This window comes from Bos taurus, chromosome 9 (assembly GCF_002263795.3).
Source record: "Bos taurus isolate L1 Dominette 01449 registration number 42190680 breed Hereford chromosome 9, ARS-UCD2.0, whole genome shotgun sequence".
NCBI lineage: Eukaryota > Metazoa > Chordata > Mammalia > Artiodactyla > Bovidae > Bos > Bos taurus.
Window position 1 is genome coordinate 69,592,153 of NC_037336.1, and position 144,179 is coordinate 69,736,331.

Here is a 144,179-nt window from a genome sequence, read left to right on the forward strand (position 1 = left end):
ATTACTCATTTGACAGTGTTCCCCATGTAATTTTATATACCAGATAAGTTAAATTAGCTTAATGTCTTTCTTTGGGATATACAAGAGCCCTCTGAAACATCCTGAAGTTAGCTGGAGGCCAAAAGGATTTCATGAATTTGATTTTAGAAAGATTGTCAGGAGAACAAAAGGTTTTAAACATTTGGCCAAGGTGGATCATGTCAGTGTGAAGCCATGCTTATTCATACAAACAAAATGACAATAAGATTTAAAAGGCAAGTGAGAAAAGTTACTGGTAAAGAGGGTTTATAAATCTGTTACCAAAAGCAGATGAATATTTCAAGAAAACTTAGTCTTCTCAACAGAGAAGTAAACCAAGTTACAGTTTTACATCATTTCACCTTTAAAATGAAAATTCATTCATTATTTATGCATTTAAGTTTATTTTTACAACATTATATATGTTTCTGCCCTATATCAGCATGAATCAATCATAGGTAATCATATATCCCCTTCTTCTTGAACCTCTCTCCTACCTCCCACCCCATTGCACCTAAATTCAATGTAATCCCTAAACCAAATTTATGAAAGGGCAGTCAGCCAGTTCACTCCAAAGACACTCCTAGGTCCCTGCCTAGGAAATGTACTGGCAGCCTCTTAAGACTCCAAATCCCAAGAAAAACAGCTAGAGTACAATTCAGGACATTTAAAGCAATGATGTTCAGATATCAGAAGAACTCACCAAAGCGCTTGAGGAATACCAAGAAGAGGGTAGGACTCGAATGGCCCATGCTGGGACCAAGCACTGGCTCAGGGTGGACTCCAGGTATCTTCTGTGGGTATTTTTGATGTTCTGCCGACTATGCCAAGAAAGTGTTGACAAAAACGCAATTACCTATCAAGTAAAGAAAGTAAAAAAAGGGAATTTTATTTGAGCCAAACTGAGGATTATAAGCTGGGCAGCTCTGAGAACTGTTCTGCCTGTTAGAAACTAAAGACACAGCTATATACATTTTTAAGACAAAGGATCATACATCAAAATGTGGTGCTGGAGAAGACACTTGAGAGTTCCTTGGATTGCAAGGCTATCAAACCAGTCAATCCTAAAGGAAATCAACTCTGAATATTCATTGGAAAGATTGATGCTTAAGATGAAGCTCCAATACTTTGGCCATCTGATGGGAAGGGTCGACTCATTGGAAAAGACCCTGATGCTGGGAAAGTTTGAGGGCAGGAGGAGAAGGGGATGACAGAGACAATATGGTTCGATGGTATCACTGACTCAATGGACATGATTTTGAACAAACTCTGGGAGATGGTGAAGGACAGGGAAGCCTGGCGTGCTGCAGTCCATATGGTTGCAATGAGTTGGGTATGACTGAGAGACTGTAAAACATCAGAATGTTCACCAAGGATACATAGTGAGCAGGAATTCACAATGACCCCTACAGAGCTGAGAAAGAAGGTTATTCTTTAAGAAGTTACAGTGCTAGCATCAGAATAAAGAGAAAAAAAAAAAAAAACTGACCTTCATGTTTAAGCAGGGATCCCCCTCTTTGAGGAGCTCTGTTGATATGTATACAGATAAACACTGCACATTAGGGAGGGAGGAGGTCCAAAAAAGCACAGAGAGAGAATTTTAGATTTACTTTTTTCTTGTGCTGCCTTAAAACATACATTTTATTTCATCAAAGTATAAAAGTATTTTGCCTATGGTAGGCAGAATGTCAATGTCCTAATTCCCAGCCCTTGAAGATACGTTAAATTACACAGCAAAGAGAAATAAAATTTACAGGTGGAATTAAGATTGCTAATCTGCAAACTCTCAAATAAGGAGGCTATCCTGGATTATCTGGGTAGGACCAGTGTAATCCAAGGGCCCTTCACAGCAGAAGAGGTAAATTGAAGAGAAGAGTCAATAGGAGATATAACTAAGGAAGAAAGGTCAGGAAGATGCAAAGTTTCTGGACTAGAAAGTGGAGAAACGGGACCCAAGGAGTGTAGGTGGCTCCTGAAAGCTAGAAAAGGCAATAAAACAGCTTGTCCCCTGGAGGCTCCAGAAAGGAATCCAGCCCATCTGACATCTTGACCTTAGCCCATTTGAACTTTAAACCAAGAGGACTGTAAAATAATAAATCTGTTGTTTTAGGCCACTAAGTTTATGATACTGTGGCCTAAAATTTGCTAGCAAATTATGTGGCCTACTTTGCTACAAAGCCGCAGAAAACTTATATGTATCATAAGTATCAATATTGGCTATCTTACAGAGATTCTTTGTGTTATAATATTTATTATATGGGGCTTCCCAGATGGCCCAGTGGTAAAGAATCTGCCTGCCATTGCAGTAGATGCAGGTTTAATCCCTGGGTTAATGCAGGTGAAGATCCCCTGGAGAAAGAAATGACAACCCACTCCAGTATTCTTGCTTGGAAAATTCCATGGATAGAGGAACCCTGTGAGCAGCAATCCATGGGGTCACAGAGTTGGACACGACTGAGTGACTGAGATGCACACACTATTTATTATAAAGTAATATTAAAAAAAATACAGTAGAGGCATTTTTACCCTTCTTTTTAAAAGATATTTTTCTTTACTTTTGATGCTGAAGATTTCAATATGTGTTCTATAAATAACTCAACTTTGTTAGGTCTAAAACCTAGCTTGTCATCTTTCCAGAGAACTAGCCTCCTGTCCTGATAGCCCTCTCTCTGCTCATGATCCCACTCTTCTTTGGGTGACCTGGGTTTAGAATCAGTCCCGAAGCTCAGCCTTCATATTTCTGAAACCCAACACATATTATTCATTTCCATAGCCTTCCTCTGACTTCATCTCACTGGGTCTGTGACAGCTATACCTACCTGGCCTTTCTGTCTTAATCTCTCCTCACTCTGGTCCATTTAATTCTCTAGAACCAGGAAAATATTCCCAAAGCAAATCTTTTATCCTATTACTCTCAGCCTCCAAATCCAGCCTTGGAATTTCATTTCCAACAGACTCACATTTCAATTTCTCCAATTCAAACCTTTTCATTTCTTCTTTCTTTTGCCACAAAATAATTTTTGACTCCAAACTTATTATTCTTTTAATCATACCACATAGATTTTACAGACTGAAGAATTCTGATCTTTATAGCCTATTCTGCCATGTAAAAACCTCATGTCCTGGATCATTTTATCTGATTATAGAGGCTTTGATTCAAATGGTACTTTAACTCAGACCGAGAGTGTTTATTGTGTTGTCCAGAATTTAAAACTTTAGTTTTTTAGTTATTCACTGTGAAATCAATTGATAAGACTATGAATATAATTATTCAAATGATGGGTTTCTATGGTTAAGTACATTAGTGCCAGACTTTGGAACTGCAGAGGACCAGTTAGTGAATATTTTAAGCTTTGTAGTCCAAGATGCATAACCAAAGGTATTATGTAGGTATATGCATGAAATCAAAGATGTGTGCACTTATATAGTAAAAGAGGAAACAAAGTTCACAAATTTTTATTGATACAATTGAAAATAAAATAGAGCTTTTCCCCTCTTGGGTTGGGGGATAATATTTTATTTAATTGAGGTTCAGAATTGTTCTACCTGGTCACTCAGATGGTAAAGAATTTGCATACCATGCAGGATACCTGGGTTCAATCCCTGGGTCAGGAAGATTCCTTGGAGAAGAAATTGGTTACCCACTCCAATATTCTTGCTTGGAGAGTTCCATGGACAGAAGAGCCTAGGGGCTACAGTCTGTGGGGTCACAGTTGGACACAACTGAGCAACTACACTTTCACTCTCATCTCCAGTATTCATCTGTGCTGACTCTTCATGAGATTTTATGTATTTCATCTTGAAAAGCAATTTATCATACACATAGGTATGTAAAATACTATCTGTCCACGAGAATGGATTCTACTTTTTCCGTCATTTTTTTGGATATCTAGTAACCCAGTCACTATATTAATATTTCTGTTTCAAGAACTTGGGTCCTATAGTCCATGGTGAGATTTTACCTGTCACTTCCTATATGCTGCTGTCTCTTAGCCCTGGCTTGGCATTGCTAACACCACTCCCACCTGGACAGCTTGTTCTAGATTCAGCTCCAGTTTTAGAACTCCACTTGCCAAGGGCAAGCTAGCATCTGTGCTTCCTAAACCCATTTGCCTATGTGGTTAGCCTTTTCCTGCATTTTTTAATAATAAGCCCTCCTTGAATTTGGCCACCTGCCCATCCATCCCTGCTATTATTTTATTTGAAGTCTCCCTGTCTTGATGGGAGACTTTTCCTGTTGCTGACCTGAGTCTAATATAAACCTCCCCTCCACTGCACTCAGTGTACCTAGTTTCTCTGAACCTTCCCAGTCCTGCTTGTCCAACTGCCACCCAAGCTCAGGTGGGAGAACCAGGAAGGGCAGTTGATGTTGGCAGGCCCCTGGGGCTTTCCCAACACATTGACCAGGGGGCTTACTGTGATTTTAGAAAATTCCCAGAATTCTGTGCATGCAGGGACCTTGTAAAATTTAAAAATTATTTATGATTGGTGGGGGATGTAATGGTAGCTGCCTTCTAGAGCACAAGGATTCTAAGCATTAGAACATACAGAGTGAAGTTTTCATAATCCAGAAGGTGGAGATTATTCTAAAATGAAGGGAGCAAGAATAGTGAGACTTCCAGTTCCACGGACAGAGAAGCCTGGTGGGCTACAGTCCATGGGGTGCAAAGAGTCAGATACGACTAAGCCGGCACGCCTGCACAGAAACAAGATTCAAGTAAGTTAGTGCAGGTTCAGATGACACAAGACTTTAATCTCCAGTCTAGTCCAAAGTCTAAACTGCATGGAAGATGTGGATTTGGCTGATGTCCAGTGCTTAGGAGAACTGTTAGGAAGTTTCCAGGACTTGAGAGACTCAAAAGAGGTTGGAGCTTAGGATTCAGTTAGGGGAAATGTTATAACAGAAAATATGACTAGAGGTTAGGCAATGCCAATATCTCTACTGTACACATCTGTACATGCCCCAGGTAGATTCTCTGAGGCTTACTTCCGTCAAGCTCTGAAGACCTAAGATATTTCTCCATTATAACATCTGACAGTTATTAGCATGGAGATAATCTGAGATCAACTTACAAAATGAAGAATCCAATGCTGAGTCCTTTACTTTGAAACAGACGTAAGACTTTATCAGAGGTCTCCTGACTTCCTTGTCTGGTCTTTTCTTGTGTTCTCAAGGTTGAAGGGGCTTGGGAAATGAGAGGAAGAAGGGAGAATGGGTGTTCTGGCAGTGTGGGAGATTAAACAACTGGTTACCATAGCCTAGCCAAGCTGACATACAAAGCCAACTATAACAGAGAGGAAGATAAATGTGGGAGCACTGAGAACCAGACTCAAAGAGACTAGATAGTCTTAAGTGCAAATGTGCTCAGTCACTCAGTCGTGTCCAACTCCTTGCGACACCACGGACTGCAGCCTGCCAGGTTCCTCTGTCCATGGCATTTCCCAGGCAAGAATACTTACTATGGCTTACTGTGCCCTCCTCCAGGGAATCTTCCCAACCCAGGGATCGAACTCAGGTCTCCTGCATTGCAGGCAGATTCTTTACCGATTAAGCCACCAGGGAAGCCCCAGAAACCCAGAAAAAAAACAAAGACTTATATTATTAGGTGAGTACATAAGTCCTCGGAGAAGGCGATGACACCCCACTCCAGTACTTTTGCCTAGAAAATCACATGGACGGAGGAGCCTGGAAGGCTGAAGTTCATGGGGTCGCTAGAGTCGGACACGACTGAACGACTTCACTTTCACTTTTCACTTTCATGCATTGGAGAAGGAAATGGCAACCCACTCCAGTGTTCTTGCCTGGAGAATCCCAGGGAGGGGAAGCCTGGTTGGCTGCCGTCTATGGGGTCACACAGAGTCGGACACGACTGAAGTGATGCAGCAGCAGCACATAAGTCCTAGGAATATCCTGCTTTTGAGACAAATTGTGATGTAGGCTTAATCTTTCTTTTATATAATCAGTATGTCATAGCATAACAATAACGACAAAATACCTTGCTATGGGAATCTAAGAAACCTGGCAGAATCCTACTTCTGAGAGATCACTCACCAAGGTATCTGAGCAGATGACCAAGTCCCTCAAGTCCTGTAGGGGCTTCCCAGGTGGCATCAGTTGTAAAGAACCTGCCTGCCAATGCAGGAGACATAAGAGACAGGGGTTCTACACCTGGGTCAGGAAGATCCCCTGGAGAAAGGCATGGAAACCACTCTAGTATTCTTGCCTGGAGAATCATAGGGACAGAGGAGCCTGAAGGGTTATGGTCCCTAGGGTTGCACAGAATTGGACAAAACTGAAGCGACTTAGCATGCACACATGTACAATTGGCAAGTTTGATTAGAATCCAGAGTGAATGTTTTCAGGAGAGAATTCAAAAGTGCATATAGGACTCAAAGCAAAGTGTTTAGACTAATCTTGGCTACATTAAAAAAAAAAATCACTAGGAAGGATATTTAAATACACTGCTTCCTTTGTCAAAACTCCAGAAGATTTTAATTCAATCAATGTGGAGCCTAGGCTTCATAATTTAAAAATTAAAATTAAAGAGCTACTTTGGGCAATTCTAAGTTTACCCAGTACAGAGAACCATTTGCCAAAGATATTCAAATATGGTTTTGTGCATTTCTGAATTTCTAAAGACCTGGTAGTTCATTGTGGTCCATGGAAAGAAATCTACAAGACCCTGAATTAGATTTTTTCAAAGGACAAACAGAACAGTTGTCTACAGTGTACAGGAAATGAACTTTCATCTCATGACACTATTGTTATTACAGCTTTTTTTCCCGTCTTAACTATCCAATCATTAAAGAGCTATGCTCTTTCCAAACATTTAAAAGCCAGTCACAGTGATGTAATTCGTGCAGTTTCTCTTTGCCAGACTAGAAAAAGGAAATCGGTCCACTGTCTTCTGGTAGAACAGGTTTATCTAGCTAACAGAACAATGCAATCTACACTGAATTTATCAACAGAAGAACCTGTTAAGAGAAATACTGTTAAGAAGTACAAAATAATTTGTATTGTAAGTACATTTTAATATTTTCACCTTTGTAGTTTGTGGCAAAAGGTAGGGGTATGACTCCAGGATTGTATTTGTTTGCGTTGCAATTTAAATATGAAGTTTTCAGTAACTGTGTTCAGTTTTATCCCTGATGACAGCTCTAACGCAAAGTGAAGGATTTAAATCACATTTTGCATATAAGAAATTTGCATAGCAACAAATTAATATTCGGTCAATCTAAAAAACTGGGATCTGTGGCAAAATACTTAGCAGCACTGATTTTACCATGATTATAATTATAATTATCTCCCAAGTCACCTTTGTGCATCAGTATGTTAAGACCAGAGGGTGAGGAATTAAAATCAGTGTCTTCTTTTTTCAATTCTTGATTTTGTGCCATTTAACTTCACTCCTAGGGATGGACTCTTTTGCCTGTTTTCTCTTCCTTGTTCTTTTGTTCCGTAAGATCTTCCCTGGCCTAAAACAAAAACATTCCTTGATTTTATTACATTTTCTTTTCCTTTTACCATCAAACTTCCGACTCTCTTCAATGCCTCAGTTTTCTCACCAGCCAACCATTTTTTATTCTCTAGGTTTGGTTTTTTTTGTTTTTTTTTTTGCTGCACTGAAGTTGCTTCCTCAAAAGTCAATCCTTCTCCCCTGTCCTTCTCCCTGCTAAGTTTCCATAACAACAGTACACAGATACTGTGGAGTAATTTCTCACTTTGAATTCTCTCCCCTTGCTTTCATGATGACATTGAAATTCCTGTTTTTATCACTTTTCTCCTTATCTGAATTATTTGTTTATTTATCTTTCTTCTCTTTGGGCATTTCACCAAACACTATGTGAAGATCTTTTCTTTAAGGACTCTAACCTTATTCATGGATTTAAGAGTGTATTCTCCACCAAGAATTCCGCATAAGCCGCTAGTTCTCACCTCTGACTGAGTTTCAGTCCTAAATTAGAAAGTGCCTGCTTGCCCTTCCTCCAGCATCTACCTTATAGTCAAAATCATTTGCATGATTTTCTCACAACTATCGCGCTGCAGTTTTCTCCTAGATTCCCAACTTTACTTAATGCCATCACCATTCTCTCTTTCATGCAAACATTTTTTGGAGGTGTAAGTGAAACAATGTGTGTAAGTATTGAGCTCAATAACTATAACTAAGGGAACTCTCAAGATATTCCTTTTTTTTTTTCTTCTGGGAATTTTGGCATTTGTTATTCTGGGAACTTTTAGCTCTTATGCCATTTATCATACTTATCCTATCTTATAAATTCAGGGAATTATCAATTCCTTGAGAGCAAATCTTGTTCATCATATATTTCCCTACTTTGTATACTTTTAATGGTTTATCAGTACACATAAATAGAAGCTCAATATTTTAAAATCATAGTTCCAACCCTACTATTTCTAGATTTTAGTAAAAGTTGTATTAAGAAATTTTAAATATATCTGTGTTTTTGCTGCTGCTGCTGCTGCTGTGTCACTTCAGTTGTGTTCGACTCTGTGCGACCCCATAGACGGCAGCCCACCAGGCGCCCCCGTCCCTGGGATTCTCCAGGCAAGAACACTGGAGTGGGTTGCCATTTCCTTCTCCAGTGCATAAAAGTGAAAAGTGAAAGTAAAGTCGCTCAGTCGTGTCCGACCCTCAGCGACCCCATGGACTGCAGCCTACCAGGCTCCTCTGTCCATGGGATTTTCCAGGCAAGAGTACTGGAGTGGGGTGCCATTGCCTTTTCCGATCTGTATTTCTAGCATTCTTTATTCAGTCAAGCTAAAATCAAATGTTGGTTTCTCGGTAATTTTTGGAGTTCAGAGTACTCCCCTCTACAATTTGTAGATAGCATAAGATAGTTTAAGATATATTTGTACCTTAATATCAAGAAACTTATTCAGAGTTACGTAGTTAGAGTCATGATTATACAAGATTGAAAATGAACCTTCTTACCCTTGAGGCTTCCCAGGTGGCTCAGTGGTAAAGAATTCACCTTCCAGTACAGGAGATACAGGAGACTTGGGTTCGATCCCTGGGTCCAGAAGATCCCCTAGAAGAGGAAGTGGCACCCATTCCAGTATTTTTGCCTGGAGAATCTCATTGACAAAGGAGCCTGGCAGGCTACAGTCCATGGGGTCACAAACAGTCAGACATGACTGATAGTCTTATAGTAACAACAAAAACAGCTAGATGTTGCTTATTTTTCTAGCAAGTTTGAATGGTGAAAGAACCAAAAATAAGGTGTAAACTGAAATGTAGCTGAAACTGACTCATGAGGTTCATCATAGGAAAGTTTCCCAGTGCATTTTTGCTTTGTAACATTTTTAGGCTTAATCTAAATCTGTGGCTTTTGAGAATGAAAATAAGGGGAAAAGTGCTAATGGTGTTATTTAATAACTGTTTATGTTCACTTTTATGCTTCAGCTTCTCTACTGAATGAACACCTGTTGGAGGTCACTGACCTTGGGCTAACTTTGAAACTTCATATGAGAATTGTTTTCATAATATTTAACACGTTTCCCCATCCTTGAATTCACTTCCATTTTAAAAGTTAGATGTGTTAATTTTTAGTTGATTTCCAGAAGGCAAACAAACAAACAAATCTATACCTTATGTAGGGTCTTTATTACCGAAAGCAAATTTTGATACTGGCTTTTTTCTTTCATTAAAGCGATTTTAAAAAAATAACAAATTTCATTGGCATTATAAAATATTTTCCTAATTTTTTTTCCTAAAAAAATACACAACTTGAAAGTTGCAAGGTAAGTTTTATTTGGTACAAAATGAGGGATGCAGCCCAGTAGAAAGAACCTCAGATAGCTCTGAGAGATAGCTCCAAAAGAGGCAGTGGGGGAAAGTCAATATAAAAGATTTTGGTGAAGGGGGTTGTTGTTATTCAGTCACTCAGTCAAGTCTAACTCTTTGCTACCCCATGTACTGCAGCACACCAGGCTTTCTTGTCCTTCTTTATATCTCTGAGTTTTCTCAAACTCATGTCTGAGTTTGAGTTGGTGATACCATCCACCATCTCATCTTCTGTTGCCCCCTTCTCCTGTCCTCAATCTTTTCCAGCATCAGGGTCTTTTCCAATGAGTCTGCGCTTTGCATCAGATGGCCAAAGTATTGGAGCTTCAGCTTCAGCATCAGTCCTTCCAATGAATATTCAGGGCTGATTTCCTTAAGGATTGACTGGTTTGAGTTCCTTGCTGTCCAAGGGATTCTTCAAGGGTCTTCTCCAGCATCACTGTTTGAAAGCATCAATTTTTGAGCACTCAGCCTTCTTTATGGTCCAACTCTCACATCCATACATGACTACTGGAAAAAGCATAGCTTTGACTGTGTGGACTTTTGTCAGCAATGTAATGTCTCTGCTTTTTAATATGCTGTCTGGGTTGTCATAGCTTTTCTTCTAAGGAGCAAACATCCTTTAATTTCATGGCTGCAGTCACCATCTGCAGTGATTTTGGAGCCCAAGAAAATAAAATCTCTCCCTGTTTCCACTTTTCCCCCATCTATTTGCCATGAAGTGATGGGGCCAGATGTCATGATCCTAGTTTTTTGAATGTTGAGTTTAAGCCAGCTTTTTCACTCTCCTCTTTCACCTTCATGAATGGAAGGAGAAGTTCAGTGCTATTAAGCACTCATTTTACAAAAGATTTTCTGTTAGTCATAAGGCACTCATCTCATCACGAAGAGATTTAGTGTTTTTCTAAATATGAAGAGATGCAGGGATTGGAATTGTGTTTCTGAAAATCAGTTTCTGAAAATATCTAGCTATCTAAAGACCTGTTCCACCAGATTCCCTGGAGCACGGAGTGCCTCACTCCGCCCTGAACTCCTTCACGGGGTGTTAAAGATCAACAGCTGCAGCAGCACAGGGTTCACCCTCCCACAGAGTCAGATGGCACATGCCCTTGTCGTTTAGTCACTGGCAATGCTCTTGGCAAGTGCCAGTTTGCAAAAGTATAAGTGTTAGTTGCTCAGTCTTTGTGATTCCTGTGGACTGTAGTCCATCAGGCTCCTCTGTCCATGAAATTCTCCAGGCAAGAACACTGGAGTGGGCTGCTATTTCCTTCTCCAGGGGAATCTTCCCCAAAAAGCAGATTCTTCATTGTCTGAGCTACCAGGGATGCCATTTTGTAGTTGACATAAGTAATCTGTGTACCTAATTAATTACTTAAGTAAACAGTGTGTTCAAGCTCTATCATCCAGGATACTTATCATTGGACTTGATGGGGAAAGAGGTCAGTGAAAAGAATTCTCTTTAATTTATATCAGTTTAATTTCAGTCACAGGATGAAGTCCATTACACTGAAGAGCTTTGTCAGCATGGTGATAACGATTATGTACACAATCTTTAGTCAATGACTTCCAGATTACCCTAAAACATTTTTTTGCTATGTAGATCAAAGCAGGTAACTTGGTAGTTAATTGTTTGGAGATTATATTTTTATATGTTAAATATCTTCAGAGGAGAGTAAAAAAGTTGGCTTAAAGCTCAACTTTCAGAAAACTTTTTAAGATCATGGCATCGAGTCCCATCACTTCAGTTCAGCTCAGTTGAGTCGCTCAATCGTGTCTGACTCTTTGCGACCCCATGAATTGCAGCACACCAGGCCTCCCTGTCCATCACCAACTCCTGGAGTTCACTCAAATTCATGTCCATCAATTCGGTGATGCCATCCAGCCATCTCATCCTCCGTTGTCCCTTTCTCCTCCTGCCCCCAATCCCTCACTTCATGGGAAATAGATGGGGAAACAGTGGCTGATCTTATTTTTCTGGGCTCCAAAATCACTGCTGATGGTGACTGCAGCCATGAAATTAAAAGACGCTTACTCCTTGGAAGGAAAGTTATGACCAACCTAGATAGCATATTCAAAAGCAGAGACATTACTTTGCCAACAAAGGTCCATCTAGTCAAGGCTATGGTTTTTCCAGTGGTCATGTATGGATGTGAGAGTTGGACTATAAAGAAAGCTGAGCGCAGAAGAACTGATGCTTTTGAATTGTGGTGTTGGAGAAGACTCTTGAGAGTCCCTTGGACTGCAAGGAGATCCAATCAGTCCATCCTAAAGGAGATCAGTCCTGGGTGTTCATTGGAAGGACTGATGTTGAAGCTGAAACTCCAATACTGTGGCCACCTGAGGCGAAGAGCTGACTCATTGGAAAAGACCCTGATGCTGGGAAAGATTGAGGGCAGGAGGAGAAGGGGACAACAGAGGATAAGATGGTTGGATGGCATCACTGACTCAATGGACATGGATTTGGGTGGACTCTGGGAGTTGGTGATGGACAGGGAGGCCTAGCATGCTGTGGTTCATGGGGTTGCAAAGAGTCGGACACGACTGAGCGACTGAACTGAACTGGACTGAAATATCTTCACTATTTTCTCACAATCAAAAACCCTGTTTCCTGGAAATGAGGTAGTTCATGATTTCAGAGTTTTGGGATACTTTTAAATAAATAAGGCTTCCTTTGTGGCTCAAAGGTAAAGAAACTACCCACAATGCAGGAGAACAGGGTTTGATTCCTGAGTTGGGAAAATCCTCTGGAGAAGGGAATGGCAACCTACTCCAATATTCTTGCTTGTAGAATTCCTTGAAAAGAGGAGCCTGGTAGGCTATAGTCCATGGGACTGCAAAGAGTTGGACAGGACTGAGTGACTAAAGTAAATGAATCATTTAAATAAATGATCTCCAAACATGTATCTAGCTAAGAAAGGAAAATGTGTAAAGATAATTGGCCCCCTTGGTTTCGTTTTTACTTTAACTCAGTTTGGGGTTAAACCAACTGGGACTAATGTATTTTAATTTAAAATCTGTAATCAATGGTATTTTAAAATTCTGGTATCATGAAAAGCTAGCATACTGTGCTCCTATAACAATCACTGGGGGAGACAGGGTATCTGGTTTTTTGTATATTTTAATGAAATTGTAAAGATCACATTTTTAAAAATTTTATAACAGGTTCTTCTCATTTTGTTGGTGGCTGTGTCACTTGCATTAGGCCTGGTGGCTGGACTCAGACAACAAGAAGAGCAAGGTACACTCCTCAGCATTTCCTCAGAATATTTTTTTCCTTCTTCTTTCTCCTCACCTTCACTGTTAGAACTTGGACTTGCCTCCTCTCTCCTGCATATAGCTCTCCCCCTGCTAGGCTCCTCTTTCTCCCACACCCCATTTTCCTGTGGTTAGCACTATCCATTGCCACTTCTGGACTTTTCCCTTTGACCTCATCTCCCTTCTTCTTTGAGGTTCATATCATTCCAGTTTTTCCCCACTTACTTTTCATCACCTTTCTAGAGGACTTTGGTAACTGGATCAAAGGTTCCTTCTCCCCCTACTCCTACTCTATCATTAATACCAGATGATAAACTCGGCCTTGAAAGTCTTAGTTGCTCCACTCCCAGGACCTCTAGCCACCACATTTGTACTTGACATCACGTTAATATTACCCTATCTTTGAAATCTCGTTATTTCTTGGTTAGGCAGTGCCACTTTCCTGAAATAGAGTGCACAGTAAGAGCTTCACAATTATTATTATTATTATTATTGTTGTTGTTGTCATAAGAAGCAAAGAAAAAATAGGAGATTCATGGCTCAAAATATCAAAACACCTCACACGTCTTTTGCCATATCCTATTAGTATGTAAGAGTAAATAAACCATTTATAAGTGACTCTATAAATGCACTTTATGTGCATTTACTATAATCTTGCTATGTATTGTTTAGACACTTTTATTCAGGGAAAGTATTGAAAGGTTGTTGCTGACACATGAAAAGACGTTGGGATTCTTGGCTTCCGGAGGACAATTCAATCCTGGGCCAGAGATGAGGCTTGTTCGCTCAGAGCTTTGTGCAATAAAGTTTTATTAAAGTATAAAAACTGGATGCTTGGGGCTGGTGCACTGGGACAACCCAGAGGGATGGTATGGGGAGGGAGGAGGGAGGAGGGTTCAGGATGGGGAACACATGTATACCTGTGGTGGGTTAAATTTTTATTTCTTTAAAAAAAAAGTATAAAGGAGATAGAGAAAGCTTCTGACATAGGCATCAGAAGAGGGCAGAAAGAGCACCCCCTTGCTAGTGTTAGCAATGGAATTATATACTCTCTAATTAGTTATTACAGTGAATCAAAAGAATCTCTGGAGGTTAAGACCTCACTAGACCTACTCCTATAATTTACATTTTAAGATAATAGGATTAGCCAGAAGGTTTTTTCCAGAGACTGTCCTCAAGCAGGATACATTATTGTTATATAATCCTGAGGAATGTAGAGGGGAAAGAAGTTTGTCCTTTCTTCCTCCTTGAGCACTCCAGACCCCTCTATCCTTGGGGACCCCTAGACTTTTTATCAACCTGCCTAGGAAATGACTCTCTCAGTATGAGATCAAATGTTAGATAATTTATTCTCCTTTTTTAATTTGGTTGATCAGCTTCTAATTTGACTCCAATGGAGAAAGTCTTATTGCTTCTTCATTGGGAGACCCTTGGTGATGTTAACTGGCAATTTTCCAATATGTTTTCAGTTAATTTACAGACATGCAGTTCCCCTAGTGTCACATGGGAATACAGTGGAACTGAGAGATGGGCATTGACTGGAAAATGCCTATCTTTTCTGGTCATTTTGTTGCTGTGTTTCTGAGCTGCAGTACTGGTCCTAGATCTAGCAAATGTTGGCAGGACATTTTGGTGGTATTATTCTGATGTTAGTGCATAAAAGTGGGCATCAATTCTTGGTTATTTGCTCCCCAAAATCACATAACTTAATTGCAAAAGTCAATAGGAATCTCTGAACAAAATCTCCAATTAATCCAGCTCTTTCCATCCATTCTTTACAGCTATTGACAGGCTCCCCAGAGTCATTGTTCCTCATTCTCTTCCTTTCATCTCGGTCCCTCAGGGCTTATATGCCATCCTTCCCCTCACTCTCTTGCCCAGGGGATTGGCGTTTAACACTGATCCCTCTTTTCCAGCATCCTTAACATAGTCACCCCCTCATTCTTACACCACAACTCTTGTTTCATAATCCCCAACTCTTGATCATTTTCACCGTTCTCTGCTCTAATTGACCTACTTTTCGTAGGCAGTATTTTTTCCAAGTGTGAGTTTTTAAACTAGTTTTTCTAGTTTGAATGACAATTTTATCTTTTGTGCACATCCTTTTTTTACTTGTTTTCAACAAATAAGCACTGACTCTGTACTCAGTGCTATTATAATTACTGGGGATATAGTGATATAAGAAACAGACTAAAATCCTTCAAAGAGTTTACATTCTAGCATGGAATACAGACAGGAAAAAAATATGCAATATATATTATATATACTATGATAGAGAAAGTGCTAAGGAATAAATAAAACTGAAAAGGGGAACATGAAATATAGAGTCAGGGCAGGTAAGAAGTATATAATAACTTTTGAGTAAAGAGCTAAAGGAAGTGGGGAAGAAACAAGGATATTTTGACAAAGAACGTTTTAGGCAAGAGAAAATAGCAAGTGCTATTATTGCTTGGCATGTTCTATTTAAAGAATAACAGGAGATCAGTGAGCTAGAACTAAGAGGACCAGAGGGAGGGTAGTCATAAAATGAGATCAACCAAAGAAAAGTCAGATCATAGAGGGGTTGGTAGGTCAAAATATGGGCTTCAGCTTTCATTGAGTGTGATGGGGATTGATTGGAGGTTTTGAGTAAAGGAATGACATGCTGTTGTTTGCTTTTCTTTTGTTTTCTTTTTTTAGTTTTAAAAGGCTTGTATTTTTTTTAATTATTATTATTTATTTATTTTCATTTCACATATGATGTTATACATGTTTCAACGCCATTCTCCCAAATCATCCCACCCTTGCCCTCTCCCACAGAGTCCAAAAGACTGTTCTATACATCTGTATCTCTTTTGCTGTCTCTCATGCAGGGTTATTGTTACCATCTTTCTAAATTCCATATATATGTGTTAGTATACTGTGTTGGTGTTTTTCTTTCTGGCTTACTTCACTCTGTATAATGGGCTCCAGTTTCATCTACCTCGTTAGAACTGATTCAAATGTATTCTTTTTAATGGCTGAGTAATACTCCATTGTGTATATGTACCACTGCTTTCTTATCCATTCGTTTGCTGATGGACATCTAGGTTGCTTCCATGTCCTGGCTATTATAAACAGTGCTGTGATGAACATTGGGGTACACGTGTCTCTTTCAATTCTGGTTTCCTTGGTGTGTATGCCCAGCAGTGGGATTTCTGGGTCATATGGCAGTTCTATTTCCGGTTTTTTAAGGAATCTCCACACTGTTCTCCATAGTGGCTGTACTAGTTTGCATTCTCACCAACAGTGTAAGAGGGTTCCCTTTTCTCTACACCCTCTCCAGCATTTATTGCTTGTAGACTTTTGGATCGCAGCTATTCTGACTGGTGTGAAATGGTACCTCATTGTGATTTTGATTTGCATTTCTCTGATGAGTGATGTTGAGCATCTTTTCATGTGTTTTTTTAGCCATCTGTATGTTTTCTTTGGAGAAATGTCTGTTTAGTTCTTTGGCCCATTTTTTGATTGGATCGTTTATTTTTCTGGAATTGAGATGCAGGAGTTGCTTATATATTTTTGAGATTAGTTGTTTGTCAGTTGCTTCATTTGTTATTTTTTTCTCCCATTCTGAAGGCTGTCTTTTCACCTTGGTTACAGTTTCCTTTGTTGTGCAGAAGCTTTTAATTTTAATTAGGTCCCATTTGTTTATTTTTGCTTTTATTTTCAATATTCTGGGAGGCGGGTCATAGAGGATCCTGCTGTGATGTATGTCGGAGAGTGTTTTGCCTATGTTCTCCTCTAGGAGTTCTATAGTTTCTGGTCTTATGTTTAGATCTATAATCCATTTTGAGTTTATTTTTGTGTATGGTATTAGAAAGTGTTCTAGTTTCATTCTTTTACAAGTGGTTGACCAGTTTTCCCAGCACCACTTGTTAAAGAGATTGTCTTTTCTCTATTGTATATTCTTGCTTCCTTTGTCAAAGATAAGGTGTCAATAGGTGTGTGGGTTTATCTCTGGGCTTTCTATTTTGTTCCATTGATCTATATTTCTGTCTTTGTGCCAGTACCATACCGTCTTGATGACTGTGCCTTTTTAGTAGAGCCTGAAATCAGGCAGGTTGATTCCTCCAGTTCCATTCTTCTTTCTCAAGATTGCTTTGGCTATTCGAGGTTTTTTGTATTTCCATACAAATTGTGAAATTATTTGTTCTAGCTCTGTGAAAAATACTGTTGGTAGCTTGATAGGGATTGCATTGAATCTATAGATTGCTTTGGGTAGTATACTCATTTTCACTATACTGATTCTTCCAATCCACGAACATGGTATATTTCCCCATCTATTAGTGTCCTTTTTGATTTCTTTCACCAGTGTTTTATAGTTTTATATATATAGGTCTTTGTTTCTTTAGGTAGATATATCCCTAAGTATTTTATTCTTTTTGTTGCAATGGTGAGTGGAATTTTCCCCTTAATTTCTCTTTCTATTTTCTCATTATTAGTGTATAGGAATGCAAGGGATTTCTGTGTGTTGAGTTTATATACTGCAACTTTACTATATTCATTGATTAGCTCTAGTTATTTTCTGTGGAGTCTTTAGGGTTTTCTATGTAGAGGATCATGTCATCTGCAAACAGTGAGAGTTTTATTTCTTCTTTTCCAATTTAGATTCCTTTTATTTCTTTTTCTTCTCCTATTGCTGTGGCCAAAACTTCCAAAACTATGTTGAATAGTAGTGGTGAAAGTGGACACCCTTGTCTTGTTCCTGACTTTAGGGGAAATGCTTTCAATTTTTCACCATCAAGGACAATATGTGCTGTGGGTTTGTCACATAGAGCTTTTATTGTGTTGAGGTATGTTCCTTCTATTCCTGCTTTCTGGAGAGTTTTTATCATAAATGGATGTTGAATTTTTTCAAAGGCTTTCTCTGCATCTATTGAGATAATCACATGGCTTTTATTTTTCAATTTGTTAATGTGGTGTATTACATTGATTTGTGGATATTGAATAATACTTGCATCCCTGGGATAAAGCCCACTTGGTCATGATGTATGATCTTTTCAATGTGTTGTTGGATTCTGATTGCTAGAATTTTGTTAAGGATTTTTACATCTATGTTCATCAGTGATATTGGCCTGTAGTTTTGTGGGGTTTTTTTGTGGCATCTTTGTCTGGTTTGGGTATTAGGGTGATGGTGGCTTCATAGAATGAGTTTGGAAGTTTACCTTCCTCTGCAATTTTCTGGAAGAGTTTGAGTAGGATAGGTGTTAGCTCTTCTCTAAATTTTTGGTAGAATTCAGCTGTGAAGCCGTCTGGACCTGGGCTTTTGTTTGCTGGAAGATTTCTGATTACAGTTTTAATTTCTGTGCTTGTGATAGGTCTGTTAAGATTTTCTATTTCTTCCTGGTTCAGTTTTGGAAAGTTGTACTTTTCTAAGAATTTGTCCATTTCTTCCAAGTTGTCCATTTTATTGACATATAATTGCTGATAGTAGTCTATTATGATCCTTTGTATTTCTGTGTTGTCTGTTGTGATCTCTCCATTTTCATTTCTAATTTTATTGATTTGATTTTTTCTCCTTTTGTTTCTTGATGAGTCTTATTAATGGTTTGTCAATTTTATTTATCCTTTCAAAGAACCAGCTTTTGGCTTTGTTGATTTTTGCTATAGTCTCTTTTGTTTCTTTTGCATTTATTTCTGCCCTAATTTTTAAGATTTCTTTCCTTCTACTAACCCTGGGGTTCTTCATTTCTTCCTTTTCTAGTTGCTTTAGGTGTAGAGTTAGGTTATTTATTTGACTTTTTTTCTTGTTTCTTGAGGTGTGCCTATATTGCTATGAACCTTCCCCTTAGCACTGCTTTTACAGTGTCCCACAGGTTTTGGGTTGTTGTGTTTTCATTTTCATTCATTTCTATGCATATTTTGATTTCTTCTGTGATTTGTTGGTTATTCAGCAGTGTGTTGTTCAGCCTCTATATGTTGGAATTTTTAATAGTTTTTCTCCTGTAGTTGAGATCTAATCTTACTGCATTGTGGTCAGAAAAGATGCTTGGAATGATTTCAATTTTTTTGAATTTACCAAGGCTAGATTTATGACCTAGGATGTGATCTATCCTGGAGAAGATTCTGTGTGCGCTTGAGAAAACGGTGAAATTCATTGTTTTGGGGTGAAATGTCCTATAGATATCAATTAGGTCTAACAGGTCTATTGTATCATTTAAAGTTTGTGTTTCCTTGTTAATTTTCTGTTTAGTTGATCTATCCAGGTGTGACTGGGGCATTAAAGTCTCCCACTATTATTGTGTTATTGTTAATTTCTCCTTTCATACTTGTTAGCATTTGTCTTACATATTGAGGTGCTCCTATGCTGGGTGCATATATATTTATAATAGTTATATCTTCTTCTTGGATTGATCCTTTGATCATTATGTAGTGTCCTTCTTTGTATCTTTTCACAGCCTTTGTTTTAGTCTATTTTATCTAATATGAGTATTGCTACTCCTGCTTTCTTTTGGTCTCTATTTGCATGGAATATCTTTTTCCAGCCCTTCACTTTCAGTCTGTATGTGTCCCTTGTTTTGAGGTAGGTCTCTTGTAGACAACATATATAGGGGTCTTGTTTTTGTATCCATTCAGTCAGTCTTTGTCTTTTGGTTGGGGCATTCAACCCATTTATGTTTAAGGTAATTATTGACAAGTATGATCCCGTTGCCATTTTCTTTATTGTTTTGGGTTCAAGTTTATACACTCTTTTTGTGTTTCCTGTCTAGAGAAGATCCTTTAGCATTTGTTGGAGAGCTAGTTTGGTGGTGCTGAATTCTCTCAGCTTTTGTTTGTCTGTAAAGCTTTTGATTTCTCCTTCATATTTGAATGAGATCCTTTCTTGATACAGTAATCTGGGCTGTAGGTTATTTTCTTTCATCACTTTAAGTATGTCCTGCCATTGCCTCCTGGCCTGAAGAGTTTCTATTGAAAGATCAGCTGTTATCCTTATGGGAATCCCCTTGTGTGTTATTTGTTGTTTTTCCCTTGCTGCTTTTAATATTTTTTCTTTGTGTTTGTTAATTGATTAATGTGTGTCTTGGGATGTTTCACCTTGGGTTTATCCTGTTTGGGACTCTCTGGGTTTCTTGGACTTGGGTGATTATTTCCTTCCCCATTTTAGGGAAGTTTTCAACTATTATCTCCTCAAATATTTTCTCATGGTCTTTCTTTTTGTCTTCTTCTTCTGAGATTCCTATGATTCGAATGTTGGGGCGTTTCACATTGTCCCAGAGGTCTCTGAGATTGTCCTTATTTCTTTTAATTCGTTTTTCTTTTATCCTCTCTGATTCATTTATTTCTACCATTCTATCTTCTACCTCACTAATCCTATCTTCTGCCTCCGTTATTCTACTGTTGGTTCCCTTCAGTGTTTTTGATATTATTTATTGCATTATTCATTATATATTGACTCTTTTTTCTTCTTCTAGGTCCTTGTTAAACCATTCTTGTATTTTCTCAATCCTTGTTTCCAGGCTGTTTACCTGTGATTCCATTTTGTTTTCAAGATTTTGGATCATTTTTGCTATCATTATTTGGAATTCTTTATCAGGTAGATTCCCTATCTCTTCCTCTTTTGTTTGGTTTGGTGGGCATTTATCCTGTTCCTTTACCTGCTGGGTATTCCTCTGTCTCTTCGTCTTGTTTATATTGCTGTGTTTGGGGTGGCCTTTCTGTATTATGGCAGTTTGTGGAGTTCTCTTTATTGTGGAGTTTCCTCGTTGTGGGTGGGGTTGTACAGGTGGCTTGTCAAGTTTTCCTGCTTAGGGAAGCTTGTGTCAGCATTCTGGTGGGTGGAGTTGGGTTTCTTCTCTTTGGAGTGCAATGAAGTGTCCAGTAATGAGTTATGAGATGTCATTGGGCTTGGAGTGACTTTGGGCAGCCTGTATATTGAAACTCAGTGCTATGTTCCTGTGTTGCTGGAGAATTTGTGTGGTATGTCTTGCTCTGGAACTTGTTGGCCCTTGGGTGGTTCTTGGTTTCAGTGTAGGTATGGAAGCATTTGATGAGCTCCTGTCTATTAATGTTCCCTGGAGTTAGGAGTTCTCTGGTGTTCTCAGGATTTGGACTTAAGCCTCCTGCTTCTGGTTTTCAGTCTTATTTTTACAGTAGTCTCAAGATTTCTCCATCTATACAGCACCGATGATAAAACATCAAGGTTAATGGTGATTGCATCCATGAAATTAAAAGACACTTACTCCTTGGAAGGAAAGTTATGACCAACCTAGATAGCATATTCAAAAGCAGAGACATTACTTTGCCAACAAAGATCTGTCTAGTCAAGGCTATGGTTTTTCCAGTAGTCATGTATGGATTTGAGAGTTGGACTGTGAAGAAAGCTGAGCGCCAAAGAATTGATGCTTTTGAACTGTGGTGTTGGAGAAGACTCTTGAGAGTCCCTTGGACTGCAAGGAGATCCAATCAGTCCATTCTAAAGGAGATCAGTCCTGGGTGTTCTTTGGAAGGAGTGACGCTAAAGCTGAAACTCCAGTACTTTGGCCACCTCATGTGAAGACTTGACTCATTGGAAAAGACTCTGATGCTGGGAGGGATTGGGGGCAGGAGGAGAAGGGGACAACAAAGGATGAGATGGCTGGATGGCATCACCAACTTGATGGACATGAGTTTGAGTGAACTCCGGGAGTTGTTGATGGACAGGGAGGCCTGGCGTGCTGCGATTCATGGGGTTGCAAAGAGTCAGACACGACTGAGCGACTCAACTGAGCTGAATGATGAAAAGTTTCTCCACATTGAGGGACACCAGGAGAGGTACACAGAGTTACATGGAGAAGAGAAGAGGGAGGAGGGAGATAGAGGTGATCAGGATGAGATGAGGTGGAATCAAAAGAGGAGTGAGCAAGCTAGTCAGCAATCACTTCCCTATGTGCTCTCCACAGTCTGGATCCCTCAGAGATGTTCATGGAGTTACACAGAGAAGAGAAGAGGAAGGAAGGAGACTGAGATGGCCAGGAGGATAAAAGGGGGGAAGCAAAAGGAGACAGATCCAGTCAGTAATCAGTTCCCTAAGTGTTCTCCACAGTCCGGAAGACACAAAGAGATTCACAGAGTTGGATAGAGAAGAGAAGGGGGAGGGAGGAGATAGAGGTGACCTGGTGGAGAAAAAGGAGAGTCCAAAGCGGGAGAGAGCAGTCAAGCCAGTAATCTCACTCCCAAGTAAAAATGGGTACTGAAAATTGGGTTCTTAAAGGTACAAAATTGATAACAAATACCAAAAAGCAAAGATTAAAAATCTGGAGTAGAAGTTGGATTTTCAAAAATACAATATTAAAGAAAAAAAAAAAAAAAACAAAGTCACAAGAATTATTATATATATATATATATATATATATATATATATGAAGTTTGCTTTAAAAAATATGGTCTCTCTCTCTCTCTCTTTTTTTTTTTTTTGCAAAGTAATGCTAAGTCGCTTCAGTCGTGTCTGACTCTGTGCAACCCCATAGATGGCAGCCCACCAGGCTCCGCCATCCCTGGGATTCTCCAGGCAAGAACACTGGAGTGGGTTGCCATTTCCTTCTCCAATGCATGAAAGTGAAAAGTGAAAGTGAAGTTGCTCAGTCGTGTCCGACTCTTAGCGACCCCATGGACTGCAGCCCACCAAGCTCCTCTGCCCATGAGATTTTCCAGGCAAGAGTACTGGAGTGGGTTGTTGCAAAGTAATAGTAGGTTATAAAAATGAAAATTAAAGGAGTAATAGAGGACTTAAAATTTTAAAAAATTAAAGAAAAAATTAAAGAATGATAGTAAAAATAGCAAAAATATATCTAGGGCTTTCTCTGGTGTTGTTGTGGGCAGCGTGGGGTCAGTTCATTTTCGGATAGTTCTTTGGTCCGGCTTATATTTCTCAAGATTTATAGGCCCCTTCCTATGTAGTCAGTACTAACTACAGGGTTTTAATCTATTGCACCTGTCACTTCCAAGGAGGTTCCCTCTGATTTAGCTTCTTCTGTTTGCTGGTCTCTTTAGTGTCTAATTTCTGCCCCGACACAAGGGAGTGGTGGTGGACACTTTTTTAGGCTCACTTGTTCAGTCGTGCTGTGGGGAGGGAGGGACACTGCAAATGAATAACACTAGTGTGTGCTCGCAGTGTCTCTGCCACACTGGGTTTGCCCCTGCTCACCGCATGTGTGCTTTCCCTATCTACACCGCTTAGGCTTTAGGTTTCTTGGCCTGGAACCGTCTGAGGCCGGCCCTAGGTTGTATGTGCTTCCCAGGTCTAAGCCACTCAGGTTCAGGTACTTGGGTAGTCCCCAGACGTGCAGACTCGGTTGGGTCTGCGTTTTGTGCCCTTCCCAGGTCCAAGCAGCTCAGGTGACCAGGTGTTTGGCCAGCACGGTTGCTGCGACTTATCGCCTCCCCCATCCCTGCTGCTTGGTTTTCTGGGTGTGCAACTGGGGCACCTTCTCAACGGATGTTGACCATCCAGAATCTCAGGAAGTCTTGGTTAGCAACGAAGCCTGCTTGCAGTTTGGTAGATAATGCCTCTCTGGGGTTGCGATTGCCCTCTTCCAGCTCTGGCTGCCCTCGCCTGCCTGTCACCAGGCAGGGGGATAGGCCGAGCTAGCTCTGCTCAGTCCTTTGTTCTGTGAGTGGGCCTGACGGTGTCTTAGGTTAGGGCTTTTCACGTAGCTCTGCTGCTGCTTCCAAGTTGCTTCAGTCATGTCTGACTCTGTGTGACCCCATAGACGGCAGCCCACCAGGTTCCCCCGTCCCTAGGATTCTCCAGGCAAGAGCACTGGAGTGGGTTGCCATTTCCTTCTCCAATGCATGAAAGTGAAAAGTGAAAGTGAAGTCGCTCAGTCGTGTCCGACTCAGCGACCCCATGGACTGCAGCCTACCAGGCTCCTCCACCCATGGGATTTAAGTCAGTCCTTTGTTCTGTGAGCGGGCCTGGTGGTGTCTTAGGTTAGGGCTTTTTGCGTGGTAGTTATCCCACCATCTCGTTTGCTATCCCAAGTTAGTTCCCTCAGATTGCCCACGGGGCATTCAGGCCCAATCCTTACTCTAAGTAGTGCAGCCGTGCCTCCCTGCCCAGCCCCCACTTCCTAGTGGTGAATGCAGGCGTCTGTGCTGCTTCTCAGCTAGGGGAGTTACCGCTGGGTTCATAATCTGTGGGTTTTAATTATTTATTTATTTTCCTCCCAGTTATGTTGCCTTCTGTGGTTCCAAGGCTCGGCACAGACTCAGCAGTGAGAGTGTTTCCTGGTGTTTGGAAACTTCTCTCTTTTTTAAGACTCCCTTCCCAGGACAGAGCTCCGTCCTTACCTCTTTTGTCTCTCTTTTTATCTTTTATATTTTTTCCTACCTCCTTTTGAAGACAATGGGCTGCTTTTCTGGGTGCCTGATGTCCTTTGCTGGCATTCAGAAGTTGTTTTGTGGAATTTACTCAGTGTTCAAATGTTCTTTTGATGAATTTGTAGGGGAGAAAGTGGTCTCCCCGTCCTATTCCTCCACCATCTTAGGACCACCCCCTGTTTGCTTTTCTGTGTGATCACTCATGCTGCTGAATAAATGCCCGAGTGATACTAGAAGTAGAGAGACAAGTTAGAAAATTATTGCAATGATATAGAAGAGCCATATGTCTTGGACCAGGGTGGTAGCATTGTAACTGGGAAGAAGTATTTGGATCTGGAGATCTTTTGATGTAGTAGATATACTGTTTCAACAGGTTGAATATGGAGTAAGAAATAGAATAGTCAAGAATGACCTCAGGATTTCAGCATGAACTCCTGATATGGAATTTCCATAATTGAGATTGGATAAGACTATAGAAGGAGTTGGTTTGGGAGGAATAATCAGAAACTCAGTTTTGGATACATGAAATTTGAAGTATCTACCAGATGTCCAAGTAGAAAAGTCAAAAGGTAGTTGGATATATAAGGCTGGCATTCAGGGAAGTTCTGACTGCACATACAACACGGTGAATACCAGCATCATATGTGGGATTTAAAGCAATGTGACCAGGGTATGCCAGCCTTAAAGGATTGGAAGATGAAGGAAGAAGACTAGGAAAGAGTGGATAGGAATGTGGGAGGGAAGCCAGGTGATTGCTGTGTCCTGAAAGTCAAGTGCAGAAAATGTTTCAAAGGAGCAGAATGAATGTAAAAATGTAAAGACATTTTATGTAAATGGTATATAAAAATTTCCCCTTACTTTCTCACTAACCTTTGTTGCTATCTAATTGCTATGCATGCACCTATTCTTATGCACCTATCTACTTATTGCATGTATCCAACATTGGAGTGGGGTGTCATTGGAGAAGGCAATGGCACCCCATTCCAGTACTCTTGCCTGGAAAATCCCATGGATGGAGGAGCCTGGTAGGCTGTAGTCCATGGGGTCGCTAAGAGTCAGACACAACTGAGCGACTTCGCTTTCACTTTTCACTTTCATGCATTGGAGAGGGAAATGGCAACCCACTCCAGTGTTCTTGCCTGGAGAATCCCAGGGACGGGGGAGCCTGGTGGGCTGCCGTCTATGGGGTCGCACAGAGTTGGACACAACTGAAGCGACTTAGCAGCAGCAGCAGCAGCAACATGTCATTTGACCTATGCTTCTCCCAATGTTGCTTTTCTGATATCATTCTGACTTAAGATCCTTTATATATTTCTCCTGCTCTTTCTCTGGGAGCTTTCCAGATCTCTCTAATCCTGTTGATCCCTTGGTATGAGTTTTGCTGTGAAAATTTGGTGAATAATTTTGATGTAATAATGTTTGCTCTTCAATTCTGGGAAATTTTACTATGATTTCTTTAACAATATCATTTTTATTTTCTTTGTTTTCACTTTTCAGTACTACCTCCCTGTTTCAGGGTCAACTAAATAGTAGCCTCAATTACATCTGCAAAGCCCCTTTACCATGTAAGGTGATATATTCATAGTCTCAAGGATTAGGGGAGGGAACCTTCCTGAGAGCCATAATCCTGCCTACCACACCCCACCACTGAATTTTTCATTACTGCTCTCACGTTTTTTTTTTTATTTCCAAGAGCACCCTGAACATGATTTGCCTTTTTTAAATTAGTTTTCTTCTTATTTAATGAATGTGATATCTTTTCTGAGCATCTCAATCAATTGTGTGTGTGTGTGTTTAACTCTTCTCAGAATCAGAATCAGATCAGTCGCTCAGTTGTGTCCGACTCTTTGTGACCCCATGAATCGCAGCATGCCAGGCCTCTCTGTCCATCACCAACTCCTGGAGTTCACTCAGACTCATGTCCATCGAGTCAGTGATGCCATCCAGCCATCTCATCCTCTGTCGTCCCCTTCTCCTCCTGCCCCCAATCTCTCCCAGCATCAGAGTCTTTTCCAATGAGTCAACTCTTTGCATCAGGTGGCCAAAGTACTGGAGTTTCAACTTTAGCATCATTCCATCCAAAGAAATCCCAGGGCTGATCTCCTTCAGAATGCACTGGTTGGATCTCCTTGCAGTCCAAGGGACTCTCAAGAGTCTTCTCCAACACCACAGTTCAAAAGCATCAATTCTTCAGCGCTCAGCCTTCTTCACAGTCCAACTCTCACATCCATATATAACCACAGGAAAAACCATAGCCTTGACTAGATGAACCTTAGTTGGCAAAGTAATGTCTCTGCTTTTGAATATGCTATCTAGGTTGGTCATCACTTTCCTTTCAAGGAGTAAGCGTCTTTTAATTTCATGGCTGCAGTCACCATCTGCACTGATTTGGGAGCCCCCAAAAATAAAGTCTGACACTGTTTCCACTGTTTCCCCATCTATTTCCCATGAAGTGATGGGACCGGATGCCATGATCTTCGTTTTCTGAATGTTGAGCTTTAAGCCAACTTTTTCACTCTCCACTTTCACCTTCATCAAGAGGCTTTTTAGTTTCTCTTCACTTTCTGCCATAAGGGTGGTGTCATCTGCATATCTGAGGTTATTGATATTTCTCCTGGCAATCTTGATTCCAGCTTGTGTTTCTTCCAGTCCAGCGTTTCTCATGATGTACTCTGCATAGAAGTTAAATAAACAGGGTGACAATATACAGGGTAACAATTTACTCTTCTACTCCTTGCATTATTTCCTCTTCAAAATTTTTCCATTTTTCTCTTGTTTGTCTTGATCCTTCATGTTGGATGCTATCTTGCTGTACTCAGAAGTCTGGTGACCATCTGTTCCATTGAAGAGTAAGACTTGTTCATCCTTTTTTTGTCATTGTGGCTATCCTCCATGTCTGCTGCCTCTGTGATGAAAGCAACTCCTCCCACTTTCTTCCAAATTATGAGCCTTCTATTCTGAAGTGGGAGATGGGGTCCAGACTTTCAACCAATTTCACTACATTTAGCCTCTGTTTGTCCCTCCTACCCTCTCCTAATGGCCCCTGGTGTCTTTGAGCCTGGGACTTCTCTGGAGTCCTGGGGAAAAGCCAATTATTATTGTATTACACATTATTTATCACTTTGCACTCATGAGTCAGGTAATGCAATAAAACTTATCTATTTTTCTGTCCTAATCTGTGCTGGGTACTTCTTGTGCTTCCACCATCAAACTTTGAGACTTTGGATAACTGCTGAGCACTGATTGCCTTATCCCTTCACCCTACAGGCAGCTGCAGAAAAAAATGCTTTGATGCTTCACATAGAGGACTAGAGGGCTGCCGGTGTGATGTGGGATGTAAAGGCCGAGGCGACTGCTGCTGGGACTTTGAAGACACCTGTGTGCAATCAAGTACGAACTCTGAGAGCAAGTTTATTAGCATGTTGGTTGTGTGATCATTAATGCATATGCAAATACTTGCCAGACACTTGTGTGTTAATAGTTTGCTTGGACTGATGTAACAAAGTCCCACATACTGAGTGGTTTAAGCCACAGAAATTCTGGAAACTAGAAGTCCACGTTCTAAGTGTTGGCAGGGTTGGTTCATTCCAAGATTGTGAGGGAGAATCCGTTCCTTGCCTCTTTCTAGGTTTTGGTAAGTTGCTGGCTATCCTCAGTGTTCCTTGGCTTGTGGCAGCAAAACTCAAAAATCTGCCCTTATCTCCAGATGACCATCTCCCCGTTTCTTCACAGTCTTCCCTCTGCATGTGTTCACGTCTAAATTTCCTCTTGTTACAAGAAGAATACCAGCCACACTGGGTTGGGACCCACGCTAATGACCTCATTTTAATTTGTCTGCAAAGAACCTTTTCTAAATAAGGTCACATTCGTAGTCATGGGGGAAGAGAGTTAAGACTTCAGCATTTTTGGGAAGGGACACAATTCAGCCCATAACACCTTGTATTCAGGATCTAGCATTAGCCTGTCCTCTTTTTAGTATTCTAAAGATAGAATTCACATTTTGTTTAGTTGAGGTTGAGGAATAACAGTCTCCAGCAGATAAAATACTGTCAAATTATACACATTTCAAAGGCAAGTTTTCCTATGGCTTGTCATCTTATTTAATTTCATTTTTAGTGGTTCTTGGAGAGCATAAGACTCCTATAGAAAGCTGGTGATTCTTGGTGATTCTGATGCCAGTACTCCATAGAACACACCTTGAGAAACATTGTTCTTTTTTTAAAAATTTACTTATTTTAATTGGGAGAAACATTGTTCTTGAGGTGGAAGAGACAGCTTAGTTTGCGATATCTAATTTTCTAGGAAGTCAAGGAAAGCGGTGGCCGTGTGTCTAGTGGTTTAATGATATTGAAGACTAGAACAGTAGAGCTTCTTACATTATTCTGAAAAGGGCTCGAGGTAGAGGATAACCCAGTATGGATAAGCTCTGTATTCCCTTTAATTCATTATTAAAAATCTTTTCTTTCTAAGTACATAATATATAATGAAGAATGAAGAACGCTGCATGACTGAAACATACAGCTGTCACCTAGCCAATGCATTTGTCTGATCATAGGGCTGACATTAATGCCAATCACCATTTCCTGGCAGGTGGCCCTTTAGGAAGCAATCTCCTCTAGATTTACTCAAACTGATCTCACATTAAGTGCCTATCTTGGAAAAATACCAGAGGCACGTTGGGGAGCTGATCTACCATTCTTTCACTGTCAGCTGGAATGTACCCTGGCTGCCTGTGTTCTTACAGACCTGACCATGTTATTGTTACTTCTGTTGTCACTGCCTCTTCCTTGATGTCGGTCCTCAGATCAGGCTAGGCAGGCTGCTCCTGGGTGGCAATGGTCACTCAAGGCTGGTAGTTCTTCTATCCTTGTGTGGGAATAAGACAGGTGTTCAGTTTCTCCAAACTCAGAAGTGTACCTGATAGGTAGGTAGATAGGTAGACCAGAACCACAGCTTGTAAAGCTACATTCCTCTCTGCCACCCATGCCAAAAGAGGAAAAGTGGTGGATTGCCCCTTATTTGTTTTATGTATTTTCATTTGTGGATGCAGATAAACTAAGAATTTGACTGTATGATAATACAAGAAGAAATGCATAAAGTTTATATTTTTGGTATTGGATGCTTAAAATAAGTTGTATGCTCAAAACTGAATTGTGTAATTCTTCAGCTCAAATATGGACATGCAATAAATTTCGCTGTGGGGAGACCAGATTGGAATCCAGCCTTTGCTCTTGCTCAGATGACTGTTTACAGAGGAAAGACTGCTGTGCTGACTATAAGAGTGTTTGCCAAGGTAAGCAGGTGTTGCCCCTTTGCTTCCATGAGTTCAGTGACCCTAGAGCTGGCCTAGGCTGCAAATATTAAAACCAGTCAAAGAATTTTTAGCCACTCTGTGTGGAATAAAAGACTCAATGTGTTTACTGTGAGAAGAAATGTGTTTTGTGTATGGTAGAGAAAGGGAGCTCATAGCATAGATATTATAGAAGAAAAAACTCAATGTTCCATGTTGTCTATAGAGCAAGCTCTTTTTCAGCCCGATGACTATGGTAGACATCCTTGTGGTTTGAAACATGGGATGGCAGATCCTAAAGTTAAAACATCGCAAACGAGATTCTCTGGCCCAAATAGTAGTTGGTTAAACCAATAGGATTGTTGAGACAACTATGTCCTAAGTCATTGGTTTAAGGGCTGATTTAGGGCTGGCGAGAGGTCATGCAGAGCCAAGATGAGATTCCAGGTTTATCAATGCCTGATTTCACTTGCATTGCTACTTTAGGGGTGCAGATTAAAAAAAAAAATCACCAATCTCTCTGAATATCTGATGAGACTTAAGAAAAATGCACACATACATTTAGCAACAAAATTGCTTCAAGTTTTGCTGAAGCAAATGCTGTCAACCCTTTTCTCATAATCAACATGTGTAATATCTTTAGACAAAAAAGAGATTAAATTGAATTTTGATTTTTTTTAAATAGGAAGAAAATGTTATAGTAGAAACATTATTATCCCTTAGTAGAAAATAGGTTTTGCACTAATGGACAAATCAGTTTTTATGCAAAATATAATTGAAAATCAGCTAAGAAGGGCAATCAGAAAGGAAAGTAAAAGTGCTAAATGGTAAGTCTGTTTTTAAATAATAATTGGTACTTAACAGAGAATATTGTGTCATTAAAAATCCATCTAAATTCACAAAGCAAGTATAGTTTCCAGTTTGCTTGTTTCTCTAATAAATTCACTGACCATACTGCCTCTGACCTTTGTAGTCTCCGGCCTTCTACCCTAATTTTATAACTCTTAACTTTTTATCTCAATAATGATTCTCTGGTCATGTGGTACATTTTCTCACTGAATTCATTGCACAGTATTTCTTAAATTTAGCAAAAACAAAAGCAATTGTTACAGGCAATGGTGAAGTTTACCATTACCACTAATTAATTACTTTGATGGTGTTCCCTGAATCATTTCAGTTTATTTTTTAAACAAAAGTAAATGTTTTCTCACTCTAAGAATTCAGCACTTTACAGATGTAAATGATTCTTGCCAAAATTGTGTCTCTAGGCAGGAGCTGGAGGGAATTTGAATAATTTGTGTGCAAGAAACCAACTAGTTACTTTTATATTTTAAGTTTAGAATTTTGAAAAAAAAGATTAATTTCTAATGTGTAGATGGAAGAGAACAGTATGTTTTTCCCATAGGTCCGTCACCTTTCTTCAGCAATGATCAACTCATGACCAATCTTGTCTCATGCTGACACAGTGAAATTTTCAAAAAGATCAAAATATGACTCTACATACAATATTGTAAAGTAATTAGCCTCCAGTTGAAATAAATAAATTTATTTAAAAAATAAATAAAATAAAAAAGAATGTCACAGAAAATTTAAACCATATCAAACACTTTCCAGAAATAACTTAAAAAAAAGATAAAAATATAACTCTAATAAATACAAAGCAAATATATCAAAAAGTCATTAACTCATTAAGGAGATAACCAACTGGAGTGTTAAGCTGGTTCAGAGGAGCAGAGACTAAGTATACACAGAACTGAAAGAATGTTGGAACAATATCACTAAAGATATAATGTTTGGTGGGACACAAATGGCTTGCTTTGTTACAGGACAATTTACCTGCTATCAGACAAGAATCAGTTACACTGTTATTAGTTTTCTACTGCTTAAATGAATCCTTGTGTGTGTACTCAGTCACTCAATCCTGTCCGACTCTTTGTGACCCCACAAACTTTAGCCCACCAGACTCCACTAGGCTCCGCTGTCCATAGCACACTGGAATGGGTTGCCATTTCCTCCTCCAAAATGCTATCCTTACTAAGGTATAAAATAAATAGTAAAAGATAAGCTAGATAAAGGTATATACTTTTAGGCAATCAGACAATCCAGAGCGGGGCTTTTAAGATTATAATAATTACCAGCATGACATTAAAATGAAGTCTAATTATCAGTTATCCTTTTGCTCATTTTCAAGTTTTGGAGTTTTTTCTTAATAAAATACCCCCAACCTATCTGTGAAAATTTTAGATTACATCAAAGGAAATCCTAATGTTAGTATCATTCATCTATAAATATTTTTAGCATGTATCTAAAAAAAGATGAACATTTAACAAAATTAGAGTACCATCAATATATCTAAAAATGTCTTCAGTAATTATAATATTATCAACAAATATCTAATCTGTGTTCAGATTTTTCTGTTTCATGATATTAAAAAATATTTATTTCAAGTAGGATACAAAGAGATTTCAGACATTTCAATTGGCTGATATATTTCGAGTCCTTTAAAAGTAGGTTTTCCCTTCCTTTACTTCCTCTCATGCAATTTACATGTTGGATAAATGGAGTCATTTATTCTGTAGAATTTTCCAGTCTGGGATTTGTAGATCGGATCTTCTGTGACTTAAGCATTTTGTCTTCTCCCATATTTCCTGCAAACTGGTAGTTAGAACTAGAGGACTGTTCAGATTCAAGTGTCTACCTATCTGTCTATCATGTATCCTTCACACTTAGTGGTGTTACTTCCATCAAGAGGCATATCTGTCTGTTTGGGGTTATTTTGGTCATGTTAGGCATGTATGATGATTGCACAGATTCATTGCATGTGTGCTGAGTTGCTAAGTTGTGTCCAACTCTTTGTGACCCCATGGACTATAGTCCATTAGGAGTTGCAAATGATGGCATTCATATTAGATCATTTCTACTTCATTAATGAGTTGAAATGTTCCATAAACAGAAGCATCCATGGAGTGAGAATTTTTAAGTTATGATCTTAAAAATTTGTTCAATCTTTCCCATTTAATATCAATATCAATTATTCTCCTTGGTTATTTCTCCTTTATTCATGTTTTCTTTTCATTTTTCTTTAGACTATATACCTATGTCAATTAAAGGGCCCCTGGTAGCTCAGTTGGTGAAGAATCTGCCTGCAGTGCAGGAGACCCAGGTTTGATCCCTGGGTCGGGAAGATCCCCTGGAGAAGGGAGTGGTGACTCATTCCTGTATTCTTTCCTGGGAAACCCCATGGACAGAGGAACCTGGTGGACTACAGTCCATGGGGTTGCAAAGAGCCAGACACGATTGAGTGATTAACACTTTCATTTATTAAACTCATTTTCCCCTAGTGGTTGGGAAAGCATTGTCTTTCAGGGAAAAAACATTATTTGGAAAAAAAAAAAATAAAAGAAAGAAGAAATTGTCCCTTTCCAGCTAAAAGAATTCCCTTTGTTTTCTTGGTAAAGATGGGCTTCTTGATACTGTTAGTATAGATTACTGACCTGTGCAAATTGCTACAGGCACTGACCTTGCCAACATGTGAACTAGTATTTAACACGTTCTGTATGAATTTTGTCATTGGAGTAGCATGAATTAAGTCATTTGGAAAGATCATATCCATTGAGTGTTGGTTTCTCTTTTCTTGTCTAAAGATGTTGATCTTATGCTTTTCAGGAGAAACCTCATGGGTGGATGAAGATTGCAGCACAGCCCAGCAGCCTCAGTGCCCAGAAGGGTGAGACGGACATGGCCGTGTTTATCCTCCTTTAATAGATGCACATGGAAATGTAGTTAAGGCAGGATGAAATTTCCTCCACCATGTTTACATTTGAAAACAAAACAGTTAACAAAAGATTAGATTTCTTGTGGCTCCCAACTCACAACGCACTTTGGTTTGCTTTATTGTTTACAAAGCAACTTGTATTAAGTTATTATCTTACAACAATGAAGTATTTGTAGTAACATCCCAAGGTCCTATAAAAATCAGAACTAGAATTTAGATCTAAATGAGGTTAGCCCAAACTCTTTTTCCATTGTCATCCTGGCCCTTCAGATTTATTCTCACTGAGGGAAAGGGAAGAGAATTGTCCATGGAAGGCCTCACTGTGAAAGGTGGACCTTGGAGAATGGATGAGGAAAACTCTGTCAGATGGGCATGGGTGAGGAACACAGGAGGCATCACACCTCACCCCACCTTCCCAGGACTTGGTCCAGCCCTGGAAGTATGCCCCATGTCCCCTCGCAGTCAAGGTGGATTTCCCCTTTGCCTCTGGTATTCCTTTCTGCCCTTCATCTGCTTCACTCTTCCCACCCAAGCAGTGGGAACATGATAGTGAGACAAAAAGAGAAAACACTATCAGGCTATAGAAAGAATTGATGGAGACATTTTTAGATAATATTACTTCATTTAAAAAAATGTGTGTGGATAATGTGTATATTTGTATATCATGTTACTTTGGTTTATACCAGATCCAGCTACCCTCTTCAGAAGTTTCTAGGTAGAAGAGTAAAGAATTTAGAATTAAAAATAAAAGACTTGAGTTGGGGTCCTTGCCTGTGACTAAACTCCAGGAGTTGGTGATGGACAGGGAGGCCTGGCATGCTGCAGTCCATGGGGTCACAAAGAGTCAGACACAACTGAGCAACTGAACTGAACTGAACACAAATTGCAATATGTCACTTAAATTCCTGGATGATTGTTTTCTACACACTGTAAACAGTCCAAATTTTCCGTTCTTATTTTTTGAGATGTAGTTCTTGTTCATTGAAGTATTCATGCTTAAGTATAATTTTTAGAAAGTCAGAAACCTGTGTAATCCACAGATATAGAATATTTCCAATATATAGAATATTTCCATGTCCCCAGAAAGATGTCTCTGTTCTGATTTTCATCACCATCAGTTCAGTTCAGTTCAGTTCAGTCGCTCAGTCATGTCTGACTCTTTACGACCCCATGGACTGCAGCACACCAGGCTTCCTCGTCCATCATCAACTTCTGGAGCCTGTTCAAATTCATGTCCATCAAGTCAGTGATGCCATCCAACCATCTCACACTCTGTCGTCCCCTTCTCCTTCTGCCTTCAGTCTTTCCCAGCATCAGGGGCTTTTCCAATGAGTCAGCTCTTCACATCAGGTGGCCAAAGTATTGGAGTTTCAGCTTCAGCATCAGTCCTTCCAATGAATATTAAAGACTGATTTCCTTTACGATTGACTGTTTTGATTTCCTTACAATCCAAGGGACTCTCAGAGGTCTTCTCCAGCACTATAATTTTTGCTGATTGTATACAGCTTCTCTGTCTTTGGCTTCAAAGAATATAATCAATCTGACTTCGGTATTGACCATCTGGTGATGTCCATGTGTAGAGTCATCCCTGTGTTGTTGGAAGAGGGTGTTTTCTGTAATCAGTGCATTCTCTTGGCAAAAGTCTATTAGCCTTTGCCCTGCTTCATTTTGTACTCCAAGGTCAAACTTGCCTGTTACTCCAGGTATCTCTTGATTTCTACTTTTGCATTCCAGTCCCCTGAAATGAAAAGGATGTCTTTTTTGGGTGTTAGTTTTAGAAAGTCTTGTAAGTCTTCATAGAACCATCCAACTTCAGTTTCTTCAGCATTACTGGTCAGGGCATAGACTTGGATTACTGTGATATTGAATGATTTGCCTTGGAAACTAACAGAGATCATTCTGTTTTTTTTTTTGAGATTGCATCCAAGTACTACATTTTGGACTCTTATGTTGATTATGAGGGCTACTCCATTTCTTCTAAGGGATTCTTGCCCACAGTAGTAGATATAATGGTCATCTGAGTTAAATTAGCCCCTTCCAGTCCATTTTAGTTCACTGATTCCTAAAATGTCAATATTCACTCTTGCCATCTCCTGTTTGACCACTTTCAATTTACCTTTATTCATAGATCAGGTTCCTATGCAATATTGTTCTTTACAGCATCGGAAATCCACAGCTGGGTGTTGTTTTCACTTTAGCTCTGTCTCTTCATTCTTTCTGAAGTTATTTCTGCACTGTTCTCCAGTAGTATATTGGGCACCTACCTACCTGGGGAGCTCATCTTTCAGTGTCATATCTTTTCATATTGTTCATCACCATAGATTCATGTTTTAGAATTTTATGTAAATACACTCATACCATATATCCTTTTAAGTCTGTCTTTTGTTTTCTTTTATTGTTTGCTTAACCCAATGTTTCTGAGACTCATAAATGTTATTGTATGCATTGTTTATCTCACATGGGCTTTTGCACAGTGTATTTTATCTGAGTGAAACATTGGTCCCTTTCTCTTTTCATATCATTTCTGTTTGTTCTTTAGGGGTCAGTTCACATGTCATACCCTCTGGAGAGCCTACTCTCACCTTACCAAGACTGAACCTATGTACTTGAATAGCATCCTGTACCTAAATCTAGTCCTTGATCACTTCTGTTTACTTCTTAATTTCATCCGCTAGATAAGGGCTTCTCTGGTGGCTCAGATGATAAAGAATCTGCTTGCAATCCAGGAGACTGGATTTGATCCCTGAGTTGAGAAGATCCCCTGGAGAAGAGAATGGCAACCCATGACAGTATTCGTGCCTGGAGAAGCCAGACAGAGGAGCCTGGTGTGCTACAGTCCATGGGGTCTCAAAGAGTCAGACACAACTGAGTGACTAAACACACACACACAGTTAAAGGCTATAATTCCTTAATTCCTTTATTCTCAGTATCTAGCACAGGTGATAAGTTCCCTGGAGACTCAGATGGTAAAGCCTCTGCTTGCAATGCAGGAGACCAGGGTTCAATCCCTGGGTTGGAAAGATCCCCTGGAGAAGGAAATGGGAACCCACTCCAGTACTCCTGTCTGGAAAATCCCATGGATGGGGCAGCCTGGTGGGCTGTAGTCCATGGGGTTGCAAAAGAGTTGGACAGGACTGAGTGACTTAACTTTCACTTTCACTTTTTTAGCACAAGTGAAATGAAGTGAAAGTCGCTCAGTCGTGTCTGACTCTTTGCGACTCCATGGACTATACAGTCCTTGAATTCTCCAGTCTAGAACACTGGAGTGGGTAGCCTTTCCCTTCTCCAAGGGATCTTCTCACCCCAGAGATTGAACTCAGGTCTCCCACATGGCAGGTGGATACTTTACCAGCTGAGCTATCGGGGAAGCCCATCTAACGCAAAGCCCATCTCAGATATTTGTTAAATGGGTTACTCTTCAGTAAATGCATATTCTGGGAAACCAAATGGACATCGTCCAGACTCTCCTCACAATTTCCTTTATAATTTGCAAATAGATGGCTATGCTAATTTATTTTTTTAGCTCTACTCAAATATATTGAGAGAAACTGAAATTATTTTTGTTTTTAGCTGATAACAGCATTCAAAATTTTCTTTATGATAATACTGGGCATTTGTCAGAATTTTTAAAGACGTATTGTAACCAAATTCCTTGGAAACACATATTCTTATTCAAAAGTATAGATAAACTGCTTGAGCACAGAGTTGAAAATTTCTTTGCCATTCTTATTTGCATGCACTGTGTTTAGAATTCAAAACAAAGTTACTGTGTTCATAGCTGTTATTCATAATAGCCTTAAACTGGAAAGTATTCAAATGTCCATCAACAGGATGAATCAGTTGTGGTTTATTCATTCACTGGACTTCTAGACAGCCATGAGAATGAATGATCTACAACCATAGGCAAAATTATGGATGGACCTCAAGCATAATGTTAAGTAAAAGCAGCTAGACACAGTGGAATACACACTGTATGATTCTGTTGCGTATAAATCTAAGTACGAAAATAGACACAGCTAATTTATGCTGTTAGAAGTCAAGACATTGATCATCTTAGTGAGGTGTGGTTTGCAGAAGTTTTTGACTAGATGAGAGCATGAGGGAAAGATTCTAAGTAATATTCTGTTTTGTGATCTGGGTGATGGCTACACAGTGGCGTTCAGTATGGAAAAGAATTATGAAGCTATACATCTTTAATTGTGTGTGTATAAAATACAAATACAATTTTAGAAGTGAAAAAAATATTAGATGGAAAAAAAGATAGTCACTGGCTATAACCCAAAGTTAACTTTCATTATTCTAACTTACATACTCATCTAAAATAAGATTGTAATGCTTTGGAAGTTAATACTAATATCCTGAAAGTTCAAAAATGTAGAACTTCAGAACAATAAAACATAAGTTTCAGGGTTCAAGAATTCCATATCACAATAACAATAGTTGTATCCAAAAAGTGGTAGAATAATTATAACATATAATTTTGAGTGTGAGCATTGAACTCAGGAATCATTGCTTTTGGATCTTTAGCCAAAGCCAGAATTGTGAAAGGTCTACAATATAGAATTCCATTTCTGTTGATGTTTTGTTAGTGAAGAGAATAGATTTCAAGTCTTGCTGAGGCTGAAGCCCCTGATTTTTCTTCTCCACTCATTGCCTGTTCATTGTAAATGCTCAGGGCTAGACAAATTTCTTACATGGTATACTTGGGTGTCACAGATAGCCAGTGACAAGGAGCAAATGGAAATAAAGTTAGGCAAAACTGTTTAAACTCTAGAACTCAAAAGAAGGTAGATTCCCAAGTTGAAAGGCGCAGATAATTTATGTAACACCTTAAAAAAAATATTGTACATTTTTATATGGATTAACAATGTACTGGAAACACTGATTATAAAGGGAAATAATATTTAAAAAGAAAAAGGAAAACTTAGAACTATTTCTGATGTACTTTCTTAGCATTCTCAAATTTAGAGAATTGTAAGTAGTACAGAAAAGAGTCTTTTTGAAAAAATCAAAATACTGGTCTAAATTTTTGTTTTTCATTTTCAGGTTTGACCTGCCACCTGTTATTTTGTTTTCCATGGATGGATTTAGAGCTGAATATTTACAGACATGGAGTACTCTAGTACCTAACATCAATAAACTGAGTAAGCCTCCTACAATCAGATGTGTATGGATGACAGATTAACTAGTTAGTTAATCTCTAAATAGTGCAGCTTTCTTTTTAACCTTTAATGTTAGTGATTTGTCTCAGCCCAGGTCCTCTCAAGAGTTTTGATGACTTCACTTATGATATCTATTTTACACTTGTTGGCTCCTCCTTCTTTTTTTGCAGCATGCTCACCCTTTTGTTTATTTTGGTTTGTTTTGTAATTGAATATAACTTTTGCTCTATGAAAATCTGTTCCTAGATAATGTATCAAAAATGGTGCCTGTCATATCTAGGTTCTGGGTTTTAGCAAGGTGAATATGACCAGTAAGAATAGGAACCTGAAGGAACCTGAGGAGACCAGACAGACCAGCATATACCAAGGCTCCCATAAGTGAAGGGGCTTCCCTGGTGGCTCAGTGGTAAAGAATCTGCCTGCCAATGCAAGAGATGCGAGTTTGAACCCTGGTTTGGGAAGATCCCCTGGAGAAGGCAATGGCATTCCACTCCAGTATTCTTGTTTGGGAAATCCCATAGGCAGAGGAACCTGGTGGACTACAGTCATGGGGTCACAAAGAGTTGGACACAGCAACCAAACAACAACAACCATAGGTGAAAAGTCCAGTATTTCTGTCCAGTTCTGGAATCAAGATGCCTGGAACCTGGCTCCACCTCTTACTAGCAAGCTTACTTCCCCTGTTGGTGCCCCAGTCTCTACATCTGTAAAATGTTCACTTCCCACCTAATAGAAATACCACTAGATTATATACATAGTGTACCTTGGATGGTTTTAAGTTATTACTATAATTGTCATTTTTATTGCCATCTTTATCATGATGTTGTACTTCTGTGTTAGGGCACAATTTTATAAAGTTAATAATAAAGAGGAATGGAGTAATAAACTATATATGGGAAAAAAATCTGAAAGAGAACAGATACATGTGCAACTGAGTCACTTTGCTGTACACTTGAAACTAATACAACATTGTAAATAAACTATACTCCATTATAAAATAAAAATTAAAAAAAAAAAGAGGAATAGAACAACCAAGGACATAAAGCTAAGAAATATCAGAGGGTTGGCTCCAGGGCCCACACTGTTCAGTGCTCTGCAATTCTTCTCTTATTTCCTCCTTTTGTTAGGCCCTCTTTTACCTCCATGGTCCTCAAATTTTATGACAGTTTTATTTTCCTCCAAATTATTTTTTTTTAAAGCTGTTTGACTCTAAGCTGATCACCTTTTCTGGACCTTAGATTCATCATTTGTAAAATGAGAGGATTCAATTCAGTTGCTCAGTCATGTCTGACTCTTTTCAACCCCAGGGACTGCAGCATGCCAGGCTTCCCTGTCCATCACCAACTCCCAGAGCAGTATGAAAATTTTACAGTATGAAAATGAGAGAATTAGACATAATTATTTCTACTGCTAATTCCAGCACTAACATTCCTTGACTGTAGAAAGATAAATTACTTCCCCCTGCAACACAAAGGGCTTTGTCTCTGCAGCCTCCTCCTCACTCTTTGAGGCAGATCTTAAGGTAACAGATTAAGAGGTTGGGTCTCTGACAGAACTGGCTCCAAATTCAGGATTTGTCACTTGCTGCTGAGTCACTGTGTCCTGGAAAGTAATTAACAACACTCAGTTTCTATTTCCTTATCTGCATTTCCTCTAGTAGTCTAGATAGCAAAACCTGGGTCCCAAAGGGAATTTATCTAACCAGGCTGAACCAAACCTCTTTAGAAGTGGAATTATTTGATTTGTTCATCCCACAGAAAGTTGGAAAGGACACCAGTGAAATATTGGGCCATTGAGAGTCTTCCCTTTTGAAGATTTAAACTATTTTGTAATAGTTTAATAGTCTCTTTAATGTGTGAAGACATCACCAAGGCAAAATGGGCTCTTCATTTCTAGGAGGCCCAATTAAGAGTAGGTGTGGTAAAAGAGTTAGGATTAGGACCTCCAGAGAATGGTAGGCTTGAGATGAGGTATGTGACAGAAGGCATCACTTTAAGGAAGTCTAGGACTTCATCTCCAGTGTCCCATCAAACTGCCTGGAGACTGAGCATGGTCTAATACCACAGTGCCATGAGCTATACCAGTGACTACCAAAGGGTCATGGACTCTAGTGAGAACATTTTCTTGTCTCAATGTGGATGAGAACAGACAAAAGAAGGTCCAGGATCAGCAAACTATCAAGTGAGATAGAAGTAATTTGTCTTGAACTGGAAGTCAGATTTCTTGGAAAGTTAGATGTGAAACGGGTTATGAGAAGACTAGTAGTAACCATGCTTGTGTCTCAGGGATAAATCTCACTTGACTTTGGTGTATGATCCTTATAATGTGCTGTTGAATTTGTCTTACTAGTATTTTGTTGAATTTTTTTGCTCTAAATTCATGAAGGTATTGGCCTGTAATTTTCTTTTTCTTTAGTATCCTTATTTGGCTTTGGCATCAGGGTAATGTTAATCTCATAAAATGAATCTTAGCGTATTCTCTCCTCTTTGTTTGTTTGTTTTTTGGCAAAGTTTGAGAACTGGCATTAATCCTTCTTTAAAGGGCTTCCTTGATAGCTCAGCTGGTAAATAATCTGCCTGTGATGCAGGAGACCCCGGTTTTATTCCTGTGTCAGGAAGATCCCCCAAAGAAAGGATAGGCTACCCACTCTAGTATTCTTGGGCTTCCCTGGTGGCTCAGTTGGTAAAGAATCCACCCGCAATGTGGGAGACCTGGGTTTGATCCCTGGGTTGGGAAGATCCCCTGGAAAGGCTACCCTCTCCAGTATTTTGGCCTGGAGAATTCCATGGATTGTATAGCCCACGGGGTGGCAAAGAGTCAGATACGACTGAGCAAATTTCACTTTCACTTTTCACTTTCCTTCTTTAAATATTGGCATTAATCCATCTTTAAAGGGCTTTCCTGATAGTTTAGTTGGTAAAGAATCTGCCTGAAATACAGGAAGCCCCAGTTCGATTCCTGGGTCAGGAAGATCCTCTGGAGAAAGGATAGGCTTCTTTAAATATTAGGTAAAATTAACTTGTGAAGCCATCTTGGGCTTTTCTGTTAGGAAGTTTTCCATTACTTGTTATTGGTCGGTTCAGATTTTCTATTTCTTCATAATTCAGACCAGAGGAGCATTGGAAGTGTTAGTCACTCAGTCGTGTCAACTCTTTGTGACCCCATCAACTGTGTAGCCCACCAGGCTCCTCTGTCCATGGAATTTTCCAGGCAAGCATACTGGAATGGGTTACCGTTTCCTTCTCCAGGGGATCTTCCCGACCCAGGGATTGAACCCCAGGGCTCCTGTATTGTGGGGAGACTTTACATTTGTTCATAATAGTCTCTTATAATCCTTTTTATTTCTGTAGTGTTGGCTTTTGACTTTACTGGAGTCTTCTCTTTTTCCTAATGTAGCTAAAGTTTTGTCAATTTTATCTTTTCAAAAAACCTACTTTAATTTTGTTGATTTTTAAAATTGCTTTTCTCTTCTCTGTTTCACTTATTTCTGCTATAAGCATTATTGTTTTTTTCTTTTTCGCTGACTTTGGAGTTTGCTTGTTCTTTTTCTAGTTCCTTAAGGTATAAAATGAGGTTGTTTGTTCGAAATTTCTTCTTTTTTCAATGTAGCTGTTTACTGCTATGGACTCCTTTCCTTGAAGTGCTTTTGCTGCATCTGTACATTCTTCAGCTATTTTATCTCCTCATCAGTTCAGTCTTCTATTCCTTCTTATAGTTTATAGTTACTATGGGTATATATTTATTCCATATATGTTTTCAAATTTTTGGTTTACTTTCTTTTTAAAAAGATGTTTTTTAAGGAACAAAATATGCAAATAATAAACTTTAAAAAATGATATTGAAAGTTACAACAGATTCTTTCCTGATCTTCCTACTTTTTCTCTACAGAAGCAACTATTCTTATTAATTTATTGTGCGTCCTTCCAAAATTATCCTGTTCAGTCATAATTTAAATGATTAAGATCAGGAAGAAATGATGGTAGGTCTTGCTTATGATGAGCTGTTCTCTAATAGCTCTTGTTCAAAGGCAGGTGGTCAAAAATGGTAGCTTGAATCTGTAGATAGTCCACAGATCTGTAGATGTCCTGTTTAAGACTAGAAAAGTGTCATGTTTTTATATCACTGGTGACTTAGGTTGCTTTTTATCTTATGCTCTGTGCCTTTAGACACATTTAAGAATTTGAACACATTATACATGCTTCAGGGAAATAAAAGCAGAAACCTTTTATCTCTCTTTATTGTATGATTGTCTTCTCCACTTAAATTCTTCTAATTATGTCAGTAGATTAGATCTCATTTTATTTTTCTTATCATATGATTTCATAACATATTAAATATATCTTTGTCTATTTGAGGACAAGGTTTATTTGTTGGTGATATTGACTAAAAAAGAAAAATGGTTATTTTAATCTTTGATTATACATTATGACCTAGAGCAAGCTTCAGGTTCAAGTACATCAGAACCACTTGGGGCACTTGCTAGAAATGTAGTGTTTTTTTGTTTTTTTTTTTAAGCTCCTTTCCCTCCACCTTTCAACCCTCACCATTCCCACCAGAGTCCTATTTAGTAGACTTAATATTGGATCCAAGAAGATTCTGAAGGAGGAAATTCCTGGATCATATTGGAAATACTGGTTTCCTGGCTGGGAAGGAGACCAACTCCAAGCCTATTTGAGAAAAACTTTATTATTTGCAGATGCAAAGTTTGTTGCTTTCTGGACAACAATCATTTGCACCTTTTGTTTTAACCTAAATAGAATCTCTCGTGGTGAAGTTCTCTTTTAGAATTAGAGGTGATAGAATTTTGGTACAGAAAATGTCTCATACGTCACTCTTGCAGAGGAAATAGTAATGTGCCTTAGTGGTTCTGACTTTCTTAAGCAAGGTTATTGCACAGATGAAAACAACAAAATAACTGAAAGCAAAATTAATGCCATGCTTTGCGGAAAACAGAGCACAGGAAACTTCACTGATCAAATGGAAACTGTACTGAAAATAATAAGGTGGAAAGTTAATTTTGTAAACATTACTACGTGGCATGGGCTTGTGCATTCACACAAGTCAAATTCCTTTTCAGTTATCTAGACAGTTGTATTGGTTTTTGCTATATTGGGAAGCAAATATTATATAGAAAATTTTACTTTAATGAGCCAGGTCAGAAAGAGAGGAACAGCAAACGCAAATACAACTGGCACGGTGTTAAAAGTTTAGGGTCTTTTAAGCTCAGGTGTCAGCAATCTGGGTCTGTGGGCCAAATCTGACCCACTCTGCTTATTTCCGTATGGTCTGCTGATGCTAAGAATTGTTTTCATTCTTAAATGGTTGGGGAAAAAAAAGAATGCCTTGTGCCACACAAAAGAAATTACATGAAATTTCTTTGTCTTGATGTCTACAAATACAGTTTTGTTATAACAGAGCCATGCCATTTGCTCAAAGCTTATTTATTTATTATCTGGCTCTTCACAGAAAAATTTTCCTGATCCTTGACTTAGCACTCTCCTCTCCTGAAAACTGTCATTCCTTGAGAGGAATTTTAAGCATCAGCATTTTAACCTCTTTCTATCTGCAATTCACCCCCTGGTTAGTTTTCTATTTCTCTGGGAAACTTTCATGTTCATATTTTTAGTTATTCAAACAACTTCTGAGGAAGAAACAACGTCTTAATTTCCCACTATCCTTTGTTGCAGAAACATGTGGAGTTCATTCACAATACCTGAGACCTGCCTATCCGACCAAAACCTTCCCAAATCATTATACCATTGTCACGGTAAGTGCTTCATCCAGTGGCAAGGCTGACAGACCCCCGAAGGGACTGACCACACCAGACATGCTGAGGCAGGAGCTGGCCAAGCCCAGATTCAGGATCACGTGTGGTAGCGATCACAGCTTAATTCAGGCTGGGAAGGAATGTCTGAGTATGAGGCCAATCCAGGGCTATGAGAAGTTATCTATGAATGAGTGTCCCGGTGCTCAGCTCATTTATCTCTGCGACAGGCCAGGATAGCCTCTGGAACATGGGAAATACCCTCTACTCTGATCTTTCGATTAGCCCCCATTTATCTGAAGGTCTGTGGGAATGGTAGGCTATGTATGAAGACAGCCACTTTGATGTGGAGAATCTCTTTCCTATCTAGTTTTAAAAATTATATTTAATTTGGTGAAGTCTCTTGTTTCATAGTTGAATTCAAACTGGCTATATCTGTTTAAATAAAGCAAATAAAGCAATGAATTCTCCTCAGTGTACGAGAAGACTTACGTGAAAGAACTCAAAGGAAGATTAAGTTTTTTAATATTTATAGATTCAGGGCACATCTTAAGGAGTCCTCTGCCTCAACCTTTCTTGCCAAAGAATATTATTTTTTTTACTACTTTGCATTTAGTCTTTTATTACTGTGTGTTAGTTGCTCAGTCGTGTGTGACTCTTTGCAACCCCATGGACTGTAGACCCCCTGGCTCCTCTGTCCATGGGATTTCCCAAGCAAGAATACTGGAGTGGGTTGCCATTCCCTTCTCCAGAGGATCTTCTTGACCCAGGGATCAAACCCAGGTCTCACGACTGAGCAACTGAGCGCCCGAACCGTGCGCGCACACACACACACACACATATAAGTCTACATACATAATATATAATACATATATGTGTGTGTGCTCATACATATATACATATGTTGTTGTTTAGTCGCTAAGTCATGTCCAACTCTTTTGCAACACCATGGACTGCAGCCTGCCAGGCTCCTCTATCCGTGGAATTTTCCAGGCAAGAATACTAGAGTGGGTTGCCATTTTCTACTCCAGGGGATCTTCCTCACTCAAGATTGAACCCACATCTCTTATATCTTTTGCATTGGCAGGTTTTTTTTTACCACTAGCACCACCATATGTCTATATAAATAAGGGATTATGCATAAGTGCTATTAATATTCTATATATGTGCATGTATCCATATTCATATATATAGTAATGTTCTGAAATAATGACCCTAAAAGTCTACCTAAATGTAGTTATAATTGCCTATGGTATCATAGACATTCAGTGAAAATGTGTGGAATGATTGAATGAGTCTTTGTGACCAGACTAAATGAATGACTGGATTGATGGATGAATGACAGGGAGAAGCACAGAGACTTGACAGGCTTCCTTCTAGAGTGCTGATAACACATTTTAACCCATTGGCCAACATCTGATACTTAATAGCTTCTATGTAACAAATATCTTGCTCTTATTGCCAATAAACCAGTGTCTAATCATTATTGTAATATAGAATCTATAATTAGCAGTTATTAATAACATAAGAGTAAAATTAAAACCATCAACACAAATCATCTTCCTAACATCATTCGTTTGCAGCTATAGACCATGGTGGAACTGGTGTATATGTAATAGTAATATATGTATTTGGTATTTGGGTTCAGATCTAGGGGTTTTATATTGAAAGGTATATGACTTCTTTTCAAATAAGAGTTACAGGTCTTATGCTATTTCAATTTAAATGCATGTTTTGTTAATGTATTATTTTATCTTAAATCTTTTTTTCTGAAATTATCATTTTAGGGGTTGTATCCAGAATCACATGGCATCATTGACAATAATATGTATGACATAAACCTCAACAAGAATTTTTCACTTTCTTCAAAGGAGAAAGATAACCCAGCTTGGTGGCAGGGGCAACCAGTATGTGTCACTCTCCATGTCCCCACATGACAATGGATCACTCTTCTCTCTCCACTCTGAGTTTTATGTTGTCTTTTTAATTTCTCACGGCTAAGGGTGGGAAGGTGTTTCAGCACTATTTATAATTATGATTTGAATCTTTTCAGTGTATATAATTGTTCACCTAAGTTGCCTTGAGACTTGGATGTTGAATTATAAATATATCAACCTGGAAGTTACTCAGAAAGCTTATCTGTTAACTTTTTAACTCATTACATTTTATAAATCTTTAAAAAGGAGAGAAGAACTGTACAATTTTACCAGTTTGAAAAATGATCTTTCTTATTGCCTTCCTATGTTTTTTGATTTTTGAAGTGGATACCTAGATAATAACTTTTTAAAACTGCTGCAAGGACAAATTCAAAACAATTTCAACACCTTTTAATAATTAAATACATTTTTCAATGGTTTAATATTGTTCAGTTTCTCATGAATAGTGCCATTTCTACTCAAACTGATTATTTTCTTGACCTCCACTTATTTGAAATTTTCTCTTCTTATAGATCTGGCTGACAGCAATGTATCAAGGTTTAAAAGTTGGTACTTACTTTTGGCCAGGATCGGATGTAGCTATAAATGGCACCTTTCCTTCCATATATAAGATTTACAACAGGTAGGAAAACACCTGCAAATGTAATCCCATCTAGGCAGGAATGATTTGAATTTTTTGTTTGTTTTTTGGTCTTGATCATAATGGTAATTTTATTTTTCCAGTTATTTGGGCCAAAAATCTTGAAATCAATGTTGATTCCTCCCTCTTACATCCCTTATCCAGTTTGTCAGTAAATGCTTGTGCCTCTAATTCAAGCTATATGCAGTCTGAGAATTTTTGATTACTTCCAGCACTAACTCTGGTTTGAGCTGTCCTCCTCTTTTGCCTGTATTACCTCAGTTGCTTTTTGACACATCTCCCTCTTTCTATGTCTGTTTCCTGTAATCTATTCTCAATTCATCAGCCAGAATAATTATTTTAAAAAAACAAGTCTGAATACGACACTGTTTTGCACCCCTCACTTTCAAGGCTCTCAGTTTCGTACAAAATAAAGCCAACAAGCCCTGGTTGGTATGAGCCCTGCTATCCCCTTGCCTCTTAGACTCCTTTCCTACTATTTTCCGTTCTCTCACCCTTCTCAAGCTATACTGACCTTTTTGGTGACCCCAGTACACCAGGACACCAAGCTTGCTTCCACTGCAGGGCCTCTGAGAAGGCTGTTCCTCTGCCCGATATAATCTGACTCCATTTATCTGCATAGCCTGCTCCCTCACCTCCTTCTGGCTGTTGCTCAAAAACTACCTTATCAATACTGTCTTAGCCTGATCACACTAAGATTTCAAATTCAAATCCTCCCACTTGAGTTTCTCCAGTGCCCCTTATTCTGGTTCTTGTCTTCCTTTTTTCCCCCATAGCATTTATCACTTTTTAATACACTATGTAATTTATTTATTGGCATCACTGACTCAATGGACATGAGTTTGAGCAAACTTAGGGAGATAGTGAAGGACAGGGAAGCCTGGTGTGCTTCCTGGTGTTCATGGGGTCACGAAGCCTGGTGTTCATGGGGTCACAAAGAGTCTGATACAACTTAGCGACTGAATGACAACAAAAGGCCTATTTGGTGTTTGTCTTCCTCGACTTGAATATGACCTCTAGGAAGGAAGGCATCTTTGGTTTTCTCACTGATAAATTCCACTTTAAAGGAACAAAATTATGGCTGACAATAGATAGTACACAGAACTGCACAAATGAATGAAGTGAACAAAAATAAGCAAATTGAATGGATGAATAGTAACTAATGTAAAACAATTTTATTTTAATTGGAGTAACAGTGAAGGAGAGATGAATGAGAAGGAAAGAAAGCAATACACAATCTATATCAAGGCACAAGTATCTCTGTATAGGTGTTGAAAACAGGAATCTCTTCGAATAATATTAAATCCCTTTCAGTGTTCTTATAGTATATGAACACAAAAGAAACATCCGAAAATATCAATCTGCCTTCTTGAGTAGGAATATAATGAAGTTCTCCTTGAGTCGATGAATTTTTTAAAGTTATTTTTACTTTTCATTTCAGAAGTGTCACATATGAAGAGAGGATCTTTACATTGTTAAAGTGGCTGGACCTACCCAAAGCTGAAAGGTAATACTTAGTGTCAGGGAAGTGCTGGCTCAGCAGGATATCTGTGGGAATAAAGTGAAAGTATTTCTTTACTTTAAATGACTATTTTGGGAGAAAAAAAAAAAAAAACTTGGCATTTCCTTTTTATGGGCATTTTTCAAGAATTATTCCTATAACTAGGCATTTAAAGAAAGAACTTGTGTGGCAGAACAAAGGATCGGTAAAAGTCATAAACCAGGAAACACAAAGGCTGAAGCACATCAAGAGAGGCCTTAACAGCAAGAACAGGACAGATTTTTCAGAACTGAGTCAGACCAGTGCTTACACCCTGGAAGGTCTTGTTTATTTCCTGCTGGACCACTGTTCCTGCCAAGGCCAAGTGGAACCACTGGGCCTGGATGAAGAGAAGGAGGTGAAAGGGAAAGTCACTCAGTTGTGTCTGACTCTTTTGACCCCATGGACTATACAGTCCATGGAATTCTCCAGGCCAGAATACTGGAGTGGGTAGCCATTGCCTTCTCCAGGAAGACAAGGCAAGACCAGAGGAAAAGAGGAAGAAGCTGCCACAAAGTTCCAGATCCACAAGTCTGCCAGATCCAACAGGTACCTCTATTCCAAATGGATAACGTCTCTCTCCGTTTCGATTTTACTCTAGACCTGATTTTTACACCATATACGTGGAAGAACCTGATTCTCAAGGACACAATTATGGACCAGTCAGTGCCGGAGTAAGTTTTTCTTTTTTAAATAAAGGTAAACTCATCTGAACTTCACCCACAATATGAAATGCTATTCTTTAATTTCCACTGAGTACAAGTGTATGTGGTATATATATGAAGACATAAAAACAGTTAAAAATATAAAAAAATATCTGCTTTATTAGCCACAAAATAGTTAAAAGTCTGAAAAGAATATCTGTCTTATTAACCACATCTTGATTAATTTGATAACATTTATTGAATACTTAGATGCTGTGTTGTTACTTCATGTAACAAGAACATCAAGGCTAGATCCTGTGTGTCAATATGTTAATGCACCCCATTTCAAGCCATGTCACCTGGAACTCCATTGTGGACTATCCAGCTGTCAATCAAACCACAGTTCCCTAAGAATTCATATAGACAATATATTACTGATCAGGAAGAGTAATTCCCTGTCTAAACCCCCATTACAATTAAAGTAGACTCTTCAATACTTGTCTCTTCATTATCTAAACCATTTTGTACTTACTACAGAAATATAGTCCTTAAGTGTGATTTTTTAAACAAGCTGATTCTCTTCTAAAACCCACTCGAGGCTGCATTGTCCTAGACACAATGTAAAGGGGTAAAGGTCCTGTGAGCATGGTGTCTCCCTACCCCACGGAGAATCACATCAAGGTTGTCCTTAGTTGGAATGCAAGTGTGTTTATTTTGCTAGTGTGACTTAGCTGCTGGTTAGGAATAACCCTCTTTTTCCTTCTCATTAAATCAAAGTGATTTCTAATATAAGCCGCGCTCAAGTCTGACCACTTTGAACCCATTGTTTTTTTTAGTTGCTCAGCTGTGTCTGACTCTTTTGCGACCTCATGGACTGTAGCTCACCAGGCTCCTCTGTCCATGGGATTTCCCAGGCAAGAAGAGTAGAGTGGGTTGCCATTTCCTACTCCAGGGTCTCTTCCTGACCCAGGGATTGAATCCACATTTGTTGCAGCTCCTACCTGGCCTGACAGATTCTTTACCACTGAGCCACCAGGAAAGCCCATGGAACCCATTAGTCACCTTTTATATTTCAATGCCACCCTTGACTCACAGAATTCAAAACTTAATCAGGTTATTCTAAGAGTGAATGGCTTCAGTTCAGTTCAGTTCCGTCCCTCAGTCGAGTCTGACCCTTTGTCACCCCATGAACTGTAGCACACCGGGCTTCCCTGTCCATCACAAACTCCAGGGGTTTACTCAAGCTCATGTTCATTGAATCAGTGATGCCACCCAACCATCTCATCCTCTGATGTCCCCTTCTCTTCCTGCCTTCAATCTTTCCCAGCATCAGGCTCTTTTCAAATGACTCAGTTCTTCACATCAGGTAGCCAAAGTATTGGAGTTTCAGTTTCGACATCAGTCCTTCCAAAGAATATTCAGAACTGATTTCCCTTAGGATGGATTGGTTGGATCTCCTTGAAGTCCAAGGGACTTTTAAGAGTCCTCTGCAATACCACAGCTCAAAAGCATTGATTCTTTGGCACTCAGCTTTCTTGATAGTCCAACTTTCACATCCATACAGGACTACTGGAAAAACCACAGCTTAAACTAGATAGACCTTTGTTGGAAAAGTAATGTCTCTGCTTTTTAATATGCTGTCTAGGTTAGCCATAACTTTCCTTCCAAGGAGCAAGCATCTTTTAATTTCATGGCTGCAGTACCATCTGCAGTGATCTTGGAGCCCCCCAAAATAAAGTCTGTCACTGTTTCCACTGTTTCCCCATCTATTTCCCATGAAGTGATGGGACCGGATGCCATGATCTTCATTTTCTGAATGTTGAGTTTTAAGCCAACTTTTTCACTCTCCTCTTTCACTTTCATCAAAAGGCTTTCTAGTTCTTCCTCGCTTTCTGCCATAAGGGTGGTGTCATCTGCATATCTGAGGTTATTGATATTTCTCCTGAAATCTTGATTCCAGCTTGTGCTTTATCCAACCCAGCGTTTTTCATGATGTACTCTGCATAGAAGTTAAATAAGCAGGATGACAATATACAGCCTTGACGTACTCCTTTCCCTATTTGGAACCAGTCTATTGTTCTATATCCACTTTTAACTGTTGCTTCCTGACCTGAATACAGATTTCTCAGGAGGCAGGTCAGGTGGTCTGGTATTCCCATCTCTTTCAGAATTTTCTACAGTTTATTGTGATCCCCACAGTCAAAGGCTTTGGGGTAGTCAATAAAGCAGAAGTAGATGTTTTTCTGGAACTCTCCTGCTTTTTCAATGATCCAGCAGATGTTGGCAATTTGATCTCTGGTTCTTCTGCTTTTTCTAAATCCAACTTGAACATCAGGATGTTCACAGTTCATGTACTGTTGAAGTACATTACTTTACTAGCGTGTGAGATGAGTACAATTGTGTGCTAGTTTGAGGATTATTTGGCATTGCCTTTCTTTGGGATTGAAATGAAAACTGATCTTTTCCAGTCCTGTGGCCACTGTTGAGTTTTCCACATTTGCTGGCATATTGAGTGCAGCACTTTCACAGCATCATCTTTTAGGATTTGAAATAGCTCAACTGGAATTCCATCACCTCCACTAGCTTTGTTTGTAGTGATGCTTCCTAAGGCCCACTTAACTTCACATTCCAGGATGTCTGGCTCTAGGTGAGTGATCACACCATCATGATTATCTGGGTCGTGAAGATCTTTTTTTGTATAGTTCTTCTGTGTATTCTTGCCACCTCTTCTTAATATCTTCTGCTTCTGTTAGGTCCCTACCATTTCTGTCCTTTATTGTGCCCATCTTTGTAGGAAATGTTCCCTTGGTATCTCTAATTTTCTTAAAGAGATGTCTAGTCTTTCTCATTCTATTGTTTTCCTTTATTTCTTTGCACTGATCACTGAAGAAGGCTTTCTTATCTCTCCGTGCTATTCTTTAGAACTCTTCATTCAAATGGGTATATCTTTCCTTTTCTCCTATGCCTTTCACTTCTCTTCTTTTCACAGCTATTTGTAAGGCCTCCTCAGACAACCATTTTGCTTTTTTGCATTTCTTTTCCTTGGGGATGGTCTTGATCCCTGCCTCCTCTACACTGTTATGAACATCCGTCCATAGTTCTTCAGGTTCTCTATCAAATCTAATCCCTTGAATCTATTTCTCATTTCCACTGTATAATCATAAGGGATTTGATTTAGGTCATACCTGAATTGTCTAGTGGTTTTCCCTACTTTCTTCAATTTCAGTCTGAATTTGACAATAAGGAGTTCATGATCTGAGGCACAGTCAGCTCCCTATCTTGTTTTCACTGACTATCTAGAGCTTCTCCATCTTCGGCTGCAAAGAATATAATCAATCTGATTTCGGTATTGACCATCTGGTGATGTCCATGTGTAGAGTCTTCTCTTGTGTTGGTGGAAGAGGGTGTTTGCTATGACCAGTGCATTCTCTTGGCAAAACTCTATTAGCCTTTGCCCTGCTTCATTCCGTACTCCAAGGCCAAATTTTCCTGTTACTCCAGGTATTCTTGACTTTGTACTTTTGCATTCCAGTCCCCTATAATGAAAAGGACATCTTTTTTGGGTGTTAGCTCTAGAAGGTCTTGCAAGTCTTCATAGAACCATTCAAATTCAGCTTCTTCATCATTACTGGTCGGGGCATAGGCTTGGATTACTGTGATATTGAATGGTTTGCCTTGGAAACTAACAGATATCATTCTGTCATTTTTGAGATTGCATCCAAGTACTGCATTTCAGACTCTTTTGTTGACTATGATGGCTACTCTGTTTCTTCTAAGGGATTCTTGCCCACAGTAGTAGATATAATGGTCATCTGAGTTAAATTAGCCCACTCCAGTCCATTTTAGTTCACTGATTCCTAAAATATTGATGTTACTTTTGCCATCTCCTGTTTGACCACTTCCAACTTGCCTTGATTCATGGACCTAACATTCCAGGTGTCTATAAAATATTGTTCTTTACAGCATCAGACTTTACTTGCATCACCAGTCACATCCACAACTGGGTGTTGTTTTCACTTTGGCTCTGTCTCTTCATTCTTTCTGGAGTTTTTTCTCCACTGATCTCCAGCATATTGGGCACTTACAAACCTGGGGAGTTCATCTTTCAGTGTCCTATCTTTTTGCTTTTTCATACTATTCATGGGGTTCACAAGACAAGAATTCTGAAGTTGTTTGCCATTCCCTTCTCCAGTGGACCATGTTTTGTCAGAACACTCTACCATGACCCATCTGTCTTGGGTGGCCCTACACAGCATGACTCCTAGTTTCATTGAGTTAGACAAAGCTGTGGTCCATGTGATCAGATTGCTTAGTTTTCTGTGATTGTGGTTTTCGGTCTGTCTGCCTTCTGATGGAGAAGGAAAGAGGCTTATGGAAGCTTCCTGATGGCAGAGACTGATTGAAGGGGAAATTTGTTGTTGTTCTGATGCTCAGGGCCATGCTCAGTTCAGTTCAGTTCAGTTGCTCAGTCGTGTCTGACTCTTTGCGACCCCATGAATCGCAGCACGCCAGGCCTCCCTGTCCATCACCAACTCCCGGAGTTCACCCAGATTCACGTCCATCGAGTCAGTGATGCCATCCAGCTATCTCATCCTCTGTCGTCCCCTTCTGCTCCTGCCCCCAATACCTCCCAGCATCAGAGTCTTTTCCAATGAGTCAACTCTTCACATGAGGTGGCCAAAGTACTGGAGTTTCAGCTTTAGCATCATTCCTTCCAAAGAAATCCCAGGGCTGATCTCCTTCAGAATGCACTGGTTGGATCTCCTTGCAGTCCAAGGGACTCAAGAGAGTCTTCTCCAACACCACAGTTCAAAAACATCAATTCTTCAGCTCTCAGCCTTCTTCACAGTCCAACTCTCACATCCATACATGACCACAGGAAAAACCATAGCCTTGACTTGACGAACCTTTGTTGGCAAAGTAATGTCTCTGCTTTTGAATATGCTATCTAGGTTGGTCATCACTTTCCTTTCAAGGAGTAAGCGTCTTTTAATTTCATGGCTGCAGTCACCATCTGCACTGATTTGGGAGCCCAGAAAAATAAAGTCTGACACTGTTTCCACTGTTTCCCCATCTATTTCCCATGAAGTGATGGGACCGGATGCCATGATCTTCGTTTTCTGAATGTTGAGCTTTAAGCCAACTTTTTCACTCTCCACTTTCACTTTCATCAAGAGGCTTTTGAGTTCCTCTTCACTTTCTGCCATAAGGGTGGTGTCATCTGCATATCTGAGGTTATTGATATTTCTCCCAGCAATCTTGATTCCAGCTTGTGTTTCTTCCAGTCCAGCGTTTCTCATGATGTACTCTGCATAGAAGTTAAATAAGCAGGGTGACAATATACAGCCTTGACGAACTCCTTTTCCTATTTGTAACCAGTCTGTTGTTCCATGTCCATTTCTAACTGTTGCTTCCTGACATTCATACAAATTTCTCAAGAGGCAGATCAGGTGTTCTGGTATTCCCATCTCTTTCAGAGTTTTCCACAGTTGATTGTGATCCACACAGTCAAAGGCTTTGGCATAGTCAATACAGCAGAAATAGATGTTTTTCTGGAACTCTCTTGCTTTTTCCATGATCCAGTGGATGTTGGCAATTTGATCTCTGGTTCCTCTGCCTTTTCTAAAACCAGCTTGAACATCAGGAAGTTCACGGTTCACATATTGCTGAAGCCTGACTTGGAGAATTTTGAGCATTCCTTTACTAGCATGTGAGATAACTGCAATTGTGCAGTAGTTTGAGCATTCTTTGGCATTTCCTTTCTTTGGGATTGGAATGAAAACTGACCTTTTCCAGTCCTGTGGCCACTGCTGAATTTTCCAAATTTGCTGGGATATTGAGTGCAGCACTTTCACAGCATCATCTTTCAGGATTTGAAAGAGCTCAACTGGAATTCCATCACCTCCACTAGCTTTGTTCATAGTGATGCTTTCTAAGGCCCACTTGACTTCACATTCCAGGATATCTGGCTCTAGGTCAGTGATCACACCATCGTGATTATCTGGGTCATGAAGATCTTTTTTGTACAGTTCTTCTGTGTATTCTTGCCATCTCTTCTTAATATCTTCTGCTTCTGTTAGGTCCATACCATTTCTGTCCTTTATCGAGCCCATCCTTGCATGAAATGTTCCCTTGGTATCTCTGATTTTCTTGAAGAGATCTCTAGTCTTTCCCATTCTGTTGTTTTCCTCTGTTTCTTTGCATTGACTGGGCCATGCTCAGTAAATCTTTAATCAAATTTTCTGTTGATGGGTGGGGCTGTGTTCCCTCCCTCTTATTTACCTGGGGCCAAACTATGGTGGAGGTAATGAAGATAATGGTGACCTCTTTCAAAAGGTCGCATGCAGCACTGCTACACTCAGTGCCCCCAACCCTGCATCAGGCCACCTCCGACCCACACCTCTCCTGGAGTCTCCTGGACACTCACAGGCAAGTCTGGATCAGTCTCTTGTGGGATCACTGCTCCTTTCTCCTGGGTCCTGATGAGCACAAGGTTCTGTTTGTGCTCTCCAGGAGGCTTAGTAACTATCTAAAACATATTCACCATTTCTTCTTTTCCATTTTAATTGTTATCCATGTTTGATTTGATTTGAGAGAGATACTCTAATCTGAGGCTTCCAAGGTGGCTCAGTGGTAAAGAACCCACCTGACAATGCAAGAGACACGGATTCTATCCCTGAGTCAGGAAGATCTCCTGGAGTAGGAAATGGCAACCTATTCCAGTATTCTTGCCTGGAAAATTCCATGGACTGAGGAGCCTGGTGGGCTATAGTCCATGGGGTCACAAAGAGTCAGACACGACTTAACAACTAAACAACAGCTCTAATCTGCATTTGTCTGATCCCTATGGCTGACATTAGGCACCATACCTTTTTCTTCTATACAGCACTCTGGTTCAGTATCCAAATAAATTTTGAGTATAATTTGGATAAGTACTTCAAAGGAACAGATCAGGATTTCCTGAGAGATCTTGAGGGGTTAACGTAGTCTGGGTTAAGGCTGGTTAGAACGTTCTCTGAATAACAAAAGGGAAAAAAAGTTTACAAATGGCCTGATTAAGGGAGGAGCTGAGCACATTAGAAGAAAACATAAAATGAGCAATGGATGGACAGACAAATGGATAGGTGGCTAGACACATAGACAATATGATGATGGTAAAAATAATAATAGCAGCTACCTCCTACCATGTACTGCTCTATGCCAGGTGCTGTGTGGATGCCGAAGGAGAACCATCTCCCACTAATGTCTGGAGCACTATGAACTAGGGGAGAGGGCTAAGGGAAAACCTATAACAGGAGGCAGGCACCAAATCTTGCAAGTTCTTCTAGGCCGTAAAATATGCAATGAAAATATTGAAGCATTTTAATCAGGGAAGGACCTGATCAGATCTATGTGAATTTAAATACCACTTTTACTGTGTAAGAGGAATGGGTTAGAGGAAGCAAGGGAAAGTAGGGAGAGATGAGTTAGACTTTGCAACATTTCAAGAAAGAGATGGTAGTGACTTGGACCATGATAGTGATAGCCGTTGTGGATAGAAGAAGATGTGTTTGAGATTAAGAGATAGACTTCATATGACTTTGTGTGAGACAGGTGATGGGGTAGGAGAGTTTCAGATTTCTAGCATAAGCAGGCAGGTTCATTCCAGTAAGGCCACGGAAGGGGATCTTCTTAGAAGACATTATTTTGTAATTGGGATGCCTGTGATGTCTAAATGGAGATGTCCAGAAGGCAACTGCGAATGTGGATTTAGAGCTCAAAGGAGATGAAGATCAGACTGCTTAGCAGCATATAGACAGTCATAGAAGAGGAGATGTCCTAAAGAAAGAAAGAGTGAAGCAGGAGAACAGAAGGATTAAGACTAAGCCTCATGTGAAATTTAAGAAGAGGCAAAACAGATGGAGAAACATTAACTTGTTCTAGATCTTTAAGTTAAACCTCAAGTTTCCTGGTCTCTATAACTGGAAATTCCAATAGCACCATCCATGAATATTTACTTAGAGAATTTCATTAGATAGTGCACTAATAGTAATTGGCTTGTAAAATTCTTTCTCAAAAAAAAAAAAAAAAATGCAATCAGTTTCCCAATCCATTGCTATTATACATTCTATTTACTGAAAAAAATAATGAAGTCATGTTAGTTAAAAATTTATTCACTTAAATCTTAAGTCAATTCAATATACTATATTTATAAAGTGTAGAAAAAATCTAAAATCATGAAAGAATACAATCAAAATAAAAATGAACTCCAATTCACTATTCAGAGACAACCACTGTTAATAGTACCTTGCTATTATGATTATACAGTGGAAGTGAGAAATAGATTTAAGGGCCTAGATCTGATAGATAGAGTGCCTGATGAACTATGGACTGAGGTTCGTGACATTGTACAGGAGACAGGGATCAAGACCATCCCCATGGAAAAGAAATGCAAAAAAGGAAAATGGCTGTCTGGGGAGGCCTTACAAATAGCTGTGAAAAGAAGAGAAGCAAAAAGCAAAGGAGAAAAGGAAAGATATAAACATCTGAATACAGAGTTCCAAAGAATAGCAAAGCCTTCTTCAGTGATCAATGCAAAGAAATAGAGGAAAACCACAGAATGGGAAAGACTAGAGATCCCTTCAAGAAAATCAGAGATGCCAAAGGAACGTTTCATGCAAAGATGGGCTCGATAAAGGACAGAAATGGTATGGACCTAACAGAAGCAGAAGATATTAAGAAGAGATGGCAAGAATACACAGAAGAACTGTACAAAAAAGATCTTCATGACCCAGATAATCACGATGGTGTGATCACTGGCCTAGAGCCAGATATCCTGGAATGTGAAGTCAAGTGGGCCTTAGAAAGCATCACTACGAACAAAGCTAGTGGAGGTGATGGAATTCCAGCTGAGCTCTTTCAAATCCTGAAAGATGATGCTGTGAAAGTGCTGCACTCAGTATGCCAGCAAATTTGGAAAACTCAGCAGTGGCCACAGGACTGGAAAAGGTCAGTTCTCATTCCAATCCCAAAGAAAGGAAATGCCAAAGAATGCTCAAACTACTGCACAATTGCAGTTATCTCACACGCTAGTAAAGGAATGCTCAAAATTCTCCAAGCCAGGCTTCAGCAATATGTGAACCGTGAACTTCCTGATGTTCAAGCTGGTTTTAGAAAAGGCAGAGGAACCAGAGATCAAATTGCCAACATCCGCTGGATCATGGAAAAAGCAAGAGAGTTCCAGAGAAACATCTATTTCTGCTGTATTGACTATGCCAAAGCCTTTGACTGTGTGGATCACAATCAACTGTGGAAAATTCTGAAAGAGATGGGAATACTAGACCACCTGATCTGCCTCTTAAGAAATCTGTATGCATGTCAGCAAGCAACAGTTAGAAATGGACATGGAACAACAGACTGGTTACAAATAGGAAAAGGAGTACGTCAAGGGTGTATATTGTCACCCTGCTTATTTAACTTCTATGCAGAGTACATCATGAGAAACGCTGGACTGGAAGAAACACAAGCTGGAATCAAGATTGCCGGGAGAAATATCAATAACCTCAGATATGCAGATGACACCACCCTTATGGCAGAAAGTGAAGAGGAACTCAAAAGCCTCTTGATGAAAGTGAAAGTGGAGAGTGAAAAAGTTGGCTTAAAGCTCAACATTCAGAAAACGAAGATCATGGCATCTGGTCCCACTACTTCATGGGAAATAGATGGGGAAATAGTGGAAACAGTGTCAGACTTCATTTTTCTGGGCTCCCAAATCAGTGCAGATGGTGACTGCAGCCATGAAATTAAAAGACGCTTACTCCTTGAAAGGAAAGTGATGACCAACCTAGATAGCATATTCAAAAGCAGAGACATTACTTTGCCAACAAAGGTTCGTCAAGTCAAGGCTATGGTTTTTCCTGTGGTCATGTATGGATGTGAGAGTTGGACTGTGAAGAAGGCTGAGAGCTGAAGAATTGATGTTTTTGAACTGTGGTGTTGGAGAAGACTCTCTTGAGTCCCTTGGACTGCAAGGAGATCCAACCAGTGCATTCTGAAGGAGATCAGCCCTGGGATTTCTTTGGAAGGAATGATGCTAAAGCTGAAACTCCAGTACTTTGGCCACCTCATGTGAAGAGTTGACTCATTGGAAAAGACTCTGATGCTGGGAGGTATTGGGGGCAGGAGCAGAAGGGGACGACAGAGGATGAGATAGCTGGGTGGCATCACTGACCTGATGGACGTGAGTCTGAGTGAACTCTGGGAGTTGGTGATGGACAGGGAAGCCTGGCGTGCTGCGATTCATGGGGTCGCGAAGAGTCGGACACGATTGAGCGACTGATCTGTTCTGATCTGATATTTTATCTTGGTTTTCTGTTCGTGTGCTTTTACTATGAAACACTAAACATGTTTTAAAACAAAATTGCATTATGCAATATGTATGAGTGTGTATACAGTTTGATTTTAACATTTTCTATGTAACATTGTATTGTGATTGTCTTCCTATGTTTTTTTGTTTTTTTTTTTTAGTGGCTATTGAGTATGCCCACTGAAGGATGTGGCATAATTTTTTTTCTTGTATTTAAATTGTAAATAAATAATGTGATGACTGGCCTTGCATGTAAATCTCCATTTGCACTCTGTTTACTTCAGATAAACACCCAGGAACAGTATTATTAGGTTACAACTTACACCCCTTTCCAACTCTCTGGCTACACATTGTCACACAGTCTTCTAGAACACGTGCAACCATTTGGGCTCCTATGGAAGTGTCTACCAACTCTACTACCCAGCATTGGACACAATCAGGAAAATATTTTCAGTTGAATAATGTTTGTTGATGTTGAATACTTTTTCTCAGATATTTATTGCCTAGTCTTCTGTCTTATGGAAAATGCCTTAATTTTTTTTTGTCTATAGGAATATAAGGAATTGGTCTTTTGTACATGTAGCATGGGTGCTGGGCTCTGATATCCTATTCAAAATCCAACAATTTCAGAGAAGGAAATGTATTTAATTTTTACTCCGTTAGATAATAATTTAATTAATTAAGCCTCAATTCATGAAGACAATCTTAACTTCAATTTTTTTTTTTCTTTTTAGGTAATTCAAGCCTTACAGTTGGTAGATAAAACTTTTGGATTGTTAATGGAAGGCCTAAAGCAGAGAAACTTAGTCAATTGTGTCAATATAATCCTTTTGGCTGACCATGGTATGCTTTTTTAAATCATATTTTATCATTGATTCTATCTTATCACTTTGGGGAGCACACAAATATAATAAGGAATTTTAGAGTCTGTATTTCTAGACCTAGAAGCTCTTGAATGCACTAAGAATGGTAGGCTGTGACTAGAGGACTAAAATTTATACTTTAAGTTCAATTATTCTAACAGTCATTCTGAAAACTGTATCCATACATTTCATTTTCTGTAAAGATGGAGTTAGAGCTCTATAGGGATACATTTGGGCTGTTATTCAATCACAAAAAGTGCCTCTTTTTTCAGTAAATGATTCTTTCCTATAGATTGGCTTCAATTGACTGTGTTGGCTAGCTTTACGATGTCCTGCGTATTTTTTCTGAATCACGTGAATAGACTTCTCTAAAGTCCTAGCACTCCACATTTCTCAACTTGAGGTTAGCTTTCCATTTCAGTTAACTTGAATGTGTAAGGAGGTGAGATGCTGCCACGCCCTCTGCAACCTCATTTTTAAAGTACTCATTCATTCAACAAATATTTTTAAAGTGCTAACTCAATGCTGAGAAGTTTCCTCGATATGGTGTGTGAGGAAGTACATAAGGGAGAGGTGGATCTTTTCTGGATGGGGTGGCCTAGAGGGACAAGAAGATGAAAAGGAGCATGTCTATAGAACTTCTGTTTATATCTTAGGACATCAAGATGATGTGAAACATAGTAATTAAAGAGTTTCTAATTGCTCTAAAGTTAAGGGAAATGTTTTAATACATATCTTGTTAAAAGAAATTATAAAACATACAAATAATGAAGTAAATAAAAATAATACAAGGAAAAGTATGGACTGAGTCTGAAAAATCTTCAAATAAAAAAAAGAGTTAACTACAAATCTTTTTAGGAATATATGCTGCTCATATATATTTAAATAAGACCCTTATGAAAAATAAATATTCTTTAAACTTTGTTCTCCTACTTATTTTATTGTTTTATAAAAATGTATGCTATACTTTGGATGAAAGTATTTCATCTTGCCTTATGTACAAATCAAATTTTATAAATTAGCTCTCTATAGAGAACATTCTTTTTCAAAATTAACTGATCTACATTGAACAGGTGATCTGTTTATAATTCCTATCCATTCTTTCGTATAAACCTGATTCTTCTCTTCTACTACCAAGACTTCCAAAGCCTGCCATTTAGAATGAAGTAATTGGGTAAACTGTAAAGCTTCTCAAAATCTTGGTTTGATATATGTAACATAAAATATCTGCTGTTTGACCTGATCAGAGACAATCAATTGTTACCATCTTATACAGTCAGTGGACATTTTTTTTTTTTAATTCAGGAATGGATCAGACCTATTGTGACAAACTGGAATACATGGCTGATTATTTTTCCAGTATAAACTTCTACATGTTTGAAGGACCCGCCCCCCGCATCAGGACTCGTAACATACCTCAGGATTTTTTTACCTGTGAGTGTGAAGATGCCCAAATAGAAGAATAATGGTAAAACTAAAAGCAAATAATATAGGCCCCTATTTCTGAGAATTCAGGTATTACCAGGCCCCCTCTTCTGACTTCTTGGGAAGACCGCACAGAAGTAAATAAGAAACTCCCATGTTTAAATACAGTCTGTTGATAAAGTCTATGGTAATATCTAATATTGTTAGGTTAAAATATATTCCACTCCATTCTTAAATACTAAAATAATTCTTTGCTTAAAATACTTTTTATTTAATTGTATCAGATCATAGTCATTAATAAGCTATGTCAATTCACCTGAATTATTTAATTTTATAGTTGTCAAGTTTCAATTGTAATATGACTTATTTGTTTTTCTTTTCAAACAGTTAATTCTGAAGAAATTGTTAGGAACCTCAGTGTAAGTATACTGCCTCCTAATACATATATTTAGATTAATGCAATGTCTTTAATCTGGGTTTCAAGAAAATTGTATTCTATATTTTCTAGTCCAAACCATTTGTAATTTATTTCTTAAACCTCAGTCAACAATTTTTTATATTCCTGTCAGTTGCTTTTACTTTAGCTGTTTTTGTTTTGAAATTGACACCACTATAGGAAATTTGTTTTGGTACCAGTTTCACTGACTTCTAAATTGAATGGGCTGATGTTTCATTCAAAGGATCTAGGCTACTGAGTTTTGGGCAACACCATTTTTCACATTTTTTGTATGATTTAATATCAGGAAATAGCAAATCATGGATTTTATAGATCTTTTTATACAGTTAAGAGCAGTCATTTCTTTAAATATAATTGAAACTGCTTTTAATTGGCTCTTGCATCTCAGGTTGTAAAAGCAGGGCAAATTCTAGATAGCTCAAAGCAATTGGGATTTTTCAAGGTGAAGTTCACCACTTCTGGAGAGTGTGTAGTGGTTTTAATAATTCTGTGTTTAAAGTATATTTGCAAATATATATCTATTTATATGGATTTATAAGTTTACCATTGCTTGGGGTGGGGCTAGATTTATTTACATATAGGTAATATGCAATTATAGTAAAAACAGAATAAAATGCGAGTGATTGAAGATGAAACACTAGGGAAAGAATAGTTACTATAACCTGGGACACACTGCAAATTTGAAGTAGGAATGACTGCTTAAGCAGAAATGCCTTTATGTTAATCACTCCTTTTTTCTCTTACACCTAATATCCTGATCTTGAATAAGCATGAGGGGTCCTCTTACCCCTGCTAGTGAGGGTTTACCTGTAGTGTAGCCATGCTGATGGAGGGGCCGTGTAGTGAATTTTTAATATACAGACTCTAAATCCACACATTGTTTTCCCTTAAGAAGTCCTGTTGGTGAGATGAGGAAGGGCAAATGCCTAATAATCCCAGAGGTGCAAAGGGATTTGGAAATCCATTCCATTTATGCATAGTTTTCCCATTTTATAGGTGTCATGAAGAAATAATTTACCTCTTTTTCAGTGCCGAAAACCTGATCAGCATTTCAAGCCCTATTTGAGTCCTGATTTGCCAAAACGCCTACATTTTGCCAAAAATGTCAGAATTGACAAAGTCAATCTTTTGGTGGATCGACAGTGGCAGGCTGTGAGGTTTGTGTGTCTAATTTTTCTCATAATACTTTTAACAATCATCTTTCATAATAAATTTCCTTGACCTTATCCTGTTATTATAATCACATGAATCTTCCTGGGCATGATAATTTCTTGATCTTTTATATGCTATCTAGCACTTCTGTATATGAAATGACTGTTACTAGGTTGCCAGCCTTAGCATCCTAATCTTCACAATGTAGATAAGAATGAGGAAGAAGGCTGACTATTTATCAATTGTTCCAGAGATTATTGGTACCAGCATGTTCTCAGTCTCCACTGTGGTCTCTGTTAGGTGGCAGACAGGATATAAAAATGATATTAGTCGTCTCACAGGCTGGTAATGAGTAAATGATTAGATGGCTCTCTAAGATCTTTGTCATCTTTGTGGTTTCTCTGAAAGAGCATGCTTATGTCTGTAAGGCCAAGCTAACCAATTAGTTACAACTTTTTTTTTTTCTAGTTACAATTGTGATTCACATTGATCATTGAACATCTGCAAAATATGTCTGTTTTAAGAAAATATAAACCATAATTCCATCCCCAAATAACAAACTAATTAATTGATTCAGCAAAATTTTATTTGTGCTTTCTTTGTGTGTACCAAACCTTGTTCTAGGCTTTTGGGATACAGAAATCATTCCATCCCTCCTCGTCAAGTGGAGAAGTCTGATAATAAGCCAGTACACAAATAAATACACCCTATCTGGTAGTTTACATTCCCTATCTCACATTCCCTATTTTTTGTATTTTATTACAGCATTTTTCCCATATGTATAAGTGGATATACGTGGAATCAGGTTCATATTATGTTTTCTGGCCTATCTTATTTGTATGTTACATAATACAGAGGAAAATAAAGGAAAATACCATAGCTGAAAGATATGTTTAATAAAGGAAGAGGAGATGAAGGAAGAGAAGAAGTTGGGCTCTAATATAAATGTGTACAGAATGAGGAACTGAAGATGTACTAGAGTCTATCCTCTGAGGTAACAGGAAAGCCAAGCAGAGCACCACTTGGCCAGAGAGAGTGCAGTTTAACATAAAGCCACTAGATGGCACTAGCCTTTCTTCTTGAAGTTGGAGCACCTTCGTCTCAGAGAGCTGTCCTGTGGCTTAGGACAGCATTCTCTAAAAAAAAAAAAAAAAGATTAAAATATATGAACATGATTAAGCTTTACTTCTGTTATATTATAAGTTTTTAGTAGTGTGGGTTTGTAATATATAAATGTGAGTTCTCCAAATATTTACTGTTAAGGATATGAGATCAAATGGTATAAGGATATGAATTAGGAGACCAATAGTCCAACATGAGAAAGTGCCCATGGGTTTGACAGCATGGACTATGGGCTCTGGGAGGAGAGTCCAGCCACGGTAATACCTCTGGCTTTCAGTCTTTATTACTCAGTCGCAAATTGTGAGCTTTGTACATTTACTAGCAAGCAGTGAGATGTAAACAGAGCAGCAGCCCCAGAGTTCAAGTTGTGAGAACTTGGACATATTAATATGCCAAGGCTTCATTTTCTCAGCTGCAACACATCATGAACCTGGTTTTGCTATTCTCTTGCTATGTGAACACAAAGTAAACTAACTTACATCAGAGGAATTGTTGACCACAGCCCTAACCAGAGCAACAGGAAAGTCTCACCTGATTAGATCTTGGGGTTATTCTATCTCCAGCTCTTAACACATGAAGCTCAGGCTACCTGTTTTCTAAGTTAAAATACGTCATCTTTAGTTATAATGTTCAATATTTGATGAGTAGATTAGATTCCATTTTTGAAAATTATAGCAAATTTCATCATTTAATATAATCTATGTTCCTCCTTCTCCTACTTGTTTTGCCCTTTTAAAAATGTTTTAGATTTTACTACTTTGGAGGAACCCAGTTATTTGAAGGAGAAGACAATGGCAACCCACTCCAGTACTCTTGCCTGGAAAGTCCCATGGACGGAGGAGCCTGGTAGGCTGCAGTCCATGGGGTTGCTAGGAGTCGGACACGACTGAACGACTTCACTTTCACGTTTCACTTTCCTGCATTGGAGGAGGAAATGGCAACCCACTCCAGGGTTCTTGCCTGGAGAATCCCAGGAACGGCGGGGCCTGGTGGGCTGCCGTCTATGGGGTCTCACAGAGTCGGACACAACTGAAGCAACTTAGCAGTTATTTGAAACTAGTTGAAGTAATGTTAAAGTTCCCTTTTAGATAACATGAATAATAGCTTTTTATTTTATGAATGGAAACTGACAAATCATCAGTAAGTCCAGGCACCTTTCTCACAGTGGAGATAGACACAGTCCCCACTAAGGATAGTCACCCAGGCAGAGAGGATGGCAACAGTTATAATCAGGTGTAGCAACTGTTGCAATGGGATCAAGGACAAGGCACAAGGAAACAAAAAGAGGTGATTTCACACTGCGGGCACAAATGCCAGAGAATGTCAGAGAACACTTTCTGGAGGGCCTGACTTCTGCTCTGGGTTTTGAAGACTCAGGATGGGTTAGGCTTCATGCTGTGACATAGGCAGGTTTGCCCAGGCAGTTGTCAATCTGAGCATTGTACAGAGACACTCAGCCCAGAAGATGAGGGAGAGGGGAAATCTAACCCTTGCTCAGCTCAACAAGCCTTGACAGGCTGTGTTTACAGGAGGAGAAGGACCCAGTTTCCTTGCTGGAAGGCACTCATCTGCTTGCCAAGCCTTGAGCACTGGCAGCTTGTGACTTCTCAGAGGTGTTTCTTTCTCTGATTGCTCAGCTCAGAGGAGTGGAGTACTTTTTTTTTTTTTTTTTAAGCCAGTAGGAGCTCTGGGGCAAAGGAAGGTAGAAAGATAGTGTCAGGTTTCCAGGCAGAAGGATCAGACTCCATCAGTTCAAAGTAGATCCATATTTCTAGAGCGCCTAGTGAGTAAAGCTGACCTCTGCACAAAGGGCCTTATTTGTCATGACTAAGGAATGTGACTTTGTGAAGAAAGTAGGAGACCACTCGGAGATAGAAGGTGGCTCAAGGTGAATAGATTGGGATTTGCATTTCAGAGAGCTCACTCCAGCTGCCCTATGGAGGAGGATGGTCAAGTGAGTAGCATGGAGGCCAGTTAGAAAAGTGAAAGTGTTAGTAGCTCTGTCATGTCTGACTCTTTGTGACCCCATGGACTGTAGCCCACCAGGCTCCTCTGTCCATGGAATTCTCCAGGCAAGAAAACTGGAGTGGGTAGCCATTCCCTTCTCCAGAGGATCTTCCTGACCCAGAGACCCTACCAAAGTCTCTTGCATTGCAGGCAAATGCTTTACTACCTGAGCCACCACAGGTCATAACCCATTCTTCAGCATGATGACAGCCCCAAGGGAAGCTATGGAGCCATGGGGGATGGTAAAACTAGTCACTTAGCACACTATTGGGCAAATATGTATGGTGAACTTACGACTTAGATTTTCCAGGAAGTTACTGGCTCACTTTATTCTGTCTCACATTTGTACTCATTAAAACATGTGTTTCCATTTCCAGCAGGGGTATATAGTGTTAAACACATTTGGGTGTGTGTGTGTATGTGTGTGTTATATGGAAGATTCTGAAGTTCAGAGTCAGGATAACCAGTTCAGGTCAGATCCATCATAGCACAGAACAGTGAGAACAGAAAAGAAAAGCGAAGGGAAAGTGACAGATATGGCAGAGGAAGATAGGACTTGGTAACTAACTGGGTATCAGGAGAGGTCTTGCTCAGTGTCCATCTTTGTTGTTATCCAGCTGTGGCAGAGAAATGGGGCCTTGATTTTGACTTTGTTAATTAAACACAGAGAAGAGAAAAGAGAATTTGCTCCAAGAGATTTTAGATAGTCCTTGGAATTTGAGCTAAATTTTGAAAGATAAAATCACCCAAGTGCCAGCTTCCGTTTTTCCATATGTAATTTCCAGAGCCAAATTAGTGTTTGGAACACTTGAACATGAGTAATTAGGAGAACAAATTTCTAAAGTTTTCATTTGGAAAACCATAGAAAATAGAGTTTTTCAAACACTATTTTTGTCTTTTGCTTCCAAATGCAGTTTTGTAATACTAATGTTTTTCTAATGGAGTTGGATTAGGAGTTGGGACTATAAAAACAAACAAACAAAAACTAGATTTTTTTTTTTTCTGAAAACAGAAAAATAAATAAAGGATCAATTTTAGAAAATTTTATCAATGACTTGGTCCAAAAGACCTTTTCTTTCTTTCATTCATGAATACTCTAACTTGCCACACAGAATTTAAAACTGAATTCACCTCAATCAAATAGTTCCAATAATCTTAGGAAAACCAAATATTTATTCAATAAGGATAAAAATATTTTTTAAAACAAGTTTTACCTTCTACCAACAATTTTATTAGAATTAGATGACATTAATTTTAATTTTTATTTCTAATTAATTATTAGAATTAAGATGACATAATTTTAATAGAATTAGAATTAAGATTTATTTTTTATTTTGTGATTATTTTTATTTTTTATGTAAAATGAGTGAGAATCAGTTATGAATTTTTAAAAAGTTGAGTATTTTTAAGACACTAAATTAAAGCCTGTTCTTAAGGCTACAATGTAAATAACCAAAACACTGTGTATGTGAGTGAATGTGTGTGTGTGTGTTTGCCCATGGGGTTCAGTTCAGTTCAGTTCAGTCGCTCAGTCGTGTCCGACTCTTTGCATGGGGAGAAGTCTTTTAAAGCCCAAGTTTGGATACAGTTGACATTTTCCCTTGGGGGCCTACTTTGAGGGCTTTGCAGGTGGCGCTGGTAGTAAAGAACCCACCTGCCAGTGCAGGAGACATAATGAGACCAGGGTTCAATCCCTGGGTCAGGAAGATCCCCTGGAGGAGGGCAGGGCAACCCACTCCAGTATTCTTGCCTGGAGAAGCTCATGGAGAGAGGAGCCTGTCAGGCTACAGTCCATAGGGTCGCAGAGTCAGACATGACTAAAGCAATTCAACATGCACACTTAATTTGAACCAGTATAAAATTGTTGTTGTTCAGTCACTAAGTTGTGTCTCTTTGCAACCCCATGGACTGCAGCTCACCAGGCTTCCCTGTCCCTCGCTATCTCCCAGAGTTTACCAAGTTCATGTCCGTTAAATCGGTGATGCCATTCATCTCATTCTTTACTGCTTTAAATAATTTAGGTTCATTTATCACTATTTTATTTTCAAGTATGAAAACTGCATATAAAATTGCTGCTGCTAAGTCACTTCAGTCGTGTCCGACTCTGTGTGACCCCGTAGACGGCGGCCCACCAGGCTCCCCCATCCCTGGGATTCTCCAGGCAAGAACACTGGAGTGGGTTGCCATTTCCTTCTCCAATGCATGAAAGGGAAAAGTGAAAGTGAAGTTGCTCAGTCGTGTCCGACTCTTCCCGACCCTATGGTCTGAAGCCTACCAGGCTCCTCCATCCATGGGATTTTCCAGGCAAGAGTACTAGAGTGGGGTGCCATTGCCTTTTCCAATAAAATTGCTAATATTGCTCAATTCAAAGATTAAAATGTGAAAATGTAAGCAAAATACAAATGAATTGACTTTTAAAAGTCTTTCAAGTAATAGAACAACCTCCTATGGAAGAAAATCCCAAAAGTTAAATATAAACTCTGAATTTAAAGAATATACTGGCTTTTCCTGCTCAAATGTTATAATGAACTTACCCTGAGTTTTCTCTATCCATATTTTCATATTATTTCCCTAGACATACCAGCCATAAAATTGATATTTCCCCCCAGTTCCAAAGATATATTTTTAAAGTACTGAAATGCTTAAAGAAATATATTAATGAAATTAATCTTAATCACACAGACATGGCTGTGTAAACACTCAAGTAAGCCTGAAGACAAATTTTATAAAAATATGTGACTTTGTTTATCTTTCTCTTAATGTTTAAGAGTCAAACATTTTTAAATTCTATTTATAGATGCTGGAATTCTCCTTCCTTCTTTCCTACCATTCTCTTTGTTCCTCTGTGGCTGTGAATTTGAGCATGAAAATAAATATGTTTACGCTATTGTTGACAGAAAATTTTACTTATATAAAAGCAGAAACCACGTCAAAACCTAGAAAGCTCAGTTTGCAATAAGGTCTCATATCAAAATAGACTGATCACAGTGTAATAATATATTTTTTTATAGGAATAGAGCATATTCATACTGTGGAGGAGGCAACCATGGTTATGACAATGAGTTTAAGAGCATGGAGGTAACAACTTATTGCCTTTTTTAAAACAAATATTTATTGAGCACCTACTTTGTGGCAGACAATGTTTAGGACTCTTGAATACATTTGTGAACAACACAGATAAAGACCTCTGCCCTCGTGAAGTTTTCATTCTAACAGGTGGATATAGACAATTGGCATAACAAAGCAATATGCTTTGCTGATTATCTTGGGAAAATATATATGTGTATATTTGTATTCTTGTCACCTGAAAATAATGGCTTACCCATGTTTGATTCTGTTCTCCTAGTTATTTATATTCTAAAACAATTAGATCTGTTAGACATAATGTAATTAAGTTACCTTTAATTAGAGCAGGAAATGGCAACCCATTTCCATATTCTTGCCTGGAGAATCCCATGGACAGAGGAGCCTGGCAGGCTACAATCCACGGGGTCACAAAGAGTTGGACATGACTGAGTGACTAACACACAAAATCAGCTAAACATAAATAAAAATATTTAGGTCTCTTTATCCTAAAAGTAAATGAGAGATGTATTTGAGAAATCAGTGAGCAAATATAAGTTGTACAAAAATTCAATGCTTAGAAATTTCAACATTTTTTGTCATGTAGTAGTAATATATATGAATGATGATATGAAAGGAGTATAAAAGAATATATGATTTGTGTGATAAATTTCTAATTTCTATCATCCAGATATTGTAGAACTGTGCTGGCATTAATTGTCCACTAATACTTGTATTATCCTGGTTTGTTGACATAGGAGATGCTATGGAAGTAGGTGGATTTAGAAATAAACACAGTATAGATTATACTTGATTGCACTTAGTACAATATCATAGGTAGAAATGATGCAAAAATCATTTTCAAATCTGGAAAGCAGCCAATATTTATCACAACTATAAATAGAATATTGAAAAATTGTGATCACTCCATTGTACACCTGTAACTTATATAATATTGTACAGCAACTATACTTCAATAATAAAAAAACATACAGCAAAAAAAAAGTATGGAAAGCATTCCTTACAGAGCAATAAGATATGAATAGAAGAGTTGTTAAATCATATCTCTTGTCTGTTTTTGAGTTTACATGGCATTTAATAACTGGACTTTTAATGCCTAGGCTATCTTTTTGGCACATGGACCCAGTTTTAAACAGAAGACTGAAGTTGAACCATTTGACAATATTGAAGTCTATAACCTATTATGTGGTAAGTATATCTATATAAATTCAATAATCAAATATGAATTGAGTTTCAAAAATATGAATTTTGAAGTTGGTGATATGCTGATATCACTTCTAGGTGATATCCTAGAAGTAGATGCTCTGCCTTAAGAAGACAGAAAGTAGAAAAAGACGAGGGAGAAATATTTATTAATCAGAATTATTCAGCTATAAGTGTGAGGTTTTTTTAAGTAATGATAAACACTAGACCTTGGGAGTGGAGAAGGAAATGGCAACCCGCTCCGGTATTCTTGCCTGGAGAATCCCATGGACAGAGGAGCCTGGCGGGCTACAGTCCATGAGGTCACAAGAGTCAGACACGATTGAGTGGCTAAACAACAACAGACCTTGGGAGACCAACTTTTCTGTTAGTTACTATATGAAAATTTGATAGAGATTAGATAAATAAAATTACACTTCGAACTTCTCAAAACAGAAATAGCACACCTAAAAACAGAAGTATTTTCTTGTGATTACAGACAGAAAGCTTCTGGAATAAAAGGAGGTAAAAAAAAGTCCTGGTGGATCAGCACTTATTACACTCAATGTTAAAAACCTTAAAGAACTAGAGTTTGGGGAATCTAACCCACCTTCCTGCTGGTATGCTTACCTCAGACCACGCACCACTTAGCAAGACAATGAACAAGCTGCAATTTCACCTTTCACTTTAGGAATTCGTTATCAAATTTGCTCCCAATTGTCACTCTTATTAATCTTGCCACTGGCTTGTGGTAATTGAATGTGACTTAGATACCAAAGACTATCCATTTAAAAAGAATGTGTTGTAGCCTTAACAACTTAAAGTCTTGGTTCCCAAGGCTGAGTTTGTGGTCAGGGCTGCTGGCCCTTTTTAGGGAGGGTTTAAAAGGAAAAAGAGAGGATGGCAGTTCTAGGAGAGATCTCTTTGGGGGCCTCAGCAGGAGCCATGTACAAGGGTATGTTGGTGCAAGATTTGTATGTTCTGTTTTTATAGGGAAAATTATTTTAAGCAGAGTTCACCAGTTTATTACTTTAAAAGTATCTGTACTTAGAGAACTTTCCTATAACTAAGTAAATATACTATAAGTAATATTATAAATTATTTAACTTCTTTAAACTTGTTTTTACTGAAAGGGTGGCTCAGAAGTTAAGGAATCCGCCTGCAATGAAGATTCAATCTGGGTTCAATCCCTGGGTCAGGAACATCCCCTGGAGAAGGAAATGGCAACTCACTCCAATATTCTTGCCTGGAGAATCTCATGGACAGAGGAGCCTGATGGGCTGCCGTCCATGGGGTCGCAAAGAGTTGGACCCAACTGAGCGACTAAGCACACAAAATTGTTCTTACTGAAAGTATAGCTTTTTATGCTGCTGCTGCTGCTGCTGCTAAGTTGCTTCAGTCGTGTCCGACTCTGTGCGACCCCATAGATGGCAGCCCACCAGGCTCCCCCGTCCCTGGGATTCTCCAGGCAAGAGTACTGGAGTGGGGTGCCATTGCCTTCTCAGAGCTTTTTATGCTAGAAAACCATGATATGCTTAAGGCATAAAGTGACCATTTAAGCAAAGATACTTTTCTCTGGAGGAACAGAAACAGTTAATGAATATTCCTGTGGCTCATTTAGAGCAACTGCTTCTATTTTCTAGAAAGACGAGGTAGGTAAATTGAGAAGGAAAGGGAAAGCTGGTAAACCAAACGGCATATACAGCAGAATTTATTAAAGAAATAAATAGCAGGTGTTTGCTTTCTATCATCTTCTGCATAGATGTTGCTGCCTTCTAATTTAAAACTCCTTTAATTTACTTTTTAAACAGATCTGCTACACATTCAACCAGCACCAAACAACGGTACCCATGGTAGTTTAAACCATCTTCTGAAGGTCCCTTTTTATGAACCATCCCATGCAGAGGAATTGTCAAAGTTTTCTGTTTGTGGCTTTACTGTTCCATTGCCCACAGATACTCTAGGATGTTCATGCTCCAGACTACAAACTGTAAGTAATAACTTTATGGATCCATAAGAGTGTAAAGGGCAAGCTCATCTATAACCAGGGTAGCTAACAACCAGGTTTCTAATTTAGCTCAGATATTTACTAAATGAGTATGTGGTTTCTCTGAACTTTATCTGGAAATAAGAACTACATTGCAAGATTAAGTTTTTGAGTATGTTTTATAAACTGGAAAGCACTATTTGGCAATTGTTACTCCATGGTGGGCTATCTATCCCTGATCATTCGAAACAGTGGAATCCTGGGGCTCTCTTTGATTTCCCTCATAAACTACCTCTCCTAAAGCTTAAGAATCATATGGTCAAACTTGGTTATTTCAGAACAATAATATCTAGAGGGGCCAAGGACTGAGATCTAGCATCAGACACACCCACTAGAATAGGTGGTATGTCATCTGATCAGCAGGAAGTCTAGCGTTTTCAGTGGGAGGTATTTGATCAATGCTTGGACACTGGTTGACAGTCAGCACTGGGAAGGTCTTTTTAGAGGTTAAGTGCCAAAGTTAGTTCAGGAGTAGGATTTCAGATTCCTGGAGACCCCCATCAAGGTGAGATTCCAGTGCTAAGAGGGGTCTCCCAAAGGCTAGCAATCAGAACAGGAACTCAAAATACAAGGAGAAAACCCCTACACCTCTGTAGGAATTGAAGCACATGGGTGGGACTGGGATTTCAGAATGGAACTGGAGTGCAGTTACCAGGAGTCTATCAAGCTCAAACTAATGTCAAGGTACACTTGATGCCAAGTTCCAAGGGTGGTTGTAAAGCTAAGTAATCAGTTGCTGCCTCAGGGAAGAATTGTTTCTTACATTCAGGGGACAGGGAAGACTTTCCATTCTCTAATCCTCAAAATAACATTATATCACAGAAATAAAGGCATAAATAAATTACCAACCAAAAATGATTTAAAGGGACAAAAATCTAAGCTTCCTGCAAAAAATCTAATCTACACTGAAGATCAGAGTAAGGGTGTGGGTTTCCTACTGCTCCAGATAACCTCAGTAGAAGTACTATTTAAAGTAATGATAATAAATGCTATGAAGCAGGTGTTTTATTCCCCTCTTTAGAAATAAAGAGGACTCTGAAAAGTAAGGTGAATTGTCCAATGTCACAGAAGCTCAGTCTATCTGACTGGAAAACACAAGTTCTCTGTAAGGAAGGTCCCTTCCTGCTCAAAGTGTGGTCCCAGGATCAACATCTGCTTCACTTGCAAGCTGATTGGAGATTCAGAATCTCAGGCCCTACTGAGCTCAGGTGTACACCGAACCAAAATTTGCACTGAAGCAAGACCCTCAAGGGAGTTGCATGCACATATATTAAAACCTAAGAAGCCCTGGGATGTTGTCATCCCAGCTTAGTAGTTGATTCCAGTCATAGTCAAAATGATCAGCCTTATCAATTTTTTCTTTGCAACTTCCCACACAAAAAATATATTCTTGCAAGTAGTAATATCTCCGTATCTTTAAGTTAGTGAAAGAACTGGAATTTAAACTCAAGTTGCTGCTGCTGCTGCTAAGTCACTTCAGTCATGTCCAACTCTGTGCAACCCCACAGATGGCAGCCCACCAGGCTCCCCCGTCCCTGGGATTCTCCAGGCAAGAACACTGGAGTGGGTTGCCATTTCCTTCTCCAATGCAGGAAAGTGAAAAGTGAAAGTGAAGGCGCTCAGTCGTGTCCGACTTTTAGCGACCCCATGGACTGCAGCCTACCAGGCTCCTCCATCCATGGGACTTTCCAGGCAAGAGTACTGGAGTGGGGTTTGACTTTTTTGTTCAGTAGTAAAACATTTATGCGATCACTACAGAAAGAGTCTTGATACCTTGTAAAACATATGTTGGTACTTTGATTCACTTCTTCCCCATCTCCCACATTATCTTGCAGAATTCTGACCTTGAACGTGTGAATCAAATGCTAGATCTCACCCAAGATGAAAGTAAGTCAGTGGAAACTATATTAAATCTTTGTTGTTTAGCCCTAACAAAACACCATGCTGTCTTTTTGGGCTTCTCTGAAATAAGCTTACAGTCTCTTTTGACCGTGAAGATTTCATTGTCAGTACACAGGAGGGAAAAACGCCACAAATCTAATCACAGCATCACAAGCACGCAGTGGTTACACTGCTTCCAAGGCTGGGACAGCCTCCGTGAAATGGCTGTGCATCACCTACCTCCTCTATTCACTTTCTTAGATGGGAAAAGACAGATCGCCTGGCTTTAAGTCCCGTGTCTACGGCTTGCCAGCTGTGTAACCTGGGCCAGATTACTTATCCTCTCTGTATCTCAGACTTCTCATCTATAAAAATAGTACTCATCTCATGTAACTGTAAGATTAAAAGAGCGGATGAGTAGGAAGAATTTAGAAGTGTCTGGTCTGAAGTAATGTAATTATTAACTGTTATCCCTTTTATTTTTTACTTAAAATTTTTTTTAATTGTGATATAATTGATATATAACATTATAGTAGTTTCAGGTATACAATATAATGATTTGATATTTGTATTTATTGTGAAATGACCATCACAATAAGTCTATTTAACATCTGTCCCCATACACAGTTATAATTGTTTTTCGTGTAATGAGGGTTTTAAAAGATTGCTTTCAGTCAGTTTCAAATGCGAAATACTGTATTATTAACTATTATCAACATGTTATCTTTTAAGTATTCTTGTACCAAACTCTCTAAGCCTGTTTTTGTCATTTGTAAAATGGAAATAGCTATTTTTAGACCTGTTACGAAGATTAAATGAGTTAACATATGTTTGTACTTAGAACAGTGCTTTTCACACAGTAAAAGTTCAGTAAATATGTTGGCTATTTTGATGATCTTCTTATAATCTACTGTTATTCCATGGCATAAATACTTTGCAGGATTTTTAGCCATCAGTGCTTGATGAAATCTAGATTATAATGGCAAACAAAAAAGAATAAATACATTAGGACATACTTTTAATAAAATTCCAATTTCTTTCCTAGGACAATAAGTACAGTAATTAATCTTTGTTATAAGTATGTGCTTTTAAGGCTTTATCTCTTCAAATATGTCTTGTGAACTGTAAGCTGTTTAGCTAAGTAATTTATCTAAGCCTTAGTTTCATAATTTGTAGAATGGAATAATAACACCTACCTCATTGGGTTGTTGTTAGATGCAAAGAGGTTAAATAAGTAAAAGAGTTACCAGCTGCTGCTGCTAAGTCACTTCAGTTGTGTCTGACTCTGTGCGACCCCATAGACGGAAGCCCACCAGGCTCCCCCATCCCTGGGATTCTCCAGGCAAGAATACTGGAGTGGGTTGCCATTTCCTTCTCCAATGCATGAAAGTGAAAAGTGAGAGTGAAGTCACTTAGTCATGTCCAGAGTACCTGGAAAATAGTAATCCATCAGAGATAGGTGGTTTGTATGCATAGACCCCATAGACAGGCTCCTCTGCCCGTGGAATTCTCCAGGCAACAATTATTTACTGCATTGGGTTGCCATTCCCTTCTCCTGGGTATCTTCGATATTGAACCTGGGTTTCCTGCATTGCAGGCAGATTCTTCACCATCTAAGCCAAGAGCTCAGAGCCAGGCTGTGCAATAGAAACATTTGCTAATTTCACATTTTTATTTTATGTTATTTTTATTTTAGTAACAGCAACAGAGAAACTAAATTTGCCATTTGGGAGGCCCAGGCTTATACAGAAGAACAAGGAGCCCTGTCTCCTTTATCACAGGGAATATGTCAGTGGATTTGACAAAACTCTCAGGATGCCGCTTTGGAGCTCATATACGGTCCCTAAACCAGTAAGTCCTTGTGTCCGTTGGTCCACAGAGGCTGGAAAGAAATTGTAGTTTGTTTGGTTTTTCTTTCAGAGTGATACTATTTTTTAATTTATTTTTTATATTGGACTATAATTGCTTTACAACGTTGTGTTAGTTTCTGCTGTACCACAATGTGAATCAGCCATATGTGTACATACATCCCTTGCTTCTTGAACCTCCCGCCCAGCCCCCACATCCCACCCCTCTCGTTCATCAGAGAGCACTGGGCTGAGCTTCCTGTCTAGTTGAGCTTCCAACTAGCTGCCTGTTTTACACATGGTAGTGTATATGTGTCAGTGCTACCTTCTCAATTCATGCCACCCTCTCCTTCCCCTGCTGGGTCCACAAGCCTGTTCTCTACATCTGCGTCTCTCTCTATCCCTGCCCTGCAAACAGGTTCTTCAGTTTCATTCTTCTAGATTCCACATATGTGTTAAGATATGATATTCGTTTTTCTCTTTCTAACTTACTTTACTGTGTTTGACAGACTCTAGTTTCATCCACATCACTACAAATGACCCAATTTGTAGTTCTTTGACATTTTAAATGCTGGATTTTGATTTCCAGCAGAGAGACCTAAAGGAGTCCCCTGGGCCTGTGACTTGTAAGACAGTGTCCCAGGTTTTACTTACAAGTTCTTGCAGGTGCTACATGAGTGCAAAAGAGGGATACTTGGTGTTTTGCTTGAAGAAAGCAGAGTGTTTACAGGCCAGTTGGCCAACTGGTATGGCAGACAGAAAAAAGATTTCAAAGAAAAGCAACAGGAAGTACAGAGGCACACGTTTCACTTGGTATTTCCCAAGTATTGGTGGGTGTGCCTAAGAGGTGATGGTAATTTATTTATAAAAGGTTTTGTTATTTATTTGATGACTTTAAAATACTATACTATCTGTTGTATACCTGGGTAGGTACAATAAACATAATGTGATTAAGAGGTAATTTTCTCCTATAGGGTTTAGCACTCTAAGAAGTCAGGCTAGAGTTATATGAATATAATAGGAGTCAGACCTCTCCAGATTGAAGTTGAGAATCCAATGGTTTAAATCCTCTTTTCTTTTTTACTATTTGGCAAACTCCTTTTCAATTAATGTCACTGGGACAATTGGCTTCCATAAGAAAAAAAAAAATCTCAGCTCCTTACTTGACATCATATACAAAATTAAATTACTGGTGAAATTCTAGACCCAGATGTGAACAGCAAACCCATATTTTCTCTTGTGTATATGTCTATGGCCTTAGGATAAGGAAGGAATTCGTAGTACATAGAATAACAACAAAAACTAAAATAATTCAAAGGAAATTGATTAATTTACATTAATGTGTGGCAAAAAACTAAGTTATGGATGGATTTGCATTGCATATAAGAAACAAATGATGACCATAACAGGAGAAGGAAATGGCAACCACTCCAGTATTCTTGCCTAGGAAATCCCATGGACAGAGGAGCCTGGCAGGCTACAGTCCATGGGGTCACAAACAGTTGGACCTAACTTAGTGACTAAACCACCACCATAAGAAATAAGTGATGAGTATACAGAATAGTAATTAGGATCCAGAACAGGCAGTAAATTTCTGCCAATAAACAAGAGAATCACAAGCATTGTACTTAATAAATGGGCAAAAGATATGGACCAAGCAATTGAACTTCATTAACAATTAGGAAAAAATAAATAAAAGCAAAAATCAATCTGCCAAAAATTAACCCAAGCACTCATTCATGGCAGAAATGGTTTTATTTAAAGCATTCCCCAGGACCATACAGCTGCCCAGTAAATGTTTACTGAGTGAATACACTGGATAAATTAATCCCAACCATTATTTTTAAAGAGCTAAAGAGAAAGCAGTATTTCCAACCAGACTCCCAACCAGAAAGATAAATAATCAGGAAGCTATTTTTGTAGAGAAAATTGGTATTTTAGATACAAAGACTCTGATGACAAACCCCTACTATTACTGTTCTTGCTAAGGGTTCAGATATTCCATCTCTTTTTATGGAAAGGAAGCGATTGGTGGTATCCAGTTTATTTACTCTTCTTGTTCCAATTCAAGATTTTTGGAGAAAAATAAGCATATTTTCCCACAACTAATTAAGGCTTTATGTGTCCTCAACGCCAACTCTCCTGCTGACAATGGTTTAATTGTGGCCAGTGGTAGACAAGCACTCATGTTGTTTTCCAATATGGGCAAATATTTCACAAAGTTGCCTGAGTTCATATGTATGGTTAATGGTGACATCAATTTCTTAATAGGCACAGTGTTCATTTATTTGTGATTTTCATACAGTGAACATACTGTGAAGCATATTATGAAACAAATATGAAGTTATTCATTCCTTAAAATAATTTCTGTTGTTTTTGATTTTGAGAGGGGCAATATGTTCATGGCCAGTTTTATTAGTCAGTTTTCTTTTGAAAAATCTAGGTACCTGGGATTATGTGGTGGTAAGGAGAATGTTTATGTTTCTAATACTTTCCCCTGCTGTCTTGCATTCCTGAATTTATATGAGCTTTAGCGGAAACCAGAGGCAGAGAGATTTTAAGTGGGCTCAGACTAGGAGTTCAGTACAATTCTTTTTTTGTTATTGTTTTAAAACGAGCGTCTTTGTTACCCAAAGTTCCTGTCCTTTCACTGGTACCACAGAACTTCTTGTGTATTTCTCCCTCCATGTGACAGGATGGAATTCTAGCAATTTTCTGCTTTCTAATTCAGAAATTACTCTGTTAGTATGTTGTGGTTCAAGATAATTACATACAAGGATGTTTTGAGATTCACATAAAAAATGTTGTAAATCAGCTCTGTGTTTTAAAAATCAGACTTTAAATAAGCACTTTTTGGAGCGTGGACCCAATTGGCTTGTGTTTTTAAGTTTTATGGAGCTTTTGTTTTTCTGTGGCTTTGGTGGGTTTTCTAATTGTTATTATTATCTCAGAAGAGTTTTGGGGAAGTAGTTGTGATTTGAAATCAAGGTCCTAGAGCAATTGTTTCAAAACTGTTAAGGTTGCTCAGACTGTATAAGGATTTTGCTTCTGTGCTTCCTCAGTAGGAAGATGTAAAGTGTTTGTTTTTCTTTGTTGCTAGGTAGAAAATTTAAAATAATAGCAAGAATTACAATTATTATTTAGCATATAGAATTCAGAAATTGAATATGAAGTCAAAAGGCTTTTTTAGAGAAGAAAATCTAGCACAGTTTCAAAGATATCTTCCCCTGCCTATATATAGGGTAAAGGAGATATATATATATATATATATATATATATATATATATATACACACACACACATATACATATATATATATATACATATACACACATACATGTGTATACATATGTATATATTTCCAATGATGGAATTTTTACAAAGCCTTTTTTGTTTCTAAAGCTTGTTAGCACTGATATTATAAATTGTGACCCAAATATGTTGTGAGTCTTTAAAAACTAGGGACATTGTTGTGTATTGCAAAAGATTTTTTTTGAACTGTAATAAGTATTTTTCCCTATAGAAAAAAAAAAACACGACCAGAAAAATAATTTTAAAATGTGTATAATTGTTATTCTTACCATAAAGCAAGACAGCAGTTCTTCCATCTTCCTAAAATATGTTTTAGCTTTGACATTCAGCCTACAGATAAGGAGAGTTTATAATTTCAATAAAAATAATTTTATCCCTTTTTAAGTTCTGCTTTGTATTCATGCCCGACTAGAAATGAAAGTATCTTACTTTCCTGTCTGTGTTCATCATCTACTTCCCTTGAAGAATTTTGAGAGCTAAAGAGTTCAGATTTCATCTCAGTGTCTGAGTTCTATTTATTGTTTTCCTGACTTTCTATCCTCTGACTTAAAAAAACTCTAAGGAACTCAGAAAAGGTGGCAGGATGAAACATCAACTCACAATATCCTGGGTGTCTATATGGTTTACTGGTTTAGCTGTAAGTCTCCCTGGTTCTCTCACTTTGTAACATCTTTTTTTTGACCATACCTAGTGGCATGCAGAACTTCCCTGACCAGAAATTGAACCTCTGCCCCCTGCAATGGAAGCATGAAGTCTTAACCATTGAACCACCAGGGAAGTCCCTACATCTTTATGTGCCCCTTTCTACCAAGTAAAGAAAACTGGTCATTCAGAATTGTTCATTATATGTTTTTGAAAGAATATGAACAAATGCTTTTAGCATTCTAGTATCCATCACCAGAAGGACAATGAAATAAATGGTGAGAGTGGATATACTGTATCTAAAACAAATACCTTCATATTTCTTAATCTGCTCCTTGTATTGGTGGTTATATCACTGAGGAGCTTCCTAATAAAGGAAGAAATATATTTGAGGCTTCATCTCAAATGTGCATCTCAAAATGTTTTTATTCTAAATAATATGCATAATTATGGAATAGCTTTAGAATTTTAGAAATATGTTTTCTTCAAAATTAATAAGATATTAGACTTCTAATGTTTTTATATGCTTCTCCCTTTCTTCTATCTCTTGTTTTTAATTCACTTTTTGAGAAATAGCTGCAATTTCATTTTCTAGAGCTTACTGAAAATTTTATTTCTGCTGTCATATTTTTAAATCCCAAGAGCTCTTTCTGTTATCTCTTTCCTTTTAAAATGCTTTCTGCTCTTTCTTTATGATAACATATATACACTCATCTATCTAAGAAGAGAGTTTTCTTCTACTCTCAGCATTGTCTGTTTTTCTTCTTGGTTTCTCTTCCCAACCCCATTGAATATATCTGATTGTCCTTGGCTGTCAGCTCACATTTTAATGGTGAGACACCAAGCTACAGGGCTGGGGCTTGCCAGCTGATAGGCTTCATTATAGATTAATTAGAAGGACCAGACATCTTGTTGGAGACTCTCAATTGTATCTAACTTTATTTTCAGGCTGGTTTGTTTTCCAAAGAAAGGACACTTCTAATCTGAATCAACATATACAGGGATGATGAGACTGGAGGGAATCTTACCGTTCAGTACATAGATTTTTAAATTTAATTCCATTGCTGTGTAGGTGTGCTTTGGCCTGGTTGTCCTTCTGGTTCAACCTCTCCAGTGAGCAAACATTCTGTCTGGCCTCTTTTACAGACTTTCAATCTATCCTCTTCTTTCCAAATTTACACACATCCCCTGTCGTTAGGAGACTCCCAAGCTCTACGCTTCTGGTGTTCTACAGTAAGAATCAGCTTCTTTGGGCTTTCCCCAACCACAGGCTCTTGGTTTTCAATGTTCACTGGTTTACCAAGTCAAGGTTACAGTAGTAAACAAATATGTTTCTTTAACTTCCTGTTTCTGAAAAGATTTTATCACCTCTTATGTGTCTTTATCATTACTGTTCTTTTAGTAGGATTTCAGAAGGAAGCAAAGATAAATGTTTGTGTACAATCGAGTTGAGAAATTACTCAGCTTCTGTATGGTTTTTTCCAACTGGAGTACTGCAGTATGTTCTCCACCTGTCCTTCCCCTCATCATCTCCTATCTGCTCTATATCTCATCTTGGGGATAGCACACAGTGTAACTTGCCTTTTCCTTTGTTAACTGATCTTGTGCATTTTATTTATTTCCCCCCAACTTTATTGAGATATAATTGACATATAACATTGTGTAAGTTTACAATGTGTACAATGTGATGATTTGATATATGCCTATATTATAAAATAATCACCACATATGTTTTAGAGGTAGTCGTGATTTAGTCACTGAGTTGTGTCCACCTCTTGCAACCCCCTCGTTAGACACCATAGCTAATTTTTGCTTTTAACACAATATAGTGAATAGAGGAAGAGCATTCTAATTTAATTTAATCTTCTCTTTTATAAATTGCAAAATAATTTTTTAAAAAATAAGTATGCAGTGGGCAATAGAGAGCTTATGAATAAAAATCTCTGAAAAATTTAAATGAATAGCAAAATGTTTATATACTCATAATTTTTTGCTAATAAAAATATGATTATATAATACTATATCACCTTAAGTACTTAGGTGGCACATTTAGAGGATACCTGCTAGTAAATAAATTATTGTGTTATTCTCTAAATAAAGTTGCAAAGAAAATTTAAAAAAATTCTTATATTTCATAATCAATAAAGCATAGCTACAAATTTATTAAAGTTCCCAATTAAGTAAATTCATACAACTATAGCTTCTTTAAGTTAATCTTAGGTTAACTAGAAGTTCTTGTTCAATTGAAGAATACTATTCTTAATTCTATCTATATTTTTAAAATAAATTGTTTATATTTATTTTAAATTTTTAATTGCAAGCACAATATAAATTACCACCTAAAAGTTAGATCCCAAAAAGGATTTGGATTTTTAGCAGTAGCTCTCATTACTTCTCTGTACTCAGTTCAGGTTTTATTCTGCAAATAATCCTTTCCAAAGTGTATTTGATTTGCCCTCCCTGTGTCCCTAACCAGAAGGGAACCACAGAAGAAAACATTGCTGAAGACATCCATTTCCATCGCTTGCGTAGACCTGATTCACTAAGAAAATAGGAAAAGGTTAAATGAAAAACATTCTAGGGAAGTTACAAACCATATAAGGGGATGGGTGAGCCACACGTGGGCGTCATTTTTTTTCTTCTCTTCTTTCTTTCAACAGGGAGACACATCGCCTCTTCCTCCCACTGTCCCAGACTGTCTGCGGGCTGATGTCAGGGTGGCTCCTTCTGAGAGCCAGAATTGTTCCTTCTCTTTAGCAGACAAGAATATCACCCACGGCTTCCTCTATCCTCCTGGTTTGTATAACTCTTTTTTAGAGCAGCAGCTTAGAAAGCCCTCATCAGCTGGATGTGGGCATGTGCCTTAAACATATGCTCCCCACCAAAACTACCTGCTTGGGCTAAACTAGCTGCCCAGGAGGCTTCCAGTGGTTGTGGGTCAGCCTGGAGCTATAATAAAAACTAATAAATTTTGCAGTGGGAACCACACATCAGCTCTGATCTGGCCCAGATGTTCAGAGAGTTCGGCAGGTTTAAGTTTAATTTTAAAACTGAAGTCTCTTTGGAGAAGGACACAAGCATCTATAAAAACAATTTTTTCTCCTGATGACTGGCCAAGCTAAGGCTTGCATGGAGAATGCAGCTGTGCGTATGAAGACAAATTAGCCTGGAATTTGGGCCTTTTGCTCACGCTGTATACCCAACAGCTTTAAACTGTGGATTAAGCAGCTGAATGAACTTGAAATATTTTTTCAGAAAGCTTTTCTCTTGGGAACATGCAAAAGCTAGTGTGATTTTTATAAAACTCAAATCTCTTCTCTGTTCAGCAAGGGTTGTCATTTCCTTAATTTACTCAAGAGATTTTCAACAATTTTAACTTCTGGGAAAGGGTTTTCTCCAGATATTTGGCTTCGGTTTTCTGGAAGCCATAACCAAAGAGGTTACTTTAGAGATTTATAATTCAGAGATTCTGAAGCTTACAGTGGAGGAGAAAAGGCTCAATGAAAGCAAGTATCACATTGATGTAAAATTCCTAGCAGAAGTAGGATAATAAACTGATGTATCTTACTACAATCTCTAGAGACAATTAGAGCTTCATCAAATGTATGTAAACCCTAGGACAAATCTTAAATAGTTGCAACATTTGATCAACAAAAATTTTTAAATTCAGCCTTAAAATAGTGTCTGTTAAGCCTTAAGATACTGGTTGATTTATAAATGTTTGCCTTGATAAGGAAATAAAATTAAAAGCTAAACAGCTTGTCTCAAAAAATATTAAGGCTAGAATGAAACTCCCTTCTAATTTTCCATTACAAATTCTGTTAGCAGTTCCATTCTGGGCAAATTCTTATTTTTCTCTGAAAAGAAGATAATGTTTATTGACTTTCCAACTTTCAGAGTTTAATTTAAAAAGTAGAAAAGTCATAGAGGATCTGAGGACTGTGAACAGCATGTGAAATCTTAAAGAAAAAAGCCAAAATCTCTTGCTTCTCTTTGCCTTTCGGTGCCCATATATTGGCCTTTCAATAGAGTATTAGTTAAGGTAGCCAAGTGCAGTTTAAATGTAAATAGTGTTATAAGAAACACTCATAGGCTTGCAGGAATTTAAATCCTCTCAATATTTCAGTGAGAGATGCTATGAGACAAATGAAGCACAGAGGGACATAGCATATTGCCCAAGTGGATCAGCTGTGGGCAGCAGAGCTGGGATTCCAACCCCAGGAGTCTGGGTCCAGAGTACACACACCCAGCACACACTCTGCTAGACGTCATGTCCATGAGTCTTCAAAGCCAATCATTTGTGGTGCTGTCAGCAGTCTTCCTTGAGTTAAAACTCTCTTTCTTAAGAAAATTTTATTTTGGAATAGTTATTTATCACAGCATTATTATCTTATGTATATTCAATAATGATGCTTTCCTATCAGTATTATATTTGCTTTAGAAACTGGTGTAACAAATTATCCACAGACTCAATGGCTTAAAGCAACAGAGCTTTATTTATTCTTTCAAAGTTCTAGAGGCCAGAAGTCTGAAATCAGGGTGTCAACAGGGCCACATTCTCTTCCCGGGAGAGAATCTAGGGGAGGATCCTTCTTTAGGTCTTCCAGCGTCTGGGGGCTCCAGGTGTTACTTGGCTTGGAGCTAAATCAGTCAGTCTCTGCCTCCATCTTCACATGGCCTTCTCCTCCAAATCTCTCCTCTTTTCAACCCTCCTTTTCTTTATAAGGATACCAGTCACTAAAGGGCTTCTCTGGTGGCTCAGCTGGTAAAGAATCTGGCTGCAAGGCAGCAGACCAGGGTTCAATCCTTGGGTCGGGAAGATCCCCTGGAGAAGGAAATGCAATCTACTCCAGTACTATTGCCTGGGGAAGTCCATGGACAGAGGAGCCTGGTGGGCTACAATCCGTGGGTCCCAAAGAGTTGGGCACAAGTGAGCAACTAAAATGTTCACTTTCTTTGTAAATTCAGTATAATCTTATCTTGAAGCCTTAATTTAATTACATTTGTGAAGACACTATTTTCCTACCTATCACCTTCTGAGGTGATGGGACGATAGGACATGGACATATCTTCTTGAGGGTCACCAACTGTCTGCAAGGTATCAGATGCATAAGACTGCTTGAATTATGAATGACGTCTACCAGAGAGTGCTTTGTGACTCTGTGTTTTGTGTGTTAATAAAGTTACATTAATATGTAATAATAATAGGCCTATTATATAGAATGCTATATTTTCTTTTGTAGCTGGAGTTAACAAGATTTATTTGTTTTGCAGCAAATAATAGAACTTCCAATAGTCAATATGATGCTTTAATTACAAGTAATTTGGTCCCTATGTATGAAGCATTCAAAAGTAAGTATATACTTAGATTATTAATTTTAGTGACTCTTTGAACTCTTATGAACTAGACACATCCTTAACTGAAATTTGTTTCTGTTATTAGTCATTTTGTTCTTATGTTTTAAATAATAATAGAAATAATAGAAATAATAGAAACAGGAAGGATATATAACTTATATTCTTTTCACAAAAGAATTAATTAAAAGAGATAATTATAAAATAAAACCTTAAAAAATTGTACACATTTGTATTTATATATATACAATCGTATGTAATAATGCAAATGTATTATTTCTATACAAAATAAAATTTTTCTAATACTCACCATAAGTAAATGAAATGTGTTCGTCCTGAGTCATAATTAAAAAAGCAGTATATACGTTCTGACTATTGTTTAATACTGTCTCCAAAGCAATTCAGCCCTAGGAAGTCCTTTGGAGACATATTTAACTATAATTTCAAGACTGCAACTATATCAACAACAAAACCTACCATGGATGTGGCTGTTTAGTTTTTCTGCTTAGACTGTTTGCAGAATTCCTCAATGACCACTGACAAGTATCGAAGTAGAATTGGATGCTATTTAAATGTACCTGTTTATAACAGAAAATATTTCCATGTTCAATAAAGGTAGATATTTTAAGCACTTTATTCCTTTATTTTTAGCCATGTGGAATTACTTCCATAGTGTTCTCCTTGTAAAATATGCTATGGAAAGAAATGGAGTCAATGTGGTTAGTGGACCAGTATTTGATTATGATTATGATGGCCATTTTGATGCTCCAGATGAAATTGCAGAGTAAGTAATTTGAAACCAAATGGACATTTTGATTTAGCAATAGGGTATCATAAGGGGAAACCTAAATATTTTAAATTAAAACTCAGTATTCTATTATATAACATATTTATGTAGAGATATAATTATTGACTATTTTCAACTAGTCTATCAAAGACTTCACAAAATTTTTATATGGTAAAGACTTAAACCAACAGGCAAAGAAAATAATGTCCAGGAAAGGTTTATCAAATTTTTTATTTGGAAAATTTCTAAACTAATGAGAAAGGAAAACAGTTTTGTCGCAGCTAAGGAAGTAGGGAATGCTCACTGTGCTATCAGAAAGTACAGAACCAGTTCAGCAATAAATAAAAACAATCAAGAAGTGACTATTCAAAATATTGCCCAATAGTTCAAATAGTGGATGATTCATGAAAGTATCTCACAGGAGAGATTATAGGTGTCCTGTAGAAAACTAGTCCTATTTATCTTTATAAACTTTATATTTACAACTATCTTTGTAAACTAAGCTGTATATTTCTGTACTAAACCTGGTCATATAGATTGCTAGGAATTACTCCTGAATCCAGGACACAGGAACAGGAGTTGAAGTGTCATCCATGATTTTTCTATTATCAAAATAGACTGTACTAAGCTATGGTAATGTCTAAGCCTAGACTATGTAAAGCAATGATCTCTACTTATACCTTCTGATAAGATAACATTTATGACCACTAATTAAGCTTGTCACCTTTTAAATTTTGTTTGCCTTGTCCTTATGTCAGTGTTTATTGATCCTGTCTTTCTCCATTTAATAATTCTAGCAAATGCTTTGATAGCACTTTACTCCATGCTAGGTATGCTTCTAAGCATTTACAGATACTTTATTTAATCTGAGAAAGATCCTCATGTTAGATCCCATTAGCTCCCATTTAGAAAAAGAAACTGAAGCACAGAGAGGTTAAGAAACTTGTGTAAGTTCCACAGCTAAGTAGTGAAGCCAGAACCCAGGCAGTCTAGCTCTGATTCTAAATCACAGTAACATAGTTATACCAGTTATACTGTACTTATACCAGTTCATTTTCCTTTTAGTGGACTCACACTAATAGCTTACCTTTATTTTGCACTTGAAACTTTTAAAGGCACTTTTATATTTATTATCTGAGACTAAAGGACTGTCAGATCAGCTGTATGAATTTATCCCTGTCTATGCTGTGAAAATGGTACCACAGGATCACCTCCGTGTTAAAGTTGAGTAAACTTAGAAAGTCATAGAATATTAGAGGATTAGTACACATCCAATGTCTAGTAGAAGTGTGCAGCTAGTCTTGGAATCCCAGATCCTTCATTCCCAGCCCCTGCTGTATTAGGAAATGTCACTAGAAAGTATAAAGTCAACAAAACTAGGAGGCAGAATATCATGCTCTTGCTTTTCTTTGTGTTCTAATATTTTCCATGATAGAATGACCAAGCTTGGACTTCTGTAAATCTTGATTCTGGCTCAATAAGGCTTAAAAATGTGTGATAAGATTTTATATTTTCTATTTATTTACTTTCTTTAGGTATAATTTTACCTTGGTGTTTCTTTAAAAAAAAAAAAAATATATATATATATATATATAGACACATAATCTTCAGAAGCAAAAGTATAATAACATCAAATGTTTTCAATTATGCTTTTAGCTATGCAGTCAACACCAGTGTTCCCATCCCAACGCACTACTTCGTGGTGTTGACTAGTTGTAAAAACCAGAGCCAAACCCCTGATGCCTGCACTGGGTGGTTGGACGTCTTACCCTTTGTCATCCCTCATCGACCTACCAATGTGGAAAGTTGTCCTGTGAGTATGCCCCCAGAGAGGCCCTGGGCCCAGAGAAAATGATTCATCAGAGCTCACCTGGCCTTTCAGAAAGTGGTTCTGACTACAGTACATATTTTAGGTGTTTCCTAGGTTAGAGTTGTACTAAATGTGACCTCATTTTTGAACTTTCCCTTAGACTACTGATCTCTATGTAATTAACATTAATTTAAACATGAATATTTAAATATTAATGTAAACATTCATATGCTTACATGAACATGTGTTTATCTATGCTTGTCATATATATTTTGTTTAGATGTATTTTACTCACATTCACTAATAAGGGAAGGGTTGTAGCTTATTAATCTTTTATTCTGAATGCATACCTTAAGGTTCTGTCCCAATGTTGGCACGAAATTAATGCTTCTCAAGTGACTATGTAAATATAAAAATCCCATCAACTTGAAATGTGAGGTCCAAAAATATATATATATATTATGTATATATATACTTTTTCCTAAATATATACATATATTTACAAAATAAGTTGGTTCAAATGACATTCCTTGTTTAATAACATGTTTTAGGCCACTTCAAAATCTTGTGGATCAAGGCAAATTACATGTAAATATTTACTTTGACTTCATATATGTTCTTCATAGAAAAAATATCCATCCTGGTAATTGGTCTTTACTGAAGTCATTCAACAAATATATTGAATACCTTGTAACTGCACAGTATCATGACAGATACGTTTTAGAATGCACCAAGGAGGAATATATTGTCTCTGCCCTCAAGGAGTTCATATATAACTTTGATATGTAAATTATATATGTAAATGAGATGCAGACACACTAATGGGTTACTTGATCATATAAGAATTATTTTAAAAATTAGAAAGTAAGAGACACTACAAAGTTAGGATTCATTGCCAAATAGTGTTATATGTTTCAAATTTGAAACACATCTAGCTGGAATAATCAATAATGGTTACATAAACTGAGATGGAAGTAAGGCCCTAAAAGATGGGCATCATTTGAACAGAGTGAAAAGATTAGAAAGACTTTTCCATGGAGATAATTAAGGGAGGGACTTGGTAACTGCCTGGATGCAAGAGCCAAAGGAAAACGGAGAGTCAAAGCTGAATTCGAGATTTTAAATGTAGACAATTAGGAAAAAGGGAAGTTAGGAATGAGAACTATTTTGGCAGGTAGGTAGGATAATTAAGAGTAGGCACATCTGATTTGTAGAAATGGGCGTTCACATGGAAAATCCCATGGGCTATTACGGATGGATTAAAGCTTAAATTCTAGGCCAGGTTGAGATTCCTCTCTATTCTTTCAGGTATTGAACACGTTAACTGCCCTCACCATGCTGTGTACTCTGGGCAATACACAAAAAAATCAGACATGAATTATAGCAAAAAAAAAAAAAAAGGCTCATAGTCTAGCACTGAGAAGCCTAGTCAAACAGAGAAAAGAAAAGTAAGTGGCACAAAGAGGGACAGGTAAAATTGTTGTAGGATCTCAAAGGAAAAATACTTTCTGGTAAGGAAAGCAACATTCTAGTTGAGTCTTGAAGATAGGATTTGAACTTGAGTGTTTGATGGTTGCTTTCACTGACTAGAAATGGAGGGCAAAGGTCAGAGGCTAAGCAATGGATCACTCACAGTCCTAGAACTATGAAGAGTTTCCAAACAAGAAGCTATCAGGAGATGTTGTATAGTTGAAACTCTTCCTATTTGTCTTGTCAGAAGTTTATTTAGTTGAGACAAGGGGAAGCTGCTATTATGCACTTCCTCTTCTAGTGGCAGACTTTGGTGACTGATACTCTTGGTGTGATACTCTTTTCCACTCAATCAGGAATAAATAGTTCTTTATCATAGAGGTTCTAGGTAGCCACTCATAATGGGTGTGCAAAGAAGAAATTATTTGCTATCCCTGGTTTAGGCCCTTATTACCTTCTATTAGGACCTTTTGAAAATGAATTTTAAGTAGTTTCATTGTCTCCTGTCCTTTTCACCTTTACCTCTGTATACTACGACCAAGTTCCTCATCTTAAAATTTAGCTTTTCATTACGAGTATTTTCTCATCCGCAAACTTTGCTTATCTATCTACCCTGAATAAAAGTACTGTACAAAAACAGCAAAAATCCCTCAGCCTGTACTTAAGGCTTTTCCCAATTTACCCTCAGTTGACTTTGCAGACCCAAGTTCCAGGCCAACTGAAGTTCTTGAAATTACTTGACCAGCGCTCAGGTTTCCCTACCTCCATGTCCTTGCTCATGAGCTTCTCTCTTCTAGAATGCCTTTCTTCGCTATCTGCTAAAAATTCCACCTACACTTCAAGGTGAAGCACAAATGGTACAAAGCTTTTCCCCTGCATCCACAGGGGAGACGTTCTCAAAATTAATAAGGCATCATTTCTATTGACTAAGACATGAAGACCATTAAGCAGGACATATTCCAAGATTTTAAAGAATTGACAGGATAGTAATCAGGGCATGACGTTGGATAAACAGAACTATGAGACGTAATATGATGAATATGAAACAAGCTATGATTATAAGAGAGGCTGTGACATTGATACATGTGACTGTCAATTTGATATGAAAGAGGGAAGAGACAGGACGATAAAGTCAGGTAACTGAAAATTTAGGTGTGACTGGCCAAGAAATACAGAAAATGATCAGTTGTTTTGTGAGGGATAAATTTGTTGTTTGTGGTCCTTCAATCGAGAAACTAGTTGAATACCTAAGAGGCTACAGTAGAGAATAGAATGCCAATGCCTGGGTTTTGGAGTTGAATATCTGAGTTCATTTACTGATTTGGCCTCTTTGGGGAAACAGCTGAGTGTCACTTTCCTCAAATGTATGAAACAATTCACCCCCTAATGAAGTTGTTGTGAAAATTAAATATTTCATATAGACTCCTAAAAATTCTCAATAAACAGTAAGCAAATGGGGGTCATTATAAATAAATCACATTTCATGAAGGACTTACATTGTAAAGTCAATATAAAGTGAAATCTTGTATACAGATAAAATCACATAGAATCAAATCACCAAGAAAGTAGAGTACCTACACAAGCTATACCTTGGAAAGAAAGTTAAAGTGTTAGTCACTCAGTTATGTCTGACTGTTTGTAACCCCATAGACTGTTGCCCACCAGGTTCATCTGTCCATGGAATTCTCCAGGCAAGAATACTGGAGTGGGTTGCCATTCTCTTCTCCAGAGGATCTTCCTGACCCAGGGATAGAACCTGGGTCTCCTGAATTGCAGAGAGATTCTTTACTGTTTGAGTGATGTAGAATTCGCCAACACTTCTACTAGTATTAGAACAAGTAATTGTGCTTTAATTGTGCAATTGTGAAATAGCTTGCTTTAAGGGTCATACTATATGAAAATTCTGCATTTTAAAATATTCTAATCACTGAGTCTGTGGAGGTACTCACACTGCAAGAGGTTTGAGGCAACTGACACCATTTGTAGAAATGGTAGAGTCACAATTCCACCTCACACTTGATGTAGAGAACTTGATTCTTATTTCTTTTCTTCCTTTGTTTTTCCGTCATTTCTTCCCTCTTCCTTCTTTTTCTTTTTCCCCTTAACTTTGTATTATTAAATTCCTGTCAGATAAATGAGAATGTTGCTGTAAGTCCACGTGACTATCTGTGTTTTAACTTAGTATATGTTGGAAATGTAATTGTGTGTGTGCTTAGTAGTTCGCGCGTGTCCAGCTCTTCACAATCCTGTGGACTGTAGCCTGCCAGGCTTATCTGTCCATGGACTTCTCCAGGCCAAATACTGGAGTGGGTTGCCATTCTCTTCTCTCGGGGATCTTTCTGACCCAGGGATCGAACCAAGGTCTCCTGCATTGTAGGCAGATTTTTTACCATCTGAGCTACCAGGGAAGCCTGGAAATGTAATCGGGGGTATACAATTGTACTGTAAATAGAATTGGGGATAAGACAATACAGGTATGGAACTTAGAGGAGATCAGAATTATAGAGATAGATTTTGTATTAAATCACAGGAGTGAAAGGAAATTGCCAAATAGAAGAAAGTAGAGAGAGGAGGCCCAAAGATCAGATGTCTGTTCTTCCAGGAGGGCAAACAACTGAAGTAAGCTGAGGAAACAGAAGGCGTCATTGAATAAGGGAGCGAGCTATGAAAGATAAAGAAGGGACTTTCAGAACAGCTAAGCGAAAGGGCTACAAAAATTCCACTAAATTAGGTCATCCTCATCTAGATGGTTTCATTAGTGTGATGCCAGCAATGACCAGACTATAAGTGAATAAGGAAGCAGTTAGGGGAGAAAAACACTGAAACTGATATCACCTCAAAAAACTTACAAATTAAGTTTTATTTGGGGTGTATACAATAGTTCTATTTATGTAATAGGTGTAATACATACAGATTAATAAATGGATTATATAAATGATCAAAAGCATATATTTAAATATGGTTCATAGAAACTCAATATACACAGGCTTATATTCCTTTGGGATGCATTGGTACAGCTAGAGCAGTTGTCTATAGCTGAATTCTGTTCAGATTGGTTGGTGCTGGTCAACTATCTGATATGAAATAGCTTGAGTATTACCCCTGCCTAGATATAATTAGGTTGTTCTTTAAGATCATTTCTTTGCAGTTTTACAAAAGATTGTCACGTGTTCACTAAACATTCAGTTAGATGGATACCAAATAAGCCAGGAGAAAATAGAACAATAAAAGCCAAATGGGAGAAAACTTCATGGGAAAAGTGATCAAAACCATTCAATGTCGCTAAAATGTGAGAAAGTGAAATGAAATTCGTTCAGTCATGTCTGACTCTTTGCCACCCCATGGATTATACAGTCCATGGAATTCTCCAGGCCAGAATACTGGACTGGGTAGCCTTTCGCTTCTCCAGGGGATCTTCTTGATCTAGGAATCGAACCAGGGTCTCCTGCATTACAGGCAGATTCTTTACAAATTGAGCTATGGGGGAAGCCCTAAAGAGTGAAGGCAGGAAGAAAAGACTGAATTTGATTCCCATTAGAAATATAAGTTAAAATTAGCACATCACATAATTATTTAACAAACAATAACTCATCTCATGAATCTTACCTGGAAAAATACTTTAGAGTTTTGAAACAGTGATTTCCTCTTATACTTCCTCTGGCTCAAATAGTAGCTGCCTATTTTAAACTTGCATATTTAAAAAACAAGTGAACAAGTATGCTAAAGTTAATTGAAAGTTATCCATGCAGACTCATCTAATTAGCGAACCTGTAAACTTTCTTACTTTAAAAAATAGCTAGAAATTTAGCAACTTCATATGACTGTCAGCAAAGTCAAAAATAAAGAATAAGGAATTTCATAGCAATCCATGGCTCCAAATTATTGAACTAACCCATATATATATATATATATATATATATATATATATATGTACAGTATTTATGGTAAAATTTTTTTACTATGCTATTTATAATTTTTTCAATATGCTATTTTTTATATTTAGTTAAAAACCTACTGAAAGTCAAATGGCCAAGAAATATCTGAAAAGACACTCAATAATACTCAGAGTAATAAACTTTAAATATGGATAAAGCACTATTTTGCAACATGGTTTGGCAAGGATATGGAGAAATGGGGATTATCCTCCCCTGTCAGTGGAAGTGTAAATTGTTATATGCACTTTGAGGAGTGTTCAGTTCAGTTCAGTTTAGTCGCTCAGTCGTGTCCGACTCTTTGAGGAGTGCTAGGTTTACTGTTTAGTAAAATTAAAGTTGCATATACTCTATGACCCAGCAATTTCATTTATATATCCTAGAAACTCATGTTCTTAAACATAGAAGACATGTGCCAATTTATTCATGACACTATTATTTATAATGCCAAAAATACTATCAATATGTCAATGAAAATATTAACTGAGCTGCCACAAACCATAGCTAAAAATAGATGATTTAACTAGATTTAGATATTTCACTATGAATAGATTACAAACATAAAATTGAATGAAAAAATATAGAATCTCATTTATATCATTTATATAAGTTTGAAAACATAAATCAATGCTATATATTTTATATTGATGTTCAGTAAAAGTTAAAAAAACACAGACTGGATTCACATTGACTCATGACAATGATTTCCTCTGAGTAAGACTTGACTTCATCTTTAATGTTTCATTTCTTTAAAAAAGTTATATCTGAAGTAAATATAAAAGTGGTTCTACTTTATGGCAGTCTGTATTTGCTATTGTATAGTTTGTACTTTCATTTTTCTTTTTATGTTAACATACACCAAAATTTAGCTCTATCAAATTAAGATTTAAGGCAATAAAAACCATAATAACAAATATCGAATCAATGAGTTGGACATTTTAAGCTAATATAATGCATGTCAATATACCTCAGAAAAAAACAAGCAAACAAAAAAAACACAGGAAAAAGGGACAACTTCTAAGTAATAAAAGAATTTTCTGTTAATGAAAATCCATGCTCCAGGGAAATAATCTTTCGCTTTTCTGTTTCAGGAAAATAAATCAGAATCTCTTTGGGTTGAAGAAAGATTCAATGTACATACCGCCCGCGTGCGTGATGTGGAACTTCTTACTGGACTTGACTTTTATCAGGAGAAAGCACAGCCTGTCTCTGAAATTTTGCAACTAAAGACGTATTTGCCCGTATTTGAAACTGTTATTTAACTTAATATATAAAACAACTTGGGCAAATTGTGAATGATTTTTTTCCCGTTGAAGACCATAAAACAAAATGTTCTATTTTCCTTAACTCTACTAAAAGCTGTATTGTGTAATTTTAATTATTCCTGTCTCTTTTTCATTTCTATAAAAATATAATGTTTTAAAGTTACACAGTTTGCACACACTGTGCTACATTATTCCTTCCTTATTATCTCATTTATAATCCTTGGCTATCTTTTTCTTCCCAACATTATCTAAATAGAAAGCAGAGTACGAGAAGTAGGTCTCACTTTCGAACCAAATCAATTCTACATCAGTTTTGTTATAAAACTTTTTACACTTAGCAATCAGGCAGTATGTATTAAAATAAAAAAATACACATTGCCTTCATTCAATAATTTCATTTGTAAAAGTGGTGCCAACAGATATGCTTTGCACAAATGCATGAAAGTATCATCTTTTACGAAGACCAAGTGGTAGTGATGGTTAAGTTGTTAAGTCATGTCCAACTCTTGTGACCTCATGGACAGTAGCCCTCCTAGCTCCTATGTCCATGAGATTTCCCAAGCAAAAATACTGGAGTGGCTTGCCATTTCCTTCTCCATACAAAGACCAGAAAATAACCTAAAAGTCTTGTTGAGCAAATTATGTTCATGCATGCTAAGTTGCTTCAGTTGTGTCCGACTGTTTGTGACACTATAGACTAGCCCATGAGGCTCCTCTGTCCATGGGATTCTCCAGGCATGAATACTGGAATGGGTTGCCATTTGCTACTCCAGGGGATCTTCCCAACCCAGGGAGTGAACTCGCATCTCATGTTTCCTGCATTGACAGGCGAGTTCTTTATTTTACCATTAGCACCATGTGAGCTAATGGTAAGCCCAGGTGAGCAAATTATGGAGTTTATTTAAACAAACAATGGAATGTGATTCCACTGCTATAAACAAAGAAGTTGGTCTATATATTGATGACGGTATGACTGTTGTTAAATGAAGAGCAAAGAGTGGTAGAATAGTAATGTATAGTATGCTATCATTTTTAAGGGACTGGCAAAACTTCTCTTTAAGTGAAAGTGTTAGTCTCTTGGTTGTGTCCAACTCTTTGCGATCCCATGGACCATAGCCCACCAGGCTCCTCTGTCCATGGGATTCTTCAGGCAAGAATACTGGAGTGGGTTGCCATTTCCTTCTCCAGGGGATCTCCCCAACCCAGGGGTTGAACTTGTGTCTCCTGCATTGCAGGCAGATTCTTTACCGTCTAAGCCAATCTCTTTAAGAGCTGGATAATAAAAGTTTTTAGGCCATACAGAATGTTGCAACTACTCAACTCTATTAATACATCAAGGAAGTGGTCATAGATGATACATAAAAGGAATTGGAGTCACTGTGTTTCACTAAAACTTTATTTACAAAAACAGATGGGGGCTAGAGTTGGTCCATGGACTGCAATTTGTCAACCCTTGATTTATGTCTTAAGCCAGGGTGGCACAAATTAATACTGAGAGATGGAGATAAAATTTTTATTTTGTGCCCTTTGACATTGCCAAAAATTAAAAAAAAAAAACTTACTTTATACATATGTATGTCTTTAATTTTTCAAAATGTGATTTTTAAAAATTTATTTGTTTTTCATTGAAGGGGATAATTACTTTACAGAATTTTGCTGTTAAATGTGATTATTAAGCAAAGAGATCCCAGTATTCATTTGGTAAGTAATAGTATTGGTCAGATTTTAAGATTTGCAGACTGGCAATGTTCCAGACTCATTTCTGATATATATACACCAGTTCATCCAGGGGACACAGGCTTTGTTGGTGACAAAAAAATCTTGTGGCCTGAGCTTCAAAAAATCAGACTATTACTATTATAACTTCAACTGAATTAATTATAGCTAAAAGTTAAATGTTAGCTTAGGATCATTGGATTTTTATTAACACCACATAAACAGTTGGATTTAAAATGTATAATATAGAGAGGCTGAAAGACAAGACAAAAAGATGGAAATTATTCCAGCTAAGTGTCAGTCAAAAATGTTGATGCCCTGTATATACACAGAATTCCTCCAATCAATGGTCCCCTGCCCCACCGTGGCCTGTAAACCAGATAAGACCACCTGGAATTTAGACCCCACTTTGCGGCAAGACAAGTGAAGGATGGTTTAGTGCTGAACTGCATTTAAACTCTGGATGCCCTCATTACTTCTGAATTTCTCTTAAAGTAACCAAATTGTTTTCGGTATCAGATTAAATGGGTACTCAACACAGAAATAAAAATTTCACAAAGAGAAACAAAATCACATATTTTTGCACAGAGATTGTGTAATGTACTTTTTTTGGTATCATTATATCATTAAAAAGATACATGTATGTGTAAAATCATTCTGACAGAAAGACAATGAGTTAACAATTTATGGAATTACAGGATATTTACAATTGCTAATTTATAACTTTCAGTGTGTAATCTAGTTTTTATAATGAACTTGTTTGTAAAAATGTAAAAAATACAGTTAGTTGCATTAAAAGAAATATTTATTTAGAAAGAATTTGAAAGACACAGAAAGGTTGTAAGAATAGCATAAAGAACTCTGTATAACCTCCACCCATCTTTACTAATTGTTAATATTCTCACTATGTATATTTATGGATAGCTTTAATTTTTCCCCTGAACTTTCTGAGAGTATATTGGAGTATCATGCCCATTTATGCAGCAAAAGTTCAGGGTTTATCTCCTAAGATCAAGGACATTCGTACAACCAGTCAGGAAGTTTAATGATGATACAATATCATTTTTTAATTTCCAAGTCAAATCTAGTTTTTTTCTCATCTTCAGTTATGTCCTTTAAAGTATTTTATTTTCTGTGACCGTGCCCCACCCCCCTCCCCAAACAGAATCATGCATTGCATTAAGTTTTCTTTCCTCTTTGGTACAACATTTCCTCAGCCCCTACCAAGTAATGTTAACGTTTTGGAGAGTTGATTTATTTTGTAGGCTGCTCCTCAATTTGGGTTTGTCTATATTTCCTCATAATGTTTTGTATTTTTGGCAAATGCTACATCAGTGGTGGGCTTCCCTGGTAGCTCAACTGCAGGTAAAGAATCTGCCTGCAATGTGGGAGATCTGGGTCTGGGTTTGATCCCTGGATTGGGACAGTCCCATGGAAAAGGGAATGGCTACCCACTCTAGTATTCTGGCCTGGAGAATTCCATGGACTGTATGGGGTCACAGAGAGTTGGACACGACTGAGTGACTTTCACTTTTTTTACCTCAGTGATAGCGTGCTCAGTGCTTCATTTCTGGGAGCACAAGATGTTCAACTTTGCCATTACTGCTCAGGCCAAATTTGGTCCTGTGGTTACATTGGTGATCACTAGGTTTTCCTTCTGCAAAGAGAGTGTTTACTCTTTGTAAATTGGGAGTTATTTGTGGTGAGATAGTTGAGAACCAGAAGTATCCTGTTTCTCATTAAATTTTTACCTGTCTTTAGTATCCAATAATAATTCTTCCTTGATTCAGTTTTTACTATGACAGTTCCAAAGGGTGTTTTTAAAAACTGCCATTATTCAACCTATATTTATTGGCTTTCACAACCCAGATAATCACGATGTTGTGATCACTCACCTAGAGCCAGACATCCTAGAATGTGAAGTCAAGTGGGCCTTAGAAAGCATCACTACGAACAAAGCTAGTAGAGGTGATGGAATTCCAGTTGAGCTATTCCAAATCCTGAAAGATGATGCTGTGAAAGTGCTACACTCAATATGCCAGCAAATTTGGAAAACTCAGCAGTGGCCACAGGACTGGAAAAGGCCCGTTTTCATTCCAATCCCAAAGAAAGGCAATGCCAAAGAATGCTCAGACTACTGCACAATTGCACTCATCTCACACGCTAGTAAAGTAATGCTCAAATTCTCCAAGCCAGGCTTCAGAAATACGTGAACCGTGAACTTCCTGATGTTCAAGCTGGTTTTAGAAAAGGCAGAGGAACCAGAGATCAAATTGCCAACATCCGCTGGATCATGGAAAAAGCAAAAGAGTTTCAGAAAAACATCTATTTCTGCTTTATTGACTATGCCAAAGCCTTTCTGTGGATCACAATAGACTGTGGAAAATTCTGAAAGAGATGGAAATACCAGACCACCTGATCTTCCTCTTGAGAAATTTGTATGCAGGTCAGGAAGCAACAGTTAGAACTGGACATGGAACAACAGACTGGTTCCAAATAAGAAAAGGAGTACGTCAAGGCTGTATATTGTCACCCTGCTTATTTAACTTCTATGCAGAGTACATCATGAGAAACACTGGACTGGAAGAAACACAAGCTGGAATCAAGATTGCTGGGAGAAATATCAATAACCTCAGATATGCAGATGACACCACCCTTATCGCAGAAAGTGAAGAGGAACTAAAAAGCCTCTTGATGAAAGTGAAAGAGGAGAGTGAAAAAGTTGGTTTAAAGCTCAACATTCAGAAAACGAAGATCATGGCATCTGGTCCCATCACTTCATGGGAAATAGATGGGGAAACAGTGGAAACAGTGTCAGACTTTATTTTAGGGGGCTCCAAAATCACTGCAGATGGTGACTGCAGCCATGAAATTAAAAGACGCTTACTCCTTGGAAGGAAAGTTATGACCAACCTAGATAGCATACTCAAAAGCAGAGACATTACTTTGCCAACAAATGTTCGTCTAGTCAAGGCTATGGTTTTTCCTGTGGTCATGTATGGATGTGAGAGTTGGACTGTGAAGAAGGCTGAGCGCCGAAGAATTGATACTTTTGAAATGTGGTGTTGGAGAAGACTCTTGAGAGTCCCTTGGACTGCAAGGAGATCCAACCAGTCCATTCTGAAGGAGATCAGCCCTGGGATTTCTTTGGAAGGAATGCTAAAGCTGAAACTCCAGTACTTTGGCCACCTCATGTGAAGAGTTGACTCATTGGAAAAGACTCTGATGCTGGGAGGGATTAGGGGCAAGAGGAGAAGGGGACAACAGAGGATGAGATGGCTGGATGGCATCACTGACTGGATGGAAGTGAGTCAGTGAACTCCGGGAGTTGGTGATGGACAGGGAGGCCTGGCGTGCTGCGATTCATGGGGTTGCAAAGAGTTGGACACGACTGATTGACTGATCTGATCTGATCTGACTATAAGGAAAAGAGTTCCCTTCTTATTTTTTATTTGTTTTTTTATCTGTAGAGACTCATGGATTCTTTCTTACTCCAACTGATTAAAATACACTGAATCATTGTTTATTTTGGTGCTCAAATCGCCCTCAGACTTGACCTGTGTAAGTGCCTATAAGTAGGCTCTTATGTCCTTTTGACACGTCATTATTTTTCAAGAACTCCTTACTTTTTGGCAAAAATAAATGTTTTAGGCTCATCTTGTATGACCTGTGCTAACTCTGAAATCAGCCATTTCTCCAAGGAGCTCTGGTTCTATTTATTCAGTGCTGGTGTCTTAATTAATTTTTGAGCATCACTGTATCTAGGCTCCTTTAGTCAACAAAAGTACAATCAATCTATAGCTACATCTCTGTCTGTGTCTCTTTCTTTATGTTTATTATAATTACACATATAAAATGCAATGAGTTCAATAACCATTCAGTACTACATGGTCCTTTCTAACTCCTCATTTCATAATAGTGTCTTCCTTTTCCAACAGTGAAAAACTTGTTTCCCAACATCATCAGTATTTTTATTCATTGCTCAATCTTACGATACAAGAAATGAAGGAATTGCTAACCAATACCATTGAGAGAAAAAAATCTACTTAGTAGAATTTAAGAAATGTTTTCGGTTCTTTGTGTCTCTAGACTTAGAATTTATAATCAGATTCTGTGTCCCAAAATGACTAGGATTAATTTTTCCCCCTTCAGTATAGTTACATTATTCTTTCATGGATCACGCCTTTGGTGTTGTATCTGAACACCATACTCAAGGTCATCTCGGTTTTCTGCTATGCTCTGTGCTAGGAGTTTATAATTTTGTATTTTACATTTATGTCTATGATCTATCTGGAGCCGATTTTGTGAAAGATGTAAGGTCTCTGTCTAGATTAATTTTTTTTTTTATTTGCACTTGGATATTCACTTGTTCTAGCACCATTTGTTGAAAACACTAGCTTTGCTCCATTGTATTGCATTCATTCCTTTGTCAAAGATCAGTTGACTACCATAATTAATTAAGTCAATCCCCTATGTGAGAGCCTTTAATTGTTTCCAATATTTTGTAGTTACAAATAGACTGCAGTGAATAACTTAATCCACACGAGTATGTGTTATATGTTAGTGTCTGACTAACAGTCAGTCAGTGTCTGACTCTTTGCGACCCTCTGGACTGTAGCTTGCCAGGCTCCTCTGTCCATGGGATTCTCCAGGCAAGAATACTGGAGTGGGTTGCCATTCTATTCTCCAGGGATTGAATCTGGGTCTCCTGCATGGCAGGCAGGTTCTTAACCACCTGAGCCACCAGGGGAGCCATTAGAGAATCCACATGTAATTTTGTTCAAAATGTATCTTCTGTAAAAATTTCTCGAAGTTGGTAAGCATATATATGGCAGCTTTATTTTTTTTTTAAATAGAAGTACTATATTGGCACAACTTTAATTCCTAAATTGGTACATCAAAATCTGAACTTAGAGATGTAGTTTTCCTCCATCAGAAAAGCAAAGATTCATTTTTTCTGAATCATAAAAAGCACATACTCATTGTAACACTATCCAAACTACATGCATATATATATACTATTTAACTACATATATAACTATTTTGTATATAAACTATATTTACATATAAACTATATTATAAATATATTAAAATCACACATAGTCACATCAACCAATGATTATAACAAACTCTACTCATTCATGACACCTGGACATAGCTTTCCTTTGAATGTAGTATTTGAACATGGCATTTGGGGAAATGTCAATCCACATTACTTTGGTTCAGCATCAGATTTTTTTTCCTCAGGGGAATTTCAAAGCTTTCAGGTAAATACTTAGGTTTTAAAGATTTTAAAACTTTCTACAGAAAGTTTAACTGATTGGAGTAAGTCAGGAAATAGCTACTTCGTATTTCAATAAATGCCTTGACATTTTACAGATTGATACCCACAATGTGTAGCTGAGAATTAATGGAGCCTTAGGCGGAGAAGGCAATGGCACCCCACTCCAGTACTTTTGCCTGGAAAATCCATGGACGGAGGAGCCTGGTAGGCTGCAGTCCAGGTGGTTGCTAAGAGTCAGACACGACTGAGCGACTTCACTTTCACTTTTTACTTTCATGCATTGGAGAAGGAAATGGCAACCCACTCCAGTGTTCTTGCCTGGAGAATCCCAGGGACGGGAAAGCCTGGTGGGCTGCCGTCTATGGGGTTGCACAGTCGGACATGACTGAGGCGACGCAGCAGCAGCAGCAGCAGCAGCAGCAGGGGGGTATAGTCGGGATCCATGTTAGTATTCATGGCCAATTATCACCCCAAGTCTTCCAGTTATTTTTTGACTTTTGCACAATAGAACTATATCATCTCCCAGGTGATGCAATTGTCTTTCCCTTTTTATTCTACTGACATGGAAACGTGAACAACTAAATTTTTGACAAGTCCTTTGTATAAAATTGATACCTTAATACTACAGAATTGCTTGCTTTTAAATAGAGGAACCTCATATTACTGCTATTTTAAATTATATGTATTTTGGTAGACAGGCATATAAGAGGGACCTTTTTGTGAGTTCCAGTGTTACTGAATCAAGGATTGCAATTAATTCTTGTTTTCAGAAGAGAACATTCTAACTCAAGTGGGGTCAGCTAAGGTCTTGGGAGCAGACTTGGAAAGAAGGGAAATTTTAAAGTTTGGCTAATTTTCCAGATTTAGTTAAGACTCTGGAAATTTATTTTCTCAATGCCTTTCTCTCTTCCTCCTTATTTTTATTTCTTTCTTTCTCCCTTCCTCTCTCTCTCTTTCTTTCCTTCTTTGTAACCTCTCAGAGTTTTTAGTGATATAGTTTGAATTAAGGGAGCTCAGGGTCTATTCTTCCATACAACATCAGAAACAAGTGAGTTTTCTGGGCAAGTAGAAACAGAGGGGTGGAGATAAACAGGATGAGGTGGTGCACCTATATATGTGCCAAGAATTCATCTTTAGCCATTAGTTTAGCTGGAGTTTAGTATAAGAATATCCGGTGTTTGATCATTTAGAATAAATACATGAAGTTTCTAGCAGCCTATATTTAAACTTACAGATTTGACTGATCTTGATTTTTTAAATCCCATCTGGTTTTGGCACTTGAGGTTATTTCCCAACTATATATGGGTTCCTTTAAAATCTTCTTGCCCTAGGGAAATCTCTTTCCTTCCTCCACCTCCATCCCCACCCCTGCATCACCACTCTCTACCACCAGGGCTTGTCATCTGTTTACTTTGAGAGGGCTGGGCCTGGGAATGGAGACAGGACATAAACTGAAACAGTTTTCAAAAACACAAACAAGGCTGTTAGAAGAAACTACTTCCTTTTTACACAGGACTCTTGGCAGACCACAATCACTCCCTCAATCAGTGGACTCACACTCGCACAAACTTCCAGACGGGAACAAACCTCAGCCTTCCAATGACAGAAGATTCGTGTAATTCTGAATTGTCCCAAATCCACATTATAAACATAGCTGAATAACAACTAGTAAATTACCACACCAGACTTAGGCTGGTTCTGTTATTCTAGGATACTATGTTTCTCACTGTGTAAATTAAAGATGTATAGGTGTAGAAGAAATCTAAAGAGGCCAGCTAGTCCATCTTACATGGCTCACTCCACTAAAGAATGTATGTGCTTTGCTAGTGGTGTCTGACTTTTTGTGATCCCGTGGACTGTAGCCCACCAGGCTCCTCTGTCCATGGGGTTCTCCAGGCAAGAATACTTGAGTGGGTAGCCATTCCCTTCTCCAGGGATTGAACCTGAGTCTCCTGCATTGCAGGCAGATTCCTTACTGTCTGAACCATCAGGGACCCAATAAAAAATAATGTTCTATATCTCCAAGGAATAAACAAAGACCTTAAACAATTTTTCCTATTTCTAAAATTAAGATATTTTGCCTAATGATTTGCAGTGTCTTCTCTATTTAATGTGTTATTGCAAAGTTTGTTTATAATAGTCTTCCAAGGAATAATCTCTTCTCCGTTGTGTTATGAGGTGGTATTGAGTTGATAACAGACCATGCGTTCCTAATTTACAGACATCAAGGTTTAAATTTTGGTTTCCCAGCTGTGTGACCTGGAGCAGTTTTCTTAAACCTACAACTTTCTTAAACTAAGAAAAGCTTTCTTAGTTTTCTCTTCTGTAAAAGGGGAGTTTTTAGTACCTACCTCATAGAGTCATTGTAGGGGTTTAATATGTTTCCAGATCTAGAATACATGCAACTGAGGCTGTACCATGGTAGCATCACCCTCTCTCAATTGTACAGAAAACACTCTTTTTGAATGAACCAGGCAATTGCTTCTGCTTCACTTAGGGTTAGGTACAATTTCAGTGACTCAAATTTGTGAATTGGTGTCCAGGTTGACCTTTGCCCTGTGATTTGGAGGGCTGACTCCTATATTTCCTGCCAGAATGAGTTAGTCACATTCATAGCATCTCCATCATGGTTTGTGGTTGCCCCGATCTTTAAATTTGGTCTGCCTCTATTATAGTCCTTATTCACCGGTTAGGCCCAAGAATATTTTTATAAGTTATGGCCACATTAGCAATTTAAGGGCAAAAGAAAAGGAAGATGGCACGGTTAATCCTGTTACTCTGGGATACAGAAAAAACCGGAAATATTGTCCACAGTGACTCCAGTCAACTGACTTTGGCAATAGATTCATATATTACCTCCTGATCTGTCTGGATCTCATCTCAGAAAATGGGCTTATTCTGATGATTTCATCATCAATTATCCCCTCAGATTGTGACTTCATGCTCTTATAGCATGTAAGCAGAGTTTTCCACAAATTAAGAACAAAAATTTAGACTCAAATCTTTATTCAATGACTTTGATACTAAATGTCTTCCTCTCTTGTTGTCTCTTGATTCTGGAAACAACTACTTTTTCCTATTCATTAACCACATGTCCTGCCTATTTCAGGTCTTCTCATCAAACCTATTTATTCAACTAATGTTAATTGAGCTCCTGCTAGGTTCCAGACATTGTTCCATGGCTTTAGATAATCAGTGAACAAAATCGACAAATTCCTACTCTTGAGAAGTTTATAGAGAGGAAGAAAAACAATAAAAAATAGATACAACAAATGAGAAAATTAAATGAAAAAAAATTATATGTTAGATAAATACTATAGATAAAAAGAAAAAAATAAAGCAGAATAAAAAAGGACCAGGACAATGTGTTGTGAAAATGTGGAGGATAGTTTGCTAAAAGTAATAAATAGGGTGGTTAGGGTTAGCCTCCTTGAGAAAGTGATATCTGATAGAGATTTGGGGGAGATGAGGTATTAGGCAGGCAGATAGATGGGGGAAGCTGTGAAGTCATGTGCCTGGTGTGTTCAAGGAGCAGTAGGTAACACAACATTGTAAAGCAACTATACTGCAATAATTTTTCTTTTTCAATTAACAATGGGAAGCCAGCATGACTATTAAGAAAGGTTTCTTGTTCCCTCAGGCCTCTCAAACTGTTTTCTGAGATAACACAAAAGAATAAAAAACTAGATAAAGGAGAATTTTTTTTTTAAAGTTGCAGCCAATTCAAAAAAGTGATCAAAATTTTTTTCTTGTGGTTCTTTTTGATAATCTGAGTCATTCTGTCTCAGAACAAAACCTTCTTGTAAGCAGAGACAATAATGAATGGGGTCTATCAAGTTCCAGTTAGCAATAACAAGTCTGTGAGCCAAATGTCAAGTATAACCTGCATTTACCACCTATTCATATTACAGTATTGTGCTGTGCTATACTGAGTTGCTCAGTGGTGTCTGACTCACTGCGACGCCATGGACAGTAGCCCACCAGGCTCCTTTGTCCATGAAATTCTTCCAGGCAAGAATACTGCAGTGGGATGCCATTTCCTCTTCCAGGGGATCTTCCCAACCCAGGAAGATGTATGTCTCTTACATTGGCAGGCAGTTCTTTGCCACTAGTGCCATCTGGGAAGCCCACCTGGGTATTAGGATAAACCAAAGGAAATTGCCATTCTTTTAACTCAAAAATTGCTAAACATTGACAATTTTATATGGTTTAACCCATACCCCTTTTTGGTAACACTAAAATAACATGAAGTGTTTCATTTTTGGCTAAAAAGCAAGATGAATAAATATTAATAACAAAAAAAACCCATGAAGTATATTGATTTTCAGAGATATAATTTGGTATTGTCATGTAGTTATCATTTGTCATGGAGTTTTAATTGTTTAATTTATGAAACATTTTTAAATTCATAAGTGTATGTTCCAAACCCTTTCACATATCTTTTCACAGTTATGATTACTTACAGTTCACATATAACAAGCCTGGTGGGAGCAGAAGTTGAATTGTTTCCTCAAGACCACGTACTAGAATGCTGAGTCAGACTGGACTCTGTGTTTTTTTATTCTAAGCACAGTGTTCATTCCGTTTACCATTATTACAATATTTTGCTATCAATTAATCAAGAAATTGAAGGTTATAAAAATTTAAAGACCCACATCTTACCTTTAAGGAGTTGATAATCCAGCCAGGACAATGTTTTCTAAAGTGACTTCTGTGGAATCCTAATCTGCAAGTGTGACAGTTAGTTTTATGCATTAGCTTTCCTGAGTCTATTCTGGGTATTTCTGTAAAGGTGTTTTTGACCCATTTAAATCAATGGACTTTGAGAAAAGCAGACTACTCTTCATAATGTGGTGGGCCTCATCCAATCAGTTGATGGACTGAATAGTACAAAAGTCTGATGTCCTCAAGCAAGAGGGAATTTAGAAGACTGCCTTAAGACTTCATCCACAATATCAGCTCTTCAGACTTGAACTGTATATTGGTTCTTCCACAGGTATTGGCTCATTCTGCAGATTTTAGACTTGCCAGCCTCTATAATTGTGTGACCCGAATCCTTAAAATCAATAAATCTTATTATATATGTTACATATATATTATATATATATTTTATATCTCAATAGTTCTATTTCTCCAGAGAAAACTAATAGACCTGGGGAGCTCCATTATAACATGGTCTGTATGTTTAGAAAGCACTAAACACTGCTATGTCCATTGGAAATATATACAGTTCCCATTAGTACACCAAAGCTCCAAGGATTTGTTTTATTTAAAACAGAGACTTTAACTGTAATTAAAATAAAAAGTGCCAGCAGCCTATGCATATAGTTCTAGTGTTTTAAAGAACACACTTTAGTAAATGTGGAACAACAAAGACAATTTGTATTAACTGGTACTACATGGAAAGACCTGCCAAGTGCTTTAGGAAAAGAACAGGGAAGAAAAAGTGCAGCACAGTCACTAAAAGTGGACTCTTGTATCATATTGTGAGACCTCTGTGCTTCATTTTTATTGATAACATGGGATAATTTAATGCCTGTTGTAAGGATTAAATGATATAACACATGAAATATGCTTAGAAAAGTGATTCTTTTATAGGTTGATATTTGCTCTGAAAATTATAGCAAGCCTATGGATCCCAATGTGAAAGAATTTAGTCTTAAAAATGAGACTGTAGGAAAAAAATGCATTTTAATGACCATGAAAAACAATGGCAGATTTTAAAATATAATTCTTTTAACCACTATAGATGGTAGTATTAAACACATTATTAAGATTCAGTTACACTGTCAACTAGAGTGTTGGTGAAAGACTGGCTAAAGGATCTTTGTTCCGTTCTGATGGATCTTAACTTCAAAACTTCTGTTGGCATCGTCTTTAAGGCAATTTTAGTGTATATATTTATCACAATGATTTACTTATATGCTTGTTAGCAATTTAAGAAAATGAATCTTACTCATCAAACAACCAATGTTTTATTTATAAGGACTCAATCAATGCTAAGTTAAACTTCTCTGGCCCTTTTAAGCTTGTGTTAGAAAAATGCTAAGAGCTTTGGCTACACTAAACTATGCTTAGACTTTAGAAGTAAGGGTGTAATAATATGATTTGTCCTGCCATATATTTGAATCTGAGAGAGAACAAATTCTGCTCACTTTTAATCTTTCTTCTTTTCTCTAGCTTCCCAGGTACCCTGTAAAGTGTCTGTAGTTTACAAGAGACATGGACAGTAGACTAAAAAAAATTTAACTCACAACTAACTATATTATATTCAGGTGTGCAGATGAGTCATCATATCCTGGCTGATAGGGGGAAAAAAGATTAACCCAAAGTCTGCTGCTGCTGCTGCTAAGTCGCTTCAGTCGTGTCCGACTCTGTGCAACCCCATAGACGGCAGCCCACCAGGCTCACCCGTCCCTGGAATTCTCCAGGCAAGAACACTGGAGTGGGTAACCCAAAGTCTAATCGTGTTTAAAGCCGGTGTGCTCAGTAATGTCCAGCTCTTTGCAGTCCCATGGACTGTAACCTGCCAGGCTCCTCTGTCCATGAAATTTTCCAGACAAAAATACTGGAGTGGGTAGCCTTTTCCTACTCCAGGGGATCTTCCTACCCAGAGATCGAACCTATGTCCCTTGTGTCTCCTGCATTGGCAGGCAGATTCTTCACCACTAGGCCCATCTGGGAAACACAGTGTTCAGAAACTCTAGGATGAAAATATTTAGCTCTCATATAGCATCTTCCCTCTTTTTCTCTCTTGGTTGATGCCCAGGTTTGAAAGAAGAAGTGGAGTTTGTGACCTTATGGGAAGAGATTCCTGACCTCCTATTTCTGTAAGAGTGTATGCTGCTTGGCAACTTCTGGCCTTGGCAGTAAATTCTTTTCTGCCTTTCACGAAACTGACCTATTCATCTCCAAACTTGAAATCTACCAGTGGTGAACTCAAGGTCCATTCATTTGGCTTAGCCACCTCAGCCTCTGAGTCTCTCACCACATCCTCCTTCTATCTGGCTGGCCCTGAAATCGTCTTCTACCCCATTGTGGGATTTCCTCTCCTACATGGCTAGCCCTGAGCTCAGGATTCAGGCCACGGGGAATCTGAGTAGTTCAGAAAAGCTAACTTCAGGGGTTCCATCTGCCTACCACTCTGCTCAGTGTCTATACTGAGCCCCGCATTGGCTCAGGATAGCTTCCTCCCCAAGTTCCAAATGCAAGACCATCCCCCTTTACCCCATGTTATTTCCTCATGAACCTAATACGTTTTGGGCTGTCAGAGATATAAAAACTGATACATCTGCTCCTTCCACTCTTTCTTTTTCTCCTCCTTTCTGCATTCCACTGAGACCAAGAAGGAGCATCTTCTCTCCTTTTGAAACTTCCTCAGTGAAAACTCTATGTTTTGGCAGTCAAACCAGTCCCTGAATATGTTAAAGGGAAGATCAAGGAATTTAGATAATTGTTTCCTCAAATAATAACCTGTGGTAAAAGTTTAGTTGTCTTTGTGCAAAGTCCTATATTTGAACATCGAAACATCAGTCTTTCTTTTGGTATTTGATAAAAGAATGCAAAACATTGGTTTCTCCACTTCATCTGTATCCACATTTGGGCAAATCAGGATCATGGCTTGTGCTCAGAATAAGCAAAAGAGAAAAATCACATGGTTGTTAAAAAAAAAAATTTGGGGGGAATTAAAGATATTTCTTGCTAAATGAGTTTTATGGGGGAGGTAGTTATTACTTTAAAATGATGCACACAGCACTTAGGGACATAAAAGATACTGGAAATGAGACAAGTAAAAGTTAAATATTCCTTGAATGTATTGTACCTTTCTAGGAAGACTTTAAAATCTTTTCTCACTTTTTTTCACACACAAAAAAACTAATTTTGAAATAATTATAGACTCACAAGAAGTTAAAAAAATAGTACAGGAGTCCAGTATATTCTTTACCCAGCTTCTCCCAGTGGTAACATCTTATACGACTAGGGTGAAATATCAAAACCAGGAAATGCCATTGTATGATACTGTTAACTAGCCCAATCTTATTCAGATTTCACCAGTTCTCACATGTATTCTTAAAACATTACTTATTTAGGTTTACACAATCCCATTCTTCTATTTAACCCTGAGAGAAGGTGCAGATGAAGCAAGTGAGGTTCAGAGAATTTAGATGCTGCCCTCAGTCCAGTGTGATGTCCCCTCGGAAGAGCATATGGTAGCCAACAGGATGAAACCAACTGGTTTTAAGGGCCCTGCCCGGAAATGTTTTCCTTCTGGAATCTTAACTAGTCCAATCAGAGATTTGCTAAATTCACCTGAATCTTTGTGCCCCTTTTGAATTGTATGTATTCTTAAGAGATTAGCTCACTCAATTCTTTATTTTTTCTAGGATCTCAAGAAATGATAGATGATTGAGATGTGGGTAAAGTTTGGAGGATAAGATGTTGATGATAACAGGGATGGGGGAGGACAAGCAAAGAGGGAGTTGGGGGCTATCCAGGGCTAAGATACTCTCCTCCTTCACAGATATGTTACAGGAAAGTTATATTCATTAGGTATGTCTGGAGTAACCATGGACTGTGGCCACCACAGACAGGGTGAGTAACATAGATTTTGAGACTCAGCAGCAAATGATAAAGTCAGCTATTAAAATCTAAAATTGTAATTGTCTTTATTTGAAAATAAGAATAACTTACATAATATGTGAGCATAAAACTTGAAACCACCCAAAACAGCAAGGATCAAAGTGGAAGAATCACAAGCTTATGTTTCAAAAAGCAATTAGGGAAAAACAGCACAGCGTACCATAAGGCTGGAAACCAGTGGTCTGGAGGTTTTAGTATTGCCAACGAGTAGAAAATGTTTCCATAGAATTTCATTAACTAAGTAGAGTCAGAGTGACTCAAGACATGTCTGGAGTTTAGACTTCTTTGATGGAAACTTCGTAGGCTGCGTTTTCCTCTTTCCCCACTCTGACTTTACAAGCCAGAGCCCACATACTTGGAAACAGTAACTGGGCGATTACTAAATGGTTGCTGAGTGATGGTGTAAATAGTTGGAAAAAGTTTGAATTTGGATTTATGACAGCTATCAAGGTAAGTTGGCCTAACTTCATGTTATATATAGTTTATACACTAATAGGACACGTGAATGTCAAAGGAAAGTCAAAGTTTGCTGTGTTTTTCCAATGAAAAATGCATCTTGATTAGCCAAGTGTGTTGTACAAGTATAGACAAAAAAACTTTTTTAGGTTTCTAAGATAGTTTTCTTACAAAACACTTCACATTGGGAGACTCCATGTGTTCTCAGAAACCACTGGAATGTGCTTTCTGAGAGGGTACACAGAAGGCTCTCACGTAGAGGGAACTTAAGTCAAGGGGCCCCAGTCCTGTCACCAAGGGCTCCAGGGTTGGCTGGCTCTTTCTTGTCAGAAGCCAAAGCTTGGAACAAGGACAGACTGAGAGCAGTCAATATGAATTGACTTTCATATTGTATATTTATTCATATATGTTTATGAATATATGAAGATTTTGTATATTTATCCATCTGGTGGAAATATTCTCTTAGCTACAAAATTTCACTACCTTCACCACCACTACACATACATACCTGTTTATTGGGTGAATATTTTGATAAACTGCCTGAAATGGAACGTAAAACACTCACAAACTGGACCTAATTGGTGCTAAGTAGTTATTGTTCTGTTTTTTTATTTCAGTGGGAAGGGCTTTTGATGGTGGAGGATATTGCTTGGAACAACCCAAAAGCTGGATTTAAGACAGTAGAGTAGATTTTTTTGACTGACAGACAACTGAAGGGAGTGTTGGGGGCAAGCAGTGAAGATGAAATTTTGCCAAGTTTTTTTTGATATGTGATTTCCTTTCTTCATTTCCCCTAGAAATCTTCAGTAAAATTAATATTACTTATGATTGAAATTTAGTGTTGAATTTTTGGGGGAATGCAGTAAAGAGTTGAGTTTAGTTTCAGAGTAGGCCCAGGGTAAGAACAGAAGCCACCACAGAATTTGAGGCATATCTGGGTTACTTAGACTTTCAGGCAGTGATTCATCTCTTTATTGAAAATGTTATTATGACTATTAGGTTATCTGCTATTAATACTTTTCCTTAAACTTAAAATATTGAAGCAAAGAAGGACTACTTTCTTAGGTGAGAAAGTACATTCTTTCATATATGCTTTATGAATCTATCTGCATGTTGCTAATAAAAATTTAAACACTTGTTAAACTCTGAGTGGAGAATTAGGAGCCATTTTGCAAATGGGTATTTTGGACCATCCAGGTAACAGGGAAACTTCAGGTGTAATGCTGCTGCTGCTGGTGCTAAGTCACTTCAGTCATGTCTGACTCTGTGCGACCCCAGGTGTAAAGGGACATGAATTAATAAACACTTTCATTGAATTTAATATTATCTTAAAAACTAAAAATGACTTTTAATTTTACTTGTTATAAATCTATAAATGCTATAAATGTTATGTCTAATGCTAAGTCACTTCAGTCGTGTCCGACTCTAAGCGACCCCATGGACTGCAGCCTACCAGGCTCTTCCGTCCATAGGATTTTCCAGGCAAGAGTACTGGAGTGGGGTGCCATTGCCTTCTCCTATAAGTCTATAAATCTATAAATGTAAACAAAGAAATACAGACAAGCAAAAGAAATAATGCATGATACTGCCATATTTAGAAAAGATAACCAACAAGAACCTACGTATAGCACAGGGAACTCTGTTCAGTGTTATGTGGCAGCTTGGATGGGAGGGAAGTTTGGGGGAGAGTGGATCCATGTATATGTAGGGCTGAGTCCCTTTGCTGTTCACCTGAAACTATCACAACATTGTTAATCAGATATACTCCAATACAAAATAAACACTGTAAAAGAGATAATACATGCAATTTTACCAAGCAGAGCAAATGGCTGCTAATATCTGGTTGCATATCCTTCTAGTGCTGCTTGTATTAGGCTGTATTCTGTATATTGATTATTATTTGTCTCCTATTGTATGTGAGCTGAGTGCTCTACATACAATGTTTTATTACTTCTCTTTCTATACTATGAAATAAATGTGATTTTACACAAGTGGAAACATTTGACTCTTCTCAGGGGTAGAAAGCAACCCTTTTGGAAGTTTTCCAAAGAGCAGTCTAATTCTTTATGGTCTGCTGCTTCTGCTGCTGCTGTGTTGCTTCAGTCGTGTCCAACTCTTAGCGACCCCATGGACTACAGCCTACCAGGCTCCTCCGTCATGGGATTTGCCAGGCAAGAGCACTGGAGTGGGGTGCCATCGCCTTCTCCTATTTATGGCCTATGGCACACTAAATAGGTAAGCTTACTTGTCACTTGTGTTGTAGTGCTCACCATAACCCTCGCTGCCCAGAAAATGGCCTAAGTCGAAGAATTCCACTAGGAGACTTCAGGAATACAAAGAAATTCAGACAAAACCAAACCTCCTAATTCACTGAGAATTCAGGAGTATTCAACATACAAAGAATTCTCTCTTTGTTAATTGGGACTGTAATATATGATAATATCTTCATTCAGTTCAGTCACTCAGTCGTGTCCGACTCTTTGTGACCCCATGAACTATAGCACGCCAGGTCTCCCTGTCCATCACCAACTCCCGGAGACCACCCAAACCCATGTCCATTGAGTCAGTGATGCCATCCAACCATCTCATCCTCTATCATCTCCTTCTCCTCCTGCCCTCAAACTTTCCCAGCATCAGGATCTTTTCAAATGAGTCAGCTCTTCGCATCAGGTGGCCAAAGTACTGGAGTTTCAGCTTCAACATCAGTCCTACCAATGAACACCCAGGACTGATTTCCTTTAGGATGGAATGGTTGGATCTCCTTGTAGTCCAAGGGACTCTCAAGAGTCTTCTTAAACACCACAGTTCAAAAGCATCAATTCTTTGGTGCTCAGCTTTCTTCACAGTCCAACTCTCACATCCATACATGACTACTGGAAAAACCATAGCCTTCACTACATGGACCTTTGTTGGCAAAGTAATGTCTCTGCCTTTCAATATGCTTTCTAGGTTGGTCATAACTTTCCTTCCAAGGAGTAAGCGTCTTTCAACTTCATGTCTGCAATCACCATCTGCAGTGATTTTGGAGCCCCCAAAAATAAAGTCTGCCACTATTTCCACTGTTTCCCCACCTATTTGCCATGAAGTGATGGGACCAGATGCCATGATCTTCGTTTTCTGACTGTTGAGTTTTAAGCCAACTTTTTCACTCTCCTCTTTCACTTTCATCAAGAGGCTCTCTAGTTCTTCTTCACTTTCTGCCATAGGGTGGTGTCATCTGCATATCTGAGGTTATTGATATTTCTCCCAGAAATCTTGATTACAGCTTGTGCTCCCTCCAGCCCAGTGTTTCTCATGATGTACTCTGCATAGAAGTTAAATAAGCAGGGTGACAATATACAGCCTTGATGAACTCCTTTTCCTATTTGGAACCAGTCTGTTGTTCCATGTCCAGTAATAACTGTTGCTTCCTGACCTGCATACGGGTTTCTCAAGAGGCAGGTCAGGTGGTCTGGTATTCCCATCTCTTTCAGAATTTTCCACAGTTTATTGTGATCCACACAGTCAAAGGCTTTGGCATAGTCAATAAAGCAGAAATAGATGTTTTTCTGGAACTCTCTTGCTTTTTCCATGATCCAGCGGATGTTGGCAATTTGATGTCTGGTTCCTCTGCCTTTTCTAAAACCAGCTTGAACATCAGGAAGTTCACGGTTCACATATTGCTGAAGCCTGGCTTGGAGAATTTTGAGCATTACTTTACTAGCGCGTGAGATGAGTGCAATTGTGTGGTAGTTTGAGCATTCTTCGGCATTGCCTTTCTTTGGGATTGGAATGAAACTGACCTTTTCCAGTCCTGTGGCCACTGCTGAGTTTTCCAAATTTGCTGGCATATTGAGTGTAGCACTTTCACGGCATCATCTTTCAGGATTTGAAATAGCTCAGCTGGAATTTCATCACCTCCACTAGCTTTGTTCATAATGATGCTTCCTAAGGCCCACTTGACTTCACATTCCAGGATGTCTGGCTCTAGGTGAATGATCACACCATTGTGATTAGCTGGGTCATGAAGATCTTTTTTGTACAGTACTTCTCTGTATTCTTGCCCCCTCTTCTTAATATCTTCTGCTTCTGTTGGGTCCCTACCATATCTGTCCTTTATTGAGCCCATCTTTGCATGAAATGTTCCCTTGGTATCTCTAATTTTCTTGACAAGATCTCTAGTCTTTCCCATTCTATTGTTTTCCTCTATTTCTTTGCATTGAACACTGAGGAGGGCTTTTTTTATATCTCCTTGCCTCATACTTGATTCATTTTCAAATATGAAAGTGTTAGAATTTCCAAAGGAGGAGCTTGCTGCTGCTGCTAAGTCACTTCAGTCGTGTCTGACTCTGTGCGACCCCACAGACGGCAGCCCACCAGGCTCCCCCGTCCGTGGGATTCTCCAGGAAAGAACACTGGAGTGGGTTGCCATTTCCTTCGCCAACACATGAAAGTGAAAAGTGAAAGTGAAGTCGCTCAGTCGTGTCCATCCCAAATACTCAAGTCAGTGTGTTTGAACCTTGTATGTTTCGAGATATTTGTTAACACAGCATTTCCATAATCAATGCTGAGATAGTTATGGTTAAGAAATGAACATAGCGACAACTTCATGATGAATATAGAGATAACATGATGATGGGAAAATATCTCATGCTACAAAAAGTATATAACACTTTTTAGCTTTAGCAAGCAATGCATTCTTTTACTATGTTTAAATTTCATAACAGACAGTCTGTACATTGGGTAAACATGAAAACTTTTTTGCAAATGAAATTGTTAAAGCAAACTCTATGAAATATGAGTCACCTTCCAGACTTCCAAGAAACTAACACTCCTGGGTTTCTATACACGTGGTGATTCACTCTTCCAGGATATTCAAGCAGATGTTCTAGAAGGTGGGTGGCAAAAAAGAGAAGCTAAGAGCAAGAATAACAATTAAAGAGTAGAATGGGTCTTATTTTACACATATGGATTTCTCCTCTGAATGTATATTCTTGGTATCTTCACCCATTTTTAAAATATTTTGCTTTTTTTCATTTCTGCTCTATGATCTGTGATAATTTATTTTGAGATGGAGGTTATCAAAAACAATGGGATCACTGAGGGGCTGAATCTTTTTACGTGGATAATTTTTTCTTTTCAGGTGCCTGGAAGTTTGCCTTTAAGAAGCACTATTTAAAACCACTTAACCATACAGGATTGATGCTTTTGAACTGTGGTGTTGGAGAAGACTCTTTAGAGTCCCTTGGACTGCAAGGAGATCCAACCAGTCCATTCTGAAGGAGATCTGGGATTTCTTTGGAAGGAATGATGCTAAAGCTGAAACTCCAGTACTTTGGCCACCTCATGTGAAGAATTGACTCATTGGAAAAGACTCTGATGCTGGGAGGGATTGGGGGCAGGAGGAGAAGGGGATGACAGAGGATGAGATGGTTGGATGGCATCACTGACTCGATGGACGTGAGTCTGAGTGAACTTTGGGAGTTGGTGATGGACAGGGAGGCCTGGTGTGCTGCGATTCATAGGGTCGCAAAGAGTTGGACACGAATGAGCGACTGAACTGAACTGAACCATACCTGAAGGGCTTCCCTGGTGCCTCAGACAGTTAAGAATCTGCCTGCAATGCAGGAGACCTGAATTGGATCCCTGGGTCAGGAAGATCCCCTGAAGAAGAAGGGAATGGCTACCCACTCCAGTTTTATGGCCTGGAGAATTCTATACACAGAGAAGCCTGGCGGGCTACAGTCCATGGGGTGGCAAAGAGAATCGGACATGACTGAGCAACTAACACACACAATCATACTTGAAGCGTTTCTTTACAAAATGTAAATGGGACATGGAATTCTATGGATAGGGAAGCCTGGCTTGCTGCAGTCCATGGGGTTGCAAAGAGTTGGACACGACTGAGTGAATGAACAAAAGCAAAACTGGATATAAAGATCTGTAACTCAAGAAGAGAACTCTAGGTTCCTGATTTGTGAGTCATCAGCCCATTGTTTTCAGTTTTATCTGTGGAAGTGATCACGCATTAGAGTGATAAAGGGGTCAGAATGTTTAAGGGGAAGAGGAGCAGAGAGGAAGACATGCAATAGAATGTGGAGAATCAAAGAGAAGGGAACTTTAAAGAGAAAAAATGTGACTTCTCCTTTTAGGCAATAAGAAGGACAAGCTAACCAGACAACATCATTGCTAAGTAACACCTAGATATGTTGAATAAGTTACAACAAGCATGCTTTGTTTTAGTCTGTTTTTTTTTAGTCATGCCGTGAAGCTTGCATGTTCTTAGTTCCTTGACCAGTGATTGAACCTTGGCTCTAAGCAGTGAAAGCGTGGACTCCTAGCCACTGGATTGCCAGGAAATTCCCTAAACATGCTTTAAATATGTAGCCAAACTTGCAAAAATTAAGCGGTGTATCCCTAGGGCCCAAACGTAAGAGACAACTCAACACCTGAGTGGTGAAGGTGTGAGCTGGTGCTGCAGCAGCCCTGGGTGGGTTTACCCATCTTAGAGTGAGGGGCTTAGCTTTCCTGAAGGAGCAGGAGATGAGATCTTGTAGTTAAATTTTTTTTAAATGACATGGATATTCATAAAAAGGCAAGTATAAACAAATAGTAACGTGTGTATGATACAACAATCCTACTAAAATGCAGTTACAGTGAGCTATGACTACATGATCAGCATAGAAAAATCTCAAAAGCAATGTTGAAAGAACAAAGAATGCTTCAGAATAATACTCCAGAATTCCATTTAAAGGAAATTTTAAGAATACAAAAGATTAAAGAGCATTGATATAAGTAATAAAAGCAGTAATTCACATTTAATGTAGTCCATGTTAGTGGTTACTTCTAGTGAGGGAGAGAGAAAGGGTCAAGGAGAGGTATGTGAGAGCTTCCATGGTATTTTTAGTGTTGTATTTCTTTAATAAAGTGAAAAAAATAAGGTAAAGTTGTTAAGATTTGTGAAAGCTAGGTGGTTAGGATATGGGGCCTGGTGTATGCTTGAAATGTCTTAATATAATGTGTTAGTGAATAAGTGAAAAAATTGAGATATCCTCTGTAAGCTGGAGAAGCCAGAGGGAATGAAAACGATCTCAGAGTGCAGGTGTGTGCCTGTATGCACACGTGCACCTATGTATGTGTGTGTTTCTGCTGAGAGACTGCGGGCGTTTTGGTAAGTCATGTATAAGGCATCAAGCGGGTTCACTTACATAGGTGAATATACATATAAATGAATGAAAGGTGGCCTTAGCTTTCGCTGTCAGCTACAGAGAGAAAAGAAGCCAGAAGATTTGTGATGTGGTGAAATTTAAAAAATAGATCTGAGTGGCAGAGACCAAATAGATGGATAGATAGACACATAGGGAGGCAGGTTTTGAGTTTCAAAGGTGAGTTCACCAGATGGTTGAATTAAAAATACATTAAATATTGTGGTATGTGCCTGTGTTTGTGTGTATCTAAATGTTTATATATCTATATAACAATCTGTAACTTTTAACGTAGCAGCACACTCCCTTACATCTTCCTTAGATTCAATGTCTGCTGCCAGTGTCTGGGGGCACATGGCTAGGATGGAGGAGGAAAGTAGAAGTCATGCACTATGCCCTGCCTCTGCTGTTTATCTAGCTGAGTACCCACAAAAAGCCACTTAGCCTTTCTAAGCCTCAGCACCTTCCTAAGGGGTTGTCTTGGGACTGTGAAGTGTGAAAGTGTTAGTTGCTTAGTCACATCAGACTCTTTGCGACTCCATGGACTGTAGCCCACCAGGCTCCTCTGTCCATGGGATTCTCCAGGCAAGAATACTGGAGTATTTCCTCCTCCAGGGGTTCTTCCCAACTCAGGGATCAAACCTGTGTCTCCTGAGTCTCTTGCACTGGCAGGCAGATTCTTTACCACTGAGCCACCTGGGAAGTCTATTCAACTATATGGAGGACAGTAAAATAAGAGAAATTTTAATTTTTATATGAAATGATCTATTGCTAAATTAAAAGCAAGTTATAAAACCATGTGCAGAATTTGACGCACTTTTCTTAAAAAGTTAACTTATATATGTCTATATTGAATAGAAAAGGCTTGGAAGAATCAGCACAAAATTATTAATGATAATTATCTCTGGATAGTGGTATTTTGAGTTACTTTACTTATTTTCTTTTTGTTGACCTATATATCTAAACTTTCTTCACTGATCACAAATAGAATGCATAAAGGCAAAAAAGGATAAAAATACTTCAAAGAGGCATTTTATCACTTTGATTAGCTTATATCATCAAATTATTTGGGGGAAAATGTTTCCATGCATTCCATGAGGGCTATAGGGGAAGAAAAGCTTTATTCTATCATCCTAGGGCCTGTGGACTGAAACTGATAAAAGAGTCACAGGAGAAAAGCAGAAAAATTTTATTTAATATTTTCATGTGTTCATGAGTGTCTTCAAAAGGAAAATGACAGGGACTTCCCTGGCAGTCCAGCAGTTAAGACTCTGCACTTCTACAGCAGGAGATGCAGGTTCAATCCCTGATCAGGGAAGTAAAATGTTTCATGCTTTGGGGTATGGCCAAAAAAATAAATAAATAATGATAAATTGTGGGAATGTGATAAGACAAAGGGATTTGGGGGAGGGCATCAAATTGTGAGACCGTTAAAAAATATGGAAGTGAAAGTGTTATTCACACAGTTGTGTCTGACTCTGTGACCCTATGGACTGTAGCCCACTAGGCTCTTCTGTCCATGGGATTCCCCAGGCAATAATACTGGAGTAAAGTTGCCATTTCCTTCTTCAGGGGATCTTCCCGACCCGGAGGGCATACCCGGGTCTCCTGCACTGCAGGCAGATTCTTTGCTGTCTGAGCCACCAAGGAAGCCTGTAATAGAAAATTCAGTAGGTTTGGTTGATACATCAGTCTCTGATGATGAGCATGTTCTCCTCCTGGTGCAGGGTGGGCACCTCCATCATGGGAAATTTTATGCTGTGCTTTTAGACAGAAAGAGAAGATCAGAGGGCCTCATCTGTACCTGCTGCTTCTCAAGTACTTTCAACTCAAAATCATCAGTATGTCAAAGAGGCATACCTTGAGGTGGCATATTCTGAACCCCTTCAGGGCCGTCATTGGCCTTAGGAAGGCCATGTTTTTCCCCTGATGTGACCGTTGAGCGTCACATGCCTGTGGGTTATGTGAAGGCTGATGGGGAAAACAGGAGAGCCAAGAAGTGGTACAATGGACACGCACTCCTCCCCACCTCCCTCTCATTCCTCCCCACAGTATTCTCAATGGGAAAGATGATCTCTACTGCACAAGGTCAAAAGTGCTTTACCATCCAAGGTCTCAGGAGGGAAAAAGGAAAGAACAATCTTTATCTCAACCTGTAATCAATGGTGAGCTCTCCAAGCCACAATGCCTCCCTTTTGCTAAGCTAATTATCTTGGTTGAAAGAGTATCTTTGAGCTACTCCCAATGGACAGGTCTCACTGATGAGGAGCGGATTTGGAAACTTGGCTAACAACTCCCAGGGGGAGCTGCAAACAGGTCTCCTAAGGCTGTTCACAGGCTTTTTCTGGCAGATTCCCAAAGCCTAGAAACCTAAAAAGTAAAAATAAAAATGAACAGAAGAAGATTTGATTCTTTTTCTCGGGGCTTAGGCAGCCAGCCTGGAACTCTTCTCCCAAGCCAAGGCTGGGGGTGAACCCACTGGAATGACTGATCATACATGTGATATTCTCTGGTCCTCTTGCCAAGGGGTTCTTTTTGATTCTAATGGTCAGAGATTCTAGGCTCCACTAACTCACTGCCTGGCTGGAATTTTCCTTTTCATTAGTACACTGCTGATTAGATTCAGGCGTCCAAAGACCCAGCCTACGTGGAAGAAACTAGGCAGAGAGAGGCATTTTAGGGCAACAGTCAAGGATTAGGGCTCTGAGCCTGTTACCACTGACCAGCCAGTTGTTTAAGCAGAGTTTCAAAGCCTCATTCTCTGTGAAATGGGAGTAAAAACAGAACTTATTTCAAGAGGTCACTGTGCTGTACTTAGTCACTCAGTTGGACTCTTTTCGACCTCATGCACTGTCGAACCCACCAGGCTCCTCTGTCCACGGGGATTCTCCATGCAAGAATACTGGAGTGAGTTGCCATGCCTTCTCCAGGGGATCTTCCCAACCCAGGGATCGAACCCAGGTCTTCCACATTGCAGGCAAATTCTTTACCATCTGAACCACCAGGGAAGCCCAAGAATACTGCAGTGGGTAGCCTATCCCTTCTTCAGGGGATCTTCCTGATCCAGGAATCCTACCAGGGTCTCCTGCAATGCAGACAGATTCTTTACCATCTGAGCCACCAGGGAAGACCAAGAGGATTAAATTTAATTGTGTCCTTAAATGCCTGGCATATAATGAGGATTTAATAAACTCAGCATTAGCAAAGAATAGCTGTGAGGGAGTTCAGGATTGTCCTGATTCTGGTTTGAGAGGTAATAGAAGGTCAGACTGGAGTGAGTTTATGACCGGAATCCTTCCCACTGGGGAACGTGACCATCCCACCTCCTCCGGTGGAGCCTTCTAGGCAGTTATTTCTTCAGGTAAAAGTACTTCTTTCTATTCCCAAACCCCAAATTCCCAAAGCATCCTCTTTCAAACAGCACTACTATTGCCTGAAGGTGATGTTTTGGGTGTCTGTTTTCTTGACTAGTTCTTAAAATGTATGCTTATAAATCTATGTTCTTTAACCACAGAACTTCAGAGGTGCAGAAATCTGCTGGGAACATTACCAGAGAAAAAGAATATTTCTTCTAATGCTGTCAGTTTCCTGGTAAAGGGAATACCAGAAAGCTCAGAATATTTAGGTTATTTGAGATAGCAGGAAAAAATGAGCTATTAAATACTAAAAATAAAGAAAAACCATTGAATTTACTTAAACTGATCGCTGCAGCTGGCAGCAGTTCATTGCAAGTCAGTTTCAAAATGTGATAGCTTTCAAAGAACCTTTTCATATATTTTGAGCTTTCCCTGAAAGGATTCCTTTTTCTGTGAACATTGCTATTTAGGAGGGTTTCTATAAACAAAAATGAATTTGAAGGTAAGCAAGGTTTTTAAAGGAATAGAAGCCTGATTGAGAAATAAATATTTATTGAACTGGAGAAATTCAGCTGACTTTCCCATCCAGGCATACTGATTTTTCTCATTTTCAAAGCAGATTCCATGTTTTAAAGTCCCATTTAGGAAATCTGCCAACAGTTCCCTGGGCACAGGCTCATGGCTACCTGTCTATAGTTTTCTGTGAGATTGGGCTGCTACTGTTATGTTTTAGGCTGCACACAAAAGCTCTGTCCTTTCAGATTCCAAAGTCACTTCTGATGGCTGGAGTGGTTTCTCTACCTTTGTTGGTTTTGTTTAATAGCTCAGTCATGTCCAATTCTTTGCTACCCCATGGACTGTAGCCCACCAAGCTCCTCTGTCCATGGGATTTCCCAGGCAAAAATACTGGAGTGGGTTGCCATTACCTACTCCAGGGGATCTTCCCCACCTGGGGATCACACCTAGGTCTCCTGCTTTGGCAAGCAGATTCTTTACCACTGAGCCACCAGGGAAGCTCTTCTCGGTTAAGCATTTGCCCTTCAGGCTAAAATGCTATTTTTGTTTGCTTTTTTTCCCTGTTTAGAATCTTCACTGACTTTAGCTGCTTGGAACTTTTACAGACGATGAGAATCTGTTACTACAAAAGCAGTAACTCAAAGCCCTGGAAGATGAGACTGGATGTACAGAAGTGATGACTTTCAGTATTCCCAACATGCTTGGGAAGAGATGTTAGTTGCATGTGTGCCTCGGGGATCAGGCACTTTAATGCTAAATATGAAGATTAAGTGAATAAGGCCCCGGGGAAATGCCTGACTCAGAGATGGGCCACAAATGTTCTGCTTTTCCCCTCCAATTCCATTCACCCTGCAGCACCCTCCCTAGTATAAAGCAGCTATTATGTGTGCCTGAACACTCTTTTCTCTCAGGGCAAACACCTGAAATTTTCTTTTCAATTGCTCCTATAGATATGAGTTGCTGTGCCCTGGTAGCTCAGCTGGTAAAGAATCCACCTGCAAAGCAGGAGGCCCCGGTTGGATTCCTGGGTCAGGAAGTTCCCCTGGAGAAGGGACAGGCTATGCACTCCAGTATTTTGGGGCTTTCCTGGTGGCTCAGACAGTAAAGAATCCGCCTGAAATGCAGGAAACCTGGGTTAGATCCCTGGCTCGAGAAGATCCCCTGGAGGAGGGCATGGCAATCCTCTCCAGTATTCTTGCCTGGAGAATCCCCATGGACAAGGGAGCCTGGCGGGCTATAATCCATGGGGTCTCAAAGAGTTGAACGTGACTGAGTGACTAAGCACAGCACACACACCCCTGCCTCAGTATCTTTGTAGTTTCCTTGGATTAACAATTTCCTTCCATTTCAGTTGTGGTGGCTTAAAATGAACTCAGTACCCAGCTGAGGTGACCTCCACAGGAGGTGGCCTTTCTATCCTCTCTGAGCACGATTTCTCTCACAAGACAGATCAAAGTCAGTTTCCTGGTTCACTCAGGGTGCTACTGAACTGCATCGTGTCACAGTCTCCCTACACACTCCACCCTTCAGTCCACTATTAGTGTCCTGTGCAAGACTTTGTCAAATGCTTTTTGGAGATCCAGCTGTGCTCTGATTATGGCATTGCCTTTACTCAGCAGCTTCCAAAAAAAGAATAGTGTTATTTATGAGGGTGGGGATTTTTCTTTTTTTCATTCAAAAGACATTTATTCACTTATGGGTTTGGGTGCTATAGAAACGCTTCATCCCGACTTTGCTTTTAAGTTGATTTTCTGATATACACATGAACTTCCATCTCTACTCATTTCTTACAGATAGATGATCATTTAGTTCATAGATCTATGAACCAAACCCATAAGTGATTACCTAAAGTCTGTTAGTAAGTAAAATTTAACTCTTTTTCAAATAAATGAAATAACTTTTAAACCTGAAAAAAAAAAAAAGACATTTATTGAGTGCCCAGACCATGATAAACACTCAGTAAGTGACTTTAGAATGAATTAATGAATTTGCACTTCGTGAATTATTTTGGCTTCTGTTACTCCTTCAGACTGATTTTTAACGTATATGTTTTCAAGTCAAACTTATGCGATTTACTCCCAGGTGGCACAGTGGTAAAGAATTTGCCTGCCAGTGCAGGAGACACGGGTTCAATTCCTGGATTGGGAAGATCCCCTGGAGAAGGAAATGGCAACCCATTCCAGTATTCTTGCCTGGAGAATCCCATGGAGAGAGGAGCCTGGCAGGCTATAGTCCAAGGGGTCACAAATTTAGACACAACAGAGCAACTGAGCATGCACACAACTAAAGCAGCTTTATTGTCCTCTTCTGTCTCTCAGAAAATATATTTCAACTTGTTTGAAGTGGCTCAGAAATCTTAAAAGCAGTTTCCCTGGAGAAACTTTACTTTGGGGATAAACTGGTTCAGGGCACCATTCCTTTTTATCTCACAATCTCACGTGTCTTAGGCGTCTATGTCTTCCCACTGTTCCACAACTTGGTCTGAATTTCATTCTTTCCCCCCGCCGGCCAAAAAAAAGCCAAAAAACAAAATCAAAAAAATTTTTGTTCCTGCTTTCTCTCTATAATTCGTTAACATTTCACTATGTGCCATGAGAAACAAGCGTGTTTTCTCTAGTTTTTTAACTTTGAATACTATTCATGAGACTATTATATTGTCCTTAGGTGCCTATGGCTTAAGAAATACTGTGTGTCTTTCTGCTGCTGTTACCTAGGTTGGGATGGAAAAAACCTTCCTCTACCCTTCTAGTTTCTTCTGGCTGCTCTAAGAATTAAATTGATATGAGACAGATTAACAGGAGAAAATCAAACAAAAGTTTAATAACATGCATATTGGGAGAGACAAAACAAAAAAAAAACCCACCAAATTTGTTTGCCAGAATGGTAAATCCCCGTAATAAATGTGTGTGTGTTAGTCACTCAGTTGTGTCCAACTCTTTGTGACCCCATGGACTGTAACCCATCAGGCTCCTCTGTCCATGGAATTCTCCAGGTAAGAATACTGAAGTGGGTTGCCACTTCCTTCTCCAAGGGATCTTCCCGACCCAGGGATTGAACCCAGGTCTTCTGCATTATAGGTAGATTCTTTGCCATCTGAGCCACCAGGAAAGCCTTCAGCTAAAGACAAAAGAGGATACTGGGATAGTGTTTTGGGGCCTTAAAGGGGAAGAAGGAAATTCACATGGAGATAGAGAAGTAAATGTTTGGTAAACAAATGTTTGCTGGGCCTACAGAGACAATAAGCCACAGAGAGAGATTTAACAAACAGGCTTCATTACATCTTCATTACATCTTCCATGTCTACCACACCTGGTTCAGACTACAGTATTACCATGGTGACAGCCCCCTTCCTGGAGTAGGTCCTCTAGCTACATTAGGCAGTTGGGGGAAAGTCAGAGTTTTTTCCTAAGTCTTTTGGGCCTTGATTGTTTTCAAATAAAAATATTGTAATCAGTCATTCATTCAGTCAGTCAGTTCAGTTACTCAGTTGTGTCCAACTCTTTGCTACCTCATGGACTGCAGCACACCAGGCCTCCCTGTGCATCACCAACTCCTGGAGTTTGCTCAAACTCATGTCCATCAAGTCAGTGATGCCATCCAACCATCTCATCCTCTGGCATCCCCTTCTCCTCTTGCCTTCAATCTTTCCCAGCATCAGGGTCTTTTCAAATGAGTCAGCTCTTCGCATCAGGTGGCAAAAGTATTGGAGTTTCAGCTTCAGCATCAGTCCTTCCAATGAATATTCAGAACTGATTTCCTTTAGGATGGACTGGTTGGATCTCCTTGCAGTGCAAGGGACTTTCAAGAGTCTTCTCCAACACCACAGTTCAAAAGCATCAATTCTTCGGCACTCAGCTTTCTTCACAGTCCAACTCTCACATCCATACATGACCACAGGAAAAACCATAGCTTTGACCATAGATGGACCTTTGTTGGCAAAGTAATGTCTCTGCTTTTTTAGTGTATTGTCTAGGTTGGTCATAACTTTTCTTCCAAGGACTAAATGTCTTTTAATTTCATGGCTGCAGTCACCATCTGCAGTGATTTTGAAGCCCCCCAAAATAAAGTCTGTCATTGTTTCTCCACTGTTTCCCCATCTATTTGCCCTGAAGAGATGGGGCCAGATGCCATGATCTTAGTTTTCTGAACGTTGAGTTTTAAGCCAACTTTTTCACTCTCCTCTTTCATCAAGAGGCTTTCTAGTTCTTCACTTTCTGATATAAGGGTGGTGTCATCTGCATGTCTGAGGTTATTGATACTTCTCCCAGCAATCTTGACTCCAGTTTGTGCTTCCTCCAGCCCAATGTTCTCATGATGTATTCTGCATAGAAGTTAAATAAGCAGGGTGACAATATACAGCCTTGACGTACTCCTTTCCCTATTTGGAACCTGTTGTCGTTGTTTGGAACCTATTGTCTGTTGTTCAACAGACTGTTGAACAGTCTGTTGTTCCATGTCCAGTTCTAACTGTTGCTTCCTGACCTGCATACAGATTTCTCAAGAGGCAGGTCAGGTGGTTTGGTATTCTCATCTCTTTAAGAATTTTCCACAGTTTATTGTGATCCACACAGTCAAAGGCTTTGGCTTAGTCAATAAAGCAGAAGTAGATATTTTTCTAGAACTCCTGCTTTTTCAATGATCCACAGATGTTGGCAATTTGATCTCTGGTTCCTCTGCCTTTTCTAAATCTAGCTTGAACATCTGGGTCATTACTATACCTATAAAACCCATGTCACACTGAGTGCCTCATACATAATTTTTATATTGACACTATTTTTACATTATTATAGTAAGAGGAACTGAAACTTCAGAGTAAGTAGTAACTCATCTAACCAGGAAATGTAGTCAGCGTTAGAACTCAGATTTGCTTCCTCAGTGCCTCCACTCTTCAACTACATGACCTTGCCTACTGACTTCCATTTATCTATTTGAAAAATATTTATTGAGTGTGTATACCAAATGCCAGGCACAGTTCTAAATGCTTAGGATATGTGTATGCTCAGTCACTCAGTCGCATCCAACTCTTTGCGACCCTATGGACTGTAGCCTGCCAGGCTCCTCCGTTCATGGGATTCTCCAGGCAAAAATACTGGAGTGAGTTGCCATGCCCTCCTCCAGGGGATCTTCCTGACCCAGGATGGAACCCATGTCTCTTAAGTCTCTTGCATTAGAGGTTTCTTTACCACTGAGCTTACTTGGGAAGCCCCACTCAGGATATATCAGTGAAAAAAGACAAAACTTCCTTCCCTTTTGAGTTTTGGATTCTAATGGGAGAGACAGACAAAAGAAACAGTATTAATTTCAAATAAAGTTATATCCATGTTAACAAGTGCTAAGATCTGGGACAAAAAAAAAAAGGAGTCAGAGTCAGAGGAATCAGGAATTCCAGGCAGTGTGGGCCAGGGCAGGTTGCCATGTAAAACAGAGAGTGAATAGAGAGTGAATCTCACTGGAAAGGTTGCATTTGAGCCAAGATTTGAAGGTGAGGGATGAGGGAGCCATGCAAATCTCCAAGGAGAGGATTTCCAGGCAGAGGGAGCAGTGAGAGAAGAGGGATGAGTCTGGCCATCTGAGGACTGGCGAGGAGGTCAGGATGTTCAAGTGTAGGGAGTGAGGAACAGAGGCGCAGGAGGTTAGGTCAGAGGGGAGACAAGGATCCATGTAGGGCTGTGAATTTAATGGGTGAGTAGGAGGCACTGGAATGTTTTAAGCAGAAGCAGGGTACATTCTGCCTTAACTTTGATCAGGGTCATTACATCATCCATATTGAGAATAGACTGTTTATGGGGAAAACATAGAAGGCAGGCCATTTAGGAGGTGTTGCTGGATTTACTATCACTTGTATTCTGACAGTCCAGATGTCAGTGGGATCAGTTGAGGGAATAAGTGGTCAGATTTTGCATGTATTAATATTCTGAAAATAGAGGCACAGATCTGCTAAAGGGTTAGACACAAGGATTGAAGTAGAAAGAAAAGTCAAGACGACACCAAAGTATTTGTCCCAAGCAACTGAAAGGATAAAGTTGACATTAACTAAAACAGAAAAGGTTAGGGAGTAAACAGGAGCCTAGTTTTGACCTAGAGTTTCAGACGTTGATTAGACAGCTAAACGCAGTAGTCGAGTAACTCTTTGGGTACTTCTCAGTCACTTTATACACATCACAGCACAGTTCATTGATAAAAGTTATTTACCACATAAATGATTTGAATTGTTGGTGAACTCTGGATCTTTCCCTCATAATCCTTATGTGCTTTTACTTATGCCATTGGTGTGATTAATTGATTAGCACCTTCGTTAGACTCTAAACTCCAGGAGGGCAGGGATCACCTTTGTTGATGCTCATTTAGTCATGCTATTTCCATAGCTTAGCCTAGTGCCTGGCACGTGATAGGTTTCAAGGCAAATTTCAACCACCCAGTAAGTATTTGTTGAATGAATTGATATTTGTTAAAAGAATGAATTTAGGAGAGGGATTTTGATCTGCAAATATTTGGAAATAAGAGAAAAAAAATTAAAAAAAAATTTCAAATCTTACTACTGTGCTATTTTACTAGCTGTATCTACAACTTTCATTCAAGAATAAAAAAATAATCTTATCAGAAACTGTATTTGTCTTAAATGTGAGATTTCAAACAGTTTGAGGCATCAGGCTATGTGACTATTATAGTTTATACAATAATACATGTATATTAAATGCTTACATATCTAAGTATATAATTTAAAAAATACATGTATATGATCAATTGTTCTCTTCAAGTGAGATGACATGTCTGAAATGACAGTGTATTTCAAGGAAAAACATTAATAAGATTCACAGAAATTGCAAATAAGTAAATCAGAAGTATTCTAGAATGTACAAGCTTGTAAAGATTTACTTTATGTAAATGTGATGGATTCAAGTAGTTGGCCGTGAAATAAGAGAATAGGGAAACAGTAGGGGAGAAATAGGTGGAGAATCTTTATGCAGAAACCATGGGAGTTTGGATACTTGGCACTCTGTGCTCCTGAGGGACCCAGCCATGAGGAAAGTAAACAATGTGTCCTTGGATTCACCAGTGTCCTCGGGGGAGCTTTTTCTGGAGTCTCAGAGCCACTCTTCTCTCTGTTGAGGTTGCAGAAAGGAATTTCTCCTAGTTGCCCCATCTCTTGGAGACCTTTCTGGATTTCTCATCCTTAGATGAGGAAGATGAAGTTAAATCCCAGAGGAGCAGGGCTGCGTGAGCTCCAGCAGGACAACGGGGTACCTGGGAGTATCCCAGTTCGTTTAGCTTATTTCCATGATTTTTCCTGGAGCACACCATTCTGACATTCTTGGTTGAAACTGGAGTCAGATATGGAAAAAGTGAGATAGCCTGTCTGTATCTATTTTTAAAGGATTTCAGGCCAATCAGTGGGGCTGTAAAATTTGAACAGCCCAAGATTTCCTAAGTTTTCCTGAGCTACACCCAGCTCTTAAAGGAGTATATCCCTCATCCTTCAGAGATATCTATCAGGGAATAAACTAGATTAAATATCACAGATAGATCTAATGACACTAGTCTACATATTGCTTCCTAAGATCTGAGTATATTTTACTAGTTCTCCATGCTTTCCTCTGCAGAGTGAGTGAAAATGTGTGCCTTTGGCAGTGACACATAACAACACAGTGAAACTTTCTAAGCATCAATTTTTTCATCTATAAATGGCATAATACTAGATTGTATCAGACATTTTTATGGAGTAATACATATAAAGAATATATACTTGTCACAGCATCTCATTAAAGAGGAAGTATTCTAAATAGTTGCTTTTAATACAGAGAAATTGTATGCAATATTACTGTGATGGGATTTAGACACTGGGGACACCTCGCAGTGGATGAGAGCCGGTTGTGTCCTTTCAGAATTCATCATTGCCTTTCCCATATTCTGTGGGTCATTATCTCACCTCAATATTCTTAGTGACATGGCTGAAAAATGCCTCTGCCTCTGATTGTGAGCCCTCCGGTATACTTCCTTTGATCTTGAATTAATTGACTAAAAACTCCACAGCAAACAAATCCCCACCAACTTCTGTAGCCATGTGGCTTCCTGCAACAATCATCCCCAAGTATTCTTCCTCTCCTCCTTCAAGTCTTTACTGAATTGTCACCTTCTCTGTGTGGACTTTCCTGGCCACTATGGTTAAAACTTCAGCCACATCTCTCTCCTTGCTTATTTTTATCTATAGTTTTGACCACTTACTAGTATACTAGATATTGTATTTATTTTCTGTGCTGCCTGCCTCCCCCCATGAAACTGTAAGTGACAGGAAGGCAGGGATTTGTCTCACTTAAAGTCACTGCTACATTCCCAGTGCCGGCCATGTAGCAGGCCCCCAATATCTCTTATACATAGATGGGTGTCCATAAAAAAGGGTGTAAGGATCTTGATCGTGGTGGTGATGGTAAAAGTAGAGATTCAGAGAGATTCAAATAGGTAGCAAAGTGGGAAGATTGACCATGAGGTGGGAAGAATAAGGGCCTGAGATGATCTGATGGGCCTGGTGAGATTAAACACATTTCTGACCTCCTAACTCTACATTAGAAGTAGATTAGATGTCTACTGACAACTCCTGGGCCAACTTGTCACTGATATTAAGTAAGAGAACAGTTTTTTGAAAACAGAACCCTGAAAACAATCCAGGAACCCAAGGGTCATGGGGTTGGAGGATATGACAGGCTGTCAGAGTGTGGACATGATAACCTAGGATGGTAGGAGAGCAGAAGTGAAGTGAAGTCGCTCAGTCGTGTCCGACTCTTTGTGACCCCATGGACAGTAGTCTACCAGGCTCTGCCGTTCATGGGATTTTCTAGGCAAGAATACTGGAGTGGGCTGCCATTTCCTTCTTCAGGGGATCTTCCCAACCCAAGGATCGAACCCCGGTCTCCGGCATTGCAGACAGACACTTTACCATCTGAGCCACCAGGGAAGCCCTCGGGAGAGCAGAGAGAACATCAAAAGGCAGCAGAAACCAGGGCAACCTGTGTACTTTCGTATTATAATCATCATTTTAAGCCAAAGCTGTGTGTATTCTTAGAGCTTTTCCATGTGTGCACTCCGTAACACCTTTTCCAGGGGTGCCTGGCTACTTACCCTGGAGTTTTTTGTTCCTGTTGACCTAGGGATGTTTGAAATTGTTCCACTTGCCTCATCAGATGCAGGAATTTGGTTTATCTACTTACTAGTTTCTGTCTTTTTTTTATCCAGATAATATCTGGATATCTAGGATAATGCTATCCTAAAGGGAGAATGCTGGCAGGGATAGGTTCAATAGAATGAGGCTTGCAAATAAATACACACACTGATTTCAGAGGCCATAGTGCCCTCTGTGTGCACCCTCATTTGCCACAGTAATTTTAGATGCTCAGTGCCCTCATCTTGGAGAAGGCAATGGCACCCCACTCCAGTACTCTTGCCTGGAAAATCCCATGGACGGAGGAGCCTGGTAGGCTGCAGTCCATGGGGTCGCAGAGTCAGACATGACTGAAGCAACTTAGAGGCAGCAGCCCTCATCTTCTTTTGCTTCCTTTTCTATCAGAACTAGTTCCCGAAGTGTCATAGATCTTTCTCCATTAAGATATAAAAGCTAAATAAAACATATTCTTTTATCCTTCTCAATTATATTTTCATTTTGATAAATAAAGTACAGATATAGGTAAATAAGGACTTCCCGGTTCACGGGGTCACAGAGTTGGACACAACTGAGCGACTGAACTGAACTGAACTGAGCTGGAATACAGGAGACACAGGAGGTGCAGGTTCGATCCCTGGGTCAGTAAGATCCCCTGGAGGAGGGCATGGCAACACATTCCAGCATTCTTGCTTGGAAAATTCCATGGACAGACGAGCCTGACAGGCTACAGTTCATAGGGTCTCAACGAGTTGGATATGAATGAAGCGACTATGCATGCATGCATGCGCACACATAGGTAAATAAAAACCAATCAAAGGCATTCCTAACACGATATGTAATTTCAGCATTTCTGGTTGGTAGTGGATGCTGGCACCTGGAGGCTTTGGTTTCTGAAATCAGAGTCTTTGTCAGTGAACACAAAGATAAGATGCAGTCAGCCTTGCTTACACCTCCAGATCTTTGCTTCCTAAGGCTGAGGACCCTCAGGGTCCTGGAAAGATTGATCCATGTAGAGTAGGTATTACACTTTTAATTAGAGAATATAGAGACCATACAAGCTTGAGATTTCACTTTTCTGGAATTACCACTGATCAAGAAGAAATATAAATATTTAGTAAATCTTAGGTATAGAAAGCTAGCCAATTCATCATTTTGGGGGCCAGTTCCCATTGGTTACTCTGGTAAACTTTCTTTTTTTTTTTTTCTGACTTTCATCTTTATTTCTCCATAAGAAAATGTAAGCATCACAACATTTCTTGATTGTTCCAGTACGTGTGATTTCAAATTTGCTCATGGCTTTTCTGAGAACTATTAGTGCACTCTCACCAACAAAGCTGTATTCCAAGAGTTGGAGACTAACAAGCATTAATCATGAAAAATACTTTCCAGTTGTAGTAATGAAGTCTGGTTTCTTTGGTTACTTAGCAAAAAGCAATAAGCAAGCCTATATTGATAAATGTGGGGCAGGCTTCCCCTTCTCTTCTTCCACCCTACTTCTCTCCCAGGAGACTGGTGTGGAGAAAATTGCTCTACCCGGGATAGCAACCTTCCTTGTGTTCAAACTCTCACACAGAGCTCCATCAGCTCACTCTCCAGGCACACAACTCAAGCTTCATCTGTGATCCTTGGGTACTGGGTTTACAGTTTCTACAGGAAGGCTGACTGAGGAAGGTGAGGCTGAGAACAGACACAGGCATTTGTGCCTTGGGCTAGGGCAGTGGTGGAGGCTGGATTTCTCTTTTTTGCCCTCTGGGAAGCTAGTGGTCTCCTTGACACCTACTGTCAGTACAAATCTTAGCTCCGGCATGAGAGTCATGCAAGTTTTCACAAAGAGCAGAAAAGAGGAAAATGTCTGGACAGTGTTCCAACATTTTAAAATTTGTGCCCCCCTTGAAAAACAAATGAACAAAGTTGTCGTTGTTTAGTCGCTAAGTGGTCTGACTCTTTTGTGACTCCATGGACTGTAGCTTTCCAGACTTATCATGCATGGGATTTCCCAGTCAAGTATACTGGAGTGCACTGCCATTTCCTACTCCAGGGATCGAAACTGTGTCTCTTGCATTTATTGGCAGGCAGATACTTTACCACTGAGACACCAGGGAAACCCTTAAGTAAACAACTGTTGTTGTTCAGTCACTCAGTCATGTCTGACTCTTTGAGACCCCATGGACTGCAGCACACCAGGCTTCCCTGTCCATCACCATCTCCTGGAGTTTGCTCAAAGTCATGTCCATTGAGTCGGTGATGCCATCCAACCAACTCATCCTCTGTCATTCCCTTCTCCTTCTGCCTTCAATCCTTCCTAGCGTCAGGGTCTTTTCCTATGAGTCTGTTCACATCAGGTGGCCAAAGTATCGGAGCTTCAGCTTCAGCATCAGTCCTTCCAATGAATAAAATGAACAAAACATAACTTAAAATTTCAGAATAATCATTTTTATTTGATTTTCCAAGTGTAAAATTATATTTAAGTAGTCTTATATAATCCATGGAAGATTTCTGGTCTGAAGTATGGGTGATCTTGCCAGGGGTTATCCTGAGGCTTGGAGATGGGGATTGGCAGGTAGAGACTTACTGGAATTGTCCACTTTCCTTCTCTACAGAGGGTTCAACTTTATAAAACCTCCTGACATTTTGGTTCTATTAGGAGTGTGTGAGATCCATCCAAGGGAATGAATTTGGCAGTTATCCCAATGACTTGATTAAGGGGAACAGTCAATTGGAATAATTCCATTTGATAAGCATATTTTCTTTCTTCCATTCTAGTTTGCCTGCTATTTATGGAATAAAGTGGATGGTTTCCAAATTTGAAGCTTGTGCATAGATCGGTTCTAATACTGGTGGAAAATTTAGAAACAGAACGCTTTGCAAGCCAGGTGATTATTTTTTAATGAGCTTATTTCCCATTGTAAGCTGATTATACACGTAGGAGAATCATTTCAAAATGCTGTTTCTTTAACAGGATGCTAGCTCTCAGAGACTTTTTTCTACTACTTCTTTCAGCCAAAGAATAGCTGAAAGTCAGCAAAATCTTTAGGTTTTCATGATAATAATATCTTTGTATTATTATGTCTAATTTTATATATATATATATATATATATATATATATATATATATATATATATAATTAAATAATAAAACATCCTTGGAAAGAAGGCAACAAGGGATATCAAGTTAGGGGAAAGAGGATCAGGGAATATCCACAATCTTCCTTATGAAAGGATATTTGCATGTTGCTTATTACCTGAAAACTGCTGTCATCTTGGAATTACAGACTCAAGGGAGTAAGAATAGTCCATGATGGGTCAAAAAGAAGTAATATTAACCAGCAAACAAGTCTTTAGAAGTGAAGTTCTTTATAATTGGGGGAGGGCAGAGGAAAGGCATGTCTATTTATCTCACTACAGACTTTATTTTTTTTAAATCACAGTGACTTTTACATTTAAACTCAAATTTTACTTTGAAATAAAAGGATAGTTTTTTTGCATAGAGTTCTATATATTTAGAAATTTACTTTGGATCCTCAAACATGTCTACAAATTTACACTTTATCACCTCGGGATAGAATGCCCTTTGAAACAATTAAGAAAAACCAGTTTGCCTTCTCTGGGGTTATAACCCATAGATATTTTTTCAGAGTAAAAAAAGGCTGTTTTCAAACAGTCATGGTATGAAATTAGAAATGAACATTAATTTAAAACATACAATATTTACAAGTTATGTTTGCCAATACTTATTTAGTTTGAAACTAAAAAAGTAAAATCTTAGGAATTTTAGAGGATACAAACTGCCAACCCTAAAGAGACAAATTCACCCTTTAGGAATAAATAGTTCACCTTTGGTTTGTAACTACTCCATAGTAATTACAACAGAAACAGTATCACTGGCCCTAGAGGTCCCTTAAAATTTACAAAGTGTTTCAGGTTCAGAATCTTAATTAACATTTCAAACAGCATTTTTTGAGGTTATCAGATAGTATTATTACCCTCATTCTTAAAATGTGGAAGCCAGAACAGATAGAAGTTAAATAACTTCGCTAGGGTCATCCAGTCATTAGAGAAATGAGGACTTCAACAAAGATATTCTGATTTCCAAAGCCTTTTCTCACCACGAAATGATGTTAACCACCTTTAAAAACAGCTGCAGACTCTTCAAAACAATCATATTTGAGTGCAGTCTGCTTGAGATCCATGGATATTGGGCACAACCTAATCATACATGTCCCCTTCCCTTTCTCTAGACAAAAATCTTTTAATAAAATATCTGCAACTAACAGAGGAAGTTGTATGAGTAAATATATTCAGGAAGCAGATTTTCCAAACAGGTTAAATCCTGAGAAACAACTATTTTTAATAGCTTTTGTGTCTACTCTGGGCTCCACATAAACAGATGGACAACTAAGTACTTAGCATGTCTTTAGCATATTGTAGAAATGGTATCATGAAAAAGTATGTGAAATACTGAAGCAGTAATATAGGCATGGGCTTCTCTGGTGACTCAGTGGTAAAGAATCTGCCTGCCAATGCAGGAGACCGGTGTTCAATCTCTGGGTCAGGAAGATCCCCTGGAGAAGGAAATGGCAACCCACTCCAGTATTCTTGCCTGGAAAATTCCATGGACAGAGGAGCCTGGTGGGCTGTCCATGGGGTTGCAAAAGAGTCAGACAACAGCTAAGGAGACTTAGCAATTAGACAACAGTACAAGCATCCTGACTCAGCAATGACTTTTCCTTCTGTTTCTTCAAAATGTGATGTGTAGTTTCATCCTCTTCGCAGAGATGATCAGAATGATTAAATAACAATTTTTTGATATGATATGTCTACATTCTGCTTTGGGTCCATGCCTGCCACTCCAAAAGAATTTGTCTTTCTACCTTTCAAAACTACCTGTTCTCTGATGGAAAACAGGACTACAGAATGATCTCACTCTTCCTTTTTTTTTTGGCAAACCTTGGATTTTTTATTTTGTATTGGGGTATAGCCAGTTAACAATGTTGTGATAGTTTCAGGTGAACAGGAAAGTGACTCGACCATACATATACATGAATCCCTTCTCCCCTCAAACCTTATGTCCTTCCAGGTTGGCACATAACATTGAGTAGAGTTCCATGTGCTATCCAGTAGGTCCTTGTTAGTTATCCATTTTAAATATAGTAGTGTGCACATGACCTTCCCAAACTCCCTATCACATTCACCTTACTCTTTCTTTTTAAAGGCTAGTACTCCCACCTTGAGGATGATGCTGATCAGGGCCTTGAGAGAAAACACAAGTCCACCCCAGGAAGTCACTTCCTCTGCTATCTGCCTGCAAGACCGATAACTAGTCATGACTTGGGGACATGATATCCAGCTGGGGAGGTGCTGGACCCACTAGGGAAGGACAGGGACTGAACAGATGAAATATAGAATCTAGTCAATGTATGCAGGCAGTCTCTAGGAGAGAACTGTTGGGAGTATGCCAGATCAAGTGAAATGGAATATAATGCATGATATTTGATATAATAAAATATAAGTTTATCAATACAGGGATCCCGCTCTCTTGACACAGGATTTAATGCTGGTCCAAAATCACTGCAGATGGTGACTGCAGCCATGAAATTAAAAGACGCTTACTCCTTGGAAGGAAAGTTATGACCAACCTAGAGAGCATATTCAAAAGCAGAGACATTACTTTGCCAACAAAGGTCCGTCTAGTCAAGGCTATGGTTTTTCCTGTGGTCATGTATGGATGTGAGAGTTGGACTGTGAAGAAAGCTGAGTGCTGAAGAATTGATGCTTTTGAACTGTGGTGTTGGAGAAGACTCTTGAGAGTCCCTTGGACTGCCAGGAGATCCAACCAGTCCATCCTAAAGGAGATCAGTCCTGGGTGTTCTTTGGAAGGAATGATGCTAAAGCTGAAACTTCAGTACTTTGGCCACCTCATGCGAAGAGTTGACTCATTGGAAAAGACTCTGATGCTGGGAGGGATTGGGGGCAGGAGGAAAAGGGGACAACAGAGGATGAGATGGCTGGATGGCATCACTGACTCAATGGACATGGGTTTGGGTGGACTCCGGGAATTGGTGATGGACAGGGAGGTCTGGCGTGCTGCAATTCATGGGGTCACAAAGGGTCAGACACGACTGAGCGGCTGAACTGAACTGAACTGAGGGTCCACTGAGGATGATGCTAATATATTGCTGGATTGACTTCAGAAACTTTGGGGAAATAATGGCTCACTCTTATTGAAGTAGAAATTCCAAAACTCCCTGGTAAGTGGTTGAGCAGGGGGTCAAGAGGCTCACAGAAGAGGGCATGCCAGAATGGATATGCTATATAAGGCCAGAAAGCCTACCAGCTGTGGGAGGGCCCAAAACAATGCAGTTTACCAAGCCCACAATAGGTGCACTTGATGAGGGGGCACCAGTGTTATTGTGGGGCTCAGTGATGTTGTCTTCTGAAGGCCAGGGCTAGAGGTTAGGAGTAGCTCTACAGAACTAGACTCCCTGAAAGTCATGGAGATAACAGAAGCCATGTGATGGAATTTAACCTTCCGAAGCAAAGGAGATGTGATTATCATAATGAAGAGCATTGTAGGAGTAGCAAGTAGAAGAGCCTGAACCACCAAGAGCTATGAAGAAGGTTAATGGAGCATGATGTTCCTAGGGGAAGACAGCTGGGCAGACAACAAGGGCATTGTCCGACATAACCTACAAAAAAAATCAGGATAGATAATTAGGAGGGTGAGGGCCAACAGCCCAATAAAATGTCACAATCCTTAACCTAGTTTCTAGAACTGAGCTGGTTTTCAGACCTGTACCATACTGAGTCAAGGGCAGGCTGTGTCCCCATGAGGATGGACCATTGCCATACCAAAGCAGGTAGAGGCATTGATGATTCTTTCCAGTTCTTTTCCAAAAGGGGTCTATAGCCATTTACTAGGTAATTATACTCTTGGAAAAAGGATACACCCAGACATTCTGTGAACTGTTGAATCTAATACCTGACTTGATATTGAAGTCAAAGACCTGAGGCCTCATCCTGATCTCTCTAGTTAAATTAGGGGCACATGTTGGCTTAGCGGTAAACAGAGTTCTGGCTCATGTCTGTCTTGTGTGGACCCCATGGATTGACAAGTGCTTAGTCCCTCAGGCCCTGAAAGTATAATTGGGGTGGACAGATTTGGCATTTATCCAAATGCTCCTTTGGATTCCTTGGCCCGTTGGTAAGAGCTATCGCATAGTGGGAAGGCTCAGTCCAAGCCTCTAAAAGTGCCTCTGCTGGCCAAAACAGTGAACCTAGAACAATTTCACATCGCTAGAGAAATGGCAGAAATTTGTGTGACCCTTAAAGATGTAAAGGATTCCTAGGTAGTGGTCTCTATCATGCCTACATTTAATTTACTGACAAATTAAAAGGATGGCCCCTACATAAGCCAGAAAGAGCCTGGCAGATGAGGTTGGGCAACTGCAAACATAAACAAGTCATAACTATATAACTGCAACTGCAGCTGCTGTTTATATGTGGTAGTGAGCAGTGGGGGCTGCTTTAGGAGGTCTGCAGGGAATTGATACACCAGAGATGTCTTCAAGTACATTGACTGATGTTAAGGATCCAGCTAAAGTTGAAGGTGGTGGATGAATAATTGTATTTTTCCTCTGATGTTGTGAGCTTTAATGCTCAGAAACCTAAATATAGGGTCTAAACTGCTGTGTTTGTTTCCTGGGCTGCTGTAACAAAGTTCCATAAACTAGATAGTTTGGGAGATTCCCAGGTGGCGCTAGTGGTAAAGAATACCACGTGCCAATGCAGGAGGCATAAGAGATGTGGGTTCAATCCCTGGGTTGGAAGATCTGGAGAAGGGAATGGCAACCCACTCCAGTATTCTTTGCCTGGAGAATCCAATAGACAGAGGCACCTGACAGGTTATAGTCCATGGGGTTTCAAAGACTTGGACATGACTACTGAAGCTACTTAGCATGTAAAACAATAAGAATGTGCTGTCTTGCGGCTCTGGGAGGCTATAAATCTGCAATCAGTGTCAGCAGCTCTATGCTCTCTTTGAAAGCTCTAAAGGAGGATGCTCCTTGCCTCTTCCAACCTTCTGGTGGCTCCTGGCAATTGCTGGTGTTTCTTGGCTTCCAGTTGTGTAACCCCAACCTCCATCTTTACATGATGGTCTCCCCACTGTGTCTTCTTCTCTGTTGTATGTTCATGTAGGAAAAGCCTACACTTATCCTCCTAGGGTTTTCCTCTACACTCACACTACTGCACTCACAAGACTTATGACACCAGTTGTGTATGGGGTTTTCTTGTATCATACAATTCTGTGACACCAGCTGGGTCTCCTACAATTTAACTCACTTTTGACATTATCTATTTGGAGACCATGTCAGGTCCCACAGGTTAAGGACTGAGTCCCACAAGACTCAATCCCCCCACTTTTGATGTCAATTGCAAGTAATTGGTCCCCAGGTTATCCACAAACTCTGTCTGACTTAGCTATGAACTGGAGATTCCACGGCCCCCTCCTCGGGTTAGATTAATTTGCTACATCAGTTCACAGAACTCGGGAAAACATTTACTTAGGTTTTCCAGTTAATCAAAAATAGGATAAAAGGTACAGGTAGCCAACCAGATGAAGCAATACATAAGGCAGGGTCTGAGAGGATCCTGAGCACTTCTGTCCCCACAGAGGTGGGGTGCCATCTGAAAAACGGATGAGTTCACTAACCTAGAAGCTCCCTAAACTTTGTACTATTGGGATTTTTATGGCAGCTTCCTCACATTAGGCATGATCAATTATTAACTTCATCTCTAGCTCTTTTCCCTTCTGAAGAAGTGACGAGGGGAGGGCTGAAAATTTCAAGCTTCTAATCACAGCTTGGTCCTTCTGATGATAAGCCCCCATCCAGGAGCTCACTCAGAGTTAACTGTTTAGAACAAAAGACGCTCCTAGTATTCTTATCCCTTTGGAATTTACGAGGGTTTTAGGAACCCTGTCTCTGGCCCAGGGTCAAAGACCAAATATTAAAACAAGAGATACTCTTAGTGCTCTTATCACTGGGAACTGGGAGCAGGTGTGTTTGTGTGTGTGTGTGTGTATAATGTGACTGACACCTTACTTCTGAGGTGAAGTCTGTGTTTCTGTTCCTTGAAGCTATTTTTTTTATTATTATTATCCATTAGATTTCATTCATTCTGCTTTGGAACACTGACAGTTTTACAAAGATCTGTTTTTGCCACTCCCTGTTTCATTTGGGAGTTGTTTCCTCTAGGAATGCACCTTTTGTATTAGACAGAGGGGCAACTTTGTACTGACTTCTTAGGCAGTACATGGAGTAGGCTTTGTGCCTAATGTCGAAGTGACATTACATGATTTAGAAGCCAGGTCATACAATTCAGTAACTGCCAGCTGGCTTTTCCGGGAAGTTTGTTCTCAGAACTCAGACACAGTATTCTGAAGAAGCCCAGGTCCCCACGTGGACAGAGCACAAACATGCATTTTGGCCAGTAGCTCAGCTGATGTCCCAGCTAACCACCAGCTAATAACTGATGTGTGAAAGTACTTTCAGATGATTCCAGGCCCCAGCTGTCTAGTCACCCCAGCCCTCATGTCTTTCCAGCTGAGGCCTCAAACACTATGGAGCAAAGATTAGCCTTTCTTGCTCTGATGTTTCTGAATTCCTAACTTAAAGAATTGTGAGCACAGTATAGCAAGCTTTTTAGTTGCACTACTAATTTGGGGGCGGTTTATTAAGCAGCAATGGTACCTAGAATAGATAGGGGGAAAATAGAGTATTCAATAAATGGTTCTGGAAAAAAAGTAGGTAGACATTAGAAAAACAGAATCCATATCTCATACCAAAATAAATTTCAGATGGGTCAAAAAGTGAAATGCAAAAACTTAAATGAAAACATCACTAGGATACCATTGGAGAATTAAAAAAAGAAAGCTTAGAAGGAAGATTTGTCAAAGTGTGATATAAAATTCTGAAATTATGAAAGATTAATAAATATGACTACATAAAATAATATGTTGCTTGAGAAAAAATCATAATCAAGAGTCATAAGTAAAGTCAAACAATCTTGACTATATGATGGGTCAGTAAGGACAACCCAGTAGAAAAGGGGACTAATGAAAAGAATGGTCAATTTGCAGAGAAAAAGAACTGCAAACTCTTATATAAAGAATGTCAATCTTACTCATTATCTAGAAATGCAAACAAACACTACAATGAGGTACCCCTTTTCACCCAACAAATAGGCATAAGAAACCTGAATCACGAAATGCGGGAATTAAAAGTATGGGTCCTGGAAATCAAAGCTGACTGACTGACCTTGGGCAAATTTGTTAATTTTTGCCTGCCTCAGTTTCCTTATCTATAAAATGGTTATGATAACAATCATACTTATAACTCATGGTTTGTGAGGATTAAGTGATTTAATGTATGTAAGCCATTTATGATCTCTGTTCGTTTCCAAGGCAAACCATTCAATATCACAGTAATCCAAGTCTATGCCCCAACCGGTAATGCTGAGGAAGCTGAAGTTGAACGGTTCTATGAAAATCCATAAGACCTTGTAGAACTAACACTCAAAAAAGATGTCCTTTTCATTATAGGGGACTGGAATGCAAAAGTAGGAAGTCAAGAAACACCTGGAGTAAAGGCAAATTTGGCCTTGGAGTACGGAATGAAGCAGGGCAAAGACTAATAGAGTTTTGCCAAGAGAACACACTGGTCATAGCAAACACCATCTTCCAACAACACAAGAGAAGACTCTACACATGGATATCACCACATGGTCAACACCGAAATCAGATTGATTACATTCTTTGCAGCCAAAGATGGAGAAGCTCTATACAGTCAGCAAAAACAAGACCGGGAGCTGACTGTGGCTCATGTCATGAACTCCTTATTGCCAAATTCAGACTTAAATTGAAGAAAGTAGGGAAAACCACTAGATTATTCAGGTCTGACCTAAATCAAATCCCTTATGATTATACAGTGGAAGTGAGAAATAGATTTAAGGGACTAGATCTGATAGATAGAGTGCCTGATGAATTATGGAATGAGGTTCGTGACATCGTACAGGAGACAGAGATCAACACCATCCCCATGGAAAAGAAATGCAAAAAAGCAAAATGGCTGTCTGGGGAGGCCTTACAAATAGCTGTGAAAAGAAGAGAAGCAAAAAGCAAAGGAGAAAAGGAAAGATATAAGCATCTGAATGCAGAGTTTCAAAGACTAGCAAGTAGAGATAAGAAAGCCTTCCTCAGCAATCAATGCAAAGAAATAGAGGAAAATACCAGAATGGGAAAGATGGGAGATCTCTTCAAGAAAATTGGAGATACCAAGGGAACATTTCATGCAAAGATGGGCTCGATAAAGGACAGAAATGGTATGGACCTAACAGCAGCAGAAGATATTAAGAAGAGGTGCCAAGAATACACAGAAGAACTGTATGAAAAGATCTTCATGAGCAAGATAATCACGATGGTATGATCACACTCACCTAGAGCCAGACATCCTGGAATGTGAAGTCAAGTGGGCCTTAGAAAGCATCACTATGAACAAAGCTAGTGAAGGTGATGGAATTCCAGTTAAGCTCTTTCAAATCCTGAAAGATGATGCTGTGAAAGTGCTGCACTCAATATGCCAGCACATTTGGAAAACTCAGCAGTGGCCACAGGACTGGAAAAGGTCAGTTCTCATTCCAATCCCAAAGAAAGGCAATGCCAAAGAATGCTCAAACTACCGCACAATTGCACTCATCTCACACGCTAGTAAAGTAATGCTCAAAATTCTCCAAGCCAGGCTTCAGCAATACGTGAACCGTGAACTTCCTGATGTTCAAGCTGGTTTTAGAAAAGGCAGAGGAACCAGAGATCAAATTGCCAACATCCGCTGGATCATGGAAAAAGCAAGAGAGTTCCAGAAAAGCATCTATTTCTGCTTTATTGACTATGCTAAAGCCTTTGATGTGTGGATCACAATAAACTGTGGAAAATTCTGAAAGAGATGGGAATACCAGACCACCTGATCTGCCTCTTGAGAAACATGTATGCAGGTCAGGAAGCAACAGTTATTACTGGACATGGAACAACAGACTGGTTCCAAATAGGAAAAGGAGTATGTCAAGGCTGTATATTGTCACCCTGCTTATTTAACTTCTATGCAGAGTACATCATGAGAAACGCTGGACTGGAAGAAACACAAGCTGGAATCAAGATTGCCGGGAGAAATATCAATAACCTCAGATATGCAGATGACACCACCCTTATGGCAGAAAGTGAAGAGGAACTAAATAGCCTCTTGATGAAAGTGAAAGAGGAGAGTGAAAAAGTTGGCTTAAAGCTCAACATTCAGAAAACGAAGATCATGGCATCTGGTCCCATCACTTCATGGGAAATAGATGGGGAAACAGTGGAAACAGTGTCAGACTTTATTTTTCTGGGCTCCAAAATCAGTGCAGATGGTGACTGCAGCCATGAAATTAAAAGACGCTTACTCCTTGGAAGGAAGGTTATGACCAACCTAGACAGCATATTCAAAAGCAGAGACATTACTCTGCCAACAAAGGTCCGTCTAGTCAAGGCTATGGTTTTTCCAGTGGTCATGTATGGGTGCGAGAGTTGGACTGTAAAGAAAGCTGAGCACCAAAGAATTGATGTTTTTGAACTGTGGTGTTGGAGAAGACTCTTGAGAGTCCCTTGGACTTCCAGGAGATCCAACCAGTCCATTCTAAAGGAGATCAGTCCTGGGT

At 38.9% G+C, this 144,179-nt stretch overlaps 1 protein-coding gene across 1 annotated transcript; it reads left to right on the forward strand.

The window, feature by feature from the left end:
• Positions 1-6,876: 6,876 nt before the first annotated feature.
• Positions 6,877-95,153, forward strand: ENPP3 (ectonucleotide pyrophosphatase/phosphodiesterase 3). The gene is made up of 25 exons (NM_001075923.2): positions 6,877-7,037; positions 12,984-13,059; positions 27,660-27,782; positions 29,560-29,685; positions 33,349-33,409; positions 38,504-38,601; positions 44,307-44,386; positions 46,171-46,290; positions 46,833-46,942; positions 48,402-48,467; positions 49,102-49,174; positions 60,224-60,332; positions 61,658-61,786; positions 62,165-62,196; positions 63,264-63,391; positions 69,527-69,593; positions 70,700-70,787; positions 72,593-72,771; positions 74,664-74,715; positions 76,406-76,560; positions 83,171-83,306; positions 85,785-85,862; positions 86,517-86,649; positions 88,309-88,465; positions 94,956-95,153. Exons 1-25 carry the CDS (start codon positions 6,960-6,962, stop codon positions 95,124-95,126), a joined length of 2,625 nt encoding a protein of 874 aa, NP_001069391.1. The 5' UTR covers positions 6,877-6,959; the 3' UTR covers positions 95,127-95,153.
• The last annotated feature ends 49,026 nt before the right edge of the window (positions 95,154-144,179 follow it).

What these genes read in the sequence shown, in the direction of transcription:
- ENPP3 (NM_001075923.2), top strand. Translation starts at nt 6,960, where the DNA reads ATGCAATCTACACTGAATTTATCAACAGAAGAACCTGTTAAGAGAAAT. An exon ending in CGGCTTCCTCTATCCTCCTG is followed by an intron (nt 83,307 to 85,784) that starts GTTTGTATAACT and finishes TTTGTTTTGCAG; the next exon opens with CAAATAATAGAACTTCCAAT. An exon ending in GCTCCAGATGAAATTGCAGA is followed by an intron (nt 86,650 to 88,308) that starts GTAAGTAATTTG and finishes TTATGCTTTTAG; the next exon opens with CTATGCAGTCAACACCAGTG.